General features: G+C 35.8%; 12 protein-coding genes and 1 pseudogene across 18 annotated transcripts in view; 5 read left to right on the forward strand and 8 right to left on the reverse strand.

Annotated features, from left to right (window-relative positions):
- The window catches only part of LOC139111035 (cytochrome P450 4C1-like), a 31,254-nt gene extending 14,001 nt beyond the window's left edge, over nucleotides 1–17,253 (reverse strand). The window contains exon 1 of the mRNA XM_070671068.1: nucleotides 17,163–17,253. Coding sequence (XP_070527169.1) covers nucleotides 17,163–17,237 — 75 coding nt within the window. The 5' untranslated portion in view covers nucleotides 17,238–17,253. The remainder of the gene's footprint in view (nucleotides 1–17,162) is intronic.
- Nucleotides 17,254–23,125: 5,872 nt separating this feature from the next.
- LOC139110902 (golgin subfamily A member 6-like protein 2) lies at nucleotides 23,126–25,808 on the reverse strand. Its single transcript, XM_070670864.1, has 4 exons — nucleotides 25,047–25,808; nucleotides 24,800–24,920; nucleotides 24,223–24,719; nucleotides 23,126–23,290 (listed from the first exon to the last, which is right to left on the reverse strand). The coding sequence occupies exons 1-4, from the start codon at nucleotides 25,806–25,808 to the stop codon at nucleotides 23,126–23,128; spliced, it is 1,545 nt and encodes a 514-aa protein (XP_070526965.1).
- Nucleotides 25,809–35,398: 9,590 nt separating this feature from the next.
- On the reverse strand, nucleotides 35,399–39,240 carry LOC139110983 (fatty acid synthase-like). The gene is made up of 3 exons (XM_070670983.1): nucleotides 38,627–39,240; nucleotides 37,000–38,114; nucleotides 35,399–35,760 (listed from the first exon to the last, which is right to left on the reverse strand). The coding sequence occupies exons 1-2, from the start codon at nucleotides 39,053–39,055 to the stop codon at nucleotides 37,863–37,865; spliced, it is 681 nt and encodes a 226-aa protein (XP_070527084.1). The 5' UTR covers nucleotides 39,056–39,240; the 3' UTR covers nucleotides 35,399–35,760; nucleotides 37,000–37,862.
- A 7,770-nt stretch (nucleotides 39,241–47,010) lies between these two features.
- Nucleotides 47,011–53,864, reverse strand: LOC139110923 (HUWE1-associated protein modifying stress responses). Of its 2 annotated transcripts, none has more exons than XM_070670892.1 (5): nucleotides 53,167–53,864; nucleotides 52,833–52,904; nucleotides 51,753–51,924; nucleotides 51,422–51,561; nucleotides 47,011–51,190 (listed from the first exon to the last, which is right to left on the reverse strand). In XM_070670892.1, exons 1-5 carry the CDS (start codon nucleotides 53,357–53,359, stop codon nucleotides 51,045–51,047), a joined length of 723 nt encoding a protein of 240 aa, XP_070526993.1. In that variant the 5' UTR covers nucleotides 53,360–53,864; the 3' UTR covers nucleotides 47,011–51,044. The 2 variants fall into 2 exon arrangements, with proteins under 2 accessions (XP_070526993.1, XP_070526992.1); XM_070670891.1 differs by having other exon boundaries at nucleotides 51,422–51,567; nucleotides 53,167–53,860.
- Nucleotides 53,865–61,759: 7,895 nt separating this feature from the next.
- LOC139111165 (5S ribosomal RNA) lies at nucleotides 61,760–61,880 on the forward strand (annotated as a pseudogene).
- A 12,537-nt stretch (nucleotides 61,881–74,417) lies between these two features.
- LOC139110904 (centrosomal protein of 83 kDa-like) lies at nucleotides 74,418–77,388 on the forward strand. Its single transcript, XM_070670865.1, is given in 6 exon segments — nucleotides 74,418–74,448; nucleotides 74,877–75,098; nucleotides 75,695–75,844; nucleotides 75,847–75,998; nucleotides 76,070–76,162; nucleotides 76,164–77,388. Coding segments are annotated over 6 exon segments (780 nt in total). The 3' UTR covers nucleotides 76,296–77,388.
- Nucleotides 77,389–77,964: 576 nt separating this feature from the next.
- On the reverse strand, nucleotides 77,965–80,659 carry LOC139111113 (Actin-related protein 1). The gene is made up of 7 exons (XM_070671225.1): nucleotides 80,288–80,659; nucleotides 79,927–79,991; nucleotides 79,469–79,795; nucleotides 79,053–79,362; nucleotides 78,752–78,925; nucleotides 78,562–78,624; nucleotides 77,965–78,455 (listed from the first exon to the last, which is right to left on the reverse strand). Exons 1-7 carry the CDS (start codon nucleotides 80,333–80,335, stop codon nucleotides 78,312–78,314), a joined length of 1,131 nt encoding a protein of 376 aa, XP_070527326.1. The 5' UTR covers nucleotides 80,336–80,659; the 3' UTR covers nucleotides 77,965–78,311.
- Nucleotides 80,660–80,941: 282 nt separating this feature from the next.
- Nucleotides 80,942–84,024, forward strand: LOC139111111 (protein zwilch homolog). Its single transcript, XM_070671224.1, has 12 exons — nucleotides 80,942–81,141; nucleotides 81,208–81,274; nucleotides 81,383–81,515; nucleotides 81,608–81,842; nucleotides 81,905–82,057; nucleotides 82,196–82,348; nucleotides 82,428–82,626; nucleotides 82,733–82,812; nucleotides 82,913–83,151; nucleotides 83,226–83,453; nucleotides 83,569–83,681; nucleotides 83,817–84,024. The coding sequence occupies exons 1-12, from the start codon at nucleotides 80,995–80,997 to the stop codon at nucleotides 83,891–83,893; spliced, it is 1,824 nt and encodes a 607-aa protein (XP_070527325.1). The 5' UTR covers nucleotides 80,942–80,994; the 3' UTR covers nucleotides 83,894–84,024.
- On the reverse strand, nucleotides 82,195–88,439 carry Ceng1a (Centaurin gamma 1A). The gene is made up of 13 exons (XM_070671221.1): nucleotides 88,010–88,439; nucleotides 87,247–87,479; nucleotides 87,027–87,168; nucleotides 86,827–86,958; nucleotides 86,557–86,708; nucleotides 86,339–86,481; nucleotides 86,059–86,254; nucleotides 85,868–85,970; nucleotides 85,573–85,800; nucleotides 85,364–85,481; nucleotides 85,050–85,262; nucleotides 84,832–84,976; nucleotides 82,195–84,749 (listed from the first exon to the last, which is right to left on the reverse strand). The coding sequence occupies exons 1-13, from the start codon at nucleotides 88,173–88,175 to the stop codon at nucleotides 84,573–84,575; spliced, it is 2,148 nt and encodes a 715-aa protein (XP_070527322.1). The 5' UTR covers nucleotides 88,176–88,439; the 3' UTR covers nucleotides 82,195–84,572.
- A 276-nt stretch (nucleotides 88,440–88,715) lies between these two features.
- Nucleotides 88,716–100,200, forward strand: LOC139111108 (transcriptional regulator ATRX homolog). The gene is made up of 21 exons (XM_070671220.1): nucleotides 88,716–88,987; nucleotides 89,222–89,379; nucleotides 90,087–90,177; nucleotides 90,735–92,942; nucleotides 93,505–93,827; nucleotides 94,139–94,260; nucleotides 94,492–94,625; nucleotides 94,694–94,939; nucleotides 95,022–95,235; nucleotides 95,316–95,722; nucleotides 95,858–96,156; nucleotides 96,245–96,539; nucleotides 96,637–96,929; nucleotides 97,115–97,268; nucleotides 97,352–97,699; nucleotides 97,777–98,077; nucleotides 98,143–98,358; nucleotides 98,459–98,569; nucleotides 98,673–98,735; nucleotides 98,844–99,020; nucleotides 99,111–100,200. The coding sequence occupies exons 3-21, from the start codon at nucleotides 90,161–90,163 to the stop codon at nucleotides 99,213–99,215; spliced, it is 6,033 nt and encodes a 2,010-aa protein (XP_070527321.1). The 5' UTR covers nucleotides 88,716–88,987; nucleotides 89,222–89,379; nucleotides 90,087–90,160; the 3' UTR covers nucleotides 99,216–100,200.
- Ids (iduronate 2-sulfatase) lies at nucleotides 99,735–102,417 on the reverse strand. 2 transcript variants are annotated; one of them, XM_070671223.1, is made up of 8 exons: nucleotides 102,090–102,413; nucleotides 101,809–101,986; nucleotides 101,610–101,740; nucleotides 101,363–101,534; nucleotides 101,042–101,191; nucleotides 100,816–100,953; nucleotides 100,197–100,738; nucleotides 99,735–100,088 (listed from the first exon to the last, which is right to left on the reverse strand). In XM_070671223.1, the coding sequence occupies exons 1-8, from the start codon at nucleotides 102,306–102,308 to the stop codon at nucleotides 99,735–99,737; spliced, it is 1,884 nt and encodes a 627-aa protein (XP_070527324.1). In that variant the 5' UTR covers nucleotides 102,309–102,413. The 2 variants fall into 2 exon arrangements, with proteins under 2 accessions (XP_070527324.1, XP_070527323.1); XM_070671222.1 differs by having other exon boundaries at nucleotides 101,363–101,740; nucleotides 102,090–102,417.
- Zuc (Mitochondrial cardiolipin hydrolase zuc) lies at nucleotides 102,021–105,703 on the forward strand. 5 transcript variants are annotated; one of them, XM_070671231.1, is made up of 4 exons: nucleotides 102,021–102,145; nucleotides 103,157–103,474; nucleotides 103,608–103,792; nucleotides 103,922–105,703. In XM_070671231.1, exons 2-4 carry the CDS (start codon nucleotides 103,200–103,202, stop codon nucleotides 104,152–104,154), a joined length of 693 nt encoding a protein of 230 aa, XP_070527332.1. In that variant the 5' UTR covers nucleotides 102,021–102,145; nucleotides 103,157–103,199; the 3' UTR covers nucleotides 104,155–105,703. The 5 variants fall into 5 exon arrangements, with proteins under 5 accessions (XP_070527332.1, XP_070527328.1, XP_070527327.1 ...); XM_070671227.1 differs by lacking the exon at nucleotides 102,021–102,145 and adding an exon at nucleotides 102,606–102,774; XM_070671226.1 differs by lacking the exon at nucleotides 102,021–102,145 and adding an exon at nucleotides 102,796–102,980.
- A 6,984-nt stretch (nucleotides 105,704–112,687) lies between these two features.
- Meng (serine/threonine-protein kinase meng-po) lies at nucleotides 112,688–121,165 on the reverse strand. The gene is made up of 2 exons (XM_070670910.1): nucleotides 120,769–121,165; nucleotides 112,688–117,744 (listed from the first exon to the last, which is right to left on the reverse strand). Exon 2 carries the CDS (start codon nucleotides 117,742–117,744, stop codon nucleotides 116,578–116,580), a length of 1,167 nt encoding a protein of 388 aa, XP_070527011.1. The 5' UTR covers nucleotides 120,769–121,165; the 3' UTR covers nucleotides 112,688–116,577.
- Nucleotides 121,166–123,782: the final 2,617 nt, after the last annotated feature.

The following is a 123,782-nucleotide window of genomic DNA, read 5'->3' on the forward strand; positions in this document are numbered from 1 at the left end:
TTTATCACTACTCGAGTTTCTCGAGAAAAATCTTTGGCTTCGTTCAGCAGAAATAACTGCTTTGCAACTATTATAAAAATATTAAAATTTATTAGCGCATTTTTTAATAAAAATTGTAAAGTCTATTTCAAATTTAGAATGTATTAATATTTTTGTAGAGAAGATTTTATTCAAAAAGTTATTCAAAGTATCAAGACAAACCTAGGTTCATGCTTGTACGATTTCACATAAATTTGTAATATTTAATAGATATTTATTACGCGATCATCACTCATCAATAAACACAGTCGATAAATTAACAGAGTCGATAAATCAATCCATGCCATCTAGCGGCGCGAAAACGAGAAGGACATTTTTGTCGTCGACGACGACGACGACGACGACGACGACGACGACGACGTTAAAATATATAATTTTCTCTTACAAGCAAACTTTACATCGCGATATCTTTGTTTGTAGAGAACGTAGCGAAAAAATAAAAGCATTTTTATGATATAAATCGACCCTTATCTACACAATGAACTTATGTAGAAAGCGATCGGTTCAGCCATTGTCGAGATCCAAACATGTACCAATTTCTCAATACTTGGTCTCGCGTATAATAGGCACGGTAGTACGCTGCGCCTATACTTGGCGCGAGGCACTACTGTGCCTCGTGATAAGTATTTACCTACTTGTTGTCATGGGGCGTAAAGGGTGTGAAACAACTGAAAGTGAGCGAAAAATTATAATTCGTTTACATAATCAATGTAAATCATTAGCTGACATTAAGAAAGTGGTAAATAGATCAAGATCAACTATTCACAGTATAATCAACAGATCTGGAAAAAGAAAATTGTGGTTAATAAACCAAGAAAAGGACGCCCACGAAAGCTTAACGAGCATGTTGAGCGAATAATTATTCGTAAAGTTAAAGCTGATCCTCGAATAAGTGCTGAAAAAATTGTAACAGAGTTTGAACAATATGAGGGGATAAATGTTAGTGCTAGCACAATACAAAATTTACTTCGGAAAAATGAATATCACGGCAGAGTGGCACGTAAAAAATATTTCATCAATGAGATAAATAGAAAAAAAAGACCGGAGTTTGCAAAGCAGAACATTAACACGTCTATGGAATTTCGGAATCGAGTTATATTTACGGATGAAAGCAAGTTTGAAATATTTGGTAGCAATAAACATTTTAAAGTATGGAGAAAAAAAATACGGCATTCGAAAAAAAAATTTGCGTTCAGCGGTTAAACATAGTGGTGGATCAGTATTAGTATGGGGCTGTATAAGTGCTAATGGAGTAGAAGCATTACATTTTATAGATGAAGTAATGGACCACAAAATGTATATAAACATTTTAAAAAAGCATCTTCGTTCTAGTGCTATTAAAATGGGACCGAAAACAATTTTGTCTTTATGTAAGATAATGATCCTAAGTATATTGCTCATAATACAAGGCTGTGGATATTATATAATACACCAAAATATTTAATTACCCCACCACAATCTTCAGATGTTAATCCTATTGAACATTTATGAGATTATTTAAAAAAACAAATTTGTAAACACGAAATAACATCGAAAGCAGGTCTGAAAGCTGCACTTACAGAAGAATGAAGCAAAACAACGCCGAATATCACATCAAATTTAGTCAACTCAATGCCGAAACGATTGAAAACTATTTTAGAAGCTAAGAGAAATTGTTGAGTAAAGAGTTTTTGGAAAGCAGCGGAATATAGTACGGCCAGGTTTTTTCTTTAGCGACGTACCTGCGCTTTTCAGATTTTGATCAAATTACGAGTTCGATAAAGTAAGCATTAATTAATAAAAATATTTGAAGACTTGCTTGTGAATTTGTTTTTTTTTCCTGATATTTTTAATTCGTTTCTGTGGCTCTCTTTAAAAACAGTTCAAAAAATATTGTGAGCTAGGATTGTTGAATTTATTAGCGAAGTCGAAATTTATCTGTTTTGAGTGTTTGTGACTATTTACTGGATGTTCTGGGCGTTATGGTTGTGGCCTGAGGCCACGCAGTTCAGACCCCGCGCCGCGACTACCACCGATCGCCATATACTATAGCGCGGATCCGTCCATCGTTTAGTTTACGCGGGCCGACCAACCGCCCGCGGCGCGTAGCGCGGATCTACACAACACGTAACATGGGCCGCCCAACCGCCCACACCGCGCACCGCCACCGACCGCTCGGAAGTGGGGGCCCCCACTCTCGGGCCCACGGGTATATAAACTGCCTCAAGCGCAGACGAGGCACCTTTTCCGCGCTGGGGAGCACCCCAGCAACCGATCCTCCAGGACTTGGGCGCTCCCAAGTTTTCTTCGACCGGGCTCACCCGGCTCTCGAAACCGACTTCGCTCCGCAAGACTCGGGCGCTCCCGAGCCTTCCTTGACCGGGCTCTCCCGACCTCCGACACAGTTGCCTCCGAGACTCGGGTGCTCCCGAGCCTTCCTTCGACCGAGCGCTCCCGGCCGTTCTCGGCACCGATACCTCCGAGACTCGGGCGCTCCCGAGCCTTCCTTCGACCGGGCGCCCCCGGCCGTTCTTGATACCGATACCTCCGAGACTCGGGCGCTCCCCGGCCTTCTTCGCCAACGATACCTCCGAGACTCGGGCGCTCCCGAGCCTTCCTTCGACCGGGCGCTCCCGGCCTTCTTCGCCAACGATACCTCCGTGACTCGGGCGCTCCCGAGTCTTTCTTAGTCCGGGCGCTCCCGGATTCCCTTCCGACCATTTTCTACCCCGACATCCGGCTTCAGGGGAGAATTGTACACCGCGCCGAATATCCGCGTTCGCGATACTCTGTCCGATCGACACGGCCTGAATGGCCGCGCTTGTGCACCGCGTCGAATATCCGCGCTTGCGACACTCTGTCCGATCAACTCTGCCCAAGGATTTCGTACTCTGCGTTTAGGGATACGGCCCACCGGATCGTTGGCCGGTCATCCGCCTGTACATAGTTTAGGATTAGCAGAGAAACGGACCCGTTGGGCGGTCCCGTTCTCCACACACACTACCGTTTGTTGCGTATCGTATTATCCTTAGGCACTTAAACCATTTTTCTTTACTTTATTCAGTTATTTTGTATACTTTGATTATGTCTGTGTAATAAATTACTTTATTTTACGTTAATCACGACTCGGTTACTATAACTCGTAAACCGGATCCCGATGAGCTTTCCGCCGCCGAAATCACCGCGTTACATGGTTTATTCTCATATGTGAATGAGAGAGAGTTTTGTGACGGTCTAGCTAAAGAGACAATTGAGATTATTTACGGATTAATTCCTTGTTCCTAATTCATAAGGTAAGAGACTAAAAGCGAATAGGAATCATCTTTTTATATTCTTACAGATCTCAGTTCAGTACTGAGATTCGTGATAATATCATGATACACATGTGTAAAATAGGTTAATACATCCATGCGTGAGGGAATAAGCGATTGGCGAGCACGCCAAGGGGTGTTTGTTTTTCCGGCGCGATGCACGTCGAGTAGAGCTAACACAAATTAGTTGCGAATAAGCAAGCCGCATGGACAGAAAGGTTAAGCGAGAACCGAATAAAGAATATAAGAATACAATAAAGAGTGGTTGAACATTCAAGTTACCAGCCTTGAAATAACCCATCCTTTCACACTCGAGTGTAACTATCAAATTGTTGTAACGTGTGATAATCGCGATGCGGGTTACCAACAATCGGGTAACGAATTACCGATTAGGGCGCAGTAAGGCGATCGTATTACCGACGATTTCTCGCGTCGGCGCATAAGTGAATCGAGAACGTTGCTCGGGAAGAAGCATGCCGATGTACTCTCTCGAGATTGTACCGTTGCAAGACGTTTCGGGTATTGGTAAAGAACTGTGAGTGCGGAGGAATTGTGACAAGCGACGGGACGAGCGACGGGACGAGCCACGGCGGCCACGGGACGAGCCACGACGAACGGTGGGACAAACCAGGAAGTGATATCGTGACGTACCGTTCGAGTACGGGACCAGGATTTTCGGGCGTGCTGTGTTCTCGGCTTTCACACCAGGAAACCGCCGGCGTGCCGTGTTTCCGGCCTCTCGTCGGATTCTGCCGGCGTGCCGTGTTCCCGGCTTCTCATCAGAGTCCACTGGCGTGCCGTGTTCCAGAGGAACATTTTTGCTATCGTACGAGGTTCGAGTTCCAGGATTCCAGCACGACGGCGGAGTTTATCATCCTGTATCCCTTTCAACGTAGGGAAGCTTCGCTGCCGTTGGACTCGGAGGTATCACGTGAACGACACGTGATCAAAGACTTTGCGTCGGCCCGTTGCCGTGTACTGGAATGCGAGTGTGAACGTGCGAATCACGTGTATGAAAGAAGCTTCGGCCGTTGCCGGGAATGTTAAAGTATTTGCGTGCGTATCAGGCAATTGTATATAGCGGTAGCCTGTTACTATTATTTGAGAGTGTGTGTGTGTGTGTGTGTGTGTCACGCGGGGTCGTACATAGCGTCGGCTCGCGCTGTTTGCGTTACTGCGTGCAAATATAGAGAGCGGAATTTTCCGTACAAATGTAAATAGATTTTCGGTTTCTCTTCTTCGTTGTATATTTCGCGAGTCTTCTTTTCAGTTGAGTCGAGGCTAACGGTCTTTCTTTTGTACATTCTTTAAATTTTTATTTTGGTAGTCTCTGTGCAAATATGAATATTATTTTGGTAGCCTCCGTGCAAATATGATTATTATTTTGTAGCCTTCGAGCAGTTATCGCGGTATCGTGGGTTTCATCTCCGAGATTTTTTTTTTGTTTCTTCACATTATTGATGAGAAATACTTTCTTTTCTTTTGTATAAAATTAAAATTTTGTTTCTTTAATTTGTCATTTACTGCACATTGTTTAAATAATTAGATTACTGGGTGACAGTAATATTAGTTGTGAGTGACAGAACATAATTTAGTTGAGTCCTTGTTCGACTTTTTTTCAGAAAAAGTTCCTATTTACAACTAATTCTTTTGAATTTTAAATTTTAGGTTCTTATTATTTAATTTAAATAGTGACAATTATTATGCGTTTTACACTTTGCTTGTGTTTCGGATCGGCTTACATTCAATAGAACGAACAGGATTTAGTTTTTTTTTTTTTTTTTTTTTTTTAACATACGCATAACTTAATCTAAATTAATGAGTAACTTAATATCTAATTGATGAAAACTTAATCTTTAAATTAATTGGTGCGAGGTAATTTTTTATCACCCAACGGGGCATCACAATGCACTGGTAGCACGCAAATTTTCGTGATCGGTCGCTTATATGTGGTTAACGCTGTTCGAACTGAAACGACGCGTACAAGTCCATCAGAGCCAGGATGGCATTGCTCAATTTGACAGAGTTCCCACTTACATGGGGGGAGCAATTCATTGCGAATCAGCACCAGAGTTCCGATCTTAAGCGATGATTGTGTTCGGCACCACTTCGTTCGTTGTTGCAACGTATTTACATAATCGGTTTGCCATATTTTCCAGAATTGCTCCGTTAGATGACGAACGATCTGCCACCGTGACAGCCGATTTTCATTAAGATTAATTAATGACGGTTCTGGATTTAGAGTTAAAAACGACCCTATCAAAAAATGACCCGGAGTCAGCGAGCTATAATCATCGAGAGATTTGGTTAGGGGTCCAAGAGGACGAGAATTCAAACATGCCTCTATTCGGCATAAAAGTGTCGCGAATTCATCGTACGTCAGCGTATGAGAGGCAAGAATTCTGCGTAAGTGCGTTTTAACGCTCCGAACTCCTGCCTCCCACATCCCACCAAAATGGGAGGCATGGGGGGGAATAAATTTCCAAGAAATGTTATCCGCGGCAGTTTTATTCAAGAACGACGGATCTCTTAGCGCGGAAGAGTACGCACGCGAGAGCTTGGCCTCGGCCTCGGCCCCGGTAAATGTTCGTCCATTATCTGAATACATAATTTGAGGCAGCCCCCTGCGCGCACAGAACCGAGAGAATGCGTTCAGAAATGCCTCGGTAGAATAACTACTAACGAGCTCCAAGTGAATAGCTCGCAAGACTAGACATACGAAGAGTGCGATGTACCCTTTTCGCGACGTGATCCCACGACCGGCGGTGGCTCGAGTCAACACAGGGCCCGCATAATCGACTCCGCAATGCACGAAAGCACGAGGGGACGGGGAGACGCAAGCGGTAGGGAGCTGACCCATAAGTTGAGTTGGCGCGGTTGCTTTTTCTCGTGTACAAATAATGCATTAATAAATTATTTTTTTTTACTATACTCCGCGCGCGGAGGACCCAATAATCGTGGCAAAGCGTGGACAAGGTGAGCTGGATTCCGGCGTGAAGCGCTTTAATGTGTGTATGTCGGACGATTAAATTGACCAGTGGATGTGGAGCCAGCAAAAGGGGGTGTTTCATTGCAAAAGAAAGGGGAGCATTTGCCAGGCGTCCACCCACTCGAAGGAGACCGTTGGCATCCAAAAAGGGATGGAGGGAAGAGAGGGGATGTCGGGAGAAGAGTGGCTTCGCTCTTGCGAAAATCTCGCGCTCTGCGGCGAAAGCTTCGATCTGGATATACTTAATCCACCAGAGTCTGGATTTATCGCAATATTCGGCCGTAATCGCGGAAGGGAAAACGAGCGTCTCATTGTCGCCCTCAGAAATTTTAAACGTTCGGCAATTATGAATAAACCGCATAACGTAAGCGGTTACGCGAATGAGTTTTGGCCATTCGGAGAATCAAACACTCAAATCCCACTGATCTTGCGCGTCAGCGTGGTGACTCGTAATTCGCTTTTCCTCGATTGTCGCAATAGGGGAGTCCGGCGGAGTATTCGCGGGCCAGTGTGCCGGGTCTCGCCGGAGCCACTCAGGGCCGTACCACCACATCGAATGAGAGAGAAACTCGTGCTCCACGAGTCCCCGCGAGACACAATCGACGGGGTTTTGATTTGTCGAGACGTGTCGCCATTCTGCATCAGGTAGCTGCGCCTGCACCTCCGCGACGCGGTGTGCTATAAACGGTTTCCATCGCGACGGAGACGATTTTAACCACGCGAGCGTAACCGCCGAATCGGTCCAACAGACAACGCGCGCTACTTCGAGGTTTATAGATGTAACCGCGAATTTTACTAGGCGCGTAAGAAGAACCGCCGCAAGCAATTCTAATCGAAGGACGCTCGTTAGTTTGATCGGCGCGACTTTTGATTTAGCGATAAATAAATTAACGGAGGCCGAACCTGTTTTTGACGTTACACGCGCGTAGACCACCGCGGCATAGGCCACCGTGGACGCATCGGCAAAGCCGTGAAATTCCCACCGAGTTGCGTCGAGACGGTACCCGCACCACCGCGGTATTCTTACTTCGTTGAGTATCGGAAGCGCATTGAAAATTTGTATCCAACGATCTATAGTAGGAGACGGAATTTTCTCGTCCCAGCCGAGTTTCAAGCGCCACAAAGTTTGCATAAAGACTTTTGCAGCGATTATGATCGGGGTGGCCTAGCCGAGGGGGTCAAACAGTCGCGCGATGACTGACAGAATTCCTCGTTTTGTTTCGAGACGAGGTGAGGGAAGGACGACTTAAAATAGGAACGAATCCTGTGTCGGATTCTATGAGAGGCCCAAAACGCTTAATGCGTTATCATCATGAAAAATGCGATTATTCGCGAGACCGTGATCCTCGGATATAAGTCGTTTAACAAATCAGGATGATTGCTCGCCCATTTGCAAAGCCGAAACCCGCCGCGTGATAAGAGATTGTTTAATTGTTTGCGCGTTTCTTTGAGTGCATTCTTATTATCTTCACCGAACAAAACATCATCGACATAAATATTTTTCCGCAAAACAGATGACGCGGTTGGAGTGGCGGCACCCTCATCCTGAATGAGCTGCTGGATAACGCGCAAAGCTAGGAAAGGCGCCGAGGCGGTACCGTATGTCACTGTCGTCAATTGAAAATCTTGTACGGCGAAAAATTTTTCGTCATACCATACGATTCGCTGGTAATCGCGATCCCGCGGATCTATCCAAATTTGACGGTACATTTTTGCTATGTCGACTTGATAAACAAACTCGTATCGTTGCCAGCGTAGGATAATCGCGACGAGATCGATTTGCAGCCTTGAACCGACGTATTGCTGCGAGTTTAACAAAGTGCCGTTACCGGTTGGGGTGGAAGCGTTAAAAACGACACGTAATCTTGTTGTTACGCTGGAGTTCCGTACGACAGGGTGATGAGGAATATACACGGTATTAGTCGGCGACGAGGAAGGGCATGTAGAAATCATGTGTCCCATGCGGCTATATTCCGAAAGGAACTCCGAATACTCTCGTTTTAATTCAGGCTACGCGTCCAGTCGACGCTTGAGAGCGGTAAGTTTCTTTAAAGCGATTGATCGCGATTCATCGAATTCGACAGGAGGGGGGTGCTTGAATGGTATGCGAACTATATATCGTCTGTCAGAAGCGCGACTATAATTTTTCAAAAAATGTGCTTTGCATCGCTCGTCATCCGCAGAAGCGATCCGGTGCTGAGGCATTTCCTCCACCTCCCAAAATTTTTGAAGCTCCTTCTCTAATAGGCAATGAAAGGCTTTGACAACGCGCGGCACGATTGATTTTGAATGGATTGGTCCCGATATCAACCATCCAAGATGCGAATTTTGAGCTACGGGTTGACCGGAAATGCCTTTGCGAATACCATCCAACAATAAATCACCGTACAAATCCGCGCCGATAATCATATTAATGGGCACAGAACTCGCTGGATTTTCATCCGCCAGGTTAAGCCCAGCGAGATGTTTCCAGCTGGAAATGGCAAGTGAATCACGAGTAGCGTATTTTGTTAATGATTTAATAATGTATGCGCGAATGGAGAAAATCGGGCTTGCTTCGTCTCGCGAACTCACTTCTAGGGTCGCGACCGACTTGCATATACATGCGTTTACGCCCCCGATCGCGGAAATCGTCGTTATAACGCGCTCGCGCCGAAAACGGAGACTCTGGGCTAAACTTTCCGTTATGAAAGTTACCTCCGATCCTTGGTCCAACATAGCTCTGATGGTTAAGGTTCGGTTTTCAGGGGATCGAACCACGACGGTAGCCATTGCCAACAGAACCGAAAACGATTCATCCCGCGCGCCGACGGACGATGACATCGAGATAGCTTGCAACGGCTTGACGGGCGCGATGACCACTTCGGCTTGGTCTGGTGACGCGTCGCCGCTCGGACCGTCATCACTCCGCGCAGAATGCGAGAAAACATTTAGTTTTTTAGAAGAGACAGAATCTTGGTGTAGTAACGAATAATGTCGTCTTTGGCATTCGCGGCATGTAAATTTACTTGTACAATGCGCTGACGAATGTTTTCCGCTTAAACAATTAAAGCAGCGTTTAGACTGCTTGACAAGCTCGATTCTTTGATTCGGGCTCTTTTTTACAAAGGTTTGACATTTCGCAAGCGAATGCGATCCATCGTAGCATGGACTCGCGAACTCGTTCGACTGCACCGCGGAAGCGTTGCTCACTTTAACATTTTGACCTGGTTTTTCTATGCGGGAGCCGGGGAATCGTCTAACGCGACGGCTCTAAAAGATAGAAATTGTATCAAGCCGGAAAACGTCGGTATAAGAGTGCCGGCGCCGCGGCTTAATCTCCACGATCGTCATGTCGATGGATCTAATTTTGTCGTCACCGCGTATATACAAATATCATTCATAATATCCTCAGGGGAACGGTCGAGACGTTTGAGCGCGCCCACTGCACGTTTTGCCTTGTCCCGGAGGGCATGTAATTCAAAAGCGGATTCTCGGTTTACCGTCGGAAAATTCATTAATTCCGCGATATGCGTCTCGATCATTCGGCGTTTGTTTTCGAACCACGAGGTGAGCTCTGTCCATGCCACGACAAAATTTTGCGCGGTGACCGGTATGTCGTCAATCGCAGCGCGAGCCGAACCGGTTAGACTCAAAACCAAGAAATGCATACGCATGAAATCGGTCAATTCTTTATTATCTATAATGAGAGCGCGGAAAGTATCCCAATACGATTCCCATTCGCTCGCCTTGCCCGAGAACGGAGGGAGCGGAATCGGAGGCAAGAACGATAGAGCCAACGACGTCTGTGGAACGTACTAAGCCGACGGGCTACCGATTTACATTAAGCTTACGGATTTTTCCAACGTAGCGAGACTGTCAGCCATGTAATCCATGGTGCTCTGGAAGACCTCCTCGTAGTCGCTCAGGATGTCCTTGGCGAAGTAGTCGTTCGTAGACTCTCGTTCCTCAGCAGAGGCAAGCGGTAACAGCGTGGCGTGTCCTTGAATGCACTTCTCCCAGGCCTTCTCCAAGAAGTCCATTTGCGAACGAATTTTGGCTTCCGTGTAGTTCTCTCGTCCGATTTTCTTGAAATTGTCCTTGGCTCGCTTGACTGATTACAAGAAGGCATACTATATTTCAATTAGTTTCTCCATCTTGCCCATTCTGCGAGTTCCTCGAGTTGTTTGTGGAAGCGCCGCAGAGCCTCGATCTGGCTCGAAGAACCAAATTTGTTTCGGATTGGCTTAACCGCCGATGCACGTTTAATTTCGCCGGGATACGCTCCGACTAGAGCGTCGAAGCGACGGAGAGGAGTTTCACTAATTAAGTCCACCGTCGAATCTCACGGATACGTGAATTTTATTTATTTATTACATTAACTCGGACGGGCCGTGGCTTGAAATCTCGACAGCAATTTTAGACGAGCGATAATAGGAAACGTGTCTTGTCGCGTCGTGAATTAATGCGAGGGCGATCAGCAGTTTTGAGAATGCGTATTTCGCCGCAACGCGAGTACTTTATTCTTCGTAAGCGATCAACTTATTTGCTTAGCGCACGACGTCGACTAATCGAAAACTGAACGGATTCTGAAAGCCAGCGGAGCAATTACTCCGGAGCCGTGCTCAGGAATTCAGAAATTTCGGAGATCGACGTGGTCGCGAGGTTGCCGTTGCGAATCAACGAGCTTGCTTATTTTCGCGTGAAAAATTTCGATTGAGACAAGTTCTCACGGTGAGTCTCGCGTGTTTAATGCGTGATTCCACGGAGGATTTCGAGCGATTCACGCGTTGATTAGCGGTCTCTCGGATCCTCAACAGCTTGAATTATTTAATTATTGAGTTATTTTTTAAAAAGGAAATTCTTTTTTCTTAAAGAAAGAGATATTTTTACCAAATTAAACGAAAATAATTATGTTATTCATTAATATATATCGATTTAATAAAGTTGTTTTTTATAATTACAGATTGTACAATTTTTAATTACAGGATTTTTTAATTTTTTAACGGTTATTTTCAGATTCTAAAAAATCTTCATTAATTTCAAATTCAGCAAACAAGTTTTGTTAATAATTTATAATCAGAAATCCTACTAAATATTAAAATATCAATCAAGTATTTTCTTTTTTATTTGTTTTTTGTTTTTTATTTGCTGTCCAAATATTTTCTGAATTTACATTTTTTGCTTATTTAAAGTTATTTCTTTATATCTTTGAATATTGTTGCGAAAGGAATTAAAATTGTATACGCGCACTTTACGAAACACACAAAAGAAAGATTATATTTACAAAATTTACAGTATATATACAAGTGGGCCGATACCCGCCGGCACGGCGAAACGTGAATCGCTCCCGACAATTTTCAATTACCGCAACGCTCACTTTATATCGCCGAGGCACTCGGACAGCTTTTTCTCGCTTTCGCTCGACGCTCTCTGAATCGCGACTAACTGCCGGATCCTCCGGTTTTTCGAATTTGCTCGCCGACTCGAGGAATCCGACGACCTTCTCTCGGAATCGACTCGCGGATCGAGCGACCCGTGTTGTTAAACAGCGCTGGTCCTGAGTCGCTAACAGGTGCCCGAAACAAAGGACCGACATAAAAACTGATAACAAGCCGCGAAGCAAGCCGGCTGATCGCGGCCGGCCTAGCAACGCCGAGCCGCGATGCTCGATCGAGAACAAATACGATTTAAGAAATTAAATTTTCTTTGAACTAAACCTTGCCCTAAAGATTTACGAACATGCCTATATTATTATTTTACCTCTATAATTTTTATTATGATAATTTTATAAATTTTTAATTTATATTAGTGCGTGTCCGAATACTGTATACACTGACTGTAATTAAAAAATGTCAAAATTCAAACTAACAAACGTCATTTTCAGACAGTGGTTATTCTCTATTTTTATTTAAAGAAAACAGCCGCTAAAACTTATCAAATGCTTGTAAAAGCTTATGGTGAAAATGTACTTACCGACAAATTATGCGAAGAATGGTTTTGACGTTTAAAAAATAGCGATTTTAATGTCGATGACAAACCTCGTCCAAGTCAGTAAAAAAATTTGGATGGATTTGCAGGCACTAATCGATGAAGATCCGTGTTAACCGTAACATGAGCTCGCAGAATTGTTGAATGTTGATCGATCAACAATTTCTATACGTTTGACAGCCATAGAAAAAATTTACAAAGATGAGAGATGAATGCCAAATTCCATTTACAATCCAGAAAAATCATTCATATCGATACCAAAGATGAATATTTACGTAATGAGTAAAAAAAGAAAGTAATGCTCTGTACATGGTGGGACCAGAAAGGTGTGGTGTATCATGAGCTATTAAAACTAAGTCAAACTATCACTGCTCAAATTTATCAAGAACAATTAATACATTCAAACAACGCATTAAAAAATAAAAAGAATATACAAAAAGACATGACAAAATAATCTTTCAACACGATAACGTTCGACCACATGTTGGAAAAATTGTAAAGAACACCTTATTAGCACTTTGCTGGAATGTTTTACCTCACCCGCCGTATTCACCAAACATTGCTTCATCAGGTTATTACTTGTTTAGATTGATAGCACACGGATTTTCGGACTAACACTTTACCAATTATGAAGACGTAGAGAAATAACTCAACAAATAAATCGCTTCAAAAAACGAGTCATTTTTCCATCACGGAACACAATTACTAGAAAGAAGGGAAAAAATAATAGCAAGCAATCGCAAATACTTTGATTAGTGTACTTATTCACGTTTTTTAATACAAAAGTTTTTTTTTAAGACAAAAACGGACCTAATTATTTCACATAGTGTCAAAGTTCGATATGGATATCTTGCATTTTAAAACATTGCAAGAAATGTATACAAAATGGCCAAATGAAATTGTTACTTTTGATTCATGAATTAAACACAAAGAAATAAACTGTACTTATACTTTTTTTTTAGTTAGATTTTACGAAATCGAAAAAAACTCTAGAATAAATTTACAAAATTGAGTTAATATTAAAAAAAATTTATTGTGTGAAAGTTAATGTTACAAAAAACCTATGTACACAATCTGTAAGTATTGCAGCAAATACGTGATTTGAGAGGTGCTATCACAGTTGTGAGGCTCTTTGCTAGAAAGCCAAAGCTATTGTTAAGTAATTAAAAATTTTTTAAACACGCTGTTACGTCAAGAGGATTATATTTTTATTAAATGGTTATTTGAAGAAAAATCCTCAGGAAAGAGATTCGTGGGTAAGGTAGGGAGTTGACGCACCACCGAATTTTGCGTGGGATTCGAGATTCGAAACCATGCTATTTTACGCGCAGATTAAATATTCAAGATTTTCGGACTTAGGTTGAGCGCGTAGCTGGTTTTTTTTTAGAGAAAGGAGGTAAATCCTTATTCTCTGGGATAGAACCGGGCGTGGTTATTCGCATATGAAGGATAATAGGGTTAATTATAAAATGAATAACTCAGTATTTTCAAAACAAAATTAACAAATTTAATATTAATCATTACGTCTAAAATATAAAAATAGATTTAACGTTTTGGCAGAAAGAATTAAGAAATATGAAAACGGTTTTAGTCTTATTAACAGATATAATTTTAACATTGTATTAAAAAAAACAGAAAGTATTTACAGGAATATATGTGTGTGTGTGTATGTATAAAATATCTATTATAAATAAGACTGTGGTTTAATCTAAAATGTAATTTCTTCGATCTCAACTACTCTTGCCGTGCTCCTTGGGAAAACGAGATCGACTAGCCGCATCGGGGCCAGGAAAGAAAATTCCACCCCGGGGTAGTATATGAAGAAATGAGAATTAGGAGCAGAACGAGCCGCCTGTCTCCTGATCTCCTCTGGTTCGATATGGTCAGGGCCGATGGAGTAGGCCCTTTCCGGAACAGGATCTGTCCACGGAGTACAGGCCCTGCGTAGAAGCTCCAGGAGAGGGTCTCTAACCTCTCTTGATTCCGGATGCTCCTCGAGAACCTCGATACTCGGGACGAGAGATGGAAGTTAATCGGGGAAGTCTACTTCCGGGAGAGAGATGGATTCATCCTCGTCCAGAGAGTCGGCTTCCTTGGGTTCAAATGGAAAAGCAGGCGGTGAGAAAGGAGAGGAACAGGCGCAAAACTCAGCTCCGGGAAACCGTAATTCGGAGATGAGGGACGAATCGGGGGTATAAGATGGAGTCGTGGGGCGGAATTGATCCGATCCCGGCTCCGTGGACTGATTCGACAAGTTCACAATGTCATCAGATGTTTCAAGGTGGTTGTTAGGAATTTCCTCGGGTGGGACGTAGCCGAATAAAGGTTCCGAGTCTCCATGGATGGGCGACGGTGGCGGAGCACCCGGACGTGGGGACCACGGTCTCTCCTCGTTGCACGGAGGAGTCACAAATACCTCCTCGCTTGGCGCCGCCGCGAGCAAATATTGGACGAAGAACCGGTGTACTAATTCTCTTAGATTTCTGATCTGCTTATTCCGCCGCGCCCGGCTCTTCTTTAAGGTTTTCTTGTTATTTGATTCCACTAAAATTTTTAATTTAATTTTAATTTTAATTGAAACAGGATTTTACGAATTTAACAAAGAAAGGGTCGAAGGAGAGTCGTCACCGATGATTTCCAAAGCTTTTAACTCGTCCATCAATGAATCTCCGTAGTTCATCTTTGGCTAGGATCGTTTGCCGTTTTCTTAGCCATGGATAGTCGCCAGACTTCCAGCAACATTTCGCGGCGTGAACCACAGTAAGTCGCTAGTTATTCGACGGCGTATCTTAGGCGATATTCGGAATCAGTTTTCCTCACACATTTGATTCACAACGAAATCCAACGGGTAGAATCAAAACTCTGAAACTCCGACTCGGACATTTCCTTCTCTCTTTGATTTAAATTATTAAAAAAAACACTTGATTTAAATAAAACATTTAGTGGAATCGATTTTCGCGATAATACATAATTAATCGTTGAAACTTTTAGGAGATCTTCTTGATCCTTCTTCTAAAACGTGTTCTGTGATCTTGCACTGACTGGCACTCGCGATAGTTTAAAGAAACGTATACGCTGGTATCTGGTATGCAAGAGAGCGTGCTCCGCCAAAACACAAGATTTTATAAGCTCGGAAAAGGGGAGGACTATTGCCGAATTTTCACTTTTCTGAAATTTAAATCTTTCATTTGCTGAGCTTGTTCCTCCACTTTTCCTATCTTACAATTATTGAGCATTCGCACCCCATCCCTTCTCCATTTTCTTAAACTTCTAAGTTTTCGCCCTTAGTTTCTAGATTTTGGCGAGGAGTTCCCGAGATCCATTGGTTTTTAAAAATAAGATGTTTATAAAATACTTCCGCCTCAAAGAGTTATCCCTTCCGAGTCTTCCAGAATTTATTAACATTTTTAGAGAGATGGTGGGAGAACTTTTACCATCTGTATGACGCATTATTACCTGATTTTATTGCTTTTGTCTGCACCACATATTCCGGTAATCACGAACCTCTCGCGCCCTTGGTTTTTCTAAGGCTCAGAATCTATGTGCAATTATATTTTAAGAAAAAGTTATTTTTTCTTTTCCTGTAATGGACAGGCTATCGAAGTTGAAATATTTATGAGCCTTTAGGTTTTGATTTTTTTGTCATGTCCAGACAAATTCCTTTTGTCTGGTTTTTGTTGACGCCCGTCTACAATTTGTTGCATGTTTTTTATGCTTTCACGCAACAACTTGTACCGGAATATGTTAGTGTTATGAATTGTTTTTCTGGAAGGCTCTGAAGTTTTTTTTTTGTATTACAATGGACTACGGTCTACCTTCCCCCTTAACTAAATTTTCTAATACGTGTCAAAAAAAAGAAACCCAGAGTCGGAGACGTAACAACGCTAAGATTTACGTTTGTAGGGTCCCATTTAAGTTAATGACTTATTAAGTACATCAAGATCTACGTACAGTTGTTGACAGAAAGATTGCAATATTTTTTAAAATGAATTTAGAAACATTGCTTTTATAAACAAAATGCGAACCGCTACATTCGCTCATATGCAATACATAAACATAATTATATGTATGTATTGCACATGAGCGAATGTATCGGTTCGCATTCTGTTTATAAAAGCGGTATTACTAAATTCATATTAAAAAATATTGCAACCTTTCTGTCAACAACTATACATCAATCCCAATAAGTTGAGTTAGGTTAATTTCAAAAGTCACAAGACTCTCCACAAAAGGGCCAAACTCACTGTTTAGTAATTAAAGATTTTTCAAATAAGTTTAGATATGCATTTGTACGGCTTCTGTTGAGTTAATAACTTTTCAAGTATGCCAAAATCATCTTTTTAGTAATATTTTCTTTATAATCAATTTTTTTAAAAACTATTACTTGAACAATAATAATATATCAGTAGGGAATAAACACGGGTTCTAACCCAGGAGCGTTGAGGGAGGCGAGGGGACGGGGAAAAAATCCGCGATGAGAGAAGCGCGGGGAGAGGTAGCCGTAGGTGGGAAGAGACGGGGGGGTATGAATGGGCGACAGATACCCCCGTCTCTTCCACCTACGGCTACCTCTCGCGGATTTTTTCCCCGTCCCGCCTCCTCAACGCTCCCCGTGTTTATTCCCTACTTATATCGTGTCGAAAATGTTTATTCTTCTGAGATCTAGAACTTTTGTCATAATTTTTATCACAATTTTTCTTATTTACTGTAACAAAAAAATTCAAGTTTTATGAGTTTTTCATGTTTAACACAATAAAAATGGAACAGTCGTTAACATTAACCGTGCAATTTGTAATCAGGGCATTATTTTATATAATCGAACAGTTAATCGAAGAAAGTCGCTTTTCAAAACTTTATCTAAATACTGTACATACCGTTAAGAGCATTGTTATTACATTGTCGTAAATTTCTTCTTGCGTAAAATTTTTTTTACGAGATTCTTTTATCATGATGTCAAGAAATGTTTTATCTACATTAAATAACAAAAGTATGTATATAACAAATATGTAAATATACGTTGTGGCAAACAAAAACAAAAAAAGCAAAGCTCAATTAGAAATTTTTTATTTCAAGATATACAGGGTGTCCCTGTTGATGTAAAAAAGTTTTTAGTTGTAGGTTGGGCTTCCGAAAATAAGTAGAAAAGTCTTATACGGTTTTGTAAGTTAGGCGTTAATAACCGAGAAAATAACATTTAAAGATTTGACGCCTCCCGTGCGAGCAAAAACGCGCCGTTCGAAGCTACCAAGACGTTGGTGGACCTAGAGATGTGGCTTATCTTACTCTATTTACAAAGAAATGGGTTGTCTATGAATTTCTGTAAATAGAGTGGTGGTGTGGCCCATCTCACTCTATTTACAGAAATTCATAGACAACCCATTTCTTTGTGAATAGAGTAAGATAAACCACACCTCTAGGTCCACCAACGTCTCGGTAGCTTCGAACGGCGCGTTTTTGCTTGTACGGGGGGCATCAAATCTTTAAATGTTATTTTCTTGGTTATTTACGCCTAACTTACAAAACCATATAGGACTTTTCTACTTATTTTCGGAAGCCCAACCTACAACTAAAAAGTTTTTTACATCAACTGGGACACCCTGTATAAACGCGCGTGGTCCTGCCAACACGAGCAAAGACGTGTAGGAAGCGTTTTGTTTACGTCTGTGAAGTTAGTCCATCATTTTTTGATTTTTAAGAAAAAAATAAAAGTTTTAATATTTTTTTTAAGAAATCTAGAGTTCCTAATTGTTTTTAGAAAAAGTTCTGCCCTCTAAAGCGGTAAAAACACTTTTTGAAAAAATGATGGGCTAATCTCACACTGTCTATCATTTTTCGAAAAAATACTTCTTTTTTTTATTTGATAGTTTTCGAAGAGTTCTAGAGTTTAATATTATGTATGTATCCCAATAAGCATCGTACGTCTTATGGACATTTGTTGAATGTCCATTTTACTATCATACGTCCATGGACGTAATAAGATCATACATTGTACAGTCACCGGCAATAATGGCCTGTCGCACTGCGGCGACGGCGGCCCCCGTACGTGAGGTGGGGTAGTGTGCGTGAGGCCTCACCGCGGATCGCGTACGTGAGGCGCGGAACGCCGAAAGGAGCGAGAGGACGGGGGAAAATTTGGTGGGGGGCGTTCTCATGCTCTCTCTCGCTCGCTACCCGTAAGTGTGAAAGAGAAAGCATGAGTGAACGCTAAGGAATTATTATAGGCGCACCTTCGCTCTCTCTCTTGCACGCGTTTGTGTTTATACGGATAGACAAGGATAGAAGTATATCGCGAGAGTACGCTATTAATTCTAGCGTATACTTTAAGACATTTCGCGACTTTTAACAATCGAAATTAAATACTCATGTTACTTATATATTAAATATATATTTTTACATTACGTATAATTTAATTTTGAGATAATTTTTGTTTTCTGTCTTGAGAAAGACAATTTTTTTCTCTGAACATTTAACATCGGTACACGGCAGCGACTCCGAGATAAGCCACCCGGTAAACGGCAAGAGAAGCTTCTTGCAACGTTGAGCGATAAAAAAACGTTACATCATTCATTATCGCAACGTGCAGCAATGTATGCGTCATGGTCTTCGCGTTACAAAAATACATCGCGTATTAAAATTTAAACAATCGTCATGGCTTCGCGCATATATTGAGCTTAACACAACATTTAGAACTGCAGCAACAAATGATTTTGAAAAGAATTTATATAAATTAATGAACAATGCGGTATTTGGCAAAACCATGGAAAATGTACGCAATCATGTCGATGTAAAGCTCATAACACAATGGGAAGGTAGATTCGGTGCTGAAGCGTTGATTGGGAAACCAAATTTTCACAGTCGTAGCGTTTTTGCTGAAAATCTTGTGGCGATTGAAATGCGTAAACTCGAGATAAAATTTAATAAGCCGATTTATGTTGGTATGTGCATTCTTGACATATCCAAGACATGCTTATATGAATTTCATCACGAGTATATACAACCATTGTATCACGATAAATGTAAAGTAATGTACACTGACACAGATAGTCTCATATATTATATCGAGTGTGATGACGTATATGAGACTATGAAACGTGACATTAACAGATTTGATACGAGCGAGTATGCACCCGACAATGTATATAATATTCCACTCGTCAATAAAAAAGTGCCCGGTTTGATGAAAAATGAAAACAATGGTGCGATTATGACCGAATTCATAGGACTTAGATCAAAAATGTATGCTTTACGAGTCGATGGTAAAAGTGATACGAAAAAGATTAAAGGCGTAAAAAATAATATTGTAGCAAAGACGATAGCATTCGATGATTATGTGCGATGTTTGCGGGAGGAAATCGAAATGACTCGGCAGCAGACATGTATGAGATCAAAGTTGCATGAGGTGTATACCATACGCGAAAAGAAAATTGCTCTAAGTCCATACAATGATAAGCGATATATCGTACTCGGTTCTACGAAAACTTTACCATGGGGACATTATAAAATACAATTGTAACAAAAAATATTAATATATTTTCTCAGTTTTATATACACTTATGTATTACATATTGTTACGCCGGGAACGGGGTCAGCGAACGTCTCCGCGCTCGCGCTACTCGCTCACTCTTCTCGCACTCTCTCACCCGCGGCACTCGGACTCCGCGAAAAAAAGGGACGTTTTAAGAAAGTGAAACGATAACGATTTAATCAAACATTAACCAAATACAGAGTGACATCCGCACCGAATAAAGTCACGGGCAGAACTGTCTTTTAACCATAAATAATAATCTTCGTTCCCCTGGCAACGGGGAACCGAAACCTCGGAGCGAGCCGGCAGCTTCATGCCGCTCCGTATACCGGGCGTAACAATATATAACGTAAATAAGCTTTTATAATTTATTTGTCACTGGAAGATATATGTATAAAGAAAAAAGTACAGATCGGTTACTTTGACGACAGTTGAACAAGAAAAGGATTACTTTAGAAAATAAAATAAAGATGGACAATTGAAATAGATATTGATTATTTGACGCATATACAGGGTGTCCCAAGCAATGTGTCACTCCCAAAAACTATGGGTAGAAAATTGAAATCTAAGACGAAAAGTCAAATGCAATTTTTAAAAATTCTCAATAGTTTTCGAGAAAAAAATTAAAATATATAAAATATATAGACGTAAGAGTGACAAGGAAGCTGCGCGTGAGTGAGCGAGACAAACGACGGTGCCATTTCTAATCATTCGCCTGTCGCGCTCACTCACGCGCAGCTTCCTTGTCACTCTTACGTCTATACATTTATATATTTTAATTTTTCTCGAAAACTATTGAGAATTTTAAAATTGCATTTGACTTTGTCTTAGATTTCAATTTTCTACCCATATTTTGGGAGTTTGTTTATATATATATTTATTACGCTTTTGAAATATAACGTACTGGACCGTATATATAAGGAAAAAAGTACAGATCGGCTACTTTGACGACAGTAGAAAAATAAAAGAATTATCTTTAAGAAAACATAGTAAAAAGATTAATTGGACTAGATATTGATTATTTAATGTACATATTTGTTATGTCCATGAAATATGGCGTACTGTTCTTTTTACCTTGTTTTTTCAAAGATAATCGTTTTACTTTTTTAATGTCACCAAAGAAGCCGATCTGTACCTTTTTCTTTATATGTACTTTTTAGTGCGTCAGCTATCAAAAGCATAATAAATATGTATATCAAATAATTATATATATAAGGTGTTTATTTTCTCCTCAGAGGTACACCGGGACTTTCGCTTCCCCAATTTTCTGCTTACAGTTTCATAAAATATATCTTCAAACTTCATTCTTATCTCTAAACTATTTCTACTTTTATAATTTTCTTTCTTCTTACAGCCGTTTCCTGAAAGTAAAAACTTATTTCTACGCCTTTTTCCTATTCTATTACCTACGCGTCGAGAGAGAGAGAAATCACACCTCCATTCATACTTTACATTGTTTTGCCTTAATTCTACCTTAAATTCTATCTTTGGACCCCCGCTTCCGACGCTTTTTCTTTCATACTTTCAATCACTCCTATTTTTTTCCCTTGTTCTTTCCAAATTTTCCAACCAATCAATCCCTTTTCCTTCCCCTCCCAGAATTTCCTCCATCATTTCCTCCCAACTATTCTCGAATCCCCAATCTATACATTCCTCCCATATATGTTCCCACGTTTATTCCTTCTCCAAACATATTCTACATTTTCTTTTCTCCTCTTCCTTCCAATATTTATTTCCTCTCATTTCCTCCCCTAATCTAAATTTTGCCATTCTTTGCCATTTTTCTTCTTTTCACCCCAATTTCAAATATCCTGGTATCCCTTCCTCTTTCACTTTTTTATAATACTTATTAAATCTTGACTCTCTTATTTTTTTCCATCTTTCCTCTCTTTGCCATTCTTTATCCTTTTCCACCAAATATTCCCCCCTTATTTCCCCTCTTTCTCTTAGATTTTCCACCTCTTTTCCCGACCACCCAAATTTTTCAAAAAATTCCTCTCTTTCTTTTTCCCATTTTCCTTTGCTTCTTCCCTCCCTTGCTCTTCCCTTCATTTCTTCCCAGCACCATTTTGCTAGAACCCCTCCTTTCCCTTCTTCTAACCGTTTTTCATATTTCCATGCTCTCATCCCTGCTCTACCTTTCAATTTATCCCTCTGTAGTTCTTCTCTCACCATATATCCTGGTACATATCTTCTTACTCCCAGCACCCATCTCAAGTATTTTTCCTGTAATATCTCCACCTCTTCTCTTTCCTTCCATCCCCATATTTCCACGCCGTAATTAATAACCGACCATACCAGTTTATCAAATAGCCATATTCTTTTACTCCAGTCTTTTCCGAATTTTCTTTTACCTATACTCCACACCTGCCCCATTATTCTTGCCGCTCTTTTTACTCTGTCCTTTACATGCTCTTTCTGCTCTCCATTTCTCATAATTGTGTATCCCAAATACTTGAAACTTTTTACTTCCTCTATTTCTTCCCTTCTCCATACCCATTTAGTTATTTTCCAACCTCCTCCCCCCTTTCTACACCGCATTATCTTTGTTTTCTTTACATTCACTTCCAATCCCTTTTCCTTTACATATTCTTCCATGCTTTAAATCATTCCTTTCATGCCTGCCTCATTTTCTGCCAGTAGCGCAATGTCATCCGCGTACGCCAACGAGTAAACTCTCCTGTCTTTTATTCTTATACCCCCCCATCCTCCTTTTTCTAATTCTTCATCTATGTCTGGCAACAAGAGCGTGAACAGGCTAGGACTAAGCGGACAACCCTGTCTTACTCCTTTTGTCGTCCAGAAACTTTTCCCTTCTTTATCCTTCACCTTTACTTTATTCACCGTTTCCTCTAATATTTCTTCACACCTTCTTATCAATCCCTCCCTTACCCCTCTTTTCTTCATTGTTTCCACCAATTTTCTCCTGTCTACAGGGTCAAACGCCGCTCTCATATCTATAAACACAATTACCATTTTTCCTTTCTTTTCTTTCATCTTCTTATTTAGCAAATAATTTAACACATATATTTGATCCACTGTCCCCATGTCTCTTCTAAAACCGGCTTGACTCTGCGGTAATATTCCTTTTTCTTCTATTTCCTTTCTTAATCTTTCTGCTAACACAGATGCATACACTTTGTACGCAGTTTGTGTCAGCGTTATCCCTCTATACTCTTCTACTTTTTCACCTTTTCCTCTTTTTAACACCGGAACTATCACACCTTCTCTCCATTCCTCCGGCATCCCCTCCCCCCTCCATACCCTTTTGCACATTTTCCATAATTTCTCTTTTACTTCCCCCCCTCCCCATTACCATATTTCATTTTCTAAACCATCACTTCCTGCTGCTTTTCCTTTTTTCAGCTTTCTTATTACATTTTCAAATTCTTCTCTATTTATATCTTCCTCATTGTCTTCTATTCTTTCTCCTCCTATTTCTTCTCTTACTCTCCATTCCACTCCTCCTAACATTTCCTTAAAATATCCATCCAATTCTTCAATTTTTATTTTTTCCTCCACTTCCTTCCTTTTCTTTCTTCCCTTGTTTACTACTTTCCATACTTCTCCCTCTGTTCTAATCTTTTCTATTTCTTTCTCCCATCTCACCTTTTCTTGCAATTTTTTCTCCTCACATAGCTTTTTATATTCTCTTTTTTTCTTTTTGTAATTCTCCTCACTCCCTTCCCCCTTCCTCCATTTTAACATTTCTTCTTTTACTTCACCTTTTTTCCTTTTACAAACCTCATTCCACCATCTTTCTTTTGGTTTTTTCCCCCTCCTCTTTTTTTCATTTCCTTTTTAACTACTTTCTTTGTTTTCTCCAGTTCCTTACTAAAACTTCTCCAATTTTCCTCCGTATTGTTTTCCTTCTCTCTTTTTTCTTTATATTTTTCCCTGAACATTTTCCTCTCCTTCTCACTCCAGGCCAGTCTCGTGCTCTTTTTTATACCATATTTACATCTTCTCCTCTTTTCTCCTTCCCTTTTTATCGTCACTATTAAGGGTAAGTGGTCTGAGTCCACTTCCTCCCCCACCTTCATTTCTACTATTTCTCCTTTTGATTCCACATTACTGATCACATAATCTATCACTGTTTTTCCTCTTCCCCCTACATATGTCCATTCACCCTCTTCATCTCCTCTTGTACAACCATTGACTATTCCCCATCCTGCTTCTTCCAAAGCTTTACAAAATTTTTTTCTTTTTCCTGTAATTTTTTTATCCTTTGTTTTCCTTTTTCTCTCTTCCTTGTCTTCTTCTTCTTTTTCCTCATCCCATAGCCCGCCCTCTTCTCCCGTCCTCACATTAAAGTCTCCCCCTATCAGATATCTCGTTCCTTCCTCTTTTTCATCCATCCAATTTCTCATATTCTCTGTTATGTCTTCTAAATCCTCATTTATATATACCCCTGCTATTTTCCACCATACTTTTCCACTTTTTATCTTTATTCCTATCATTCCTTTCCTATCTTCAAATTCTAATTCTTCTTCTCCTTCCAGATCCTCCCTCCATCCCATCACCATTCCCCCCATTGCCCTCCCTTTCTTATTTTGCTTTTCTGCCCCCTTATTTATCCATTTATAGCCCTTTGGCAGTTTACTTCTTAACCTCTTCCATTTTTTTTCTTCCAACCAAGTTTCACACATATATATCACCTCCCATTTCTCCATGTTCTTCCAAAAATCTTCATCCTTGTTTTCTATTCCTGCTACGTTCCAAAAAACTATTCTCACGTTTCTATCTTTTACCTCCTCCTTTTCCTTTCCTCTCTCCTTTTTCTCCTTTTCTTTTTCTTTTTGCCTTTTATCTTTCCTTTTTCCGTTTTTTTCTTCATCCTTTTCTTTTCCTCCTTCCTCATCTTTTCTCTCCACTTTTTCCAACTCATTTCCTTCTCTTCTTCCGCCTTTTTTCAAAAACTTGCATTTAATCTATCTGCTATCACCTTCTTCCTTTTATTTCCTTCTTTTTCAAACTCTTTCGCACCATCCCATTTTCTCAATTCTTCCTTCAAGTCATCCCATATCCACATTTCTTTATTTACCCATATCTTCTTGTATCCTATTTTTACCTGTTTTCCTTCTCTTTTCAATCTATCCGCTTCTCTCTTTATGAGCCATTCCACTTTCCTTTCGTATTCTGTCAGATCGTCTCCTATCCATTCCGTCCTGTCCTTTAATTTTCCCTTGCATCTTAATATTTCCAATTTTTCTTTAAAATTTTCCATCTTTACCCACACCATACCATAACCTCCTTTATTTACTCCTCCTATCTTATTTACATCCTCTATCTTTGCTTTCACTCCTGTTGCTTCTATTATTTCTCCCACTTGTTCTTTCAGCGCCTTTTTTTCCTCACTTTTTATCTTTATACCTCTTATTATTAAATTGTTTTTTCTCCACTCTTTCTTTTCTTTTTCTTTTGCCATTTCCAACATTCTCGTTTTTTCTTCTAAACTTAAAACCTTTCCCTGTATCTCTTCTGGTATTTCCAGTTTACCTCCCTCATATTTTTTTTCCCTTATTTTTTTTTTCATCCCGTCTATTCTTTTCTCTAAATCTATCTTCTCTTTTTTCCATATTTTCTTCAAATCTTCCATTTCTTTTCTTATTTGTACCTTTATTTTCCTTACCTCCTCCATTTGCGCTTGAATCCTTGCGAATCCACTTCGCATTTCCTTTATCACCTCTTCAAAACCTTCCTTACTTATTCCCCCTTCACCTCCCTCTCCTGTTGCTTTCACCGGTGATCTGTACACTTTTACACTTTTCCTAAATCCTTCCAAACCCTCTATTTCGCCTTTTTCTTCCTGCCTTTCCTTCCTTTTCTCCCCTTGCTTCCACGCTTTCAAAATTGGCAAGCTGTTGGCCCTTTCCCTTTTTAGCAGCTCTACCTTTGCAGGTCTTCCCATTTTCTTTTTTATTTTCTCTTCTCCTTTTTCCTCTTTTCTTTCCTCACTTCCACTCTCCACAATTTCTTTTTCCTGTTCACTCATTTTCCAATCTTCCTTATCTCTTTTCCCTTTGTCTTTGATACCTCTAACTCTCTCCTTTACCCCGTTGCCTTCCTCCTTTCCTTTGTCTCACCCACGGTTTTTTCCCGTCACCGCCAACCTAACCTCAAACTGAACTCCTCTTTATACCTTCCCCGATTTTTCCCTTTATTCTTACCTTTGCTCTTTACCCTCACTTGCCCTTCTTAAAAACCCTTCCCTCTTTCCCTCAAACCAACCCTTTACCTTTGAAAAACTATTTTACTCCCACAAAACCTTTTTCTACATGCACTCGCTCAGACACACAACCGTTCGCTCTGCAATCGGAAACGAAAGTCCTATTAAATTTGTAAATTAAATTATTAAATAAATTTTAAAAATGTATTATTATTATTTTTAAACAAACTTAAAACTTTTTTTTCTTATTTTATTTCCCTACCCACAAAAGAAAAAATACTCAGACGTAACAATATTAAACACGGCGCTAGATTTCAAATTGCGAAAATTCATTTATGGACCGATTCAACTATTGCCTTGGCCTGGATCCAGGGTCATCCATCTCGATGGACTACCTTTGTAGCCAACCGAGTTACAGAAATACAAGAAACACTTCCGAAGGCTCAATGGCATCACGTGCCAAGAGAAGAAAATCCAGCAGATTGTGCTTCTCGTGGTCAATCCGCCGTTGCATTCAACAATCACCCCCTGTGATGGAAAGGACCGGCGTGGCTGCAACTTACAGACCACCTGCTGCTCAGGCTCGTTGGCAATCCTTCCTTTCAAACCAAAGAAGAAACACGACCTGCTAAAGCACATCTGGGGATTCAAACACCAGAAGAAAGTTCCAGCTTGCTTAGATTTTCCAATCTGCAGCGCTTACTCCGGGTCTGCGCTTTGTGTCGACGATGGTTGCTACAAAACTCCGGTAGAAGATCCGATTCCCGAAATCCAATACTATTACTTCGCAACTCTCATTTTACAAAATTAATTGTCGATACCTGCCATAGGCGCACGTTGCACGGCGGGGTGCAACTAACTCTGGCCGCCATTCGACAACAATACTGGATTGTCGGCGCCCAAACCTTAGTGAAAAATCACATTTATAAATGTGTTGCCTACACGCGCTGGCGAGGTCAATCAACTCATCCTCTAATGAGCCCTTTGCCTAGCGCCAGAGTTTTGCCTTCTCGTTTTTTCCAGAACACCGGAGTCGATTACGCCGGTCCTATTTTAATGAAAACCTCTAAAGAACGAGACCAGAAAAGCCACAAGGGCTTCCTTGTCATTTTTGTATGTTTCGCTACGCGAGCGATACATCTGGAAGCCGTATCGGATTATACGACCGAGGCCTTCCTAGCTGCCTTCCGCCGATTTACTTCTCGCCGAAGATTGTGTTCCGACTTATATAGCGACCGAGGTACTAACTTTATCGGCGCCGATGCTCAATTACGCGGTTTCATGCGTGAATTAACTCGAGACCGTGAATTTTTAAATACTTTGGCCAGTGACGGAATCCGCTGGCATTTTAACCCGTCTTCTGCGCCACATTTCGGTGGTATCTGAGAAGCCGCCGTAAAATCCACCAAGCGTCATATTCACCGCGTGATCGGGGACTCTAAACTAACCTTTAAAGAGCTCACAACATTTCTTTCACAAGTTGAAACCTGCCTCAACTCGCGTCCGCTTGCTGCTTTAACCGGTGACCCTCAAGATTTAGAAGCCTTAAATTCGGGTCACCTTCTAATCGGAACACCGCTTATCGCGATACCCAAATCGTCCTGCGCAAACATAGCTGAAAATAAATTAACGCGGTGGCAGCTCGTGCAACGAATAAAGGATCATTTTTGGCAACGATGGTCATCCGAGTACCTCCCCACGTTAAACATTAGAAAAAAAATGGCGCAGTCCAGTAAAAAATTTATTAATCGGGACACTTTACTTAATTAAAGGCGAAAATACCGCCTCTTCACAGTAGCCCCTTGCTCGTGTAATAACCACGCACCCCGGTATTGATGGAAATATACGCGTAGTAACTGTACAAACGGCAACCACTACTCTTGTCCGGCCAGTTGTAAAATTAATCCCGTTATCTTTAGCATCCGAACCTAGCGAGTAGATTTCGCCCTTGCCAGGGCGAGGCAGGCGGAAAATGTATAAGTCTAAAATAATTAAAAGAGCAAAGACGTAATTCTAGCTTTCCCGGCGCCGTCGCGTCGCCATTTACACAACTTGAAGAGAGATCGTCTTGCTAGCCCTTTCTTTGTTTATTAAGCGGAGATAAAGCACGCGTTGCGTTTTATGACGATCTGCAAATGTTAATATGCAGTGCCGATCTCTGGCTAATGTCACGAACGGTCGTGAAATTGGAGACAATGGTCTCAGGCAAGCAACGCAAGACGATCCTGCGGATTCTAAGAGCGCCGGGAACCCCGGGATTGCGTCCCCGCTTGAACAAAGGGATAGTGCTTAGCACTTGCCTTCGGCTTGCCGACTGTCGTCAGTCGTTAATGAACCTTGCCCGAAGACACTTCGTGCCTATTTTCTTGCGCTTATCGCAATTTTGGTTTTTTAACACTTTTAAGTATATTGTCAAGTCGCGACTTCATGCGCTCGCCTTTAAACTCGCGCGGCACGCGCTCTCAAATTCTATACAGCGTTTCACACTTGATGAAAAATAGTAAAGTGCATAATTTAAGAACGTTTGAAATCAATAACCTTCTTTTCCTAACACTTTCACCTCTACCCTACGATCCTAGAACTTGCCGGAACATTTTTTTTCATTTTTTTTGTTTTATGTTATTTTTGTTTTATTTGTTTTTTTTGTTCTTTTTTATTTTTTTTTTGTTTTAATTTTTTTGTATTGTTTTTTTGTTCTTTTTTGTTGTTTTTTTGTTTTAATTTTTTCTTGTTTTTGTTAAGAAAAATCAGAGTTTTTGTTAAAAAAGATCAAGTTATTTTGTGAAAAAAATTAAGATATTTGTTAAGGAAGGTTATTTTTTTTAGGTAAAATATGGTTTTATGAGATAAGTCAGGGTTTTTTTTTTAATACAGGTTAGTATATAAATTAACCTACCCAAATGTTTTACATTGAAATAAATCAATTTATATATTAAGGTGGGTTAGAATTTTGGAGGGTGGACAAGTCAGTATATAAATTGACTTAACTCAATGTAAAAAATATTGGGGTAGGTTAATTTGTATATTGAAATAGGTCAAGATCTTTTATTAAAACAGATCAAGGTTTTATTGTTTTTTATTGTCTCGTTTTTTTAGCCGTAGGCCAGCAAAAATTTTTTGTTAAAGTAGATCAGGGTTTTTTTTTTCTTGAAGTAGGTTGTAACCGTAGCGACTCTGGGTGTCGCGTAGTTTGCCGGATTGAGGCTCGCCGGAGCCAGAGTTCGTAAGAGCACGATAGTTCGGGCTTCTAGTTGCGGTCTAGGCCGACGAGAGCGCCCGTCGGAGAGACAGAGATTGTTCGGGCTGGCCCGAAGGGCAGTGATCGGAAGCGCCCGACCGCGGCAGTGCCGGCGACTGGCTGTCGCGCGGCGGATCCGTTGCCGGACGGGGGCGCCCGTCCGGGAAATCGTGTGGGCACGAAGTGCCCTGGAGATGGCGGCCGTCGGGAGCGCCCGACGGCGGCGATGCCGGTGACTGAGAGTTGTGCGGCGGGTTCTAGGCTTGGACGGGAACGCCCGTCCAGGGGATCTCGGTAGCCTGGGCTAGCCGGGGACGCCGGCGGTATACGGTCGCCTCGGTGGTGGAACCTCGGGAGCGCCCGAGGTCTCCAGGAACCTGAGATATATTCTGTCTTAAAAGCGCCCAAGACAGCGGAAGACTCTCACCGAGGGCACCCGGGGACGACTCGAGAGCACCCGAGTCGGAGAGTACTAGAGAGAACTTCGGGAGCGCCCGAAGACTTTAGGAGCTGGAGGATGTGATCGGTACGGTGATCAGGACCAGACAAGGTACTTGCTCTGCCGCGAGCTCGGCTTATATAACCGCCGAAATGAGAGTGGGGGAGTTCCCACTCTTACCTCGGCGGCGCGCGCCATCGTCGGGCCGGTGGTCGCCCGACGAACCTTGCTTGGCGCGTTCGGCGTTATCCGGGTCGGTGTCTGCCCGGATCCCCTCGGGGACGGCGTCTGTCGTCTAGTGGCGGGGCCTAAGCCCTCGCCACAAGGTTAAGGTTTTTATTAGGATAGGTCAGAGTTTTTGTTTTTGTTTTTATTTTTTTTTTGGCCGAAAATCAATGGAAATTTTTGTTGTAGCAGATTAAAATTTTTGTTGAGGTAAGTCAGGGTTTTATTTTATTAAAGTAGGTCAAGGTTAAAAATTGAAATTATGGTAGGTCAGGGTTAAAAAAATTTTAATTGAGCTAAGTCAGAGTTAAAAAATCAAAATTAAAATAGGTTAGGGTTACAAAATTTAAATTGAGAAAGGTCAGGATTACAAAATTTAAATTAAAATAAGTCAGGGTTAAAAGTTTAAATTAAAGTGGATCAGAGGGACTCTCAGAAGAGCACCGGCCCACGCGCCAACCCCACCTCCTCGTGGTGAGAGTCGGTAACTCCGTGGTACCGCCCTGGAGGTTGACGGGGCTCTGGCTTCGGGCGGAGTACACACACCGGCGTGGAACTTCGGGCGGCGGATCGGAGGCAGAAGTAGGCTGTAGGTCGTGGCTGAGGTAACGGCCATGTACTGTTTGAAGTGAGGCCGGGGGCTTTTAGTCCTTAAAGCTGAAGCACGACTTGACTGAAACTATCTCTGCTGAAACCGTCACGTGGCGCTTAGAGCGGAGGCAAGAGAGCGTCACTCCCCGCACCGGGCAGACTTATGGCGAAGGGATTCATAGCTGCATGCAGCTTGAGTCCCAAAGCTATAAGTCTATAGCCATGACAATTTACCCCTCTGGGTAAATTGTCTTCGGACATAGGTCGGTTGGGAGCTTCGGTGCCCTGGCAGCGTGACGGCTCCTGGCACGGCCCTGTCCGCTTAGGTAGCTTTGCTTCCGTTAGCAGGGAGCCTCGGGTAGGCGCTGGCATGATTCGGGAATCCTGGGTGCACCGAGTCAGCCTTCGGTCGTTTTTCGAATCGGGTAGGAGGTTCCGCAAAATGAGCCACGGCCATAATGCGGAGCCTAGAGGAGGGTTCGATTCTGCCTCTCGATAATCCGCAGACTTCGCGTTTGCGTTCGGGTAGGTATTCGTCTAGTGCCTATTGACCAGAACGAATCAGGGAGTTGTGCCTGCTCCTTAAATCGCAGGCTGTCGTTTCTTCGCGAGCGGAACACTGGCTAAAGGTCTTCGGCCCAAGGACTAAGACCGCTACAAGAGTCTCATCCTCACCCTGGATAAATAACAGAGGATGGCTAGGGATTAGCTTACACCTTGTATGAAAGGAGGTTCGGGTAGGGGGACGGATTAATGTCGCGCAACGCCGGGCGGCCCCTTTAAAGATTTAGGTTGGCAATGTGTGGCATCGGACCGTCCAAAGTAGGGGTTATGTCTGTCCCTCAATAATTCCGCAGACATAAACTACGGGTAGTGCGCATGTGATCTGACGGTCTGCGGACCTGAAGGTCACATGTGCAAACTGGGGTTCAATTTTCCCCACGTATAAAAACACGAAGGCGGGACACGGGAAGGAGACGGTGCATGGCCGACTGTGATACGCCGCTTTGCAGGGACATAAGCTCGAACATGAAACGTCGAATAGAGGTTCCACTTACCCTCTGCATAAATCGGAAGTGGACGGGCCGGGGGTGGTTCGCACTTAAGCGAAGCATCTCCGGGAATGGCGTAGCCATCAGTCCGGGGCTGGGTGTCCGTCGGGACTCAGCAATGTGAGCATCCCCTGGAGTTTTCCCTTTTCCGCCCTCGCACGGGGAGAGTGTCAATCTTGTAGGTATGGGCGGCTTACTGTTTCCATCTGAAAAGAGCCGTGGCGAGGGCGAATACCACGCCTTGGACTTTTGGTGTCCGTCTAGTGAGGGTTCACTATAACTTTACTATAAATAATTTGGAAGTCGGTTTTCAATTGCCCGGCAAATTTAGGAGGACACAAGAAGTAGAGCTGCTGTGGTCTGGCAACAACGAGTGAGAGTGCTTGCACCCAACCTCAATTTAGGCCCTGTGGTTTTACGATGAAGCCTAGGGCCCTTCGCCATATAACAGTGTTGTTTTAGACACAGCGGAGGTTACTATTACGCCCACCGTCAAGTACTTTAGGTTACTCTTAGATGAACGGTGGGCATTCCGCGAACATTTTACCGCGGTCGCTGCAAAAGCCGCGTCTAGTGCCACTGCCCTGCGGGGCATACTTCCTAATCTGGGGGGCCCAGTGGAGCGACTAGGCAATTATATGCAAACACGGTGGGGTCCATAGTTATGTATAACGCGTCTGTATGGGCGAATAACCTGGCATTGTCCAGAGGTGGTCGCATTCTCTTTGAGAAAGCTTTCCACCTGGTCAATGTCAGGTCGGCGCGAGTATACTGCACCGTGTCGCGTGCGGCGGCTGCGGTATTAGCAGGCATTTCACCGCTGGATTTAACAGCGGTGGAACATTTCAAAGTATATCACGAACTTCGGAAATATGACAGAAGACACGGTGTGCGGCCGACCCCAATCATTAAAAGTCGAGTTAGGTCGTACTACCGCGTCAAAACGTTAAAGGCGTGGCAGGTGCGTTTGCGCGCCCAAGTAAGAGCGGAAGGCGGAAGAATAATTGGTGCAGTAGAGCCGATTTTGAGTGATTGGCTTGCTGCAACACGGAGAGGACTTTCCTTCCATGCGGCGCAGGTGTTATCAGAGCACAGATGCTTCACCTCATACCTGCATCGCATCGGAAAGGAGACGTCGGAGACATGTTACCACTGCGGGGCACCAAGAGACGATGCTCAGCATACGTTAGAACGGTGCCGAGCGGGGAAGAAGAGCGAAACATGCTCATTTATAAAGTAGGACACGACTTGTCCTTCCCTCCCTCCGCTGGCGCGAAAAATTGCAGAGGACGAGAAGGCATGGAACGCCTTCCTCGTCTTTTGTAGCCGCGTCATGCGGAGTAAAGAGGAAGCAGAGAGGGAGAGAAGGAGGCAGCTTAGGTCTTCTAGATCGGCTGTTCCCTTTGCATTGCCGGCTACTAATAGCCAGCCGGCTTCTACACAAAGTTCTGTTGAGGATGAGAGTTTGCCCTCCCCCCCAGTAGACTTTGTCTTACAAAGGGGCAGACAGCCTCTTACAGGTGCTCGGTGTCGACGCCGGGTTGGGGGTAGGGAACGGGCGCAAGCCTCCCCCTTCCACCCCGGCTGAGACATTGGCACTCAAGTACAAGCGATGCGTCGGAGTTCACGTTTGAACTCCGGCGAACCAACGTGACAGTAAAGACGGGGGATGAGTCTGCCCCCCGCCGAGTTAAGTTAGCTCAGGGAGGGGGGTGTCTTTCCCTCGCCTTGTGAAGAGCGAGGCTGGGGAGCCTCTTCCAGTCTCGCCTTCCCATGTAGTTTTGTTGCCAATTAAAGCGACTACATAGAGAAGCCGGCCCGCAACATAAATGCGGGCCCTGCCGCCCTCAGTCCTATGGGCGGCAGCGCGGGGAACCCACCCAAGTCATCGGGTGGGTCGGTGCCGGGAAGATTGGGATGTATACGCTCGTGATTCCCCAACCTCCCCAAAATCAATGGCACCTATGCGGGCAAAAGTGGGGTTTAGTCGGTAGTGGACAGCCTCACGGCGTAAGACCTAAGCCCAACATAACCCTCTCTCTTCCCCAGGGGAGAGAGTATACGTAAATGCATTCCCCCACTATAAAAAAAAAAAAATTTAGGTAAGTCAACGTTAAAAAAATTCCAAATTAAGATAAGTCAAGATTATAAAATTCAAATTGAGGTAGGTCAGAATTAAAAAATTTAAGTTCAGATAGGTCATGGAAAAATTTTCAAATTGAGGTAGTTTAGGGTTGGATCAATCAGGGTTGGCGTAAGTCAGGAACACCTGTGTTTCAAGCAATAATTGTTAAAAAAAATTGGAGCAAAGTTTACAAGAAGCTAAATATCTCGAGTTCTAATAAAGCCACAAAAGAAGGAAACAGATGCACGGATGCGGCGTTATATGTCTTACAAAAAGCTCTATTTTAAATACCTGTTAGACATTTGTGCTTCGAGTTATGGGCAATAAAACATTGAAGTATAATAAGAAAAAAAATTTTTTTAATGCTAAATATTTCGAGTTTTAGTTAAGCTAAAAATATTTTAAATTGCGCGTTAAAAGCGGGTTTCAAAGCTCTACTTTAAATATTTTTCGGACGTCTGTGCTCTAATTTATGAGCGTTTGGAAAATCGGAGTAAATAAAAAAAATTTTTTTTTTAATGCTAAATATTTTGGGTTCTAGTTGAGCTAAAAATATTTTAAATTGCGCGTTGGAAACGGGTTTTAAAGTCCTTTAAGACGCTCTGCTTCAAATATTTTTCGGACGCCTGATGATTGAGTTATAAGCAATCAAAATCAATTTATCGAAAATGTCAAATATCTCGCGTTCTAGTAGAGCTAAACAATTTTTAAAAGATGCATTGGACGCGGGCTTTTAAGCCCTTTAAAACGCTTTTTTATAGTATTTTTCCTACGCCTGTAAATCGAGTTATGAGAGTTTTTTTAGTTTTGTAAAAATCTCCGCAAAAAGACAAAAAACTTAAAACTAAATATCTCACGTTCTAGTTAAGCTAGAAGAATCGGGGGGTGCGCGTTTAACGTGGACTTAAGCCCTATAAAACGCTATTTTTAAAATATTTTTCTGACGTGTGACGTTTCAATGCTCGAGGTTGTTTCAAGACTTCGTTCGACCATGTAATAATAAATAATAATAATTAAAAGGTTCTTCTGCGGTTAAGGAAGTTAAAACTCCAAGATAAAGGTCACTTAATAAATTCACTGTAGAAAACTTGATAATTTTTTTCCAGAGTAAATTTATTCCTGAACACAAGTTTTTACAATTTTTGATATAAAGAGTAAAGTTGGACTTATGGTTTTACAAATTTACAGTGTGCATATATCTATTTGTATCTTTATATGTCTTTGCCGAATCATAGATTGTGATTTTCGGATCTACTTACATACTATTTCAGAATAATGGAAAGGAGTGGTTTTGACTTTGTTAATTCTTATTTGGTTACAAAGTTTTTCAATGGTCCACGTAGGTTTAACCGTGGTTTCTTATATGGTAACGAACGCATATAGAGTAACAAATAAATTAAAAATTTTTAGTTGCGACTCAAAAATAATTTTTACAGAAATAAAGTATTTTTATATGTAGAGGTTTTTTACTTTCTTCCATAAAACTCGAAAACTATTGAAGATATCAAAAAAAGTTTTATACAAAAGTTTTATGGTAGAAACACCTCTGTTTAACTGCAATAATAGAATTAGAAAAAAAATTTTTTTTGTATTTTTATAAACAATTTTGTTAAAAAATTTGTTTTATTTCATTCTGTTACTGCAGTTAAATATAGTTGTTTTTACTATAAAACTTTTGTATAAAACTTTTTTTGATATCTTAAATAGTTTTCGAGTTATATCGAAAAAAGCAAAAAACCCTTCCATTTGTAAGGAGTGGTTTCACCTTTTTAAAGTGAAACTTAGCACAAGCAAAAAATAGTTTTGTATTACAGATGAATTACTCTACATGCACATAAAGTATCATATTTTTTTAAATTTTCGAGTTGCTTAACGATCCTTGTAAGTATTCATAACTTTTTACAAGTTTTTTTATATACATATAATATTTATTTATTTATTTATTATAATATAAATGTTTATAGTAATGTATTTATCACGTTTATATTATATTAGTCTGTGTTATTATTTTTCATCCACTCATTAATAATTGATGTTAGTTTATCGTTACTCATTATTGTAATATGATTACCTTCGATGGAATGCACTTGAATTTTACCTTCAGTGACCTGAAAAATAATTTCTTGTTATAGAGCTATTTATACAGGGTGTCCCAGACTAGTGTATTTTATTTTTAATGGTAGGTAGAACGCGTTAAGAAAAATCGAAAAGTTTAATAGCACTTTGTAAAATTCTCATTTGTTTTTATATAAAAATGCTTATGATTAATTTGAGGGTAGCTACCGCCGAAATGTAAGAGCGGTTGTGGCCGGTTGAAACAATGACAAAAAAAGAGGGTGTTAGTCCTTCTGAAAAGAGCCGATCACGCAGAGACATGTGAGAAGCACGTGGCCGTTAGATGAGATCCGCACTGAGTTTACTGATGAGTTTCACGAAAGTTTAGGATATTGTCACTTGATTGTTCGTTCCGCGTTTACTATGACAGATTACTTTCACGTATAATTTTATTAATTAATACGGGCTTTAGACTGTGAAAGCTGGCGAGTAAATGAGCACGAGGTTCAACACGTCTCGTGCTGCCGGATGATTCTTTCAGATGATTCCGTCGATAAGTTAGACAATGAGTTGCACACGGTGATGATGATTTTGCTGAGTAAGTACTATGAGACAATGAGATGAGTCGAACTAGATGAGTGGAAAATTCTTGAAAATAGTACACTGCACACTGGCTGCACACGAGGTGATCCTTTTTACAGTACACACGACAATGAGAGATTCTCGAGCCGGCAACGCCTTCGAGAATTGCAGGCGGAAATTGATAGACTGATCGATATCGATTTGGGGCGATAGGCCACGAGGTGCTGCCCCGCGGCGGTAGCATAGTTAATTAATGATTAAATCTTTTAACAGTTTCTGAAAAAATTAATAAAATATTAATAGGTAAGAGGGACTAGGAAACTGCGAGCTGTACGAGCGAGAGACAAGCACCGGCGTATCGTCGTCTCGCCTCACTTACATCGTTGCCTCGCTTTGCTTGTGTATCGACGCTTCGCCTCACTCGCGTATCGTCACCTCGCTTCACTCTCTGCGCACTAACTTCCATTCTCTTCAGAATACTCGCCGGTGCTTGTCCCTCGCTCGCACAGCTTGCAGTTTCCTTGTCCCTCTAACTTATTAATATTTTATTAATTTTCTCGGAAACGAATAAAAATTTTACAAAGTGTTATTAAACTTTTCGATTTTTCTCAACGCGTTCTACTTACCATTAAAAATAAAATACACTGGTCTTGGACACCCTGTATATTAAATTTTACTAGCTTAGAAATATTAATCAAAATTGAATTTACCCTGTGCAGACCATAATCCTCTTCTGGAAATGAAATAATTGGAAATGTGGGTTTCAACAATGTTATAGGTGATTTGAAGCGAGGTAACGAAGATATATTATAATTTAGTATAGCAATTATATGATTATAAATCGTAAAATACATTAGCCTTTGATTTTCGGTAGTCAATGTATTTATATTTATGACCATCGGGAAACTAGTGTGAAATATTTTTAACTTTTCTTTCACAGTGTTACATTTGTTCAATTTCAACATTAACTGCAAATAAAAAATTTGTATTTTATGTGGCTTAAAATATTTGCATTTTATCAATCAAAGTTAAAAAAATTTATTAAATTCTTAATGACAATAAACTTTAATGAATAATTTTTATATAATAAGAATAAAATATTAAATATATTCTTTAGAATTTTATTTTTTATTTTTATTTTATTTTATACTTACCTCTTGTTCATCAATTTTAGTGTACACGGACCACCAGAGATAGCGTTCGGCGGTATACTAGTCTCTCCGATCTGCGGCGACGGTGTATGCGGAAAGAACAGACGAAACGCCAGCGTTCGAGCAGCATATATGTCTGTCCTTAACGCTCGCATCTAAACAAACGCGTGCGAGCGAAAGCGATATTGTATACCGCTTTGATCCCGTGCCTAACCTATAGCGTTCTCTCTCCATCACGCGTTTCTCTAAAGGATGGAGCATCAAATCGCGCCCCACTACATTTTCCCCCGTCCTCTCGATCTCCTCGGCGCTCCGCGTGGAGTCCGCGGCACACGTGCATGCTTCATTGTGTGAAGCGTGACGCGCTAGCGCACGTATACCGCCGTCGCCTCAGATCGGAGAGACTAGCGTACCGCCGAACGCTATCTCTGGTGGTCCGTGTACACTTTTAATAACCAAAGAATTATTAGATTTTGTAATTCTTTTAATGATGTAGCAGGCATAAATTTATTTATCCATAATTTTAATAGATCAGGAGCTCCGTCTATTAGTATTAATCGTCCTAACAAGTTATTAGCTTCTAATAATCTTGCTAATTCAATGGCAATTAGTGATCCATATGAATAACCCACTATGAAAAATTCCTTCTGATTTTTTATTTTTTTTAATACATGCTAAAACAAATAAATATGAATTAGTATACAGAGTGTCCAAAATTAAACTTCGAATATGAAAACTGTGAATAAGGAATCAGATTTGGAGACGAAAAGTCCTTTACGAATTTGTAAAATTCGTAACCATTATTGAAAAAAAAATTAATTTATATAACGCATGAGCGACAAGGAAAATGCGGGTAGTGAGCGCGACAGACGACGGTGCCATTTTTAGCTATTCGTCTGTCGCGCTCACTCACCCGCATTTTCCTTGTCGCTCATGCGTTATACAAATTAATTTTTTTTTTAATAATGGTTACGAATTTTACAAATTCGTAAAGGACTTTTCGTCTCCAAATTTGATTCCCTACCCACAGTTTTCATATTCGAAGTTTTATTTCAGACACCCTGTATAAGTAGCAATAATATTAAAAAAATGTAATTTTTTTAATTTATTTGTTTTTCTATATGTTTTTATATAAATTATAAAACATATTTTATATAAAAATTTAAATTAATGCAAAACTTCTTACAGGCAGTAAATAAGCGGCTGATTTCATCACTGTATGACTTTCATTAGGAATATTAAGTACACCATGTTGCAAACACGTTGCTGCATATTTAATTTCTGATGATGTGAATTTAAATACTTTTGAACAGTTATCGATTCCTGGCACGAATATTATGTTGTCTCCATTAAGCTCTTTTTTTGTAACAAGTTCTATAAGTATATTTGGAACAAAATCTGAATTTTTCATTTTTTGAAACAGTATATTAACATTTTTTAAATCATTTGTATCAGTTTCACTTAAGTCCCATATTTTTTCTTGTTCGGGTGTAATTGCCATTTGTTTAAGTTTAGAGAAATTTAGCATTCTTATATCTTGCGTTGTCAACGAAATATCGAATTCTCTTTCTAATGTTTGCTTAATTTCAACTGCCATCATTGAATCCATTCCCATTTCAGCTAGAGGAACTTTTGGTGAAACAGCATTTGTGTTCTTTAATCCTGTTTTGAAATAAAGTAACAGAATAATATATATATATACAGGGTGTCCCAGATCAGTGGACGATGCCGAAAATGATAGGTAGATTTAATCGAATTAAAACGAAAAGTCCTGTACCATTTTGAAAAATTCTCAATAGTTTTCAAGAAAAAAATTAATTTATGTACGCGTAAGAGCGACGAGGAAGCGTGATGGGCTGAGTGAGCGCGACAGACGACGGTGCCATTTCTAGTCATTCGCCTGTCGCGCTCACTCACGCGCAGCTTTCTTGTCGCTCTTACGCTTATAAATTTTATATTTTTTAATTTTTTTCTCGAAAACTATTGAGAATTTTTCAAAATGGTAAAGGACTTTTCGTATTAATTCGATTAAATCTACCTATTATTTACGGCATCGTCCACTGATCTGGGACACCCTGTATATATATATATATATATATATATATATATATATATATATATATATATATGTATACAGGGTGTCCCAGACATAACGAAGGATACAGGAAGGATAGATAGAATTGATTGAGACAAGTAGAAAAGTCCCGTACCATTTTGCAAAATTCTCAACCGTTATTGAGAAAAAAATTAAAATGTATGAATTGTATAGGCGTAAGAGCGACAAGGAAGCTGCGCGTGAGTGAGCGCGACAGGCGAATGGCTAGAAATGGCGCCGTCGCCTGTCGCGCTCACTCACGCGCAGCTTCCTTGTCGCTCTTACGCCTATACAATTTATACATTTTAATTTTTTTCTCAATAACGGTTGAGAATTTTGCAAAATGGTACGGAATTTTTCTACTTGTCTCAATCAATTCTATCTATCCTCCCAGTATCCTTCGTTATGTCTGGGACACCCTGTATATATATGTATGTCAATTGGCTACTTTGACGACTTTTTTTCATACGAATCGGCTACTTTGGCGACTTTTGGATCCTTTGACGACCGTCGTCATAATTTTATATATAAATCGTATACTTTGACGAGATTGGGTACTTTGACGACCCATATAATTTTATAGCATTATTTTCATACTGTGATTTAAACATGCAAAGTTCTTGAATGTCATTTATAACTATTGCAATTTATGATATATATAATAACCAAAAAATTTAGATTAAAGATAATAAACACTTAGATAAACATTTCTATAATATTTCATTCATCGACTAACAACAGAATGCAACAAATTATGTAAATTTCAAAATTGAACAATTTAAAACTTTTGCAAATTATAAGACAGGAACAAGAAATTTTAAAACGTAAAAATAGTTAAACATGAATGAAAAATGTCGTTACTTGATCATTAATAAAATAAAAACGGAACAAACGAATTAAATAAAACTTGACACAATAAAAGAAAACGCAGAGCTAAGTAATTTAAGCTATTAAATATCAATGAGCGATGTTGCAAACGGATTTTTACTTTTTAACTCAAAATATGAAATTTTACTAAATAACATTTCAATCTAGCAAGAAAAAGAAACACGCAAATTAAACGGGGCTTGGTATAGTAATAAAAAAAGTAAAACCACGTTTTTAAAGTTCTCGAGCAAGTCTGTAGCACGCCTACAACCGATTTTGACTTTTACACCATGCCCAGTGAGAAACAAATTCTCGAAATGATATCAAATTGATATCAAATCCATCATATCAGATTCCATTAATTTGATGATCATCTTTAATTCAATCGTGTACACCATTTCGAATCTTTAACGATTGTTTAAGATTCAAAGAGCAATTTGATAATAATTTTCCGGTCTGCAACGATTCGAGATTCGAGATCTTAGACGTAGCCAAGCTGGCATCTAATGCAATAAACAAGTGACAAACAATTCTTGCAATTGTCATATCGCATAAGCGAATAATTTAATATCCAAAAGTCCTAGAACCCGGGACGTCCCGTAACCTTATGCCTTTGTCCTTTACGATAAAAGAGAATGGCACGGCGGACGTCTCAGCAGTCAGTCGCTTTCTGAACCTTAGTGAGAACAGAACTCTCGTAAGCTTCAGCCTTTGTTATAAATCTTTCGCGCGCCGACGCTTGATTTTAACGCGAACAATCGTGTTGTGAACCCGCAAATTTGTCAAGAATTGACTTTAAAGCGTGCTAACGCAAATAAATAAGTTAGAGCAACAGCGTGCCATCGCTATTCTGAATTTGAGTAACCATCCGTGCGACAGTACTCAAAACTGTGTATTCAAACTGTGTATTAATAAATTGTTATAGTTTTTTTTTGTTGATAAAAAGTGCTACTTTACTTTACACCTTAATTCATTTTCACTGCCTAAATCGATCCTGAACAACGATTCAAATTATTTCTTTTTATCGATATAGATTTGATGTAGGTTTGACATAAAATCGATTTTTAATTATCTGAAAGTTTAAAAATTTCTAAATATTATAAGAAAACTAAATAAATATATTTTACAAAAATTTTATATAAATCTTATTTATTTTTTGGCATATATACATTTTTATCTTATTTTAATTAAATGCCCAAAACTCAAGTAGTTTCTATAAAAGAAAATTAAAATGTTATTAAGTTCTTTTTATATGCATCATAATAATTACTATATTAATAAATATTTAATTATTTATACCTGACAAAATCGGACTCCAAAAAATGTAGAATTAGTAATAAAAGTCTTTCAGTTTTATTTAACCTATTACTTTAAATGAGACATGCAATTTTTTTACATGTGTAATAAAGGTGATTATAACAATAATTAAAAATAAAAACTTATTAAAAATTTATTTGTTTAAATTTAATGTTAAAAAACATTACCTTTGTGTGCTCTAACTGTTATAATAATTTTTAATTTATACTCACAGGGGTGTCGTCAGCCATTTTTTTTAATAATTCCAAATAATCAAGAAGTCCAATTTTATATATATATAATATATATAAGATAACACCAGCAATATGTTGATGAACATAAGCTCCAAAAAAGTATTCCAATGATAGGTTGCCGTAAAGAAAAATACAATTTTAATTAAAGTTTTAACCAATAAATTGCATGACGGTACACAGTTAATAATAAAATTAAAAAATTATTTACTAATATGTGTCAAAGCAACGCTGCATTGAATGTACGCTGCAGATGTAATATGTTGCAGAGAATGCATGTATAAAACGTGTTGCTAACAAAATACAAATGTTAGTGTAAAAAGTGTGTAACTATTTTAAACAAACATTTGTATTTTGTTAGTGACACGTTTTATACATTCTTTGCAACATATTACGTCAAAGTACATTCAATACAGAGTGCAAGTACAATATTAGGTATAAATTTTTAAAAAATTTACAAAATCTAAAACAACTTCCCAAAATCTGTTAATTAAAATAAAATTAAAAATGCTAATGCTCAACGAATTTTATCCCTCTTTTCTCTTTAAGTTAAAATGTGTATCTCATCTGACATAACCTATAAAGTAATATTATTATAAAATATTTATATATGTTAGAAATTTGTGGAAATAATTATTTTAAAAGAATCAGTATATATAATTTTCAATTAATATGTATTACGTTTTAAAAAAATATAAAAAATTACAACGATTTGGAAAAATCTAAATTTACTTACTTATTACTTCACTCATTAACTCAGCACAAATCACTATGTTATTAAATACAAAAATTATGAAGTCGCGAAACCGTTTTGGAGGTTATGTGCCGAATTTATGGCAAATTTACATGATCAAAACTACATCAGAATTGATGTCATTAAATATCGATTTTACATTAATATAATAACTTATTATTTATTGCTGCAAAAATTATATATCCAATTTTTCTAACTTTAATACTTTATTTTTAAACAAATATTTTAATTCTGAATACATTTATTGCAATTATTTTTTATACAAATAATTGCAAATTAATATTTTAATAAGTTTTTAGCTATCTCGAAAAGAAGTCAAAATTGTAATTTCCGTCGATGTTTTTCAAAGAAAGATAGTTTCGATGCATTCTGATAAAATCGATATCAATTTGATATCATTTCGAGAATTCATTTCTCACTGGGTGGTACGACTTTTTGATGTAGATTCTGTCATGTTTCCATTAAAATCTCAAAAACGAATAAAGAGAATTAAATGCGGCTTGGCACAATGATAGAGAACGCCAAGCCAAGTAAATTAAGCAAATAGTCATTCACAAGAATTTTCTCAAACGGATTTTCACTTTTCTACTCAAGATATCAAATTTTATTAAGTAATATTTTATTCTAGCAAAAAAAACGGAACACGCGAATTTAACGAGGCTTGATATAGCAATAAAGGAAGTAAAAAAAATACGTTAAAAAATCAATGTCTAGTCCAATTCAACTTCTGTTCCATATTTTCGTAAAAGTACCCTTTTTATTTTTCTACTGTCGTCAAAGTAACCGATCTGTACTTTATGCTTTATATATACTTTCTAGTGCATCATATTTTAAAAGTATAATAAATATATACGTTAAATAATTTATATTTAGTCCAATTAACTTTTATTACCTTATTTTTTTAATAGTAATTCTCTTATTTTTCTATTATATCAAAGTATCCGATCTGCACTTAATTCCTAAAATATATACTTTCCAGTGCGTCATATTTCAAAAAAATAATAAATATGTACGTCAGTTAATCAATTTCTGTTCCAAATAAACTTTTTTATCATATTCTCTCAAAGGCAATCCTTTTATTTTTCTGCCGTCGTCAAAGTAGCCGATCTGTTCTTTTTCCTTATACATTACTTTTCAGTGCGTTATTTATCAAAAGTATAGTTAATGTATGGGTCAAGTAATTAATATATAACGTAAATAAGCTTTTATAACTTATTTTTCACTGGAAGATATATGTATAAAGAAAAAAGTACAGATCGGTTACTTTGACGACAGTTGAACAATAAAAGGATTACTTTTTAGAAAATAAAATAAAGATGGTGTGCTAAATTTATTAAATTCGCAAACCAAAAAAAAAATTAGAAAAACCAAAAATTTCTTTACAATAAATTTTGTACGATAACAAAGTTGGGGATAAACCCGCTACTCATACAAGGCATGAATTATACAAAGGAAAATATATATACTTGAGTATTGAAAATAAATTTACAAACGAAAACCAAGAAATTTACTCCGGCTATAATCTAGCACAAAATAGTAGTTCGATACGGAACCGAACTCAGCCGCCGCTGCTTAACGGATTTTACAACGACACGGCATATCTTAACACGACACAAACAATACGACATACGGAAATAACGACACGAGAAGAAAATAACGACACGAGAAGGAAGTAACGACACGTGTTAGCAATAACTCAAACGCTCGCCCTGCCTATCGCAACACAATTACTAAATGCACGCGCATTATATTGTTTCGCAACGCAATCCATTTCTAAACGCACGCAAAAAGAAATAACTAAATGCCGAAACGCTCGGAACGAAACTCGATACGGAACAGGCTCACGACGCTCTATACAAAACGCAGATACCAAAATCTTCCGCTCACACGCGCGGAACGTGCTGTAGTATACAAGAATTTCGGCTCGAAACACCCTTCTTTACCCCGGGGCTCCACACTGCGCAACGTTCGTATATGCTCACCGCACTCTGTCTTCTTGTGATGGCTGGCCGCGACGCGACGTTCCGCGATGCGGTGAACACGGCACACCGTAAACGGCAACTCCCTCAGTGGCTGAATGCACCAGGATGCACCCGGTATAGTCCCACGGCGTGGCGGTATCCGTCGTCGCCGTCCTCAAACTCTACTTCGTCGCGGTCAATACGTATCGAAATCATTGCGGCAGAAATGAAACAAATGCGCTCGCGATTGTCTCCTTCTGAGTTAACTCAGATTACATCTTTATAAACACCGTCGCCGCCGCGGCCGGCCCCTAAGTTGCTTAGAGCTCATTCGCCGAACCCGCTCGCCAATCATTATTATTCGATTCGGCTACTTTCTGCAGAAAACTAAACAATGCCATCGCCGCGCCCAACCCATAGATTTCTTAGCGTTCATTCGCCGAGACATTATAATTTTTATAAAATCAACGGTGACGAATTTTGCATAATTGTATAGAACTTTTCGTCTTGAATTATTATTGTCTACCCCAAAATTTCGGGAGTGACAAAACGAACCGGACACCCTGTATATATATCCATCTTTCTCTCACTATCAATCTCTGTCTCACCATCTTTTCGAAAAAAAAAGTTAAAAAAAATATAAATTTTTAATCATAAAATATTGATTCTTTGAAAATATTGATTATTGTTTTTAAAATCTCTTTCTCTCTCTTTTTCTTTTTCTCTTTCTCTCTTTCACTCTCTCTCTCCATCATTCTCTCTCTCTCAATCTCTCTTTCACCATCTATCAAAAAAAAAAGTTAAAAAAAATATTAATTTTTGAATATAAAATATTGATTTTTTAAAGATATTGATTTTATAAACTAGCACCATCTATTGACAAAAAATTGAAAAATACAAATTCGACAATGATGATAACATTAAAAAATCAGCCCAAACAAAATTAAAAATGAAATATCTCGTAAACGCGTAAAAGAAAAAGAAAATAAAAATATATTTATTAATAAAGTCGACCATGATCTATCGAATAAACATAAAAAAAAAAATCGGATAAACATAAAATAAAAAAAAAATACATCAAATGGTACCAGTACGATTTTTCGCGTAAAAGATACGCGGTAGTCAAAAGCAGTTCGTTCACTTGACGCGAGACACTAAGGCGTCTCTTGATTCTATCGTGCGTTCCTTCCATCCCCGTACCGCGTAACGCTCTATTCAGAGCGAAATCGGCGTTTACGCGTGTTCACGCGTACCGTCGCGCACATATTTAATAAAAATACATTTTTTTAAATATATAAATAATTAATTAAAAAAAAATATTTATTTGTAGATTATTCACAAAAAATAATATAAGTTAATAAGTAAAAGTAATAAGAATAAAATAAAAGTTAAAAAAAAAAGTAAAAGAAAAAGTAACAAGTAGCAAGTAATTACCAAAAACTAAACATAAACTAAAAGCCAATATGTGTCACACCGAGTAGGAATAGGTGGGTCTTGGTGAGAAAAATAAAAAAGTCTTATACCATTTTGCAAAATTCTCAATGGTTATTGAGAAAAAAATTAATTTGTCTAGCGCAAGAGCGACAAGGAAGCCACGCGTGAGTGAATGCGACAGGCGAGTAGCTAAAAATGATGCCGTCGCCTGTCACGCTTACTAACGCGTGGCTTCCTTGTCGCTCTTGCGCTAGACAAATTAATTTTTTTCTCAAAAACGGTTAAGAATTTTACAAAATGGTATAAGACTTTTCTATTTATTTTCGGAAGCCCTACCCACTATTAAAAGCTTTTTTACATGAACACGGACACCCTGTATATTAAAATATAAAAAGTAATAAAACCAAATAAACATTTTAATATAAGGAAAAAATATTAAAAAAAAAATAATTTTTTTAATAAACGACAAATTATTTTTTAAAAAGGTGTATAAGATATTGAAAGAGTGGAACAAATACTTATTCTACTAGCTATAGCTTCTGAGAAAATTAATCTTTATTAGATATCAAATATGAGACTACAAAAAAATCTTTTAATTATTCTAATTAGAAATATCTATATAGCATATTATACGATACACAAAGTTTCAAAATTTTTAGTTATATAATAAAAAATATGCATTTTTATTGTTATTTATTTTCAATGTAATTATAATAATTACGAACAGTTAATGTTACTATAAGGTGTATAATTATAAATTACTACAATTCTACATAAATGTTGTACAACACGTGTGTATTGTATATACATACGTCCACAAAATAGCATAAAATATAAAAAATAATTATATGACAATAAAGGATCGAAATGTACAAAACGTGTGAGCGTAAGCAGAAAGACACCAATGACCAATTTCTTTTTCTTGTGATTTATTTGTAAATGATTATCTTACAAACAAGAGGCGCAAAAATATACAAGCTTCTTATGTTCGCAAGAAAGTAACAGCACCATTTCACGCCTTGCCATGAACGCGTCGTACTCGACCAAGGCGTCATGTTCGTGCAAGTCTCATGTTACGGTACACTCATTCTCGCGAAAGTGCACTAATGCAACTTGCAGCAATGTGTATCGGGATAATGAGAAAAGGAAAGATACGCTTGTAAAAAAATTTTTGGTGCTTTGCGTCTTTCAGACGCATTTATATGTTCCTGCGTATCACGAACGTACCATGTATAATATAACAGTAAACGATATAATATACAAGTGATCCCTCCTAACTCTCTTCACCTCCGCTTTTTAAACTATGAATATACTATTACACCGGTCTTCGAATTGTATTGATTTCCGTTAATTCTCAAATATGTATTGTATCTTTTTTTTAAAGACATCTGTCAAGTGGCTATTATCACATCATTATAAATTTATATAATTTCATATAAACATATCTCATAAAACGATATTTCACACAATTTGTATAGTCAAATGTGATCAAATAATTTAATTCTAATTTTGAATTAAATGTCATAATTTCTATTATAAATTAAATATTATATAACATACCATCTAAATTCTAAATTAAATCTTAATCAACAAGATTATTTTAATTTTATATTTGCTCAATGTGCATTATATCTATACGTAATCATATAGATTACGCTCACAGATTTCCAACGAGATAGTTCTTCTATGAGAAAGGAAAAACGTGTGGGAAAATTTTTTCACCGATCTCCAAGTATTGTCCCGTTGTACATACGTACGGTGGTTTACGCAAGATAGAAAAATTATATAGCCAAAAATTACACCAGCGGAATCGCATACTCAAGCTACTTACTCTTTAATGAAAAAAGAGCACGTTATTGCTATTGATTTGTTCATTTGAAAGTAACTCTCGGAAGTAAAGAGAATAAGAAGCTGTAAATGAGAGAGTAACTTTTTATAGCATTTTCCAATATTATGTCCATCGAGTAAGTATAACTCGAAAATAGCTATCAAAAGTAACATTTTAGGAGCTATCTCTCTCAAAATTGATGAACAAAGATAGATATTTTGATTATGCAATTAGAAGACGTACCACGAACACATGGAACAGAAACGAAGAAACAGATCGGTGTTTCGTAGAATTGCCCCGACATCATATCGCCGGATTTGGTGCGCTCGCTTATGGATAAAGTGTACCTAAGTATGGCATCTTCGCATACGATATTACCTAAGTAATGTATTACTTTCTTCTATATCATAGTTACGAAAAGAACGACATTTATACAGGAGATATTTTCGACAATTGGAACGGGCGAGGGAAGAAACATGTTAAAAACGATGCGAACGTACAAATTGTTCGATCAATCTTTCTTTTTTACATCATGAAAGCAACACCTTTCTTCCGTTGATCCTTGATCGTTTAATTCGCATGTACAGTAGACATGTAAGTGATTCGCTCGCGAAAAATAAATTCTCCACGGTTGTTGTTCGCACTAGCGCGAGACTCTCGGACCCTGAATTGCCGATCTCCTTCGGGGAAATCGTGTGAATCGAGAGCAGAGTCCTAGATAGTTCTACCAACTGCCGATCGCACGGTATTATTGATAAATATTGTTAAAGCTATCGCATAGTAGTTAATACTAGTAATGATAATAATAAGAGCGATATATCTAGGTTTATTGTTTACGATTATTAGCGTATGCTATATTTACAACGGAACAACGACTTTTACTCCTCTCATAAATGACGCTCAAACAATCTTGCGAAGTAACGAATAAAAATGTACGTTCGCGTTTTGACGTGGTATTCGAATGGTTTGTAAACTATGTGAATTTTACATGAATTAAATTGCAATATTCGATAAAATAAATCATAATCTACCAACTTGTCTGCAACATTAAAAAAAATTTAAATAGAAGTAGTATGAGGCATAGTTAAAAATAATATACATTTACAATTATCCTTCATTGAAGAAGAAGGCTCTCACTCTCTGGCACAAATCGTTAAACGCAATTGTTAAGCGCCTTTTTTTTACAAAATACATCATATATATGTATATATATAAGTACATAAAACATATATGTATATATATGTACACATATATACACATATACATATATTGCAATCATTATCACACCTGACAAAGTCTACGTTTAAGTTCTATATAACAAACACATTACAACGCTCTTGCGAGCTATGAAGTATTAAATCCATTTATCATCAGAAAATATTAACGCAGACCTTGAATCGGGATGTAAAGCTTAGTATCTTCCTGATGATTCATTTCTTCTTTTTTATTAGCCTACGCATCAATAAAAGATAAACTAAAACTATACTGCCGCATCGCCCTTTTTCTTTGACATATTAAGATATTTAAATATTATAACAGAATAAACCTGCCTGTGCATTTTATCTTGCCCTTTGTCTTGCTTCTGGAAGTTCTTACACTAAAAATTTGGTTTACTATGGTAAAAACTCATAATGAGATCTTTTTAAGAAATATTTTTACCCTTAACATTCATAGCTAACAGTTTCAGTTCGCAAATGAAATATTTTAGTATTCTACTTTCTCTTCTTCAAAGAGTTCAATATCATAATCTTATAATTTGAAGTTTATAAATATTTTCAACACAAGAATTTGACACATAAGGTAAAAATAAAATAATCTGGACAAAAACCATCTCAATCTCAATTTTACGATAATCCATACAAATGCACATTAAAGTGCAGTCGATACAGGATAGAAAAAAATGTATAAATAATGTATAATGTAAACGAGAAAATTACATATATTATACACAAAAAATAATAAATTCAAATTTATTATACATACGGAGACATTTCAACAAGAATACGGTGAATTAATTTTGATAATTGACGAATAAGACTTACGGTAGAAGTTTTTATTATTATTATCGCATTATTATCATTTTCTACCGTTTTCGTATTTTCATCATACTAATATATCATCCACATAATATGAAACAACCATTTTATTGATTGATAAACGTCCAAAGAATTAACGTTAATTATAATGTGATTTAATAATCATAGTATATAATAAAAACAATATTATAAATGAGCAATGTGACAAATTGTAATTTAATAGGAAAACAAATCTTGCACTCGTATCTTTTCCCTGTCTCATTTTGACATGAATTATCTATCAATTTTCAGATAAAATAGAAAATATTCTTAATCTTTTTCTCAAAAATTTCGGAGTTTTACGCATATAATATAAGAAAAAGACAATATTGATAGACAATAGAATGCTTATCAGTCATTACTAATTTTAATACATATACGTATTAATGTTTAGATTAACGTTTCAATTGTCACTTGTTTAGCTAAAAAAATTCTTCATAAATTGATTTCCAGATCGACAAAATGACAGTCTCTTACACAAAATTCTTGCACGTAATATCAGATATCAGACCGATCATTGTGTGTGGGCACTTGAGACAGTAGTTGTTAAGACACGTTCGTGTACTCTCAACTTCCATGGTTTTATATATCCATTGGACATGAAGTATATAATTACATATACATATATACACATCAATAATGTACAAAATCTAAATTTTCATTGAAACTGCATACAAAGGGAAATAATTTTGGAACATGAATACAATATTATCTTGCCAATGTATGCAAAGCAAATATTCTATAAATATATATATTTTGTTTGCATTAAAAACACATTCTTCATTTTATGCACGAAACAAATGTGCTCTACACAACTAATATTGAATTAATAATTTTAATAATTATATAAATCGAGATCGGCAGTAGAAGCTATTGGAGATACATACGAACGTGCTTATCTGGCAGTGTAAACCACTACCATTTCCCTCAAATGATTACACATAACCGGGAGTTATGTAGGGGAGCTGAGCTATTAGTCATTAATCAGGTCGATTAATTAACAGAGAACGAGGGAGTAAAGCTACCGTACACGTCGCGCGCCGTTACAGTGTAGTACGCATACGTTTGTGCGTGGGTGATCCCATATCCACGTCGTGTGAAGCAGGCCGTTTATGATGCCGAGCCAATTCGTTGCTAATAAAGGCCGACAATTCGGCTTGTCTTCCACCACGTCGAGACACCGGAGAACCTGGAAAAAATTAATTATTTTCTTTCTTATGGATATATTGAAAATTTGCGTTCTTCGTTGCAATACTACATTCAAACAAATGCAGACCTTTAATCGGAACGTATGTTACATATATATATGTTTTAACTAAAATTAAATAAAGATGTTATTACTACAATAAATAAAATAACACCAAGTAATTACAAGACAACGCATAAAAGTAAAAAAAAATTAATAAAATGAATAATATACCTGACAATGCTTCCCTAAATGTATGTAATTCAGGATCTGGATCTGTTCCTGGTGTTGGCGCTGGAGCAATAACCATACTGGGTGTTTGACTTTGCGACGATGGAGAACCACACACCATCATACGTGGTTTAGGTGAGCTTCTGCAACTTTGTCGATATATTTTAATTTACATAAGCTATAAAATTATTTTATTTATGAAATTATTTGTGTATTTGCTTACTTTTTTATCTAATACAAAATGTATTGCCTATATTAATAACATAATTATGCTAAAGAAATATACAACAATATTTTAAATTCTTTGAAAAAAAATACTGTAATAAAAAGAAACCTGTGCGAGTGCGAACGAGGTGGAGGTGGCTTTCCAGCGAGATATGCAAGAAGATCTTCCCTGCGAATCATGCGTCTTTTTTTCCTAGCCCAATTCATTATTTCTTTACAACGTTTCTGTTTGCCCATTTCCACTCCTAAGTCACTGCATCGCCTCATACAGTCCACTGAATCTATTTAAATAATTCTCAATTAACTTCACAAACTCAAATAAATATTATAAAATAGAAATTAGCACTTGTTACAAAATTTAATATAATGAAATATATGATGCAAATAATTAAATTATGTATTGTTTCAACTGTTGTGACACTGGAGCAATTCTAGCAGATTAAACATGTGCTTGAATGTTATAAAACACCAAGATATCAGAAGTTGACTAATGTCAAACATGACCTATCAAAAAAATTAAATAATAAATTAAATAATTGACCTAACCTATAAAACAATTAATTTTAAAAAGTCTCAAGTAATTAACATGGTATTAATTTTAAATCCATTGTAATTTGATTCTATATATTATTTTATTATAAATTTTCCATTTAAAAAATCGTTGGGTCATACATAATTAAGTAAAAATAAAAAGAAAGAAAGGAGAAAAGAAACCGCAAATTTAAATTTCTCCAAAGGTTCATTTCCAAACAATTTTGTGCTTGCAATGTTGATCCAGGCACTGTGACAAAAACTATGTCCAAAAATGCGAATAAATCTCACAGAGACACATTGTTCATCCACAAATTTCTTCGTGCCACGTTAGTTGCTATGTAGCGTTCAGTGCCCAATAAACAGCTGACCCTGAGTGGCCGGCCATCACTCGAAGGAGGAGGGGCCATTTTCATCCGTAATGATCGTACGTTCGAGACACAATAGAGGACAAACGAGAGCAGAGTGTAGACAGTAGGAACAAAGATTAAGTCGTGGAGAAAATGACGCTTCGGTGCGCCACACGAGGAATGATATGATAATAGGGAACAAGGAGAAGGTGGAGTAGAGGGAAGGGAATGAGTAAAGGAAGGGATGGCCGTTTATCTAGCGGTTACTGTTGACAATGAGGCACCATAAGACACGGGAGAGCACGCACCTTTGTACAATGACGTGACGGTACCAGCAGCCGTCTGAAAGGGCACCCACAGCGAGACACCCAGCGTGCGGTCTGCAAGAGAACAGAGAAAAGAAAATAAAGGCAATTAAATGGATATCCGATCGATATTCGCAAAGCAAGGGAATCTTAAGAGAGTTCTGTGGATGTGCGAGATCGTAGCAGCGCGACAAAATGGATGTTACGCGAGAGGGACGATCGGAATGTACTCGCGTTACGAGGAAACGCGTCGCGATCTTGAGGGATTACCGAGCGTAGAGGGAAGAGAGAGGGCAAAAGTCTAACCACGGTACATGGAAACGGCAGGAAAAATCACCTTTGTACAACTGGGCGATGGCTGACGCGGTAGTCTGGAACTTGGTCCACATCTGCTGCGAATAGAGTTCTTTCTCATTGTGCAGCTGACTCTCGTAATCGGGCTCGGACTCGAGCGCCTCGACGCACTGCTGCTCCCAATTACTATACCAAAGGTCCATAATCGGATCGTCCTCGCTCCTGTCGTCGCTCATCGCTGCCGATCCGCGCGACGATCGACGCACCGCTGCTGGCTCTGGAGTGCAACCTCACGCACTCACTCACGCAACGCACCACGCGCGTCGCACACTAGACACGGGTATACACACACACACACACAGTCGCGCGCGCGCGCGCGTGCGTTCACTCGTTCGCGACAATACCTCGACAGCGCGAGCTTGCGAGAACCCAGCTAGAGCAGGAACACGCCTCGCCCACCCACTCGCGATTACGCACGTTCGTATACACGCACGCACGCACACAATTCCCACGAGGCTATCCTGCGATGGTAACGACGACGACGATGACGACGAGCACGTTAATCACGCTTTGTTTCACGTTCCACCCAATTCGCAGACAGCTTTTCTCGTTCTCGCGCCTCTTCGTGTCGTTCACACGTAGGCCCTTCGTCTGCAAATCAAGTTTTCGCGGCCATTACGATACGCCTCGCGTCAGAGGCTCGCGAGCAGCACAACAGCAAGTATACGTGCGTCGCACGATCATTCGATACAGAGGTCCAGATAGGCAGCTTCTCCGCGGGAGGGAGTAGATCACGGAACGTGTGATATCGGTGGTACCACCAGCCGAGCCGCGAGAGACTAATCCCCCTTGATAAGCTCCAGCGGGTCTATTCCTGAAATAAAAACCCTAGATGTCGTATGCGAAAAGCTATAATATATGTATGTATGTATGTATGTATGTATGTATGTATGTATGTATGTATGTATGTATGTATGTATGTATGTATGTATATATATGTATGTATGTACTACATACATACATACGTTTCAAAATGCGCATAAAGCGTGTAGACTGCATGAGAAATTATTCCGAATTGATCAAAGCGCGCATTGATTGCGCTTGGATAGCGCACAGAAATTCCCAGATTGTACTAACCGTACTGAATTTTTAGCATCTTTCTAGCGCATTGACTGCTTCTAGTTCGACTTGAGGCAGCTAATGCGTTTGATGCAGTTTATAATATGGCACATGCTGACCCATACACATTCTGCTAAATCGTAATTTACACTATTCTTCTTTGTTAAATTTTCAATCATAATTTCAAGTACGCCATTCTCTTCCTTGATGTTTAGAAAAATGCGTTGTGGTTTTTGTTTGTGCACTTACGCAATGTAACCTTTATAATAAACGAATGTTTAGTAGGTAAATGCAATAAAAAATTTTTTTTGCATTTTTTATCTCAAACGGACCAGAAGCGCACATCGTTAGTATGCCTACTTTAATCGTGGAGAAGGAATTTTTTAATTCCGTTCAGAAAATTTAAAAAATACCGAAAACTTAGAGAAATAGAAAAAAACAACACAAGGTTATATCGATTTTATATATATATATATATATATATATATATATATATATATATATATATATATATATATTATGAATTAGTTGTGTCATTTTATTTTAATAATTGTTATTTTTTCTAGACTTTACATTTTTGCACCCAGTGAACATTATGACGTCTTAAAGATGTCTTAAAGACGTCTTAAATTTTACAAGACATCTTTCAGAACTGTCTGTAAGACGTCTTAAAGACGTCTTAAAGACGTCTTACGACTCGTTTTCTGACGCCTTAAGGATGTCTCTCAGACGTCTTAAAGGACATTTTCAAGACACATTTAAGACGTCTTAAAGAAGTCTTAATTCCGTCTTTTAGGACATGTTTAAGACGTCTTTAAGACATGTGCAAGACGACTTTCAGACGTGTTTAAGACAACTTTACGCGTTCCCATAATTAATAATAATTATTAATTTAATTGCAATAAAAAATACAGAAATTAATATTGTTTTTATATTTGTTTAATTACTTAAAAAATACATATATAAAAATACAATTTTTAAAAAATACAAGTATATTAACACATGTATTTTTTGAGTAATATATTTTAAAATACATTACTTGAAAAATACATGTATAAAAAAACATTAATTAAAAAATAAAAATATAAAAATACATTAATTAAAAAATATATGTATAAAAATATAATAATTGTAAAATACATATGTATAAAAATATATTTATATACATATGTATTTTACAATTATTATATTTTTATACATATAAAACAATTTATACATATATTTTTTACAATTATTATATTTTTATAAATATTTCGCTTCTTATAATATTTGTACGTAGTAAAAATAATTCGTTCCTATTAAAATAGAACATAAATTACTGACAAATATTTTGTGAATATGTAAGGAACCTTCAATTTTTTAAAAATATTTATTACAAAATTGTATTAATAATGAAAATAGTCATCTCGTGGAAGCAAAATTCAAATACAAAAAGATGCTCGAGGGAATTGTAATATACGTGATTAATATTTTTCCTTACCTCAGACATGATAGTTTGCACGAACGATCGTGATAACTTTTTGAGGTTATAAGACTTACAAATCGCGCGGATTTTTCAAATGTCTTAAAGTCGTCTTAATGTTGTCTTACAGACGTGTCGTTAAGACGTCTTGGAAAATACGTCTTTAAGACGTCTTTTCTAAGACGTCTTCACGACATGTCTAAAAATTGTCTTAAAGATGTCTTTCGGTTAAGTCTTAAAGACGTCTCAAAAATGACGTCTTTAAGACATCTTTAAGACATGCATGTTCACTGGGGCAGTATCTTGTTACAAAAAAGCAGAAAAAAATGGTATATTAAAAGTCACTAAAGTTAACTCTTTTGAGTCAAAAACAAAATATTGACACAAATAAAAAAATATTTACTTAAAATATTTTTTAAATATAACATTAAATTTTAAATCACGTGTTTAACGAAATCTGTAATTTTTTTATTATAATTCGTTCTCCATGACATTGATCCGACATTAATATAGTGAACATAGTGTGCATATCATTTACAAATATATCCTCTTCACTGACACTCGATTCAAAGTTGTTACTTTTATTATTTTTTAAAAACATAGATAAAACAATTACGAAAATTTTTTTTTAATATTTTGATCAGCTATTTTAGCACACAAAATGAGTAGAAAACCGTTCCAAATTAAAAACCAAAGCACACAATATGCATAAGCTGCATAAACATAGGTTGTATGAACCAATGAGCATCGTACATTAAGTCGCTATATTAAATATGCTCGATGTCCATTGGTCCATACTACCTCATGCTATGTTATGTAGCTTATACATTTCGTGTGTGATGGCCCTTAAGGCCATTCTACACAAATTGCATTAAGCAATAACGTAAGAATAGGCCAATAAGAAAGTGTATTATTATAAAAAACTTTTTTATTGGCCTATTCTTACGTTATTATTTAAGTTTATGGTTATGCAATTTGTGTAGAATGACAGTTTACTCTTACTGTGTTATAGGCACTAAAGCTCTTCATGTGCATTGGCAAAACGGAAAGATTTCAAAAGTGTTATTATCTGGATTTCCAAACTTGAAAGGATATTAAAATATTCGTACGCTTTAATCTTGTGACTTTTAATAACACAAATCTTTAATCTTTGTGTAATTAATAATTTTTCTTTGTTTAGACACAATGAAGCTGTACAATGAATGTATTTTAATCCCGTCTCGCATCGGCTTCTCAGCTGTTCACTTTCGGATATTGTCTTTTGGTCAGCAGAACAAAAAGCTGTGCAGAAACACAAGTCTGGAGGGAGAGTCAATTGTTGTGCATAAACAACAGATGGACAATACTTAGCCCTTGGTCTTGCAGCTGGATATGTGTCTATGAGAAATTAAGTATGTTAAATAACATATTTTTTATTTTCATATTTTTAATAATGTATTTTTTTTAGAACAGCGAAGAAAAAACACGCATTGAACGGCAACTTGGAGTGCCAATTTGGAGTTTATTGTGGAGTCCTTTACAGTACATTCACACACATATATTAAAAGTATAATTATTATATAAAAAAAAAAAAGAAAAACTAATTTATATTTACTTAGGGAAGATGGTACTGATATTCTCTGCATTGCTGAGTGGAATGGAGTCATCTTATTTTACACTATCGGTGGAGAAGCTATTAGGAGAGAAAGATCAATGACTTTTATACCTTTTAAAGTCACTCACTTCCCAGAAGACCAGTACCTTCTCGTTTGCAGTAGTAATGAACAATGCCTGTTAATGACGCAAGACGGCATACAGCTAGTTAATTAATGTAGGTGGAACATTTTCGTCTTGGGTATGGAGCTGTGCCGTCCATCTAACTACTTCGTATGTCGTAAGTATTGCTGAATATATATTTATATGATATTTGATTTAATGATTTATTATTTAACGATTATTTTTAGGCACTCGGTTCTCAAGATGGAACGATAACATATGGCGACAGATACGCGTACCGAGAAAACATGACTGACGTGATAATACAACATTTAATTACGAATCAGAAAATTCGAATTAAATATAAAGATCTGGTAAGTTTAATATTTAAAATGAATAAGTAACATTGTATATAACAAAAAATATAATATACATCGTTGCACTTTAACATTTTAGGTATGCCGAATCGCGGTGTATCAAAACAGATTAGCTGTTCAATTACTCGAGCATGTCATTATTTACGAACCGTCCGGCACCGGTGATGGAATGCATTATAGGATACGAGACAAGCTTAATCAGATGTTTAATTGTAATTTGTTGATTGTCACATCGAATCATTTGGTTTTGTGCCTGAAAATCTTGTAAGTTTTGTACAAAATTAAATCTACTTTTTTTTTCAGCTCACTAATAACAGAAAATAGTATAAAATTATACATGTATATACTTTTCCCCTTGTTTTTAATAACATAATGTATGTTGTTTTTAAAGAAATGTAGCTAAGTCAAATAAAATACATTCCCCATGTAACAATTAAATCTATTAAAAAACAATTAAATTCAAACTTAACTTCAATTGAAAATAATATTAGTTTCTCTTCCTATTCCAATTTTATAAGATTCTTTAACTTTATAATATTCGAATAATGTTAATTGTTTCACACAAAAAATATTAACAAGTACTTGTAATTAATCCCAAATCTTCGCTGTTAATAAAAGTAATATTAATTAATACATACTATAACCAATTTTTATCTAAAAAATATTTTTTTTTTAATTTGGGTAAATAAGCACTTCGCGCAATTGCGTAAAAAGAAAAATAATTGAGTATTGGTAAAAATAGTAGTAGTTATTTGTTGTTGTTATAGTTTTTATATCTATCTTAATTGTATTTCTATCTTTGTGCAAATTAATTATAATTCTGTCACAGCAATGTCGTCAGGTACGTACATTATATCGTTCGATATAATATACGTTCTTTGGTGGCACATCATCTTTGCTCCACGTTAGTTCTAATTGAGGAAGTTTCTTTAGTGGAATACTAGACCGGTTTTCTTCGAAAAAATAAACGTATGTCTGTATAATTCTGCATTTCGTCAAAACATAGCTCTTGAAAATAATGGCAAGAAAATTAAGTGAGTTATTTTTACAATTGAAATAAAATCAAAATTATTTATATGGAATTAACCTTTCAATGAGCAACACGTGATGGACCACATTTGCTGGAACTATAGTTAATTTTTTTTGGTTAATCAAACAGTAGTTTGAAAACTGTTTCTGGATCTTTTATCAAAATTTAAATTATGTTTTATAATTATTTAAATGTTTTACTGTAACTATATTATTATACAATAGAAAAATACAAAATAAAAAATATAAGTTTTTAAATTTGCATTTATAAACCTTTTGATTATTTTCTCCATATTTGTATTTAAAATATATTATTTCTGACATCTTTCTTAAATGCAGTTTATACATAATTGTACTTCAAGCAATGATACAGATGTTAATTCATTTTATGAAATTTTCAGCTCTTTTAAGCATGTCTGATAAGACTGACCTATTACTACTGGCAAAAAAGCTACATGAATTTGGATTAACTTTAATTGCATCTAGGGGTACTGTACAGACATTGAGAGATGCTAAGTTACCAGTGCAAGATATTTCTGAAATTACAGGAGCATCTGAAAAGCTTGGTGGACGTGTGAAAATTCTTCATCCTGTATTCATGCTGGTAAGAATAAATTTATTATAATTAAGTGCAACTTAATTATATTAATGCAGTTAACTATGTAATGATAAATACAACCAATAGATACAATACATATTTTATACGTTCTTTTTTTTTATTACAACAGGAATTCTTACCAGATTGACAGATTCCGATGCATAAGCTCTTGAAAAACAAGATTATGATCTTATCCAAGTGGTGGTTTGTAATCTGTATCTCTTTGTAAATACTACTTTGAAACTCAATGTGACAGTTAAGGATGCGATAGAAAACATTGATATTGGTAGGGTAACTTTATTATGCACTGCTGCCAAGAATCATTTTAGAGTAATAGTTATCTGTGACCCCACTAATTATGAAAGGGTTATCAACAAGATGGATACTGCTGCCGATAATAATACCTCATTGTAGACTAGGTGAGCTTACACAATATAATGTCGTATTGTAATCTTCTTTTTCCTTATGTTTCTATACAACTTGCAGGCAAACTTTAGCTTTGAAGGTATTCACTCACACTGCTGAATATGACAATGCCATTTCAGATTTCTTTCATAAGCAATATAGCGCCGGTATCTCTTAACTTACTCTCTGCTACAGTATGAATCCACATCAGAAGTCTGCACAAATATTCACTATTTTGAAAAAAATTGCTGTTGGCCGTGTTGAACGAATTACTTAGTTTTATCAACTATGCGATGCACTAAATGGCTATCAACTAGTGAAAGAATTGAAGTCTGCTTTAAATTTACCAGCAGCGACTTCTTTCAAACACGTAAGTCTGGCTGGAGCGGCAGTGAGTGTACCCTTATATAATATACAAGCGAAACTATGCCAAGTGGATGATCTTTACAATCAGCTTTAGCGACTGCTTACGCTCGTGCGCGAGGTGCTGATCGAATGTTCAGTTTTGGCGATTTTGTCGCGTTATCTATTCCGTGCGATGTTGTAACGGCGAAAGACATTATCTCAAGGTACAGAATTCTAATAATCATAATATTAATATAACAATGTGATGTACAATTTTAATTATATTAATAACACTTTATTATTATTTAGGGAAGTTTTAGATGGCATTATTGCACCTGGTTACTCGCAAGAGGTTCTTCAAATATTGAGGGGAAAAAAAAAAAAAAAAAGAAAGGTGGCTTGTATTGTGTGCTTCAAATTGATTCTTCTTACATACTATCTCCCATAGAACGAAAGACTTTATATAGTTTAGTTATGAAAGCAGAAACGTAATGATGCGGTGATCGACAAATCGACATTTGACAATTTCGTGACGACATCGAAAACATTGCCAGAAGATGCAATCCGTGATTTAATTGTTGCCACTATCACTATAAAATATACACAAAGCATTCTGTTTGTTATGCCAAAGATGGGCAGCAAGTGGTCGGCACGGGAACTGAACAACAATTCAGAATTCATTGCATTAGACTTACTGGAGATAAAGCTGATAATTGGTTGGTTTTTCTTCTATTATAGACATATATGTATATACACAAATGTAGAAAAAATAAATAGTAAAAATCAGAAAAATAAAAAGAATTACAAAAATTGTCTTGTATAACACGCGTGATACGTATGTACATCTTTTTTTTTTTTTTTATAGGTGGCTTTGTCAATATCCGAAGATAGTAGGAATAAAGTTCAAGAAGAACGTAAAACAAGCAGAGATTTCTAATGCTATTGATAATTACGTCAACGGGTCTATTGGAAAGGATATGAACGAAGCGAGCTAGGCTGCCATGTACAAAGTAATCCCTGAAAAACTATAGATAAAATCGAGTGGATTCAAAAATTAGACAATGTTGCTCTAAGCAGTGATGCTTTTTTTCCATTCAGAGATAATGTGGACAGGGTTAGACTTGTACATACGTATAATATCATTTGTTTTATATAGATACAATTGTTTAAGTATTACAAACTTGTATAATAACTTAAAAGTTTTTCCCATTTTTTTTCTCTTGTCACAGAACAGTGTCAAGTTTATAGTCGCGAGTCCTACTGGCTTCACAAATGATGCAACGGTAATCGATGCTTACAACAAACACGGAATAGCTTTGGCTCATACTGGTTTACTATTTTTTCATCATTAAATCCAGAGCTTTATATACATTTGTACTATATTTTTGTGATTTATGATGTATGTAATCAAGAGATTTTTCTTTCTAATGTTATAATGGTTCAATGTGAGAAGTGTAACATGAAAACAATATTTTTATACCGCTTTTTGTTACTTCAGTTATACTATATGTAAAAATTTGAATATAAAATTAAATATATGTATATATATATATATATATATATATATATATATATATATATACTTGTCAATAAACTAAAATTTTCAGATAACGTCCATATCATGCTTGATAAACGCCAGTTCTCATCCGATCACTGAAGCTAAACAGTGTAGGGCACGGTCAGTACTTGGATGGGTGACTGCTTGGGAACACCGTGTGATGTTGTCTAACTTTTTTTTTCTTTTTGTTACAAAAAGAAAGAAAATGCAGAATATTTTTCTAACAATACGACTTGAGTGATGAAAAAATTAAGTAAACATTTGGGCTACGTAATAGAACATCCTCTGCGAGAAACAGTTATTACGAAATTATTTCAAAAACAGTTTTGAAACGGATATCGAATAAATTTTTCCGTGCAGTTCTTCATCCAGGAAATTTTGGATCGGAACGTAATCTTGGAAAGTAAGACTATATTCTTTTTATATGTATATAAACAAAAGTTGTCCGATTTATTAATTTATTTTGAATCGTAATCATCTTTTGGAAAATATTTCGCGAAAAAAAGTTTTATACATTATTGCTCATTAGTTGGGTAGGATTAGGATAAACATTTTCTACGTGCAATTAAACCTAACCTAAATTTTCTAGGAAAAAAGATATGATATGTTCTCAGTATCATATGTATTTGCAGATAACAGCTAAGAAGGGTAAGATATATTCTTGGCCGTATAATATCGAATCTAAATGACAGTCAGGAGCCACTAACGAAGAAGAAGGAAGGCTTTAGTATTTTTGAATGATCCACAAACTACATTTAGTTAATTTAAATGTGCTGATAACTGGTTCTAAATTTCAATGCTATATATTTTTGATTAAACACATATAATAAAACAACAGGTAAGAAAATTTAATAGGTGCTTTTCATTCAATAACATGTTGATTTGTGTCCCAGTATAAACTACATGTATGTACACTGGAAGGCAGATATAGCGTTTGTTTCGGCGACGGCGGCTAGCGTATGTAACCTTGGCGTAGTGTGCATCAAGTTTCAAATAAAGTACGCAGTATATATGCCGCGCAGCGCTGGTCGTTGAAAACAGCCGAGAACCACCAATGTACATTTAATATAAACTTTATGCGAATAGTTAAAAATATATTACAAACAATTTTTGCAAAATTCTGTAAATTTTAACAGCTAGATTAAAAATACATCGTATACAGGTCTACAGATCTGTCTCCTTTTTTTGATCTCCGGAACTTTTCCGTTCTCCGCAGCGGGACTGCAATAAAGCGAGAGCGGAAAAGTATTTTTAATCTTTAACTCGTAATAATGTATAATATAATAACACTTGTTTTGCTCTTTCTTTCTAGATTCTTTAAATACACGAGCTTCAATCTTTTAAGGAATACCAAACACGCACATCCAAAACATACACATAGTTAACTTTTACGCAAATAAAAAATAGTACTATTGGAAGCTGTATTAAGTAATATACACTAAGTCATTTTAAAAGGCTGCAATGGATAAAACAATTATGAAAGATCTAATAAAAGTACATGTAAAGCTTAAACGATATTCGTTGAAACAAATAAAAAATATCGTTGAAGAAAATTTTAAAGAAAACCAATTGAATATCGTTGATTACGTGTACATAGAGAAAAAATATATCAAATACTGTTTGTATTATTGGATTGAAGAAATTGATATCTTTTTAAATACACATAGAAATGAATTAGAAATATCAAATGACATAGTGGAAGGACTACTTGTCTTAACTAATATTAAACACTTTAATGAAGTTTCCAGTCCTTTCAATAAATCAGAGTATTACACGTTTTTGGTGAACATATTTAATTGCGATCTTGGTACACAACACGACGAAGATGCTTTGATAAGACATTTTAAAGAAAAATCTTTGGAACTTTTACTTGTCTACAGTGATATGGCAATAACACAAATTGAATTTTTGGAAGCTTTGGTTGAATTCCTAAATATGTATGAGAAAGATGAACAATATACTCCTTCATGTATGTTAAAACTACAATATTTATCCCAGCCTGATATATCTAATGATGATTTCTTTGAGACAATTCTGAATGTTATCAACGACGATGTAAAACTTAAGCGACTCAAGTGTGCAGCGAAGCATTTAGTGGGTGAAAAACACATTGCTTTGATGAAAAAGTATAAAGAGATTATAGGGGCTTATTTTAAACCAGTATGTATAAACACAATGTTAATTGATAATCGAAAAGTTGTCGAATTAATTGGAGGAAACTTTCGTTTAAGCAAAGTTGAAAATTCTATAAATTCATATTTGTTAAAAGACCCAGACATAAAAGAAGTACGTTTCATTTGTTCAGGTATTATATATGCCGATGTAAATTTAGAGAATAGCATGTGGCACGGCAAAAACATTGTCATGTACGCTAAGGCTATTAGAGTTTGTAACACGATTACGTGGGATGTTTCTGGAAACTCAGCAAAATCTGTAACTTCTTGTAAAGCAGGTACTGCTAATAATGGTAATGGTATAGATGGAGAATGTGGAGAGTGTGGAGAAAGTGGTGGAAACGTGCTCATCCATGCAAATAATATATTTCAATCGCAAAAACTTCATATTTTAACTAATGGTGGAAATGGCAGTGATGGTGAAAATGGCGGAGACGGAAAGAATGGAGAAAATGGCACAGGTATTTCGTTCAGCGATTTTACGAGAAAGTTTCCAAATTGCGCAAAATTTAGTGGTCGCCTTACAACTACAAACTTTCAGACAATAGTTAATAACATTAAATCTTTAGAAACAATAAATATATCGTGGCAAAATGAAAATTGTTCAATTTCGAACTTTCAATATGTTATAAGAAGCAATGCTTATATAGAAGCTGTGACTGCAGAACAACATAAAATTTACTTTTCTTGCTCATTTGGTGGCCAAAGTTTTGTATTGTACAAAGGTTCTTTAGGAAAACCTGGAGGCCGTGGAGGAAAGGCCGGAGTAGGTGGTCAAGGAGGATATCCTGGTGAAGTAATTAGTAATTTTGACGTTGTTGTGACTGCTATTACAGGCATAAATGGCAAGAACGGTAAAGCAGGTAAATACGGTAATCATGGACAAAATGGTTGGGATATGGGTTATATCGGTTGGTTATTGTGGAGAAATCCAATATATTATGGAGCAGATCAAAACAGAGTTCTCGATCTTAATTATTTTTACAACAGTGCTTCAGAACGAATTTATGTGCCTTATCGCTATTATATTAATTCTCCTTATACATATGCGCAAATATTGACTCGTCCTATTCCAAAGCCAGCAAGTGTAACATACGAAGAAAACGAAGAAATTTCAATGCAGGCAAAACGTCAAGTTCGAACTGTAAGGAAGAAAAATATTTCAAAAAATCATATTTTTGAGCAATATTCTCAATATATGATTGAAATCAATGTCGATTTGTATCAAAATCTTCAAGCACGATTCAAAGACATTGAACAAAATGCCTTACAAAAAATAATGGAAAATGATGTGCAACAGATAAACAAAATTTTACAGATAAATATTATGCGTATACAATCATCTTTAAATGGAAGAACACGTAACACAATGGAGTCTCCAATTTATTTCACTAAAATTCAAGAATCACATGAAGATTCTCTCGAAAATGTTGCTAGTTTGCGAGAAAAGTCATTAAATGATTGGATTAAATTGAAAAACATGGAAATAGAATATTCTGATTTTAATGAATTATTTAGTCTTTTTAAGTCACAAGAAAAGATTTACTTAGCAAAAAAAGATAAAAAAAGTATTGTGCAAAATATTAAAGAGCTTTTGATGAAAAAATGGCATTTAGCTGTATTACAGAAAATTTCTACGATGATGGAAAATTATCAATATACTGATAATATTATACAACCGCAGATAACCGCAGAAAAATCAATAAAGTATCTTTTAAAAATCGAAAACAATTTATATGTTAATCTTGGTTTAAATAACGAAAATCTTGGAAATTTACAACAATATTTTTTTGAAGACTGCAATAAACAACGTGAAAAAATTTATAAATTTTGCACAGCGAATAACATGGATCAATACACTGATGCTTTCAAGTACTCTATTATAGCCTTTGTGATGGATCACGAGAGTAAAACTGAAGAAGCAAATTCATCTATTAAAGAATATTATGAGGCATATAGCAATTTCGTCAGGCAACAAAGTGTAAAATTAAAGAAATTTTTGAAACAATCAAAATTAAAAATTGACTCTTCTGATAAAATGATTACTGAGTGGCTTAATAGTCTTAATAATCCAGATATGCAGAACAAGTTAAAAAATGATTTTAAAAAAACAGAGCAAAATCTTTACCAAAAAGTCACTAAATCATCTTACAAATCGCTTTACGAGGAATTTACTAAAATGTTTGATGTTTGTTTTGATTGGGACAACTGTTATAAGAATCCAAAAATACGAAATATATATGCTCAACATATACGGCAAGAAGGTCCACTTTCACCGAGCTATCGAGAATTATTAGCACACATATACGGTGTCTGTATTTACGTATATACTACAAATTATAATAATGAGATCTGTTTGCTTGATGTACATAATTCACAATGCACGGAAATTTTATATATTTTATATACAAATAAAAAATTTGTGCAATTAAATTTTAATCAAAATTATTTTCAACTTGATATGAGACGTGAGATAATGTCGGATTTTTATTTAAAAATTATTAAAGAAGTTGAATTATTGAATCGGAAAGATTGCGACGAGTACTTGGAGAAAAAACTATTTTTATCGGAGAAGATAGATAATGTTATATCAGATTCTACGATTGCAATTGACGAAGAAAAAGATATATACGATATAATACAATGTTTTTCTGATACAGAGGAAAAACGTACGGTACAATTATTGCTCGGTAAGATATCGTCTAAATTTATTGGGGAATATGGAATTATACATGCTATAGCAAGGTGCTTTTCTTGTAATGGAAGACACTTGACGTATTACGAATTGTATTATTTCATACACACCATTCTTACTTTTGTTGTTGAGGACAGACCTGGACTTAATATATTTCGTTGGATAATTATGGCATATTCACAAAGTCAGTGGCTAAATGAAGTCATATTGTTAAAACTTGAAAATTACTTCCAAAAACCATTGAAAGAGATACACGAATGGAGAAAAAATTTAACAAATATTAAAAATAAAGAAGCTATATTATTATTAAACTCACAACTAGATCAATCTAAAAAGAATAGAACCATTTCTACGGAATGTATAACTGAAATTCTGTATTTGCTCAGCAGTATTTTAGAACCTGTGCCTGGACTGGAGTGCCTGAAATTGTCCGAATGGCCGTACGCGATGAAGGAAAAATATTGGGAGACAAAACTATGTGCGTTAACAAAGTGGGAACATGAAGAATTGCAAAGAGCAACTTACTATTTATTATCTCTGGATAATAACGCAGGTACATGTCGTGTAAATAAATTTATAGATGCTCTTATAGGGAAAAATGCTATGTCGCCATTAAATAACAACGAGTCAGTTTTATTGATGAAGAAAACACATTTTTTACAAATTTTATCACATTTCTACAATGGAGAATGGGTGTTTTCGAAAAAGGTACTTGACACACTTATCAATTGTGAAATTAGTACGTGGATGACCGAAATAGAAAAATTATTTCTCGACGATGAAAAAGATCGCAACATAGACACTTTGATTGAATTGATGGACAATTTTTATGAAGACGACGACATTGATGGAATCGATAACCCTAATGAAAAAATCAATACCAAGCATGATGAATCTTTAAATGAGATTAAGAAAATTGTTACAGCCACAAATGAATCGGAAACAATGAGTGAGAATGTGATTATGGAAAAAATTAAAAAACTCAGAACAAATATATCAATTTATCAAGGAAAAGACGCAAAAATACAGTACATACAGAAAAACATTACCGAAATTTTCAATTTGATAAACAACGCTATACAATTAAAGAGAAATTACCGACTTCGTGATACACAGAAACTCGCTATACTGACGTTACTGAAAAACCAGAAAATGTTGATACAGGCATCTACTGGAGAAGGTAAGTCATTGATTGTTGTAGTGTTAGCGATTTTTAAAACACTCTGCGGACAAAAAGTTGACATTATCACTAGTTCATCGGTACTGGCCAAACGCGACGCACAAGACAACAGCGACATTTATAACTTATTCTCTATCAATGTATCGCACAATTGCACAAGCGATGTCGAGAGACTGAATGTTTATTCCAGTAATGATGTAATCTATGGAGATTTGGCCAATTTTCAGCGTGATTATCTGCTGGATCAGTTTTACGACAAAAATATTTTAGGAGATCATCCCTTTGACAACGTTGTGATAGACGAGGTCGATAGTATGCTCCTTGATAAAGGTAACAACATACTGTATCTTTCTCATGAATTACCTAATTTCGACAAGCTCGAGTCCGTTTACGTGTATATTTGGCAATTAATCAACAGACCGGTCGCGAGTGAAGAAGAATTCTTCGAAATTTTTGATAGCAATGTGATCAAGTGTGCTGTTATGTATGATTTATTCGGTCGTATTACAAAAGAAAATATCAGCATGCTTGACTCGAGTATAAACGTTCAAAAGGTAAATGCTATATGGCAATGTTTGAGAAAAAATGATATAATTAATAACGAAGGTTATCTATTACAAAATAATGTAAGCGAGGAAAATATTAAAGATGCTCTGTCATTTGACTTTGAGCACTACCAGCGTCTGATTTATTTGTTTCAAAGCATTGCAGAACGGGAGAGACAAATTCACATTCCAAATTACTTGAAACCTTTTGTGGTCTTGCATTTGAACAGTTGGATCAACAGCGCCAAAACAGCGTTATTTATGCAAGAACGAACAAATTACGTGGTGGATGTCGATAGAAAAGAGAACAAACCGGATCGTAATGCTTTTATAACGATCATCGATCAGGACACGGGCACGGATCAGGCTAACTCTGAATGGGATGAAGCATTGCACCAATTTTTGCAGCTCAAGCATGGTTGTAAATTATCGATGCAGCAATTAAAGGCTGTCTTCATCTCGAACGTAAGTTACTTGAACCAATACGATAATTTATATGGCCTGACCGGTACCTTAGGTTCTTCGCGAGAACAGAATCTGCTGCAGAAAATATACAATGTGAAGTTTGTCACGATCCCGACAACGAAGGTGAAAAAATTCCACGAGTGCAATCCTATCGTTTGCTCTGATCTGAAGAAATGGAGTCTTGAGATATACGACAAAGCCATTTCTAACGCGGAGAAACGATCGGTATTGATAATTTGCGAAACGGTAAAAGACGTAGAGTCGCTATACGACGTATTCAAAGACAAACAAACAAAAAATGTCCACACGTATACTCGCGATTACGAAACATTTGACATAGCCACAGAGCCCTTGTGCGTTGGCCAGATCATTATTGCAACCAACTTGGCTGGCCGTGGCACCGACATTAAGATTACCGATAAATTGGACAAGGCGGGCGGTTTACATGTCATACTATCTTACTTGCCGATTAACAGTCGCATAGAACAACAGGCCTTTGGACGCGCTGCTAGATGTGGGAATAATGGTTCAGGTAGATTAATAATCAAAAGGTCACAAGATGCTTATATGTCTCAGATTTTATACTTGAAGCAAGACCGCGACTTTGAGGAGATCCGTCGTATTTCCAATATCATATTGCACCACGAAACGCGGATTTACATGGAGGAAAAGGCTCTTCGTGATTTCAAGAAAGAATACACTCGCTTGAAGAATATTTTAACGGAAAACAAAACACCTAAAGAGATAACAGACATATTGTTATACAGTTGCTTAGATGAATGGGCTTTCTGGGTGGATGAAAACAGTAAATATGTAAATGATTCGAATCTACAAAATAAACAGAAGTATGAAGAATCTCTTAATAACTTAATCAAACATTTTAATCAGATAAATATTGAGACGACCGAAGATTGGCAATATTGGATTCGCGAACCGAATCAACTTATAAAACTTGCCAAAAACTTTGCGTTATGTAAGAACCAAAACGTGGCAATTAAATTGTTTGATCGTATTATCGAGAAAGAACCGTACTTTTCGGAAGCTGCACATTATTATAAAGCTTTCTCGTTGATAAAAAACATTAACATAAACGACAAGCATGCTGTAACTTTATTAAAAAGAGAATTGAGACAAGCATCAAAACTTCTGAAGAAGCATCGGGATCACGCTTTAATGATTGGAGAAATTATTGATACGCTGAAGCATAAAAATTCTGGAATTATACAAATTAACGCCTTCAAGGAGCAGCACAAAAACATAAGCACTATATATGAAATCTTTTTGCAATCTATATATGACATTTTAGGTCATCCTGTAACACCAGAAACATTACAAAAATATGATATAAACAAGGAAGAATTAGCAGAAACCTTGTTTGACGATTTTCTTGAAAATAATATTTTAAAAAAACCAAAGATATCGCAAAACTTTAAAGAAAAAACTCGAGAAATAAAAAAAATTAGCGATCAACATCATGCAATCAGTAATGAACTGAACATTTTCATATTTAGCACCTTTGATCGTCAATCAAATGATAAATTTAATATGAATTTAAGGCAGTACGAAAAACGCCTAAAAAATTGCGTAATAATGCCCAACAGAGAAGAGTTTTGGAACCTACTAATAAAAGATAGAGTTTTGATAAATGAAGTAAAATACGTTACAATCATTATGAACAAGTTAAAAAGCATGGATCCTTCGTTGGCGAAATCAATAGTCAATATAAAGGAACAATCGTGTACTTTAAGATGCAAAAAACAGGAGTTACTTCTTTATCCATACGACAAGGAAAAAAATTTAGATGATATCACGATTGAAGAGAATGTTTTGAAAAATTTTGTAAGTAATGATAAAAAGTACAAGTTTTTAAAACAGAGAGGTGTTTTTATTTCTAACAAGAAAGCGACTTTTGATTCAAGAAAAGTGGATTCCGTCATTTTCCCACGATTTGATTTAATAACTCAAAAAGATTTTACTGAAAGAAGCATACCAGTAGAAGAAGCAAAAGGAATTCTAGCAAAACTCGTCGAAAACAAAATCTTAGCTAAACAAGAAAACGATAGTTATCAACTGATTACTGATTATGATAAGATCGTTGATTTTCAACTGTCGTCCTATTGCGTTTATGAATCCTTTGTAAAACAACTTTTAGAAACATGCTTTAAGTACAGAATAGCGCTGCAAAAATTGATAAAGGATTTCACAGAAGCAGTAGATATTACAAATAAAATAGATACCGATACAGAGTTTAAAGTGAATAATATACAGATATTATCTAAGCCACATCAATCGGTGATTTTATCTTTAATAGAAGAAGAAATTATTAAACCTGTAAAAGTGTCTAACGATATCAAGAGATGGAAAGAAAAACTATATTCTATGTACAATTGCAATATATCGCAAGAAAAATTAATGAATGTACTTTACCAAAACGATCTCATTCCACCAATAGAGGACGAAATTTTACTTGATTATATAATTAAAGAAAAATTAATTGTTATATTAAATACAGAACCAAAATTATTAAAACCAATCATTTATTCTCATATATATCTACAAGATTTAATAAATACAATGAATTCAAATACAGAAGAGAATAAAATTAATGTATCACTCAATGAAGAGACTATAAATAAAATACACTTATTGAACAATTCGACTTACAAAGGTCCTACCGAAACTATTAAAACGATTATTAAAAATTATACTTATTTGAGTAAGAAAAACATAAAAAACATTATTGTTACAAATTTGGAGAAATTGAGAAATCCGTTAAAGATTTTAGGAAATCCTGACTGTAGTTTAAAATCGCTTCTTGAATATGTCAATGAAAATGGGTCTTTCACCGAAAGTGATTATCCAGAGGAAGAATTACAAATTTTTATTTTAAACGGTCTGAAACATCTTTTAACAATTCATGAAAAACGGTGGACTTGGAATATGATTTTAAACACCATCGGAATTGTTGTCTTAGCTATAGTGCAGATCATTATCGGTAATTTACTAATGTTTTACTCAGCAGGAACTCAAGCTGGTTTAGGTTCTGCATTCATATCGGAGGGTATAGGTGATATTATGTTTGCTCTAATGACTTTAAGATCTGGTTACTTCAGTTGGAATAGCTACAAACAACACAAACTCATGAGTCTAGCAATTAGTGCAATGACTTTTGGCATAGGAGCATACATGTCATATGGTAAAAAAGTAACGTCAATTTATGCAAGTAAGGTTGCACCTAATATCTTGGCAAATGGCAAGAAAATAACTGAAATGACAGGAAAACAGTTGACTAAACACATAGGTCGTTCAGCAGTAACTAAAGATTTAACTAAACATATTATACTACATACCACGAAAGGCGTCGCACTTGGTATAGCAAATGTAACCACCGAAACGATTGTAGACAATTATCTTCAAACTTTATGTAGAGATATCGAACTCGCTGTAATAGCAAATATTGATCAAGTTGTGAATGAGTGCGATATGCATGAAACTTTAAAAAAAGCATATGAAATGCTGGGACCACAAAAGGCTTTTACAATGATAATGGATTTATCTAACAATTTCTTCGTGGAACAAGATCGTACAAAATCGATTAGTTTGTATAAATCAGTAATAAATTGCATATTGCAAAACATCAAACAGACGAAATCAACAAATAAATCGATAAAAGTCTCATTGTTACTGGGGGTAATCGGTACGTCCACTGAAATTATAGAAAAGGTTGCCATTTTGCACAAATTAAACAATTTAACGAAAAATATGTTGATTACTTTAAAACAGGATATTGTAGAATTATGTGAACTTTCTCAGCAACCAGATACATCACATAAAATCGATGATAAAGATATCTGTAAATTTGAACAAAAAGTTATAGACATGTGGAAATCATCACTGCATCAACAAACTAACATAGTGATAAAAGAGGCATTAGTGAAGCCTATGATGTCCATGGTTATGCAAAAAATATTGAAATACACTAGCAAAAACATGCAAAGAGGGTTCAAAAGTTTGATGGAAGATAGATACTTTAATAAATTTGAAAAATACAAAAAAAAGTACGAAAAAAATATCCAAGATTTTAAAAACACGTCCACCGAAATGTACACTCAAACTGAAAAAGAATATCATAAAACTTTGATAGGTCTATTGAAGAAAACTAAAAATCCTGACCTGTTTGCAAACATTGTACGCGAAAATATACCAATGGATATGTCTTGTGTATCAGCTTGCTTACCGGTTATAGAACGTTTGCTGATAAAATATGGAAATAATATCAAAGGATTAACTATTATCGTGGAAAACGAAACTGGCTTATCAGTGAGAATATCTTCTAATCCGTATGAAGAACAAAATACGATAATATCCCTTAATTTAGAAAACAATCATTTCCAAGTGTCCAAGGATAATATTTCACTCGACGTCGCCGGTCGTGATGCATTGAACAACAATTGTTTACACGAAGCCTTGTGCCAATATATACCTGAGCTGCGAAACTTGAAAGCAAACGAATTTAGAGAACAAATAGCTAAGGAAATTGAAACCAATCCTCAGATACGAGAACAAGTATCACACGGTTGGCATAAATTCAGTATATCGGCAGGACTGATCGGTGGTGCAAAGAACATAAATAACGCCATAAATGATAAAACTGCAAATGATAAAAAATTCTCCGTTTGGAAGAAAAATGAACAGGTCGATAAAGATCTCACGATTCTTGGGCCGTTGAACAATGAATTGTTAAATCAGCAATGTACAAATGCTTTCAGAGAAGCATTGAAATGCTGTAACGACTATCTCAATCAGGTGCAAGGAGTGGATCGAGATCATGTTTCCGTTAATCCATGCATGTTCCAGGCTATCAAGTATGACACGATATTTGTCAAAAAACCAATGGGTGACGTTGAAATTGGTTATTTTCCTGTCGAGATGAAGGCTACGGTAGAGGTATTGGCATCCGAGACGAAAAAGAAGCTACAATTAGTAGTAGAGATCAATGTCGACAATCCTCTTGTTAGTCCGGTTGTAAGTGGTCCGCAGAATCCTTATATAGGCTACAAGATATCGGGACCAAAGAGCGCTAAATATAAAACGTGTGGGCATGTTATAATGAATAAAGAGGGAAATGAATATCTTCCACATCGACGACCAGATAATATAAAAGTAAATCTTACAGAAAATATTATAGTGAAAAATAAAATTCCTATTACTAGTCTTTTTTATGGACCTACAAGGCCAAATCTGATTCTTGAACGAACTGATCCTGATTATGATAGATCACAAATTCGAGGGAAATCGTTTGTAACAATATTTTATTAAAGAATTTAAGTTTTTTTTATGTTAATTCATTGTTAATTCATTATTATTATTAAACAAACAGATATTCCATTAATTTTTACGTCGATTTATTTTATATTTTTCATTTATTGTCTGCATTTCTATGCTTATGTATGTGTAATTGAATAATATAATAATATAAGTAGTATGATAATGATAATACTAATTTTGCTTTAACATAGTTAAACTATAAATAACAAGTAAAGAATATGCACTGATAATTGTCGAAATAAAATAATCTTTTTATTCTACATTTTCTGTACTATTAATCTGAAACTTCATACACGAATATTAATTAAGTGCAACCAAGATGGTGCTCGAAATAGAACGAATACCGAACAGCTAAAAATACTATATGCGGCTGCTTAGTCGTCGATGTCTAGTCGTTCCGATTAATAGTCCAGTAGTGTTTCGATAAAAGTGTTTTATTTTGATTAAAAAATATTCGTTTGAATAGAAAACGTAAAAAAAAATGTAATGTGAATTAAAAAAAAGTATTAGTCTTTTGTTTTTTCTTTCAAAGAAATAAACCATTTTTTACGCTTTTCCATTTTCTTTGTAATTTGACGAAATAAAGTTGAGAAACTCCAATTTTTATTATATTTTACTATTTATAGTATAAGAAAAAGAAAGAAAGATGTTTAAAATAGAGAAATCAAATCTAGCGTAGCACGCGAAGATGCAGCTCCACTGATTGCGTTGATATTACAGACGCATTTATTACAGAGAAAAACAATGTAATATTAAAAGATATAGTTATCTTCTGTAGAAAAAGCAAAAGAGGTATTAAACACGCAAACTGAAAACGAACGTTTGTTAGAAACAATAAATGATGCAAACGTGCCTGTTGAAGAATTAGTTAATCCAGACACATCCACTACAGATGACGCAGAAATTATTCAAACATTTACAATGAGAGGAAACGTGAGTGTAACATATGTCAAAGCACAAGATATTAGCCCAAGTACCAAAGCCCAAGATATTAGTCCAAGTATCAAAGTCTAAGTACACTAAGAACACTGAAGAATCTAATATAATAATTCTGTGATCGCTCTTCAAGATAAAAAAACATCAAAATCTGCTAGCGAAGGAAAGGTATGAAATCAATAAGAAATAATAATTAACAAACTTTGCTATTTATTATTATTTATCAATGTTTATTTTCAGGCGGTTACGTTAAAGCAAAATGCAGGAGATAATAATGCAGCATGCATATACTATAGATTGGAGGTAGAAGTACAGGTGAGAAAATCAGCTACAACTACAAATTATCTTGAAATAATTGATTAATTTTATTTCGATAAATAAGTTAAAGCTTCGCGTTTTCAGTTAAATATCTAAGTTTTTTTTATATAGTCGTTTTTGCCATATCTTTTTTCATTTAATCAATGCTGAAACATATATACATATCAATATAACATTTTCCACTTTTAATTATAATATATCTTAAATAATTGTTTATTTAAGTTACAAAAAAAAGTTCTAGAACTTTTTATAATAAATTTAAAAAATTAACTTTAAGGGAGTAGAGCTTTACCATCTTTCTTTAGTTAACATTCATGCAGAATCTATTTGTATAACCGACAGAAAAAAAAGAATGCGACAGTTATCAGAAGAGGTTGGAAGAGACGGAGAGAAAACTAGCTGCCTTGCAAGCATCTTACGACGCGATAATGAATCAAGGTGATGAAAATATTATGCAACAATCGATGGAACAGCTGCGTGGACAATTGCTACATACGCATTGATGTACGAGGAACGTAATCGCGTTGTCACAAATCAGGAGAATCAGATCAATGCTTTGAACAATCAAGTGACCTCGTTGAAGGAGGTGGTATCAATTACACATGATTTGTTGCAAATCCGTAACATGGGGATGAAACAACTGGAAGTGAGTTAACAATCTTACTCGAAGAAAAAATTTTACAATCATTATTTTTCATTTAACATATGATATTGCAGGCTGAAGTTAATAATATGGAAAAGAAGATCTCTGAAGAACGTGATCAGCATAACATGATAATTAGCAAGATGGATGTAGCAATGAGACTTAATTGCTGATCTCAAAAAAAAATATAAAACTCAGCTGTCTTTGTTTCAAAGTCTTCGTGAGAAATACAGTGAGAAAGTTTCTTTATTATCTAAAGAGAAAGAAGCCCTTGAAACAGCCACTTCTGTACCTGAATGAATTTATAGCAATGTTTCTGTGACTCACATATAGCTTAATTTAATTAAAATTCTACATTGCTTGACTGAAAATATCATTAATTCTTTTTATTATCTTTTTTGCTTTAATTATTTGTTATCGTTATTCTAATATGATGTAAAGAATCAAAATATCTCGCGCCTAGTGAACGAGCAGCGTGCGCGTGTGTTATGTGTAATATATAGGGTGTCCCGCAAAATGCAGAAAATCTCTCGGGTGTAGATAGACATTAGGAATATATTTAGAAAAGTTTAGCACCAATTTGTCGAATTCGCGATTTTAATAGTTATACGAATTTTTATAACCGAGCGAATAAGAGCGCGCTCTTAGAAGCGATCCACGCTTAATAGCATTGACTCTGCCCCAGCTTTTTCGTCGCTTAGCGATTGTCCGATCTCCCCTTCCCCCCCCTCCAACCGTGTCTCCTACCTTTACTAGACCCACCAAAAGAGAGATCAGCCAATCGATAAGTTGGATAGGTCAATGCTATTAAGCGTGGATCGCTTCTAAGAGCGCGCTCTTATTCGCTCAGTTATAAAAATTCGTATAACTATTAAAATCGCGAATTCGACAAATTGGTGCTAAACTTTTCTAAATATATTCCTAACGTCTACCTACACCCGAGAGATTTTCTGCATTTCGCGGGACACCCTGTATACAATTGTATTGTAAGACATATGATGGTTGCATTTATTCCAATTAAATTTCTTAGTTATTTTCAAATATGATCTTTTTTTTACACAACGGTAAGAACATCAATATAAACTTTCCGATAATATCTATTCTTATTACAGCTAAAACATGCTATGCATAAATAAAAGATATCAAAGATTGTGTTCTCTTTCAGCTTTTAATATACATTTTTAAATTATTTGCTTATGCATGATACAAAGTATGCTGAAATTAAGTGTTTAATTGTAAAGCTATAAATCTCGACGTTACAATTGTAGAATCTCACATTTTAATTATATGCATTTGTGTATTTGTACAGGGTGTCCCGCACCATGTGTCAATGCTTCTAGGGATAAGTAGATATCGGAAATACAAATTAAAAATTCCAGTGCCATTTTGCAAAAATCTCAATAGTTATTAAGAAAAAAATTAATTTGTCTAGCGCAAGGAAGCGACAAGGAAGCCACGTGTGAGTGAGCGCGACAGGCGACGGCGCCATTCCTAGCCATTCGCCTGTCGCGCTCACTCGCCCGCAGCTTCCTTGTCGCTTCCTTGCGCTAGACAAATTAATTTTTTTCTTAATAACTATTGAGATTTTTGCAAAATGGCACTGGAATTTTTAATTTGTATTTCCGATATCTACTTATCCCTAGAAGCATTGACACATGGTGCGGGACACCCTGTATATGTATGTGTAGACTACAGAGATTTAACTTTACGAAAGCATACATATTTACAAATGCTTTGCATATAAAAATTACAGAATATCTCATTTCGCTACATTAAAGACGAAATAAAGCACTTTTTCTTAGTAAATGAAAAAAATATGTTTTCTACTGTAATACACCTAAGGACCGTACAATATAAATATATAAATATAAATAAATAAGTTCTAAAAACAGTTTTAAATTTTGTTTGACAATTCATTTGATTAAAAAAAAAACGTTATGTACATTGTTAAAGAATTTTGAATGCTAGGTTTCCTTTTTTACTTTTTATCATTTCGTGTGATCTTTATAGTAATATTTATTATATTAATTGTATATTGACACAACCATATACATACATAGTTATTAAAAAAAAGTCATCAATTAATTAAAGCAAAAAATTTTTGCACTAACCACGGACCTTAAAAATATAATTAGAAATGCCTAAATAATGACTTCTTAAAATAATGATAGAAATTATACGAGATATTATCCAAAACAATTACAAATTACAATTGTTTGCTCACATTATTTTGTTATCGTGCCAAGTATGTGTGCTATAATTTCGCATTATAATAAAATTATTCGATATATAACATTTTCGAAAGTTAAATTAAATTCAAAATGTTTTACGATGAATAGCCCGTATACCATCTTCATCGAATTCTCTTTTGCTCACCCACATTTTCTTAAATGTGTCTAAAGAAGCCAAAATGGAACCTCCAATCCAAGTACTGTATAATCGTTCTTGAGGTGCAGATATCTGTTAAAAAAGAAATAAAATGTACAATATTATTTTTGAAATATTGAACATTGAAAATTCTTGGTTAATTATTTGTTTAATTTTTATTTATTCTTTATTATCTTACTCTTATTTTAATGTCTTTTGGTGACATCCTACGAATTTCCGATAGTAATCTATCACCAAAACCCTAAACAGTAAATATAAAAATCTGATTATATTACAATAATAATTTTATTATATAACATATGATAAGGAGTAGAAAAAACAAAAATTTTTCTATTTCATATATTATATGTATTAATACTTTTACTTACGCGGAATAATGTTGATCCTCCCGATAGTACAATATTTTGAAATAAAACCTTTCTCAAATCCAGATCAGATTTTTGAATGGAATATGTTAGAACTTCATGAAGGCCTTCACATTCTTCACCTATCAGATCTGGTCTAAACAGCACTTCAGGAGCTCTAAATCTTGCTGGACCAATCTATATTAAATAAAAGATTAACATAAGAATGATTGAAATGTTACTTCAAAATTATGTACAACTAATATTTTTATGATATCTAGTTATAAATAAATCGTTATTTTTAGTAAGAGACTTCAAACATTACCTCTAAGTGACTACCATCAGGTAACACATATTGAAACTTTTCCGTTTCTATTGTTTCTTCTTTTTGAGGATTACTAGCAAGATAGCACGCTCGTTCTTTGATTATTCTGACAATTTCAAACTCTGCTGTAGTCTTGAAATTAATGCCTTCCTTGCGTAGAAGTAGCCTAAGATGCCTTGTAACATCACGTCCTGCTATATCAACTCGCATTATACTATGTGGCATAGCAAAACCTTCATAAATAGGTACAGCGTGTGTAACACCATCGCCAGCGTCTAAAACTACTCCCGTAGTTCTGCCTGTTGCGTATCTGTATTAGTAAATAATAATAATTATTGTCATGAAATTCAAAACAATATAATTTCAAGATTTCAATTTCAAAAGCAAAAATCCTTTAAATGTAATTAATTACTCACAAGCTAAGTACAGCTTGCATGGAAACAAATAAAGCTGGGACATTAAAAGTCTCAAAAAATATTTCAGCTGCCTTTTCACGATTCTTCCTGGGGTTTATAGGAGCTTCTGTAAGCAAAACTGGATGCTCTTCACTGAATGTAGCTAATTGATCTTTACTATAAACGTAAGACCAAATACGCTCCATGTCATTCCAATCTGTGACCACACCATGTTCCATTGGATACCGAAGAGATAAAAGGCCACGATGTTCTTCTGCTATTGGACCCACAAATAGATCTCCTTCCAGAGCACCAGCCATAACACGTACATGTTTTGGCCTTCCAATACTGAAGACAAGAATAATTTTTTCAAAATCTGTTGTGTATATTATTTAATACCAACTTTCTTGGCATATAACAGCAAACTCTGACAATAGAAAACACTGATAATTACTAACAGTATTTTTCTTACTACTTACTAATTTGGAAATCTGCATTTAGGTATCTGATCACCTGCAAATCCTGCCTTGATCACACCAGATCCCTAAAAAAAAAAAAAAAAACTGTAATGACAATATTATCAGTTGTTTATTGAAGAAAAATTTGAATATCGTCATATCAACAATCATCATTATCAATTGCATTATCAATGTTAATAATAATCTCTGAAAGTTTCTGTTTGTAGTAAAAAAATTAAGATACAAATGAAAATCAAGACGACCGATATGCGAACGCGAAAAGTTTTGTATTCTTTTAGATGACGATTCGACTGACATTGAAGTTTGACACATAGCTCGCTTTCTAAGTAGTTGTGGAAAAAATGGAACGACGGGCACTTACGTTGTCGATAACCACCGGTTGATTGACAATCACATCGTACGCCTCCATAATATAAAATTGGAATGTCTACGCAACTTTGTTTCGTTCGAAAACTTACGACCGTAATCCCTAACCCCACAGTCACACACCTATCCTTCAAACACCTTCAAACGAGGCGTCCCAGAGGGGGGTAAACCACGATGGGCGAACCAGAGATATTAGAGATATTATATATTATTTGAGAGGTATTATATAGGGTACGTTCAGCGAACAACCGCTCATGCTGGATCATGAAAGTAATAATATCAAAAGAGCGTAATTTTCTGAGGATAAAGGCAAAAGGACAAGGAGAATGAAGTCTACAATGACGGAGTCGACGGAATAAACGACCAAGATGGCATTGTGTCCAAATGATACGTGTTCGTTTGCAACGTGTTCAATTTAACTGTAGGCATATCTGACATACGTACACTCATATTTTACGCTTGTTTTTCACGTTGATTATTTTTTTTTATTTTCCTATTTTAAATGTTAATTTATAACCCCCTGATTCAATATAATGATTAATTTTACAAAATTCTATTCCTCGAGTCGTTGCATAGATATCGGAATTAATACAGTGTTCCTATTGGTTGATGACGGTCGCGAGGAATCAAACTTAAGGGTGAACAGGAGCAACAGTAACAGCCTCTGGCACATTGGTGTTTTTTTGTCAAGCTCCATTCAAAATGAGCCGTGAGTTACGAGGCGGCAAAATGGAGCAATGGAACGATCTCTTGCAGCCGCACGTTTGGGCCAGTAAAGTCAGACTGTCCTACGTGGACGAGTTGTTTCCAGACCTCAAAGACAGTTTCTACGTCGTCTTGCACAAAAATGTGAGTAAATAAGTGAATCTAACCTCCTTCTCACTTGCTTGTGTTAACACAAGAATCTGTTTTTAGGTACCCGGCACCCGGCACGTTTTGGACTGGGAAGGAAATGAAAGAAGTATCGACGAACCTTTGACAAGTAGATCTGTTTTTTTCTCGAAATTTAGATTAGATTTATTAATTTTTTTTCCTACTTATATATTTAATTATTTGAGCTTTGAAAGTACAAGCTTAAAATGTTTTTTAGAACATGATGTGAGTGGCTCACCTTTGAAGTATTCTTTCGACAACTACGATCTCGATGACACCGCCGTTATAGCGAGGCAAAATTGGCGGAGAGAAGAAGAGTCGTTTTTGCCACTGAGTAAAGTGGACGCGTGGTAAGCACAGATTCAGCAAAATTATTTAGTTCTGATAACGGTTCCTTGAAAGCAACAGGTAGATAGATACGTCCTTTTTTTTCTTTTTCTAGTAACGCATTGAATAAATGTCTGCAGCACCTTGACACTGATGGTCTGCCTATATTAGCTCTTTGTGATGGAAAAGATGCCAAGCAGAGCAGGATTGTGGGTGCTATTGTCTCCCAAAATTGGTATACTACACTGGAAGCTGTTTATACTGGTATGAGAAAACTAGGTGCAATGCGAAGTGAGTGCCAAAGAGTCATTCAGGATCATCTTAAACAACCATATACTCAAGAACAGAATGTATGTAGTCATGAAAATTCAATATTGGTATATTTTAACATCTATTTTTTTTCTATATACAGGTGAAAATATCTATATTCAGTTCTATTGACTTGTTTGGAGTAAAACATGAAACAATTGATTGGGATAAAACTGTTAAGACTGATTTTGAAGGAAGTATTAATGTTGAAATGCATTCAAGCAGTTTAGATTTAAGACTGTCAAAAAATATTTTGGTATGTAAATACAAGAAGTTCGATAAAGTGAACGTATATTATGACGTGCGATAATAAAAAATAAAATGTCCGATTTCATGTCTTTGTCGGGTTTTAATTATTGTATGTGTGCTTATATTTGTACAAATATTTTTGCAGGTGGTTCAAGTAAATGCTGGATGGAAAAACAGCCCATTAAAGGATTTAAGAGACCAGTTATTTTTATTAATTCAGTATTTATCAACAATAGATGAATGCAAGAAAAATATTGGATTACAAATCCCAATAAAGTTTACAACGCCATATTCAGAGGTAGATTAATCTTTGTGCATCATCCTAAAAGTGTTTTAATCTAATTGTTCATATTATATCACGTGTAACAATATTTTAGAAACAAGATGTTATAACCGAACAATTAAATCTTTTGCTGAATGGAGATTTAAGGTTTCAGAAATCTGACAACGTTAAGAAAAGTAATCTGATCGATGAAGGGAATCCGGACATTGATGCAAAGTTGCGGGAACGTTTGCAAAATGTTTCCTTGAGACACGACGTAGATTTTACTGATCTTTTGTGGGAAATACTTACAAGTAAGTGAAACTTTTTAAATGTATTGCTTATTACATTTACATATATGTTATATTACATGTATTACGTATATAATATCGACTAAACGTACAATTTTAACATGTAAAGAGGTTTCGACATATCCGCAAATGATAAACTGTATTGAAACAGTGCTGATGGATATTCTCGAAAATAAATTCGTGCCACAGGTAATTTGTGCTCTCTAATTAACGAAATATATGTTCTTTTATTCGACTTATTTCAGTTACTATAAATAATTGACGAGTTAATATTTTTATCATTTGCCAGACTAACGACACAAACTCAACAAGATTTGCAAAATGCATTTCCAATCTGCATCGCCAAGAAACGATATCCCATTTATTAACAGGAAGCGTGCCGCTAGAATTCGTCATAGATATGGGATTCGAGAAACTAATTCGTGACTATTTGTATATTTTGAGAGGAGTGCGACTTGTCGATTTATACGACATTCGCCAAAAACTAAATGACACGTCTTCCGGAATATTTAATACAGACAATTATAGGTAATACAAGTGTAGGAGACATTTTGTAAATTAAACATCGGAATTGATATAAATAACAATTTCATTATTTACAGAAATAAACTGGTCACGCTAGCGCAGATTCACATCTGTTTGGAATGCATGCTACTTATTGAGGAGAATGTAGAATGTCCGATTGAGAGCTTGCAAGGTTTATTTGTTCACGCTTACAAGGAATTCATATCTGCACAATCTCCCGTACAATATTATACTGAGCTTTGTAGTCAAATTTATACTTTGACGATACCTCTACCCAACGCGTTAGTTAACGAGTTGAGCAAAATGTACGTAAAGTTTTAAGGCCGTAATAATATCGTTATTATAAAAAAAGTAAAGAACAAATTTATTTGTAGTACAAAATTGTAGTAAACGTTATTGTAAAACACTGTTTTATTTCAGAAATCCCTCTATTTGGAGAGCTTCCGTTTCATCTCATTCTGTGGCTTCAATGCTAACGAGTACTACTTATTACAACAAAATACCTATTTTTCCAACAAATATATATTCTACTGGTAAATAAAACAAACGTCACTAAAAAATATCGATTAAAATAAGGAATTTGTACTGCATGAAAACGGAATTCTATTAATAGTTTTCTATTCTATATTAAATATATATTTTTTTATTTTTTTTATTTTTTTTTTTAGATGATTTAGATGTTCAAGAGGAAATAGTTTACGGTATGCACGCAATATCGTCATCAACAAAATATAAAAAATTATAAACTCCAACGCTTTTAATCTTTAAAAAGACAAATAAAAACTCTTTAGAATTGGTGTAATCTGATTAAACAAAACGTAATATGTGATGTGATGAAACATTTAATAATCAATAAAATAAAGATTATAAAACCAATCTCATTTTTTCAAATACAGTTACATGTATTAGATATATAAATATAACTACATTTATGAGTGTTTGTACTCTCAGTCATTGACAATATACACTCGAGCATGCTATTAGTCGTTCTTCGCGATTGACACAAATTTTGTTAATTAATAAATTACCATATTGCAAAGTATATATATATATATATATATATATATATAAAATTTTGTTTTCTTTTGTAATTTTAAGGAATTACAAAAGTATATTGCATTTAAAATTGTTCATTCAAGTTAAGATAAATTTTGTAAATGATATTAAAATAACTTTGTCATACGCGATAAAAACTTTTCATGGGGTGTGAAATTAACGATAGTTAATCATTAATACAATCTAATTTTCTTTAATACGGTTATCTATTAGTGTCTGGGACAAGTGTCATTTAAAGGTTTTTTTTTTTTTTTTCTCTTTTTCGTGAATCGCTAAAAAAAGCGTTGCTTTGAAGTAAGTACACAGTATCAACAACGGTACTACGGAAAATGCAGGCAGGGTGATTAAGGCATATCTTTCTTTGAACTTCAATACTGAGATGTGTCTATATCGTCCATCCCGGAAACGCTAGCTTGCTCTAGTACCTCAAGTAGTTTCTGCATTTCCATGGAGTCAGACGAGTTGTCGAGCGTTCTCTCCAGAGCTCGTACGTACGACATGCACGTCCGCCCCTCGTGATCTAAGTTCTGTGGATTCGCTTTATGCTGCAAAACGTATAAAACAAGAGCGATGTAACGCAAAGAAATAAAGAAATGCATTTTAGGTAAGTAAAAAAGGAGCACTTACCCATATTAAAAGCTGAGCCATCGCCAAGTTTCCGGTCGCGCAGGCAAGATGTAACGGCGTTCGTAGATCTTCTGTACTGACCGAAGTATTTACATCCTCGTAATTACAACGGGACAGACATAAAGTAAACGCTGTCATGTCTCCCCTGTACATTTTAAAATAATAAAATCACGGATAATACTTAATAGACATGCAATTAGATAAACGAGATACTTTACCGGCAAACCGAATCGATAATCAATTTTCCTAAGGAGATGTTTGGATTCATTGGCGGTAAAAAGAGTTTATCTTCGTACTTCCATCTGATCCACTGCTCCTTTTCCTCTCTAGAAGAGTCCGCCACGGGCTTCTGTTTTCCGTTTAAACAAAACTCCCAAATACAGTTGGCTATATCATTACCGAGAGCCAGCATGACGCTTAGTTGACCTGCGCTAAAATCGTCGTTAAAGATGTATCATCAAAATCAACGATAGAACAAAATAAATAGAGTTAAATGCACTTAACGCGCATAGATATTTTGCATCATACTTACGACCAGTCGTCCAAATCCAAGGATCGTACCTTAGATATGTGTGAACCTAAGTTTCTATGAATACCGGAACATTCAATGCACATCAAAACACCGAGATTAAGGCTAGCCCAATCGGGATCTAAAACGGAGAATTAATAATTGTGAAATATACACGAATTATTCACACGGTGTTTTAATTATTATTGATGGTAATTAATAGGTCCACTTACTCGGCGCCCCACAATCCACGCATGCATCATTTCCTGAAACTTTGTTCTTTATACAGTGCATTTTGAAGGCATCCGTTTCATTTTTCTTGTCGCCATCGCTGTTCTGCAAGCTTGATAATATTTGCTGTTCTATCGCCGCGATCCAGCTATCCCTCTCTTCGGCATTGTTCGCCACAAAATGCCAAGTTTTGTTTTCCAAAGAGATGATAGAAAATTCGAAACTGTCTTCTGAGAAAAAGCAAATGTTAAAAAATGTATTAAAAATATTAATTATATTTAAATATAAATACAATACCTTGGGCATTATATGATTTGGAGCCCTTCGGTGTTTTGCCAGGTACTTTCACAGTTACATATTGCAAAAGTATTTCTTTAGCATTGCTATCGTTCATGTAATCCTAAAAATGTTTTTTTATTATTATTATTATTATAAATATGAAATAAATATGCAAAGTAACAAACAGCTAATATATGACTGATAATTACATGTAAACTCGAATGATACGTCAAACGACCGTCTTCTAGTAACGTAACGTATTTTTTCTTCCATTCTTTCAGCGATTTGCTGCTTCGTTTAAATAAATAACCTTGTTTCACTGGTATTTCTCTACCGACACCCATTTCGCCCATATATTTCTCCTTTTTAGAAGGCGTAAATATATTCGATTTTCTTCTAAATTTTCTAAAAAAAAAAAAAAAATATTACAATATGAAAATGAAAATGTACAAAGTATTAGATTATCAAAGATGTGTATTAGGTTTATACCTGATAGTGGTGGGTGTTAAAATCGATGAACGTAACTCTCCATGTTGATTTTGTACATTATGAAAATTATCATTCAGCAATGATGAATCGTTTGCCATTGAACTATTATGAATAGATCGACAATCCTCGTCCTTTTCTGAAACCTATCGAGAGATTATACTTTAATACGCTTACATAATTTGTCGATTTGCTTAACAATGTAATTGATTCATGCTTGCTTTTAAAGAATTGGTAGTTTCTGCATCTTTATGAAGCTGCATGGTTTTAGTAACAGTAGGGACTGCAAATTTAACGTCATTATCCGTCGTACGCTGACACACATTACACGAAAAATTCTTCGCCGATACGTTCTGTATAATTTTCTGACATACTGAAAATTATCTGTCATTAGTACAACAGATAAAACTAACTAGTAGAAGGATATTTTAGTTTGTAATAATTAACATCTATTAATTTGTTTCTTTTTTTCTTTAAAAAAATATTCTTACCATCTTGAAATACTCTTTCAACATTTAAACCATAAATAGCACATGTTTCATAATAAGGGCATCTTAAATCACAAGCCAGTTTTCGCGGCCTAACGTCTTTTATGACACGTGGATTGCTATCATTGATCGAATCTATAAAATTAATAATACAAATAAATATAAAATTAATTTGATAAATGTTAACAAAAAAATATACATACCTTGTACGCCTACAAGTATTTTTGGTACTTCAGACATATTTCGAAAAGAACACATTCTATTATAAAAACTGCAAACTATAGAGAAACTCTCTTCATTTTCTAGGCTGAATACAAGTAATAAAGCATCTATCCAAGCTGAAAACTGTAAGACATCTGTTGTTATTCAATGCAGCAAGCTAAAATTGGTAAAATAATATACATGAAGTAAAACAATTCTTACTTGAGCCTCTGGCACACCACCCTCATCCCTGATCAGAAGAAGATAGCTCTGATCATTTATGAAAATTTCCTTTTTAAATCGACCACCTTCTGGTGATTCCTCATGCATAAAGGATCCTGTGAGATACCTATGAACGAGAGCAGACTTTCCTGAATCAGAGGAACCAATAATTCCAAGGTGTAGTTCAGGGACATCTCTTGCCAGTGTCCACTCATGACTGTTGACAAAAGAATCTAAACGAATACAGGCTTACATTAATGCACAATTAGAGCAATCATATGAGTAAAATTAAATCGTACAGAATGGCTGTATTGCGATTATTGTACACTGGAACGCAGATATGACGTTTGCTGCGCCGACGGCAGCTAGCGAACGTTATTTTAGAGCCGTGTGCGTCGAGTTTCACATGTTCCGCATATATGTACCGCGCCGGCCGGATTGCCGATGACTGATTTTCACCCCCGTTTTCTCATTCCCTGCCTCCGCCGCATAGGATTACATACGCCAGCCGCTGTCGCCGCAGAAAACGTCATATCTGCTCTTCGGTGTACATAAACTGCATTTCCAATTAATATCTACCTATAAGAAACAAGACTTAAGATTGGTTTCAATTTGTATCAAAATTAGATAATTTTCACTTGCGGCGTCATTTATTCCGCAACATTATCTCCTTATTAAGCAACGGAGCCAGAATGACGTGTGACAGTCGTCCGAGTTTTGATACAAATAGAAAGTAGCTACGAACGAAAATTGTTAAGTGTACCTTCAATCGCCACAACGTGCTCCCGAATCTGCTTGGCGACGTGCGCGTCGGGCACGAGCTCGATCAGGTCGTAAATGGCATATATCGACGGGTGGACGCTCTCGAAGCGTTGTATCTCTTGTCGGATGGCGAGGGAATGATCGTGACCGCTCTGGCCAGTTGTCATTTTTTTTTCCCCTTTATCTCGGCACTCTTTCGCGACGGTCTACCGCATCACAGACTCCAAGGCGCGTCACGTCGCCAGGGAGGCCCTCGCGAGACACCGACCGTATTGCTGCCGCTGGCACATGTAACATATGTCAAATCCCAGTATTTATAAACATTATTCGTCGGCACAGGCGACGTTGGTTAGGTGACGCATCCGCGACCTCGGGAAACGCGCAGTTTTCATGGGAGGCCGTCGCGCTCGGTTACAGCAGCATGGCCGACATCTTCCGCAACCTCCGCGCCATTCCGTGACAGTTCTCGAAAGCAGCCGTCGTGGAACTCCGCGTATCCTAGCCGCTCTCGCGACTCGGCCTCGGCCACGGTGATCCGCGACTTTGATTGAATAGATTCATATTCCGCGCTTTGGTTGGTCCCCAAGAGCCAATCGAAGCAGTGGAGTGCGGTCTTGTTTTTAATGTAACAGTTCCAAAGCCAGTTCGTGTTTGTGCTGTCTTCGTGTTACTCATCCGGTGTCCTTCCTTCCTACTCTCTTACGTTTATGTTCTCGCTGAACAGTGTATAGATTAACAGGGATGCTCCTGACTGTGAATGTGTAGCGTTCTTTTAAACCTTGACCCAAAAAAAGTGCGTAAATATTCGTTAAAACCGTTTAAGACTATCGTTGAACTTGCGAACAACTAATTGAAGAACAATAAATAACCATTCACTATCGACTGTAATACGGTTAATTGATTTATAATCACGAGTTTTTTTTTTCTTTTTTTTTAACTCTATATCGTTGCTATTCGCATCGTGATCATGCCGTGCAAGGTAAAGCATTGGCTAGGTTCAGCAGAAAAAGCAGCTTTGCAACTATTACGAAAATGGTGAACCTAATGGGGCGTATGCTCCTAAATTCTACCAAAATTAAAAAATTACTTCAACCACAGTCATCATTTTTACGACAGTTGCAAAGCTTTTTTTTCTGCTGAACCTAACCATCGTTACTAATGTAAATAACGGTTTAATATTTAAAAATATTAATTAACATCATTAATTTTACAGGAACTTATTGTGTAATATAGAACGTTATTGAACGAACGGCAGTAACAGCGTTTTTGGCGTCACAATTAGTACATTTCGTTCACGTTTTCTTTCGGATTATTTTTCAGAAAATAAAACAACAAGACACGAACTTGCTTACTACCGAATACATTTTTATGGTATGTTAATTCTGCCATATAATTTACAATTTATATATACATATATATATATATATATATATATATACATATATATATATATATATGTATATATACAGGGTGTTTTAGCATTGGTGCAACAATGCCTGTGGAGTGATAGATTTTTATAAACTAAACATAAAAGTCATGTACCATTTTGCGTTTTTTTAAATTATAGTCAAGATATAATTTTTTTTTAATTTATTTTTTATATATAATAATATCTTGATTATGATTTAAAAAAATGCAAAATGGTACAAAACTTTTATATTTAGTTTATCAAGATCTATCACACTCCACAAGCATTGTCACACCAACACCCTGGAACACCCTGTATGTATATATGTATATGTATATAAAGATATATATATATATATATATATATATATATATATATATATATATATGTATTTATTTTTGTATTATATATATTGTGCAACTTTAAATTATTATGGATATAACAATCCTTATGAATAAATTTAAAACTACAAACTGTTAATTTGTTAACTATAATTTTTTGTAAATCATGGTTTGGATGTTAATACCTTTTTTACTATCTATTACACTTTTAATAATTAAAAATTTAATTTTAATTTAGATATTAGAATTATTAATAATGATAAGTAAATATTTTATGTACATCTAGAAGTGTATAAGAAAGAATATAAGTTTTTTTTTTTTTAATACAGAAAATCAAGATTGGAATTGTCTTATGTATAATTCTAAATAACTTTGGAATTTGAGAACTATATGCACAGCTGTAATGGATATTGTTCCTAAGTAAGTATAATTTAACATGCATATTGCTTATGTAATTTTTTTAACTATAATATACTTATTTCTTTTTAATATATGTATACATCCATATGTTTCTTGAATTTCTTATATATTTTTTAATAATATGTATATGCATAAAACATAGATAACTAATTGCTATTTTTGTTACTACAACATAGTAAAACTTTTACATGTATTTTTTTTGTTTGTTTTTTTATTTTTTTTATTTTTGGGTAATTTTCTTAGAGATAAATTTGCATGCTTGATTAAATTATGCAGCGTACATTATTTTATAATTTAATGTCATTAATACTGTTAGTCCGTTCTGTTATAATATTATTTAATAAAAGAAGAAAGTTTTACATAAACAAGACCGTGCAAAAGCGAAGAACAAAATAGAATATATCGCGTTTCTAGCAGGACAGGACTGGCTGACAGATAAATGTTCGAGAATAAACAAGTTAAAGAAGAATATGGAAGATATGCATGTATACACGATACTTTGAATATGTTTGGAAAAAAAGAAGATGTATACATATGGAATGGATCTTCTGTTTCAGAAAGAGAAGCCTCAAGATTAATAAACGTATATTACCATCTCAAAGACAACAAATATTGAAATTTAAACAAATGCAAAAATCTCTGGTAGTGTTGTGTGATAAAGAAGACGGTAATAATTCTGCTGAAACCTCATTTGTTTCTACAAGAAACAAGCAACAAATAGACAAGAGTGTAAAGCGCATTAATTCTGATAGCGAAAGTGATGAAAGCGGCACAAATAAGGCGTTGAGCACATCCAAGAAGACTTCAAAAAATACCTCATTACGAAATGTAAAAACGAATAATCGTAACGTAAAGTCAAAAAATAAAATAGAATCGTTTTGTAACTCGACTAGTGAATCAGAAGATGAAAAATGCGACGAACAAGATAGAAAGAAAAATCGGGTAATGTCACACAATAATAACGATCAACAAAAAAGCCGTAAATCCTCGAAGAGATTACAGCTTTCTGATACACCGCTAGATAATTCAGATAATAGTTCGAGTAAAGAATTTCAAACGATAAAACTTCAAAAAGTACGTCGCAATAGATACTCAAAGAGGCAGTTGGCAGACTTAGAAATAGATCATACTAAGTCGCCCATCGTGAAAAACTCTAAAAACAATTATAGCGAAAAACATATTGACGAACAATCCAATTTCACTTTTAATGAATTAATAGATATTTCAAAAGACTGCAAGAAAATATGTTCAGACTTTCAAATGCATTTCGAAACAATAGAGCAGTTGTACAGCAAAAAAGATAAAGAGCAATTTGCACTAAAATTTACAGAAGCAATGACTAAGTTGATGACTAAGTTGGAGCAAAAGCAAAAAAAATTACCTATTTCTAACAAGAAAAAAAATTCTGTTGCAAATAATGTAAGTAGCGATGATGAAGAATCTTCAGAAAAATGTGAAAAGCGTATGACGGATGAGAATAAATCCAGTAACAAGCGATATGAAAATAAGGCCGTGTCTGAATGCGATAGCGATGAAATATTTTCAGCAAACGAAATGGAAAAATTAGAAAATGAAATACCAGTAACCCAACGCAAACCAGATAAATCCAGAATAGAAAATAGTGTAAATAACGATGGAAGTGACACCGATAGCGAAGATAGAACATCAATGCAAGATAAGTCGAAAAGTACGAGTGATTTGGATATACAAGATGATTTGACTTCTTCCCCTGTATTAAGTGTTCCAAAAGAAAAAAAGACTAGCATAGAACGATTAAATAAAAAGAAATTATTTTCAAACTCAATGAAAACTAAAATTGAAGCATCTCCTGGAAGAAATCACTGCAAGACATTAGAAGATATTGAAGGCAATCAATCGAATATAGAAACTGTAATTGATGAGTCAATGGATTTGTTTGATACATCTTTAGAGGATACACAAGAGAATAAACAAGAAGTAGAAGAAGAAGAGGAAAATTTATCAAATCAAGATAAGCAAAAAAGAATAGAATCTCCAATTATAAAAAATAAGTCTACGAAAAAATCTCAGAACACGAACATTAATAAGCATAAATCTCTTGATGAAGAAGAGATATTAGCAAAAGAAGCTCTGCTGGCAACTGATTCTGATGTGTCTGACATAATACCGCTCGAAGAAAACGTAGCTAAACTAACTGAAAATTTTGTTGCAAATAATACTAATCCAATTAAAAAGCAAAACAAAAACGTCAACGATTCTAATAGTATCAATGACGAAACTGAACTGAAAAATGATAATGATCAATTAAAAAAGAACTGTAAAAAAATAAGCTCTTTAGATGAGAATGCCGAAATAGAAAGAGCCTCCAAAAAAGCTCTTTTGGAATCAAATTCAGACGATTCAACATCTTCTTCGGAGTTAGAGTTGGAGAAACCTTCGGACAAAAAGTCTGAATCAGGTTCTTCTACAAAAAATATCAAAGCGAAATTATCACTCCTGGCATCTTCTAGTGAATCTTCCAGTTCTGAAATAACCGTGTCCGAAATGGCAAATGTCTCTCCGAACATGAAACGTATTCATCAGTCTGACAGTGATATAAATTCTACAGATTCCAAAGTAAAGAAGAAGAAACTTGATCTAAGTAAAAATATTTACTACAAAAAAGATAAAAAATTAAGAATGTTCTGCAAAGTTCACGTAACGCGATTAAATGCAAACGATCTTAAGCGATATTTACATGCGTTAAATACGTCAAGAAAATATTTGGAACATAAGCAACTTGAAAGGTATCAACAATTTTCTGTAAAACCTGCATTTGTCGTCTTGAATTATTTAACGAAGAAAATCTAAAGCTTGCTATTTACTTTAAAATACGAACAATAAAAAAGTAATTGAGTAAATTTTTTATAAAAAATAGAAATGTATTCCCAAAAACTAAAATTTTTTCAAGAAAAAAAAAAATTAATGAATTCACATTAATTTTAATAATTAATGAGTTCACATTTTACAGCGTATATTTCAGTTTTCGCGAATACATTTCTGTTTGATTGTGAAAAATATACTTGATTATTTTTTTTATTGTCTTTCATATTTATTAAGTATAATTATTACAAGCTTTTTATATTACATATACCTATATATAAACAATATTTACAGTTTCTGCAACGTATATTTCGATATATTAAAAAATATATCAAGTTTACGAGAGTAATCTTATTTCGAAATAAATGTCATATGGAGTGACAGAAATGACATGTTTTGATCCAATAAATTTTTGAAAGTTACAAATTTAATTTATGTACTAGTTGGTTATTATTCAATGTACCTTATTTCCATTATCCTTTACAGCCTTATCAACCTGGATAATCTTGAAAAGAAACACAAGAAAAGTACAAAGGAAAGTTCTGATTCATTGACGGATGATGATTCGTCCTCAAATATTTTAACAAACCCTAATAAGCGAAAGGAAAAGCCGAAAGACAAAGTGGAATCTTTGATGGATCACTTAGAGAAAATAGAGAATGGCAATATCTCGACAATTATAAATACTGATTCTGATAATGAATCAAATCATTCAATAAGTAAAATAGACGACCCGCTTATATCTAATGAAGCTCTAATATCAGAGGCAAATGAAATTGCGAAAGAAAATCTATTAAACTCATCTGATGGTAAGCAATTTGATATTAATAAGCAATTAAAAATATAATTATGCATGAAACTTGGATTAAAAAGTATAAGACACAACTTTTTCCCGATGTAGCATACATATTTTAAATTTAAGTTTTTGCAATTTATTAATTAAAAATTTTTATAATAATGAAATTTGATTTTCAATGTTTGTAATTAAGTTAATAACGCTCATAAACTTTGTGACTTTATGTGTCTATATATTTTTTAAGTTTTAACATTAAAATTAATTTAATATTATTAATATTTACTTTAAATTTATTAACAAATGTTATATAATATTTAATTTTAGAAAACGAAGTAATGGCGAATAGCGATGATAATAGTGACGATCAAGATAAAATAGAAAATAAAAAGAAGTCCGAAAAGAAGTCTGAAGAAAAATCTGAAGAAAAAACTTTAGAACAAGATAATGTGAGTATCTTCTAATTATTTAATAACAGATATTAATAGATGCAACAGGAGAGCAATTGAATTAATTTAGAGAGTAAAGGATAATTAGTTAATAATGAAATTATTGATTAGTATAGAAACATTTTTTAATTATTATTTATTATATATCATAAATTTGCTATATCTCCGTTATATATGATTAATTTGTAAGAAATATAATTCCTTTATTTTTATGTGGCTGAAATGTTTTAGAACAAGAAAGATAAAAGCGATTGGAGACAAGACAAAATATTGACAATGAAATTGTCCTCTGACACCGATTCCGAGGCTGAGAAAAAGTTCGATAAAAAACAAGAAAAGATTGCCAATAAATTGAAAGAAAATAAGTAAATAACTTGCCTCATTTTATCTTATTTTAGAAATTATATAATTTTATATACATAATTCTTTGCAGCACCGATTCTGACAATAAAGAAAAACCGGTAAGATCTAAGAAGAAAAAGGTCGGGCGAAGAATTATAGATTCAGATTCAGATAACAAAATAACAGATTTGGATTCCGATAATGATGGTAAATCTTCAAGTGCCAATCAAAGTTCAAGCGATTTAGAGTCTGATTTAAAAAAGAAAAGGGATAAACGGAAGAAACGCAAATCCGATAATAGTCACTCGTCAGACACAAGTTCAGTCACCGAAATAAAGTAAGTTGATATGTATTACATTTGTTTTCTGGTTTTTCTTGCATACATGTTTATAAATTTTATAATATTATATGACTTACAGGTCAAAACCGAAACGAAAGCGGATCAAGAAAATGGCATCTGACAGTGATAGCAGTGATGTGGAGGAATTGAAAAATTCACAAGAGTCTTCATTCGGTAAAGGTCGGAAGAATATACGAAAAGTTTTGAAGGATAAACAAGTAGCGGAAGATACGAAACAAGCCGCTAAGGAAGAAGAAGAGAGACTTAAACGTATCGCTGAACGTCAAGCTGTGGTATGTTCTGCATTCGTATTATCAATTTCTATTTATTACTAACATATTTATTATATGTAAATACTTTTTTTTTATCGCAGTACAACGAGATGTATGAAGTGAGACTCGCTGGCGAAGAAAAAGTAGAGAAGCTCGTTTTAGACTTTGATCCGGAAACGAAGAAAGAACTTGTTACTGTGCACCCAGAATTGGTCAAATGTTTAAAACCACATCAAGCACAAGGCATTAAATTTATGTGGGATGCTTGTTTCGAGTCTCTAGAAAGAGCGAAAAATACATCTGGATCTGGATGTATAATCGCACATTGCATGGGCTTGGGTAAGACGTTACAGGTGATCACTCTAACGCACACGCTTCTTACTCACGAAGAGATTAATATTAAGACGGTACTGATAGTTTGTCCGCTAAGCACGGTACTTAATTGGCGAAATGAGTACAATACGTGGCTAAAAGATTTGGATGATTTTGAAGTGTACGAATTGACAAAGTGAGTATATTTGTTACTTAACATTTATAACAATTGTTTTACATTATATTATTTTATTATTTCTAATTTTGGCCAAAAAAGGAAACACGATTTTATCAGAATTTTTATATTATTTCAATAAAAATGCATTTTCAGATTTAAAAAGAATTTTGAAAGGAAATGGCAATTGCAAAGATGGCGAAAAACTGGCGGTGTGATGATTATTGGCTATGAAATGTTCCGTAATCTTAGCGGTCCGAAAAAAAATATGCGAAAAGGCATAAAAGAAGTAATAATAGAATGTTTGGTTGATCCGGGCGCTGATCTTATTGTCTGTGACGAAGGCCATTTATTAAAGAATGAAGATACCGCGTTAAGTAAAAGCATGAGAAACGTAAAAACGCGGAGACGCATAGTGCTTACTGGAACACCATTACAGAATAATTTAACAGAATGTAAGTATTTTATAAAAATCTTTTCGTGTGTACGTAATCTTATATTTTTTAATGGTTTTTATTTAGAATAATTATTGTTATTACGCAGATCACTGCATGGTGCAGTTTGTGAAACCAAATCTGTTAGGTACGAAGAAAGAATTTTTAAACAGATTTGTAAATCCTATAACAAATGGTCAATTTGATGATTCTACTGCTTACGACGTTAAATTAATGAAAAAACGTGCACATGTCTTACACAAAATGTTAGAAGGGAGTGTACAGAGGTTTGATTATTCTGTGCTTACACCTTTTTTACCGCCGAAACAAGAATATGTTATTTTTGTTAGGCTAACAGATGCACAAATTAAAATGTATCATTATTACCTGGCAAATCTTGCTAAGTGAGGTTTTTATAATACTTTTATTCTCTTTTCTTTTAAGTAATGTAAAATGCAACTACTAAATTTAATTTTTTTTTTTTTTTTTTATGTTTTGCAGGCGTCTTTTTTGTCAAAGGGGAACTCTCTTTCCGGATTTTCAAGCGTTACAAAGGATTTGGACACATCCTGTAGTCGTCCGTCTAAACGCAGAAAAATTAGAAAGAGCGAATGAGAAAAAGGAACTTAGTGAATCGGAGGGTTCATTAAAAGATTTTATCAATGACGATAGTTCCGATGTAGAAACTATCACCAGTAGTAGCAATTCAAATAGTGACAGTGACGTTCAAGAGATCGATGATAAAAACGATAAGCCAAGCGTTTCTAAACGTAAAACAAGAAATAATCCTGGTGGTAAGATTCTACTTAAATCAATAATATATCGCTGCAATTTCGCACGCTAAATGCGCACACATCTAGCCACGCTCGATTACTCTCCGCTCCGGCTATCGCGCCCGCGATAAATTAATAAATATAAAGATATATAATATTAGTAGAATAAAAATAAGATATTAATAGATATTAAATTAATTTTTAAGATGAGGAAGAAAGCCCCTCACCTACAGGTGCAACAGAATCAGAGTGGTGGTTGCAGTTTGTGCAACCCGAAGACTATGATGATTTACGAGCGTCTTCTAAATTGTTAATCCTCTTTGGAATTCTAAAAGAAAGTGAACAAATTGGCGATAAAGTGTATGTATCTTGCATCTAATTCTTTGATAAATAACGTTTACATCGTTAGACTAGTTTTTACATTATTGATTATTATTTGACAGGCTCGTATTCTCACAATCTTTGTATTCTCTCTCTTTAATTGAGGATTTTCTAAAAAGAATAGACGACCAAACTCAGAACGGTGAACCCTGTGAGACTCTCGATAATCATACTGGCAGTTGGTCTTTAGGACTCGATTATTTTCGACTTGACGGTCAAACTTCGCCTGAGAATCGAAACATATGGTGTAAAATATTTAACAGACCCACTAACACGAGAGCGAGATTGTTCCTCATATCCACACGCGCTGGAGGACTAGGAATTAATTTAACTGCAGCAAACAGAGTGATTATATTCGACGCCAGTTGGAATCCTTCTCACGACGTACAAAGTATATTTCGGATATTCAGGTATTTTTTTTATTTCGCGTCTTCCATTCTTTAATCTTTTATTTTATAATTATTTATTTTGAATATTTAATCGTCAGGTTTGGACAAAAAAAACCGTGCTACGTATATCGATTACTTGCCGCGGGAACAATGGAGGAAAAAATTTACAATCGCCAAGTTACGAAACTTTCGCTTTCGTGTCGCGTTGTGGACGAGCAACAGATTGAACGTCATTATAGTAATCAAAATCTCAATGAGTTGTACACATTCGAAGGATATAACGATAAAGACAAGCCTACGTTAAATTTACCGAAAGATAGACTGCTGGCGGAGATATTTCTCAAGTACAAGGATGTCGTGGAAAGTTATCACGAACATGATTCTTTATTGGAGAACAAGGTTAGCATTTGTTCATATAAAAAGTATATTTGTATATTCTATGTCAAATAATTTGTATTTAACAGGCTGAAGAAGAATTGGATGAAGAAGAACGTAAGCAAGCCTGGTTAGAATATGAAGAGGAAAAGAAAGGAAAACCGATGATAAATCCAATGGCGAATATGGTTTATCAAAATAATATGTATCTGCAACAACAAATGATGATGAATACCATGCAACCTAACATGATGGCTCCTTTGCAATTAGACGTTGATAATCTTCAACACTATATTCGGCAAGATGTAAGCATTTAACACTATTATTTTTAAAAATACACATGCGTGTTTGTGTGTTAAATAATTGCTGAAGCCTACAAGTTATTTATAATCTTTTATGATTTAGTATCCTAATGCGACACCAGAGCAGCAGAAAATAATGGCTAATAAAGTCATAATGGATATGTATAATTATTGGGAAAAGCAAGCTACATTATATCCTTCCACAGTTACAGCGGTAATAATCTATTTTGTCTATTTTTTAATAATATAAATATAATTAATATTTAAGATTAATTAAGTTTTAATTAAAAATTCCTAATATGTTATAAAATTTCCAGCCAAGATCGCAAGTTTCAAATTTTCAACAAAATCCACAAGTTTCAACCAGTAGCAATTTACACGTAATAAATATATATATATATATATATATCTATATTTATATATGTAATATATATTCAATAGTATATTTACTTAAAATACTAATTAATTATTTGTTTGTATTTTTGTAGCAATCAGCCTCACAGTTGAATCAATTGCTTTTGACGAAACCGAATTATATGAACGTAAATAAAACTGTGCAACCAAGCGGTGTGCAAATGGGAGACGTAGTTCTAAATACATTTGCGAAAAATCTTCCAGTAATTAACGATACAAGCAAAAATACGACTACGGACCAAGACATACAGGTTGCATACACTTGCTATCGTATTAATTTGTTAAATATTTTCTGTACGTGTATATGAGATATTTATGAATATATTAATTTAAATTTGCAGATAATTCCTACGACAAGTAATACAGGTGTAACGCGCCAGAGTGGAATCAGTAGCGCACAAGTAACCCCACAACCAATCGATAAAAGTAAAATGCAAGAGGAGTAAGCTTCGTACATGAATATTTTATACGAACTTTTTTGCGTAATAGTATTATCGATAGATCTATATAAATTTCGGTTACTTAAAATGTAAGAAAAAAAAATATCGTATACGAAGATATTTAGACTTCTTGTGTAACAGACAATTTATTAATATGTGTTAAGATATGTGTGCGAACGAGTTGCGCGAGTATACTTCAAACATTTTACTATACAATGCATGTAATACAAGACTAAATGCATTTGCGATAATGCGTACGCCAAGAATAGAATCTGTGTAGTCTATCGTTATCGTCACATAGTGAAGTTTTTATATTTGCAATTAGACTGCTTATTTTCTGTATTAGTAATTATATCATTAGTAATGTATCATTAATAGTTTTATTAGTACCTATTTGTCAAACTTTTTTTTTTACAAAATTAATAATAATTTATTGCTTGTAAATAGAAAAATTTAAAAAAAAAAAAAAAAAAGAGGTAAAATATTGGATGTTGCTTATTCATATTACGTTTTTTATATACAGTATCAATATACGTTATAAGCTTGAAAAGTTGGAAGTGCATTTCTCCATCCGGCTTTGAGCAATGCTCTAAGATATTCTTTTGTCTTTAAGATCTTCGATAAAGCCGCTATATTCCAATTTTCTGTTCTATCAGTTCTATGATCGTATAATTCTTCCGCAATAATAATGTTCCAATTTGGTTCGTATGTCGTATGTGCGAATGGTACCCAAGCAGTGTAACGATAATTATTTGTCTTTAAAGTATAGCCCATTATATTTATTTCTTTCAAACGAGGCTTATCACTGTTGGGATGAAAGGTGGGTTGAATACTTGGTCTTGGATACTGACTAAATGCCGCTTTTTTCCAAGGAATTTTCTGAATATTTCCAAATTTATAAGAGATATGAATTTATATAAAAATAAATTTTTGTTTTGTATAAAATGTTTGTATAATTAATAATGCAATAAAAAAATTATGCCTTACCTGACATTCCAAGGTATTTTTTATAAGCGGTAAAAGTGTGATACCTTCGCTACAAGAATTAGACATTTCTTTTTGTATAAACATTTTTTTCGAACCTGATCGATTGTGATTTGTATCGTTAATTTGACATATCGGTATAGGGACATTCGCGAGATCTGCGATTGTCGGAAATATATCTACAAGCTCCACAATAGCGTTTGTAAATCTACACTGCTTTTTTAAATGTAACGCACTGTTCGTCATAGATTTATTAAGCCCTCGTTGAATATATACTCTCGAGGAAGCTTCTTTGTATTTCTTTACGTATTCTGTACTTGTATTCGAAACGATCTCTTCGTCATTTAATATTATATATTTCGAAATTAGTTTATTTCCTGATATACCATTGTTTCTAATCTGCGCATTATATGTCATATGATCTGTAGCGTTATAATTATCGATATCACTTGTAATCTTTGGAATTGATATTATCAAAGGTACGTGCACAGCAACGTCAAAGTTGCTATATTTAGACCAAACAGCGTGTTCTCCAAGTGCCCAACCTGTATGTTTAACATCAAATTATAATAATGCAACATAGGCAATTATATGCATATTTTATTTCATTGATTTAATGTACCGTGATCGGATGTTAAGATTATGATAGTATTTTCTCGAATCATTGAGACCTGTAGCTGATGCATAAGTTTGCCAATCATATTGTCTATGTAAGAAACGGCTGCGTAATACGATTGAATAATTTCCTTAGCAAACTTGTCTAAAAATAGTAATTACGATAAATAATATAAAGCAACCTATACATTACGTTTGAATATGGAATTAAATATATCAATTGTGGAATATACCTGGGATTTTTTCCCATGGAAATTTTAATTTTAACCCGGCTACGTCTTTTCGCCATCGGAGATCGGTCCAAGGATTATAAGCAACATTGCTTACATTTTTTGGCCACCGGTACGGTTTGGGCATTTTAAACTTTTGTATAGGATGATATTCTGCATCATATTCACAACGCAATTTTTATATTATTTACCTGCTTTCTGTTTTTTTTTTTTTTTTTACCATTATAAAAGAATTGAATTACTAAAACGATCAAGATTGCTATTTTCTTTTAACGTTATTTTTTGTAAGAAAAACGTATTTAATTTTAGAAACTGAAACTATACTTAAATAGCGTTCGGGAAACTTGAATGGTACGTGAGGTTTCTGAAAACCAACGGCCAAAAAGAAGGGTTTGGAGTCTTTTTTGTGTTCACGTATGAATCTTCTCGCCTCTCGCAATGTTTCGAAATCGGGTAATGTTTTATTCGGCATAGTCGAGACGCGTACTGGACATATCTGTAAATACGATGTATGAAATGTGCATTCTATGGTCTGTAACGTATATAACGAGGGAATCATATTATATGTTACGAGATTTGTTGCTGCCTCTGATTGCGAGTGCATCCTGCACACTGGAGCGTTTTTATACCTATCTGTATACGGATGAAAAGGCTTCTCAGTCCATGAATAAGGACTATCGTCAGATTTATTCGAACTTATACCTGCAGGAAACATTTGCTTATCAGATATCAATGATTGGGTAATTTACATTGGCATGTAGTTTTTCTACCTGGATGAAACACCTTTCCTACAGACATTGTAGTATATCCGTTGTTTTTCAAGTGCTCTGGTAATGTTGTATAATTGCCCGCCACGTCGCGCCAATAACTATAAAAATCATAAAGCCGAAGGGTGTCCGGTCTTCTGCTTGTAAGAAAAGAGTTTCTACTTGGAGCGCATAAAGCTTGCTGCAAAACAGCAGGTTATTCACGAGATTTACATACACCTGAACGAGAAAGGAGAGACGCTTGGAAGTGAAAAAATCGCAATTATTTTACTAGGAATAAAGACCTGTGCAAATGCCTCAGTAAAAACAATACTACGCTCTGCCAAGGCATCTATATTCGGTGTGTATGCATTGACGTCGCCGTAGCATCCCAAAGTAGTCCTAAGATCGTCGGCGATAATCAACAAGATGTTTGGACGTGTAATCGCGGTGACGGCAACGATTGTAGCGTTATATATTAGCGCACTTGTAACGAAATTAGAACGGGTCACGACGAACATCATATAATTGCTGATACGCGCAGTTTGAGGAGAAATAATTACATTCGTTAGAACGCGTTCTTCGTTTATTTGAGGCTACATCATTTCTGGAGGCAGAGAGCCCAATCTCGGAATCGCTTTCATGCATACAAATAGAGGCTCGTCCGTGTGAAGCCAGCGCTTCGGCTGCCGTCGGATAAAAGAAAAGGCCAGAGCTATACACTTGTCTGTCCTATTCTTTCGCGACGTCGCCGGCAGTTATCGCAGAAACGGTAAAATAAAAAGAATTTGTAATGTAATTTTATAATTTAATAATGTCTGACTTGACATTATTATTGCGTGATATATATGCGTGAAAGCGATTCCGAGTTGGGCTCTCTGACAAGAATATGTTTGTATGCAATATATATATTAACACACGTCCAACTATTCTCTGGTTGGTTGCTCTCAAAAGGATGGCGAATGCGCAAAACGCATGACACGAGTCGAGGTAATTATACAGATGGCGATGTTGACGGAAGCAAAACCGAGCAAAGCGATACTACACGACAAGCCGGCTATTACATACATACATACATACTCTTTTTTTTTTTTATTTATATTATATTTTTGGTAATTGTGAAAGAGACGGGCTTGTTCTCCGATGTCCGTGACAATTTGCTTACATATTTGTTTTATACAGGTCAAAAACTACACGTAGGTAAACTTTCTTGGACATTGGAGAACAAGTCTGGCTGTTTCACAATTATCTAAATTTTTTTTTCATATTAATTTCTTAAACAAAAGTTCAATCATGTATAAATTTGTAGTATTGTATTAAAATGTGAAATCCTCAATCTAAATAAACTTAAATATTAACGTTGCTTTTTCAGAGATTTTCAAAGATTTTCAAGAAGCTCGATTCAAGTTCTAACAATGATGAAAACAGTTACCATTGTAATAACTTCTGGTATTCTTGTGACAGAAGTAGTGTGGCAGTTATACAAAGTGTACATATCTCGGTATCGAAAGGAAGCAATTAATATGACCAATGGTTCTACAAATGGCTCTACAAAACAAATCTATAAAAATACAGAAACAAAACTCTATGATGTCATGTTCTTTTCAAAGGATTCCAATTTATGTCGGTCACATTTAGGCTTAAAACTTACACCATGTATGAAGTTGAATTGTGCAGTAAGATATGTGAGGTAATTTTTTTTTTTATGTGATATAAAATAAAGCAAAGCAAGGTTATTTATTTGTTTCTTATAACTTAATGCATTGATAGAGAATGTGCTAATACAATTTTTTTAACTATTACTATATTTGAAACATTTACAGGAGGCTCATACAATATTTGGATTCTGCAACTGATAGTTTGGATATATGTATGTATTTTTTTACATTCCCAGACTTGGCAAAGGCAGTTATAAATGCTAAACATAGAAATGTTGTTATAAGAATGATACTGGATGAGTCTATGACACAAAATGATAGAAGTCAAATAATTAATTTTTATAAAGAAGGTTTGTTGCAACAAGCATTTTGAAATAAGTATTCTTAAGCATGGAATTTAATAAACATTCTATATCTTGGAATTAAATAATGCAGCAACTTTGACAATAAATGATATAAGTATTTGCCTTGTTTTTCAGGTATTCAACCCGTGTCACAAAAGTTAGATATCTTGATGCATCATAAATTTGCTATCATTGATAATAAGATTTTGATATCGGGCAGTATAAATTGGACTAAGTCAGCATTCTTTGGGAATTTTGAGAATGTACTGGTTACAGATGAGGTAGCAATAGTAAAACCGTTTATATATGAATTTGAAAAGATGTGGACCATGTTCAGCAAAACTGCAAGCCCTGGTTTACACAATTGACATATATATTAATAGATTTTTTAAATTTATTCCAAACGTTAATTTAATTTAAACAAAAAAGGGAATAAACACTTTTATTTTTTTTACGAGATGTGTTAAAACAAAATTTATAATACACAAACTGATGTTTATAGAACAAGCAGTTTATAAAAGAATAATATGTTTTTGTGAAATTCTTCTTTAATTTTAATTAATAACTAAGATTAATGTTAAACGCAGAAGATTATATAGTTTGTCTGATCTGTTGCTTTTTTTTTGCATGTAAAGTTCATGAAGATAAAGAGACAAATGTGGTTGTGCAAATATTACTTATACATGTAAAATATTTAATTTATAATAAATGTTAAATACTGTCTTTTAAATGCTTCAAATACTCTTTAAATATCTTCTAGATTTTTATGTATGTACGAGCAGGGTTTGTTCTGAAAATGATTGATGCAAATACAAGATACTAATAGGAACTAATTCTCTAATCGGATGAATCTGTACTTTGGTGGATTAAGTTTGATGCGATAACATACACAGCGTGGGTGCACCAAAGGGAGTTGCCATGACGATTCTGACGTCATTATGGTACTGTCTCGTTGGTATTAAGGATAGCCTTTGTTTTTGCACAAATAAAGCTGCGCTTGTGATGCATATTGAAAAAAAATCAATTCTTTATACGTGACCATGAACTCTCAGGACCATGGCTGTTTCCAGTTATTCACAGCCGTATATAAAGAACCTCAAAGGATTAATAAAAATATAGATGTGCGTTATATAGCTTAGAAATTGCAAAATTAAATTTAATTAATTAATTAAATATTGCTTTATTTGAATTGGTCATGTTAATTTTAAAATTGATAAAAGAAATACTACGTAATATCGTAAATTATAAAAACGAAAAACTATCTCTGTGGTTTTCATCGTTGTTAAACGTTTAATGAGAAGTGTACGCAAAATTTGGCTGCGATGTAAAGTCTAAAAAAAAGCATTTAATTGCCCTAGCAAGTCTTAAATATTTCAAAATTTCTCGGCGAGTGCAAGTTCAGAAACGCAACCAATCAATGTGCTTCTTGCATCTGATTAGCGTATTCTCTTAAATCCAAAAATGTATGCCAATCAGACGCCAGACGTCCAATGGGACTCGCGGAGTATTACACGTCATTTTGGCTGCACTTGACAGTGCTGACACTTTTAGTTGCAACGGAACAACGGTTCAAAAAATGACGATGGGGCGGCTCCGCGAGTCTTTTTTGTGAATTTTATCCGTCGACAAGGTTACAACGGGCGTAGATTTTGGTCGAAAGTATCGATTTAAGTAACGCGAGTGCGAAAATATATTGGTTGTCGCGAATTTTCGTGAACTGGCTTCATCTCGTCGAACGCGATTGACGCTACGCCGGTACTCGCTTTGTTGGCTGTGCATTTTTAGGACTGACAATTAACTTCGAGTTAAATTCCGGTAAGAACAGAGTTCAACGCCAGAGACGTATGTTTTTATCTCATCTAAGGAATCTACAATCGACGACAAGGAATACACAAAATACCATTGAGTACGCCGGTAGAGAGACAGACACGCACGCACGCACGCACGCACGCACGCACGCACGCACGCACGCACGCACGCACGCACGCACGCACGCACGCACGCACGCACGCACGCACGCACGCACGCACGCACGCACGCACGCACGCACGCACGCACGCACGCACGCACGCACGCACGCACGCACGCACGCACGCACGCACGCACGCACGCACGCACGCACGCACGCACGCACGCACGCACGCACGCACGCACGCACGCACGCACGCACGCACGCACGCACGCACGCACGCACGCACGCACGCACGCACGCACGCACGCACGCACGCACGCACGCACGCACGCACGCACGCACGCACGCAGAGAGAGAGAGAGAGAGAGATATATATATATATATATCTCTACCTACCTCAACAGACTGTGGAGAACCTCTGAAGTCGCGTACAGTCGGTAATAAAGAAATACTATTATGCCTCCTGTCGACATTTATAGCAGTAGCAGGAATAATTTTTTATATTTTTTATCAATCGTAATCATTGCTTGTAATTGTTTTCTAAATTAAAATTTTGTTACAATTATTTTTTTTTGTGATTATTATGCTTAAAGTTATGTTTGAGTCAGATTAAAATTTATAGTGCCTTACATTTCCAGTAATTGCCAATATTTGTGAATATATTAATTAGTCTTTACATAAGCAATGTAATTATGTACTGTAAAATAATTGTTGATATTTACGTGAATAGTTTTTAGCAATGATTGCGATCGTTTTTTAATTAGCCGCTTGCAGATTAGAAGCAGGACGTCAATAGTAGTTAATACGGTTATTTCGATCGTGGAATTAATCGTGTATTTCAGTTAAAGATTTTATCGCGTCTTTTCATATAACAGTAATAATTGGCGATGATCACAATTATCTTTTCATTAATCGCAATGTATATTTGTAGCGGCGGTTTACATTAGAAAAATTAATTTAACACAGTTTACGATAATGATATAATATGCGCGCAAATTTTTTTTACTTTTTTTTTTAAGTTACCAATTAATTTTTTTTTTTTATATATAAAAAGTATTAAAGAAAGCAATGAGTTATACCGATGTAACGAGTATATTTATAGATTAAATACATTCGAAGTAGGTAATGCTACGATCGTCGTAACGTTTAAAATTATTTGTTCTATCGTAAGTTTTATTATTACGAACGTGAACGTTACCGAGGGGAATTGCTTGTTTAATTGATTGAAAATAAACATGGGGCAAAAATAAAAGCACGTGTAATGTCAGTAACGTTAAGAAAAAAAAAAAATCAAATGATTATCACGTTGTTTTAATAAATAATAAATTTTAATTAAAATTTTTTTTTTTTTTTTTTTAATGCTATTAGAGATAAATTGCGTTAGTGATTTTTTAAATACTGTAGTTCCACGTTTATTGCACGGACATTATTATATTGATGCCGCGAGCTTTCTCGTACCGGTATAAATATATAAAAAGTGCAATGATTTGTATGCGAAATACAGCGACGTAAATGAGAAGTGAAATTCAACAGTGCGTGAGTGCGAAAATTGTGTGAAATTGCGGGTAGATGGAACAATTTCATCTTAATCGTGTACGAGATAAAATGCAGTGCGGAAACTACCAGTCAATTGTATGGAAACATCCTATCACGCCAGGACGTGCTGCATTTGCGATGCCTTGGAGGTCTTCGGGAATGACGAGGGGATATTAGCGGAATCGGCAGCCTCCTATGGTTCATCAAGTCAAGGTAGGAAACTTTTCTTTCTTTTCAGGAGGCCTGCAGACTATGCACGAGCATTTGAACGTTATTAATGCATCTAATATATATATATATTTAAAAGTTAAAAATAATTACTTGCAACGTTTGTTTCATCGTAAAATATTATATTACTTAAAAAAAAAAAAAAAAAAAAAAATGTAATTCTTATTTTATAATGAACTACTTTATATTGATTTCGTAATTATATTGCAAACAAAATTGCAGAAATTATGGAATTTAAATTGCTAAACGCCCAAATGCAGTGTACTTGCGAGAGTTTCTCTGATTGGAAAATTAATGTGAAATCATAAAGATTATTTTGCTCGAATGCATGTTGTCGACGCTTCGTTTTACAATCATTGTAAACCGTTATTAATCTAATATTAGCTTCTACGTTTCAAGAGTGTGGGATTGTTTTCGCGAATAAACCCTGGAAAGTACTCTCGCGACTGCGATTTATTTGATTGTTTATCGAGGTTTCGTTTCTATTTGTCCGCTCTCCTGCGGACGAACGATTTTAGAGGTCGATTCGTACCACGCTATGGCCAGAAAGAGTTAGACGAAAGTATAAACGTAATTGTGCCAAAGGATTCTGAACATTCGCCAGGTGTCATAAAAGCTGAGACTTATTGCCTGCGACAAGCTATGAATTTTCTCACGTTATGCTTGGATAAAAGAATTTTTGTCGCGCGGTAGCAGAAAAATAATTAAAATAACATTATAATTATGCGTGAAAAAGAAATTCTTTCCTTCGATCATCATATATCAAATTTTAATACGGTAATCGGCGAAAAATCTTTTATCGTTAAATAGTATTATTATCATGTCGCGCGGCACGCCAAGTGTTTATTAAATATAATTCTTAGTCACGTTGAAACTTTACATATGCGTGTTCATGCGAAATTAATCCTTTGATGAGGGCTGATAATTCTAAAGTACCGCACGCACACATGTGCGCTCGTGAGCTTAATTCTGTAACATGTAGTTAGCCGTATTGATTGCCTATTTTTAGATACACCGACGGCAACCCTCCCGTCATCAAATATTAACCCCTGGCCCGAAATAGATTTGCGCCCCGTCGGCTATACTTGTTATCGTGAAAAGATATTACTTGTTATTTTTGGTAGAGACAAAGAAGAAAGAAAAATTTCGTTCAATCAATTGCAACGAGATATTCTTGTTTCTCGTTTCGTCGCTCGCGATATGTCGGGATTATTTTATTGCTACGTCATAATAATTTAATTTAATGAGAAGCTGTATAGATACATACATACATACTTTTTTTTTTTTTTTTTTTTAAATAAAAGGAGGTTTTATGAAACTTAATTTTTTTTTAATATATAAAAGTATATGCTATTTAAAATTATACGTATTTATGAGATATATATATTTTAATAATTGCAAATTTAAAATCGGCCCGAGTGGATATTTTAATTTAGGCACGAATTAAGAAAACCAGTTTCTTTTTGAGAGATTAAAGGTTTATGTGTCGATGTCTGTTTGCGTCCATCTAATAACGGGAGACGTCTCGCGTGTCCCAGCGCGCAATCGCGTGCATCTTCGTCCTCGTCCTTATCATCGCTACATTTTTATTAGGTTGCATCCGCCCCGCGAAAGGCGTTTGAACCCGGTGACGGGGCGAACGACCTTTAATCCTGTCTCTCTCTCTCTCTCGCGAGGCCTCTTTACGTATACGTGAACGTGTCGAGGAGCGTTTTCTTTGACGTCAGAGGGTAATCATGCAATATCGTAAAGCGAACATGGAACCCTATCGTCGAAATGCTCTGGGTGGTTCCGTCGTAAATTCGCACGTGTGCACGATCGGCTAGTTGTTTCTAAACCTACGAGGGGATAAATGCGTCGAAAGGGCCTGGTGGAAATCTTCAGGAATCAAACGTGAAAGAATCTTTTTTCCCTTTGAGTTTAAACAAATTAAAAAATAAATTTTTCCTTGAGAAATACTAAGATTCGTACTATTAAGAGACTGTATCTGAATTAATGTACGTTTTTCATTAGTTTCGGACAAAAGAAATTTCTATAATTACGCACGAACGAACCTTGGAAATTTAGATTTCTCTCGCCGAGCGAATTCGTCACGTCGAAAATGATTAAGATGTTAGAGCGCCGTTGCAACCGGTGCACCGATCGCAGGGTATACCGATACATGTGGAACGTTGTCCGTACGATACATAAATAGGTTGGACGGTATTAAAATAGACATCGGGGCGTTGGACCGGAGGATCGATGACGATACTCGTCCCCGGTGGCGGCTTGCCCGGCTTTATTTTTCGTCAAGTAACCGCATTACGCGACTTAGTCGAGACAGCACGTCTGCGCGAGAAAAGGCGCCTACCATCAGCTTGCATTGCCTCTCAAAGTGCATTTATATCTCGGTTTCAGTAGAAAATTGTAAATTTAACTCTTTCGATCCTGGCCTCGTAACGATAGATATATAGATATATATATATATATATATATATATATATATATATATATATATATATATATATATATAACGTCTTTTTCTTATACGCTTTTATTATAATTTTTTTTCATTTTTACCTGCTTATTAATTTGAGTAAATTATTAATTTATTAATTTTGTTAGATCGATCAATTGAATCTTTCGTCGAATGTTGATGGCCTTATTACGATACGCTGTAAACATATCTTTGCTCCGTATACGCGTTTGCTTTCCGTTTTGCCGAGATAACGTTCTGTCAGGTATCCAGTCGGTTCGGTGCTTGTCAAAACAAGCCGCGGAGAATATTCGCCATACGCATGGAAATAGCGGCTCGCCGGTTTAAAATATACGCGCATCGGAAGGAAGATGATGGAACGCGGGTGCATGTTAAGACATTCGTTTGCCGCATGCACACCAATGGCGTAACTAATAATTTCCAACACTCGGCCGTGTCGGCAGAGTAAAAAGAAGAATTCGAAAAATGAAAAGAAAGAAAAGAATAAAGCAAAGTAGGATATTAAGCCTGTCATTAACGAGAACGAGAAATTTTCTTCAGAGATAATTATTACGTAAAAGATTTCTTCCACGTGTTTCTATTATCTTTAATGCCAAATCATATGTTTGCAACATTGAATCATACGTATATTTGGAGTGGAATATGTATTAGAATGCATAATTTATGTAATGAAGCGAAAAGTGGGCCGAGGATATGTCAGAGCTGTAGGTCGACTAGTAAAGATTAAATAAGTAAAGGTCTCAAAATATTCTTTCGAGTATTACGTACTCGTATGTCAACGAAATATCGGGACATTTCGCGAGCGATAAATTTATCTTGGCACTCTTAGAATTGAGCAATAGAATTGAGCAGATGACGTTTGAATGCACTCATCAAATGTCGTAGGATGACAGCTATGCAAATGTGCTTAATGACTAGTTGGATGTAACATCCTATCTAAAAAAATTAGTGTTGAGAATAAAATCGCGTTTGCTAAATGAGAGTAAACTTTAGACGCTTTAGAAAAAGAAGTTGAGGTTCGGTTTAATTAGCTATTGGGATCTCTAATATATTATAAATTTATTACAACATTTATTACGATTTTATTATATGTATATACGAATTAAGGAACGTTATTTTTTACTCGAATCGTATCGAATCGGAAGATTGACGAAAGTGTCAGCTGTATCGCGAGTGACCGATTTTTTTTATTAATCTGAAAATTGACTTTTCCGATTGTGTGACGATTTGTGCCGCAAGTGGCCAAAAACGTTATCTTTGCCGCAAGTGGCTGAGAAAGTCTCTTCACTTGCAGACTAACTACTTTTCTAACTACGCTACTTCTACTGTAAAAATTAAAGGCAACACATCCACGATTTGTAATATATATTTTAATATTTAATATTTTTTTATTATTTAATTTTAATATTTAATAATATATATTTTAATATATCAAAATACATTTTTTTAAAACTGTAATATTTTCTTGTGGATTCGTTGCCTTTATGTAAGAAAAAAATGACTCACATTAGATGCGACGCGGGCGGAGTTCGGCAACGATGATGCCATGGGATGATGAAATCCTGTAACAAACAAGTAAAAACTACAATGAAAAATTTGCATTGAATAATAATTATTAATAAAACAAATATTTTTTTAATTTGTTATTTTAATATAATTAAAAAAAAGATATTTACCAAAACGTTGCTCCGCCGATACCCGATGTCCATCCGGGACCTGCTCCTCCTCTCAGAACTCATTGTCAGATCTATGGGTCACTCGCGACACTCGCGGATACGCGCGCGAAATGTTATAATAATCGCGCGACCCTGGCGGCACTCCCGTTTAAAAAGCTTAAATAATTTTCGGACGCCCGATTACTTTTGCGTTATTCGCGACGAACCCTGACCGTGGTTCGTTTATTCGATCGGCGACGATGCCATGAGATGATGAAATCCTGTAACAAACAAGTAAAAACTACAATGAAAAATTTGCATTGAATAATAATTATTAATAGAAGAAATTTTTTTTTTTTTTTATTTATTATTTTAATATAATTAAAAGAAAGATATTTACCGAAACGTCGCTCCGGCGATGCCCGATGTCCATCCGGGACCTGCTCCTCCTCTCAGAACTCATTGTCAGATCTTTGGGTCACTCGCGACACTCGCGGATACGCGCGCGAAATGTTAGCTAAAATTATTCGCGTAAAAGTAGTGGGACTTGTAGTTATAAAATATTAATAATAAATTTCGGCGCTCGATTACTTGGACGTTTTCGCGACGAACCCCGACCGTGGTTCGTTTATTCGATCGGCGACGATATTTTAAATGTTACAAGTTACACCCTGAAAAGCAGATATAACATTTAATGCGACGACGGGCGGCGGCGGCGGCGGCTAGCGTACGTGACCTTGTCGCGGTATACGTCGAATCTCACACGAAGCACGTGCGTAGATGTAGCGTGGATCATCAACCGTCGAGGAATTACTTGAACGATTTCGCGACGAACCTCGACCGTGGTTCGTTTATTCGATCGGCGACGATATTTTAAATGTTACAAGTTACACCCTGAAAAGCAGATATAACATTTAATGCGACGACGGCGGCTAGCGTACGTGACCTTGTCGTGGTATACGTAGAGTCTCACACGAAGCACGTGCGTAGATGTAGCGTGGATCATCAGCCGTCGAGGAATGAGGTACGGATCGCGCCCCTCTCCTTCTACCTCAGTCCACGGCGCTCGAGGGAGGGGATCGAGCGGGGGGAAGTCATGTATGCTAGCTATTGTCGTCGCAACGAGAACCTATAATTTAAATGCGATATCCGCTATTAGCGTACATATTTAAGTAACGTGCAATTAATTAATATAAAAACACTGCAACTCTATTACTGTTATTACCTACTAGGATACAAGTGCTACTATAATATAATTTTTTTTCACGCTGTAATCTCTAGTCGATCAAAAATAAGATAATATTCTTATCTAGATTTTTATATTGAGACCACGATTAAACTAATACAAACTAATATAACGAAGGAGAGATACAAAAATTTAAGAATTTACATTTGAAAGAATTTAATTTTTAGTTGCTCAATATTTTTACTCTTACGTGGATTCTTTTAAATTACTGTTTTATCGCCCGTTTTGAAACATATGTGTATAATTATAATTTATATACGATTATACAAATATAATTATACTTACCTATTTTTTTTTAATTTCAATTTCGGAAAAGGCAAATAATTCGAACCGTAGGAAAATAAAATATTTGATCGAAATTTTTCACAGTTTGATGTTAATTGGAAAAAAAATCATCAACTACGTACGAGATCTCATTAACGGTTTTCAGGGTGTAATTATATTGTTTAAGAACAAAGGCTCAAAGTAGTTTCGTGCTTCGCCTCTCTATTCTGAAGAAAGTTTTAAGTGTTCTCGAAACTCGCGAAATAATTACACCGCCTCTCGTGAGATTCACCTTTACATCAGTTATTCGCGTGCGCATTGAATAAAGAAAAAAGTGGAAATTCTGCATTCGCGTGCTCTTACCTCCTCGACATCAAGGTCGAGCTGGTTAGGATTTCTACATAATTAAAGTTGACTAATGACCTTGTTAATGGCGCGCATGCTTATGCTTATCGACATAGATGCAAATATCGAATGACACGACGTTATGCTCGAAAAATCGCTTCGGTTATTAATAATTTTCATGATTTAGAAAACGGTACATCCGCCGATCTTTTTGTTGATTAATTACGACGACTACGAGGTGCTGAAAAAAATTATTATATAATAATCGCGTCTGTTACATTGCATATCTATTTGCTTCGATAGGGGAGGAAAGGAGAGACAGGGTAGTTCGTTGCTTTCAGCTGGCCCGGGTATCCAGGGTTCGTCGCCATAGCGACACCCGAGCCATGGCTAGCCACCCCGTTCTACAGTACAGTACAGCCACATGTAGACCGCGTAGGTTGAAAAATCCGAACGACACGCCCTAATTAATCCGCTGATGCACAATTCAATTTGTACTCTCGCTAAAAGTTACACAAGACGTAATCTAGATAACAGTTTTATACGTATAGGCAAGGTAAATGATTGCTTTCGACGTCAAGCTTTAACGACAAAATCACGGTTCGACAAAAATTCTGGTAAACAAATTTATATAGTACATATGAGGATTGAAATTTGCTCGATATAAATCTGACAAATAATACTTATATAACATAAATTAATATCAAATAAAAATCTAACTGGTTGCATTAGTAAACTATTTCAACTTAGGAATAAATAAAATATACACTACTTTAAATAAGTTTATATACATAAAAAAAAACGTGAAAAAGTTGTAACACTTATTATATCAGATTTATATAATTTTTAGATTTATTTCGATATATACAAAAACATTGCTTCGTATTAGTAGAGGCAACACGCGCTAGTTTCCTTGTGAAAAGTTCTTCACTCGCTTATCTTATCGCTCAGTTAATTCGGACGATACAGAATACTATACTGAATACTATACCGAGATAACGATTGTCCGAATATTGTCCAGTGGCAACGTCATAATGTTTGCGCGTATATATTTTCACATTCAACGTACAAATATGTAGAAACACGCATTCGCATGAATTCTGATCGTTAACACATTCTTTACGTCGACTATTACAAAATGTACAATTTATTCGGATAACGATCCACCTGTGGGATCCTAGGGAGCGAGTCTCACACATTGCGATTTATTTACCGATAATTTTATATCTTTGGGAAAGTTACGTGCGTCGGAATAGGATAAAAATAAACCGACCTCTTTTTTTTTTTTTTTTTTTTTTTTTTTGTCCAATGCATTAAGAGCTTTTTTAGTTCAGTCTTATAATTTTGCGTTCGCGCAATTCAGATATTCGTAGAATGCAAATCAGTCGGTTCACCGTCACGATCACGCGTAAAAAATGAAACGAGATAGAGCATTGGAGGGAACAAATTATAATTGGAGTTATTACGTCTCTGATTGTAACACGAATTAAATCGTGCAAGGTAAGATAGTCAATTGCAATAAGTGGCGAATTTGGCAACCGATTCATTGCGAAACAACCCGTTTTGCGTGTCCGTTTATTCCCCGGGCGTTTTAATGCAGGATCGTTAGCAAAAGACTATTACAACTGTTTGGAATCGCAACGTGCATGCAATATTACGCTATACCTATATCACCGTTACGAAATAGCGTAACTAATTTTACAAACGGAACTTCTATGCGCTACACCATAAACTCCTACAAGAATATATGTATACTATATTTTCTTACATATATGTATACGTACACACGTATATATATACATATCTAGCACGAATGCGAATGTATATCTGTTCATATAATAAATGTAGATATTTACATTTGTGTAATTTACATTTTTTTTTCTGGTAGCATTAATCTTTTTTCCAGTATTCCGATAATCGTCCATTTCGCGTTATGATCCCTATTTTTATTTTTCGGCCGTGCCAAAACCTTAAACGTTTTTGGCAATTTTTTTCTTTTTTTTTTTTTTTTACGTAAATTATATATTTATTAAACTTGTGTGTTTAAAAAATTTAAAAGATAAAACGCCTCATACCTTTTTTTTTTTTTTTTTTCTCTTTTGTTTGTTGGGTTACGTAGCAATTAAAATTTGATTGCCTTTATTTGCTGATTGTTGTGGAATAAGAATGAATTGTTTTCGAAAATGTTTTTACATTCTATGCTAGGTTTGGAGTCGCGCTCTTTGGTCTGGGAATCCCTGGATTGTACACAGTCTTCTTGCTTCTTTATCTCTTGCTTAAACGATCGATATTACATGGCTAAAAAATATAAACCGAAACGAATTTAAAAATTAAATGTAATACAAAACATTTTAAAATGATTGTTCAACCTTACACCTAATCGTGTAATCGTGTAAGGCATCACTAAGTAAGACCATGAGTTTACTAGAAAGATTAATTAACGCAAAAATTATATGCACCGGTATTATTGTCTCTAATTAGTACATCAAGCTAATTGTCAGCTTATCACCATTTATTCACAACTGTCTCTTTCTCTCTCTTTTTCTTTCTAATTAGATATTTGTATATCACATTACACTTAATTTCTAGAGCATCTTACGATCGAGATATATATATATATATATATATATATATATATATATATATTTTTTTTTTTTTTAATTTTTAAAGTAACATAAAAGTTTAAGCGTGAAGAAAACGTTTGAGAGACTGAAATGTATTTTAATTACTCGCGACACTTCCTTTCCAAATTAAATATATTTCGGAAATATTAATTTTGTTAGTTATCGTTTTCGACATCGATCGGCCGATATAAATATCATTGTCTCTCAAATTTTTCTACCTTTATTCTCATTAATTAAGGAAGTTGATCGATAATTGGTCCGCCTGTGAATTAGATTTCGACACTCTGAAAATGTCGGTGGAACAGAATCGCGTTCTACTTTTATTTTTCGCGAAACACTTTTTCAAGTTTTCTGGAAAATGTCCCTCGGTGAAGTATTTGGTGGCTCCGGTGGATTATTTGGCACATCTGTACGAGGTCGGCATGTAGAAGCTGCCCATTCGGAACTTACTCCGTTCTTCCTGGGTGACCCGAAGGCACGGCTCGCTGCATGTTCTCACTATCTCTCACATGTCCTCTGTGCTGAAGCTGCTGATGAGACCCGACTCTGCGTCCATATTAGAATCGCACTGCATTACCCATTCCCATATCCTCTTGGTAACAACTTTCTGGTCCACCGTAGTTTCCAGTCCATAACTGTTGAGCAACTTCCTCAGCTTGTTCTTGTTCTCATCTACGTTGTTTCGGTCGTCCAAAATGGTATCGAGATAGAGGAGACTGTCGCCTCGCCTGACGAGACTCTCGCTGACGTCGACCGACGTCGACGTCGCACTGTGGCTGATTTTACTAATGCACCATGAATCCTTTAGGTACTTGTTGATTTCGGTCACGTGCGGCCTTTTCTCTGGCTTGTGCTCGAACGCTCGCCTGAAGTATCGGAGTAGCCTAGGAGTGAAGCGACGGAAAGTCGGTGGGATTTTCGTGGTACGTCGCTTCAGCCATCGTTGAAAGGCCGAGTAATCTGGGTCTTGGATCGGGTCGGCGCTCTGCCACGGCGGATTGCCGGTTAGGCAAACGAAAAGGACGATTCCAAACTGCCAGCAGTCCGAGGTTCTCTTGCAAGTGTACCTTTCGTTCTTGATAATCTCGTGAATCTCGGGCGGTTGGAACGGCACCCAGGTGCAACGGATTTTGTTTACGAGAGTTCCCTCGCGCTTCGTGCACCCGAAATCGCAGAGTTTTATTTTGCTCATATCCTGCGCGAACACAAGCACGTTCTCTAATTTAATGTCGCGATGAGCCAGTTGTTTCGAGTGGATAAAATCGAGAGCCGACGCGAGCTGGCCGGCTATTCTTTTACACGCGTCTTCGCTTAGTCCGCCGGCTTTTACGTTCCCGGCGAGATCGCCGTACGGCGCATATTCTTGCGCGAAAACGAAGCATTTCTCCGCTTTAAACGCGACGGCGTACGAGCAGAGTATATTAGGGTGCGGGCTTAGGTGATACGAGTAATGAAACTCTCGAAAGAAATCCTTCTCCGACGTAAGCTCTTGATGAACCGCTTTCAGAACCACCCTTGTCTGAGTGGCTCTGTGCGTTGCCAACAGAACTTTTGCGAAACTACCCTCGCCTAAAGTCTTCTCTACATTATATTCCTTTGCTAAGTCCAATTCTTCAAGAGGCACTTCTTGCACTCTGTGGATGCCTGATTCTTTCTTCTCGTGAAGCTTCATCTGGAACAAAAATAAACGTAAAACGTATTTTAAACTAATTAATTTTTCGATTTTAAATAGCACGATTGAGCAATTATATCGAGCTTTATGAAAAAAAAAAAAAAAAAAAAAAATGTTACAACGAAACGACTCGATAATTTAAAGAATTCTATTTTTTTTTTTTAATTTAAATTAATTAATTTTATTTTTGTGTATTTTTGTCGCGTTATTATTTTACTTTATTACGATCTATTTTTCGTCGTCGTTAAAATAAAGATCTTTGTTTTTTTTTTTTTCGTTTTTGTTACTTTTATTTTATGCAGACTTAATTAAGTCTGGAATATTTGTCCTTGCCATTTTCGTTTTGTATAAACCGCCTCGTTGTCGAGACCGGAAATTAGAATTTCATCTGTCTACGCTGAGGGACGTCAACATTGATTTTATACTTGGATAATTCTCTGTCAAAGGAATACTATCTTCGTTCCGCAGGAACAATGTGTCTCAGAAATATTCTACGCCTACAATTGTCAACGCGACAAACATAGGACCATATTCAGGATCGTTCCCACGCTTCCTTCCGCAAAAAGATAATATTCACACTTCTCCGATCGTGCAATATACGTTCTCGTTCATAAATAGCCGCGCGTAGATCAATCGCGGTTCTAGAATATGATATATCGCGAACACGTGTACGATATTGTGGGTCGCGCGAAATAGAAGCCGCCCGAAGAAAGATTGTACGATTGACGTAACTGTTTTTTTTTTTTTTTTTAATGGAACTCTGAATCTTTTCTTGAAAGTTATTTTTTTTAAAAAGAAAAATTTACAAGTCGTCACAAACCAAAGAGTATTTTCTGATTACATTTTGATTGCGAAGGAAAATAACGTAATAAGAATCTTATTTACTTTTAAATTAAAATTAAAATTTACTTTATATGGATATATTTCAAGTTGAGAGATAATAACCTGGAGTCTGATACAATTTTGTTTAATCATCAAAATTTACGAGGAAAGCTAACGTGCGATTTAAACTTTACCGTGGAAAATTGATTCAAAGAATCTACTGTGAGATAAAAGCGAATACTGGGAACCTAGCTGGGAACTTTATATAGCATGTGTACAACAGAAGTCGCGTATATTCCTCGATAAAGTATGCTACTAGAACTGCCGGAATTCATCTGCTTTTGTTACATAACGCCGACTTTAAACAGGCATTGATCTATCTTGCTACATTACTCGCGGTTTTAGGCGCCGTTTCTCTTTGAGCAGCGTCCGCCGCGTGATCCCGCACGTGCGTCATCAAACGCTGCGCTGCATTAGCTCTCTCGCGTAAATGGAATCGCGTGTTATGTTCCTGCACGATTTTACGATCCCCGCATCTTGAGAATCGACAGTTTGCTCGGTAGAAAGCGCAGGGGGAAGAGTTTTTGGAACGCCGCCATTTAAGACAACCATTTAAATTTTATCTTCTTCACGCGCGTTATTATGGTGCTTTTTTTCCCTTCGTCGCTTTTAGGCGAAGGGAGCTGCCTGCGCTCTCGCGGTGCAGCGGAAAGCCTCAGAGTCAAGCCGGAGGGTGGCCGGGTGAACCCAGGACATTTAGACCCTCGCTAGATCAATATTAGCGAGCGAGGACCGTTTACGCTTTGGTCGACGATGCGTGAGTCTGGCCGGCGCCGGATCCCAAAATTTTCCGCCGAGCTCGCCCTAGGATTCTGTTTTCGCAACGTAGCGCACTAATCGATTTATCGCAATTAAAGCGAAAAATAGGGCAGAATTAAATGCGAGATTAAGCACGAATGATAAAGGGTGAGATTGTTAGTTTCGTATTTTTGGGCAAATAATTGTTAATAGTTGGTGAAATATTACGTTTAATTTACATTAATGTACAATTCAGACGCGCCGAACAATTAAACGGAATAAAGGATCAATAGCCACATTCTTAATTAAAAAAGATTGTTTCGGAGATCTTTTCAAATAGATCATTTATTATCGAGCTGTAACACACAGGTCATTAAAAGATCTCTGCTACATAAAAACAAACATTGTTCGTTTAACGATCAACATTTATCTACTTCGAATCGGTCCATAAATTTCTGAGGATCCGGGACATAACATAAATGTCATCATGTGACGAAACGAATACAAAATGACGTGATAAACTCGGTGGGTGGCGTGGTCATGTATTTTTAATAATTCTCATTATATCGGATACGGGGCGAAGCTTTATATCGAGAACTTTCTCATTTTAATTATTAACGTGACATGCGAATTACGTATTCCTCCTGCCTGTAGAATATACATACATATATTTGCATTGTAAAAACTATAGTACCCTTTCATTGACATCGCACTTTGTACGCCGAAATAATTCTAGTTTTTTTTTTGCAAATCGCAGATACTTTTCGCTTTTCCAATTTTCTCTTCATTGTTTTAAGTCACGGTTATTTTTTCGCATTACAACCAGTTTGGACCGGTTAATCTCGACAAGCCTCAGAAGCGCAGATATATTTAGCATTTATGTTTACTGGGCACTCTATTTTAATACACGCGAGTTAGCGACGTTATATTTTGGTGTGCGTGCGTGCGTGCGTGCGTGCGTGCGTGCGTGCGTGCGTGCGTGCATACTGTGCATTTAACGAGGCAATTTAGTCGACATGTATAGAATCGACAACTCATACGTGCTACAAGTGTCACGGAAATCATCTCTGTTAAGTATTCAACAATTCAAACACTTTGACAAGTAAAATATTGCCGACGAATTATTATCATAGATTTATGCACTTGTTGTTATTATTATTATTATTATTTTTTTTTTTTAATACAATACATTTGCAATTTTTCTAAAGCATTTTTCTAAAAGACAAATTTAAATCTGATGACTTTTACAAATTTAATTACAAAAAATTTCATTATAAAGTTAAGTTTACAATAATTTCGGATAATGGAGATATCAGTGCTAAAAGAATTCGTGCATCGTCACAAGTTAGAATTACGTACTAGCTACAATGATAGCGAAGGGATAACACGTCACAAGATACCTACCACGCAAATTTTTTGTGAAAAATTGATAGAAACGTCACTTCACTCCTGGTACACTATGTTTAATGTATATTGTATATGTTAACAAATTCGTGTATAAACCACTCTTAATTAAACTTTAATTAGTATGTCCGTCGTCATCTTTGTATCGCGACGAGTTCTAATCTCGCGCGCGTTTGTCAGCCGCTCGCGAGTATCACAAACGCCGACTCGAGTCAGCGCGGGTTATAGAAATTATGTCAGCTGTGTCCTCTGACTAGTTTGCTTTCGGAGCAGGTGTCACTTGAGTGAGAAAACGGGCACAGAAATAGAGACCCCGAGGTATCGGCGCGGCGACGGTCGGTTACATTTTCCGTGGTACGCGTATCTCAAACGTCTGGAGCGTCGTGACGCTCCGCGTCGCTTTTATAGACCACCCGGTCGGTGGACGCGCAGACGTGGATTGCAAAAGGGTGCGGGAGCACACGACGACGTCGGTTAGTTGTAGGGCAAACGTAACACCATGTCGCACGGCGGCTTTTTTTAACGCGCGCGTATTATGCGAATCGACGAGTCGCGTTATTACGGTAAGACGAACACTTGGATAAATAGAGGAAGTTACTTGAGACGGGACTGCAGATTACTTCCACGTGCCGGCCATTGATCGATTATGCGCTATCCTTGGTCACAAATTACCATATTCACATTTAGGTGGTACACAAAATTCTATCTCGCCTAGCAAACGCCAATTGAAAAGATATAATTATAAAAATTTATAATCCTTGACACGAATTTTTATTTTTATTTCTTTTTTATTTTTATTTTTATTTTTATTTGGGTTAAACGCTCGTTAATTTTCCTAATATACATCATGTTGGTTATACATGTTCGATAATATGGTGTTCTTAAGATTTATGAATGAGGGTTCAATAATAATTATTAAGATATAATAAGAATTCCTACGAGCGAAAACGATGCACAATGTGATGAGTAGAGTCGAATATAAATCGGGATAGATCTATAACATTTTTTTTTTGTTACTGATTTGGGAGGATGAGATTATCCATCTTTTATTCTTTTACGTCACTCTTTATTGTCTGCTGGCTGTGAATTTTGCAAGCGTAAAATCATTTTGGTATCAGTCGAATCCGCAAGGTATATTTTCGTACTTACGCGAATGGATTATTGACATGATTCGACTTAAAAGTAAATTTATTGACTTTCCGCCGTCAGTTTAATATTTCAGCCTCCATGAATATAAAGTGAAATGAGAAAGGAAACATGACGCGATTGTGAAAAAGAGTTTGCGTATATCATTTGTCGCATTTTCTTGCGTGCATTTATTGTTTCGCGATAATAGGAAGTTGTAAATTATTGCCATCAATGATCGGGAACGATTAAAATATAAAAGATGAAAGTCTCTCGATTATAAACCGCGAATTTCGTACGTGCCTCTCGCGGAATATACGTTTCGCCGAAGCTTAATTTTTGTAAATTTACCACCGACGTTGTTAAATAATGCGGATTACGCGTTCGTCGTGAATCCGAATTTACACCTGAATGTATTTTTAAAATGTATGTCAAGTATACGGAGAGTCCATAGAGATGTTCGGCTGTGTACAGCCGGATATTAAAGATATAAATAGGAAAAACGGTTGTACGGTGGTGGAAGTAAAGTGCAAGTGCGAGTCATTGTGTAATCGTGGAGAGAGTCGCCGACTCGTATTTCCCTAATTCGCAATTTACGCGAAAGTCTTTGACGTCGGCCAATTTCGGGAAACTGAAGGAATCTAGGTTGCACGGAAATAAGCTGGCGTCATCGAACTTTTACGCCTATAGGTACTGTAAATCTGAGAAAGAGTCCCATGGAATAATCAAGAAGAACGGTGGTTAATTTATGAACGTTAAAGTTCCGAGACATCTTATATATCGACTGTATTAGCGATAAATGAGCACTTGAATAAGTGATGAAATTTAATAGTAAATCTTGTTTCGCGGTAACATCTGTCTTCGACTATAATTAGATTTTCGCGGATGTGTCTATTGTTTATTTCAAAGTAACTGAGTAATAGCGCGACATTAATCTCGCGCGTTTGCCAAGCAGCCAGTGAACTTGGAGAACATTTATCATTTTCGGAGGACTTTTTCGACGATCGCTCTTTCACGAGCGTGAAAAGTTTGTCATCTTGGAGGTTCGTAGGGAAAAAATATATCGAAATAATTCACACGCGAGTATATATGTCACAGTAAATACAATTTGAGCTGTTTCTCGTAAATGTGTTTCATATCGTTGTTGTGAGTAGTGAGCAGAAGTAGGTATACAAGACCCCGCTGCTATTTAGGTAGTTGTATCACGAAGAGTTACGTGAATAAAATACATGCAGAGTATCGATTGAAAAGAGAATTAAGACGGAGGACGAAAGGGGATTTGAAAAAATTAAGCCAAAGAGAAAAAAAGACAGAAAAAGGTAAAGAGAGAGAGAGAGAGAGAGAGAGATGGATACTAGATGTCGAACGGGATTTACTCTTAACGTGCGTATGTGAACATTGTCCACCTACGCGACGGCAAACTCAGATACACATATCGATCTCGCCCACGTGCGAATTCGCGAGATGAGAGCGATTCAATCGCGCGCACATACAATAATGATGTAATTTATAGGTAAGTGAAAAAGAAACGAGCGCGGAGAAGAATAAGTGAGCGAGAGCTCTCACGGAGCTAGTTGGTACCCGGGACCGAATTCAGAGTAGATGTACCTACGATATAATTATCAATTGGATGGTTTCGTGGAACGCGGCCGACGAAAATATCTACCTATATCGGAAAACCGCGAGGGTCTCTATCACAAATTCGCACAACTCCTGAATTCGTCTTTGTTTCTCATTATTTTACGGAGCGCCTCTTTCTGTTCCGTGCGGTGGTTCGGATAAACTCTCTCGTACAAAGCTATACGTATATGTACGTTCCCTTAATTGCGCAGTAGTTGTCTCGCACTCGCAAGAACGACAAACGTATTGGCGCCAGATTATCCAAGGGA

This window comes from Cardiocondyla obscurior, linkage group LG22 (assembly GCF_019399895.1).
Source record: "Cardiocondyla obscurior isolate alpha-2009 linkage group LG22, Cobs3.1, whole genome shotgun sequence".
NCBI classification, from domain to species: Eukaryota; Metazoa; Arthropoda; class Insecta; order Hymenoptera; family Formicidae; genus Cardiocondyla; species Cardiocondyla obscurior.

Excerpts from the sequence above, each read along its gene's own strand:
- LOC139110902 (XM_070670864.1), bottom strand. The coding sequence starts at position 25,808 with ATGAGTGAACAGGAAAAAGAAATTGTGGAGAGTGGAAGTGAGGAAAGA. Across the intron at positions 24,720-24,799 it reads AGAATTGAGAAAATGGGATG|GCGGAAGAAGAGAAGGAAAT; the intron begins GTGCGAAAGAGT and ends TTTTGAAAAAAG. Across the intron at positions 23,291-24,222 it reads TATGGTGGAAAATAGCAGGG|GAAATGTTAGGAGGAGTGGA; the intron begins GTATATATAAAT and ends GGATATTTTAAG.
- LOC139110983 (XM_070670983.1), bottom strand. The coding sequence starts at position 39,055 with ATGGGAATGGATTCAATGATGGCAGTTGAAATTAAGCAAACATTAGAA. Across the intron at positions 38,115-38,626 it reads CAGCCGCTTATTTACTGCCT|CATGTATTAAAAAAAATAAA; the intron begins GTAAGAAGTTTT and ends TATTTGTTTTAG.
- LOC139110923 (XM_070670891.1), bottom strand. The coding sequence starts at position 53,359 with ATGAGCGACGACAGGAGCGAGGACGATCCGATTATGGACCTTTGGTAT. Across the intron at positions 51,925-52,832 it reads CGTCACGTCATTGTACAAAG|ATTCAGTGGACTGTATGAGG; the intron begins GTGCGTGCTCTC and ends TTATTTAAATAG. Across the intron at positions 51,191-51,421 it reads ATTTAGGGAAGCATTGTCAG|GTTCTCCGGTGTCTCGACGT; the intron begins GTATATTATTCA and ends AATTTTTTCCAG.
- LOC139111113 (XM_070671225.1), bottom strand. The coding sequence starts at position 80,335 with ATGGAGGCGTACGATGTGATTGTCAATCAACCGGTGGTTATCGACAAC. Across the intron at positions 79,363-79,468 it reads ATGCAAGCTGTACTTAGCTT|ATACGCAACAGGCAGAACTA; the intron begins GTGAGTAATTAA and ends TTACTAATACAG. Across the intron at positions 78,625-78,751 it reads GAGGATCAACATTATTCCGC|GGTTTTGGTGATAGATTACT; the intron begins GTAAGTAAAAGT and ends TTTACTGTTTAG.
- LOC139111111 (XM_070671224.1), top strand. The coding sequence starts at position 80,995 with ATGAGCCGTGAGTTACGAGGCGGCAAAATGGAGCAATGGAACGATCTC. Across the intron at positions 81,516-81,607 it reads CTGAGTAAAGTGGACGCGTG|TAACGCATTGAATAAATGTC; the intron begins GTAAGCACAGAT and ends TTCTTTTTCTAG. Across the intron at positions 83,152-83,225 it reads TTTAATACAGACAATTATAG|AAATAAACTGGTCACGCTAG; the intron begins GTAATACAAGTG and ends CATTATTTACAG.
- Ceng1a (XM_070671221.1), bottom strand. The coding sequence starts at position 88,175 with ATGACAACTGGCCAGAGCGGTCACGATCATTCCCTCGCCATCCGACAA. Across the intron at positions 87,169-87,246 it reads GTGGTGTGCCAGAGGCTCAA|TTTTCAGCTTGGATAGATGC; the intron begins GTAAGAATTGTT and ends GATGTCTTACAG. Across the intron at positions 84,977-85,049 it reads ATTATCGATTCGGTTTGCCG|GGGAGACATGACAGCGTTTA; the intron begins GTAAAGTATCTC and ends TAAAATGTACAG.
- LOC139111108 (XM_070671220.1), top strand. Across the intron at positions 94,940-95,021 it reads AGTTCAGTCACCGAAATAAA|GTCAAAACCGAAACGAAAGC; the intron begins GTAAGTTGATAT and ends TATGACTTACAG. Across the intron at positions 98,736-98,843 it reads CAACCAGTAGCAATTTACAC|CAATCAGCCTCACAGTTGAA; the intron begins GTAATAAATATA and ends GTATTTTTGTAG.
- Ids (XM_070671222.1), bottom strand. The coding sequence starts at position 102,308 with ATGATGTTCGTCGTGACCCGTTCTAATTTCGTTACAAGTGCGCTAATA. Across the intron at positions 101,741-101,808 it reads AGGAAAGGTGTTTCATCCAG|GTATAAGTTCGAATAAATCT; the intron begins GTAGAAAAACTA and ends TGTTTCCTGCAG. Across the intron at positions 100,954-101,041 it reads TCCATGGGAAAAAATCCCAG|ACAAGTTTGCTAAGGAAATT; the intron begins GTATATTCCACA and ends TACTATTTTTAG.
- Zuc (XM_070671226.1), top strand. The coding sequence starts at position 102,928 with ATGTCCGTGACAATTTGCTTACATATTTGTTTTATACAGGTCAAAAAC. Across the intron at positions 103,475-103,607 it reads TGTGCAGTAAGATATGTGAG|GAGGCTCATACAATATTTGG; the intron begins GTAATTTTTTTT and ends AAACATTTACAG. Across the intron at positions 103,793-103,921 it reads AATTAATTTTTATAAAGAAG|GTATTCAACCCGTGTCACAA; the intron begins GTTTGTTGCAAC and ends CTTGTTTTTCAG.
- Meng (XM_070670910.1), bottom strand. The coding sequence starts at position 117,744 with ATGAAGCTTCACGAGAAGAAAGAATCAGGCATCCACAGAGTGCAAGAA.